The sequence below is a fragment of the Leucoraja erinacea genome, chromosome 3 (genome assembly GCF_028641065.1).
Source record: "Leucoraja erinacea ecotype New England chromosome 3, Leri_hhj_1, whole genome shotgun sequence".
Lineage (NCBI taxonomy): Eukaryota > Metazoa > Chordata > Chondrichthyes > Rajiformes > Rajidae > Leucoraja > Leucoraja erinaceus.
In genome coordinates, this window is record NC_073379.1 from 16927331 (window position 1) to 17039374 (window position 112044).

At 45.3% G+C, this 112044-nt stretch overlaps 11 protein-coding genes across 18 annotated transcripts in view; all 11 read right to left on the reverse strand.

Moving 5' to 3' along the window:
- The window catches only part of ythdc1 (YTH N6-methyladenosine RNA binding protein C1), a 46077-nt gene extending 32904 nt beyond the window's left edge, over positions 1–13173 (reverse strand). For 3 of the 5 annotated variants that reach the window (XM_055632200.1, XM_055632197.1, XM_055632196.1), the window contains exons 1-4: positions 12897–13172; positions 3662–3763; positions 2583–2926; positions 1–121 (exon numbers count right to left, since the gene is read on the reverse strand). The exon at positions 1–121 is cut by the window's left edge and continues 282 nt beyond it. In XM_055632200.1, the coding sequence (XP_055488175.1) occupies positions 1–121; positions 2583–2926; positions 3662–3763; positions 12897–12924 (595 nt within the window). In that variant the 5' untranslated portion in view covers positions 12925–13172. Of the gene's footprint in view, positions 122–2582; positions 2927–3661; positions 3764–12896 lie in introns of all 5 variants that reach the window. The other 2 variants (XM_055632198.1, XM_055632199.1) reach the window with 2 other exon arrangements.
- Positions 13174–26549: 13376 nt separating this feature from the next.
- Positions 26550–78672, reverse strand: LOC129695342 (UDP-glucuronosyltransferase 2A1-like). 4 transcript variants are annotated; one of them, XM_055632204.1, is made up of 7 exons: positions 48997–50577; positions 46974–47600; positions 36927–37075; positions 32529–32660; positions 30931–31018; positions 29362–29581; positions 26550–28458 (listed from the first exon to the last, which is right to left on the reverse strand). In XM_055632204.1, the coding sequence occupies exons 1-7, from the start codon at positions 49700–49702 to the stop codon at positions 28176–28178; spliced, it is 2205 nt and encodes a 734-aa protein (XP_055488179.1). In that variant the 5' UTR covers positions 49703–50577; the 3' UTR covers positions 26550–28175. The 4 variants fall into 4 exon arrangements, with proteins under 4 accessions (XP_055488179.1, XP_055488178.1, XP_055488177.1 ...); XM_055632203.1 differs by lacking the exons at positions 46974–47600; positions 48997–50577 and adding an exon at positions 74578–78672; XM_055632202.1 differs by lacking the exons at positions 46974–47600; positions 48997–50577 and adding an exon at positions 59436–60153.
- LOC129694385 (UDP-glucuronosyltransferase 2A2-like) lies at positions 49751–51641 on the reverse strand. The gene is made up of 3 exons (XM_055631086.1): positions 50843–51641; positions 50634–50765; positions 49751–49791 (listed from the first exon to the last, which is right to left on the reverse strand). Exons 1-3 carry the CDS (start codon positions 51363–51365, stop codon positions 49751–49753), a joined length of 696 nt encoding a protein of 231 aa, XP_055487061.1. The 5' UTR covers positions 51366–51641.
- Positions 51652–53948, reverse strand: LOC129695346 (UDP-glucuronosyltransferase 2A1-like). The gene has a single exon (XM_055632209.1). The coding sequence runs from the start codon at positions 53396–53398 to the stop codon at positions 52661–52663; it is 738 nt and encodes a 245-aa protein (XP_055488184.1). The 5' UTR covers positions 53399–53948; the 3' UTR covers positions 51652–52660.
- On the reverse strand, positions 55873–57214 carry LOC129695347 (UDP-glucuronosyltransferase 2A1-like). Its single transcript, XM_055632210.1, is given in 1 exon segment — positions 55873–57214. A coding segment is annotated over 1 exon segment (738 nt). The 5' UTR covers positions 56646–57214; the 3' UTR covers positions 55873–55907.
- LOC129695348 (UDP-glucuronosyltransferase 2A1-like) lies at positions 60638–61192 on the reverse strand. The gene has a single exon (XM_055632211.1). The coding sequence runs from the start codon at positions 61190–61192 to the stop codon at positions 60638–60640; it is 555 nt and encodes a 184-aa protein (XP_055488186.1).
- Positions 61814–63391, reverse strand: LOC129695345 (UDP-glucuronosyltransferase 2A1-like). The gene is given in 1 exon segment (XM_055632208.1): positions 61814–63391. A coding segment is annotated over 1 exon segment (738 nt). The 5' UTR covers positions 63387–63391; the 3' UTR covers positions 61814–62648.
- On the reverse strand, positions 64249–65022 carry LOC129695343 (UDP-glucuronosyltransferase 2A1-like). Its single transcript, XM_055632206.1, has one exon. It carries the CDS (start codon positions 65020–65022, stop codon positions 64249–64251), a length of 774 nt encoding a protein of 257 aa, XP_055488181.1.
- On the reverse strand, positions 66590–68896 carry LOC129695344 (UDP-glucuronosyltransferase 2A1-like). Its single transcript, XM_055632207.1, has one exon. The coding sequence runs from the start codon at positions 68722–68724 to the stop codon at positions 67960–67962; it is 765 nt and encodes a 254-aa protein (XP_055488182.1). The 5' UTR covers positions 68725–68896; the 3' UTR covers positions 66590–67959.
- Positions 69664–74567, reverse strand: LOC129695349 (UDP-glucuronosyltransferase 2A1-like). The gene is given in 2 exon segments (XM_055632213.1): positions 69664–72997; positions 73000–74567. Coding segments are annotated over 2 exon segments (717 nt in total). The 5' UTR covers positions 73358–74567; the 3' UTR covers positions 69664–72638.
- Positions 77304–101858, reverse strand: LOC129693775 (uncharacterized). Its single transcript, XM_055630547.1, has 8 exons — positions 101397–101858; positions 93159–93288; positions 89838–89991; positions 87995–88120; positions 83010–83149; positions 80606–80773; positions 79169–79353; positions 77304–77861 (listed from the first exon to the last, which is right to left on the reverse strand). Exons 1-8 carry the CDS (start codon positions 101490–101492, stop codon positions 77304–77306), a joined length of 1557 nt encoding a protein of 518 aa, XP_055486522.1. The 5' UTR covers positions 101493–101858.
- Positions 101859–112044: the final 10186 nt, after the last annotated feature.

The window sequence follows — 112044 nt, forward strand, 5'->3', positions numbered from 1 at the left end:
AAGAGGTGTTTCCCTCAGAATCAATTTCAACCTCTGATTGATAATCGGAATGAGTTTCCTCTTTGGATGAATGGCCTGATCGATGCATTTTAACACCGTCTTCGATATTCCTCAAAGTCTTCTGCATTAAAAAGTACAACTTTGGTAAAACAGGCATGCTCAAATTAAAAGACAAACACAGACAATGTAAACAAAAATATTTTTTTTATTAAATCTAGTTGATTAAAACGGTAATTGATTACAAATGTTGTAGAATTGGGGAAATTGTTTGTAAGAAAAAAAACACAAATCATTCTTCCACTTTTCACCTAAATCATACATTATTCGGGTCCTTTAAATACGTCCAAATCGCAGATTATTTAAAAAAAACAAATCATGGGGCAATATTTTGTTGTGCAAAACTAAGCAGGGAAAATAAAGCTGGGAAAGAAAGCAGGTTAAAGAAAAGCACCTAACCATAATATATTTAATGTAGCCATCCATCAGTGGCTTTTTAAGGTCCTAAACTGGAACAAGGCTGATTTTGGATCACAACTACACCTTTAGCAAAAGTATGAGGAATCAAAAGTAAAGGGAGAGGACAGAGTAGAGTGTTATTTGAGGGAAACTGATTGTGTCTCATTCATGGAATAAACAGGTGGCCCAGAAGTCTTCCTGATGGGGAATGCAGGAGTAAAAGGACTGGACGTCCATTGTAAATGTCAGGCCGCTAGGTGGTCCAACCAACCATTCAGCTAGACAGAAACTGAAAGCATACGGCCTAATTAAATTTGGGCAGAAGGAGACAAGGGAATTGACCATTGAACAAAAGCCTCCCAAATAGATCTACTTGAAACAAATGATTTCACAATCGAACACAGTGCATGAAAGTGCAGTAAACACTATTTACTCAAATTTTATATATAACAAAAGCTCCTTTCATAAAACCATTCTGTCAAATAAAGGACAATTTAACTAGCCATATTTAAAAGTACAAATGAGTGAATCACCACGAAAAATTGCCACATTCATCCTCGGACCAGTCTGTTTAAAAATAGATAATTCAATTTAAAGATTACAGGTAAATAATTTAAATTTCCATACTATTATTTATATATAAGAAATTGCGGCCTCCGAACTGCAAGAAAATGCAAATAATGGAAAGCAAGGAGATGACAGATGAATGCAAGAGCTATTGACCCTCACTATAGAGCATAATTAAAGTTGGGAAGAAGTTAGGCAATAACTATCATAGGATACAAAAAGATGGCTAGAGACATATATGACGCGAGTGTTAATCCTGGAAAGAATCCTAAAAAAACTTTGCACGTTTCCTTTGAGGATATGCCTTCTGATATGCTACCCTTGGAAAACGACCGTCTACCTTATCTATCCCTCCCAGAATCTAGGCAACATCCTGGTGAACCTCTTCTGCACCCTCTCCTCAAAAGCCCCCACATCCTTCTTGTAATGGAGCAACAGGATCTGCACAATACTCCAAATGCGTCCTCCAAATACACAGATGACGTCTTGAGTTTGTTCAAGAATCCAGAATCTGCAGTCTCGTGTCCACACAGTCTCATAGCCACAATATAAGTTTTATACAGCCCCAATATGACTACCTGACTATTGTTGGCCTGATCAATGAGGGCAGACATGCCACCCTCTCCATTTCTGTTGACGCTTTCAGCTACGGACTTGAACCCAGAAATATCAATGGTCCAGAGGGTCGTGCTACTTTCTGCACAATTTCTCCGAGCCAAAGTGCAAAACTGCAACTTGCCCGGATTAAACTCCTGCCAAATATTTTGCTATTTCCTTTGACAATCTTTTTCATTACCCACATCTCCAACTTTTGTTTCATCTGCACACTTACTATTACTAATCAGCATGTCCTGCACACATGCATGCACACGGAACTTGGCGGAATACTACTGGTCACAGACCAGGGAAAGATTCCTCCATCAATCTCCTCTGTCTTCACTGGCCAAACCAATTTTTAATGCATTTTAATCTTCTAGTTCAGCCCACCATAAGGGATTTTGCTAAATGCCTTACTAAAAAAAAAATCCATGTCAACAATATCCACTGGCCTACGTGCAATTATTTTAGTCAAAAAATATAACAAATGAAATTTTGACAAGGTCTTGATAGGTGCAGAAAGAATGCTATCTCTTGTGGGAGAAGCTACTTCTTTGAAACGCTCTCGCTCAAAAAGGCAATGGAAGCAGACTTTTAAGGTAGAAGTGGAATGATAGATTCTTGACCTGACAAACGTTACCAAGTGTATTAGAAAATACAGAGCTAACCAAATGACCAGGACAGACTTGAGTTTATCAAGTAGAGGTTCAGACTCGAGGGACCAAGTGACAGACACATAAATGATAGGTTGGAATGTAGAATCCAAGAACTGCAAATGCTGATTTATACCAAAGATAGACACAAAGTGTTGGAGTAACTCAGCAGGTCAGACAGCATCTCTGGAGGGGAGGATAGATGATGTTTCAGTTCAGGACCCTTCTTCAGATTAGATATGGGTACAAATAATATTTCAGAAAACGGCCACTGCAAACATTATCTAGTTTATATTTGTTTTGTCTTACCATGCCGTATGTTTCGGACTGATCAGGAGTGGCTGATTTCATTTTTCTGAGAGACTCTCTTCTTCTACTCCCAACTTTATCAGTTCGATCTTTCTGCGATTCCCGAGAACCTGGCGCATGGTTCTTTCTCTCACTGCTGGCAGTTTTGCTTCGTTCGTATCGCTGGTATTCATCCTTCTTAAAGGCTGGCAGATGTCTACCTTTTGAAAGGGAGGCCTTTATGTTATCTCCTGCAGAAGGGCAGGAAGATCGTTTGCTAACTTGCCGTGCCGAATGGCTGGAAGATTTCTGCCTTTTCCCATCACCACTGTCAGCCCTCTCCTTTTCATTTTTTCTTTTTGATGCTGTTCAATAAAGGTTGATATTCTTTATGGCTCAAAGTCAAATACGCAAATAAAATGAAAATACAACAATTCCTATAAGTAATTAGCTGATTCATAACTATATAAAGCAATATTGATTAAATACATTTGCTTTCATGGATTTAAATGTCATAAGAATACCCTCTCGAAAGAAGTTATCGCTGGTGCTATTGAGTACCTATTGAAATTGACTTTTATTACTGGAATTGTGGCAATGTAAATCAGATTAAACAATTCTTTAAAACATCCCTTAATGTTACTGTGTAATGAATGTAATCAAGTACTGACCATTCAAATAGACATTGTAACTGGACTCCAGTTTGCCTTCAGCAGAGGAGCACCCTAGACTGCTGGAGCAACATGTGCTGAGTAATCCAAAGCACAAAACCCAGTAATCCTAAAACAGGTGATTCATTGAAAATCTAAAAAACTAGACCAATTTCCTTTTTAATAAATTAGATAAATCACAATCATTGAAAGAAGCCAACGTTCCGACAATTCTTAAAAACAAATGAACACTTTCCAAAGCAAGTAAAGGTGAATAAAGTTACGTCACAGACAAAAATAGTATTTTGGGTTAATTTTCGGGTACAAAACCATACTACACCTACGAACCAATTGCACCTCAGCCACGATAATGCCAAAGGCTCTTTGAGTGGCATTGCTGAATATACTGTCAATCCAAACACCAAACACACTATCACTATTACATCATACCTTTCTTCTCACTAATGTCTTGTTCACTTTCAGGATTATAAAGCTCATCATCTTGATCAGGCGCTTCTGTCAAGATATCATCCAAAACATTGACTTCACCATCTAAAAAACAAGAAATTCATCCGTTACCTTATATGTCTCATTTGTTACATGTCTACTTGTACAGCCAATCTAATGTAGTGAAACAAATGGATGTTACATTTTTATAAAAGCTTAGAAAATGTTAAAGTTTCACTGGATTTGCTGTGAAAAGATGACTGTAGATGAAACAGTATTGCTGATTTGATCCGGGTCTGGTTTTGCTGCTGATGACCTGATCCATAATCCATATCAGGTTTTCTACACCATCACCTGGTGGCATGCGGGCAGCCATGCTGGTTAGTTCAACATGATTCGGAGCCTGTAGTACGCATTTCAATGGTTTCTGTATGTATCCAAATTAAAGTACTTGTTATGATATATAATGACTGTATCATTAGTACTTTGAGCATGGTGTCGGAGGTGGGACTTTGGTTTGACTTTGGCTGTTATTTATAAGGCTTCACCATTCACTATTTTGTCATCTCAAATTATTAAATGTTAAAGCATAAAATGTGTCATCAAATCTTAGGCAATCTTTCTCCTTGAATGTGATGCCATATGTAATAATCCAACTTCATCGCACATTCCTTACATTCTTTGTTACAGAGGACAGAAGGCAGAACTTGGGAGTACAATTTATGAAAAATATAGCCAGGCTTTGGCATTCCAGATCATGAGGCACAAAATAAACGAGCAAACTGTAGTAGCAAAATCCGAGAAAAGTGTTTTTTTCAACAAGCACTCGAAGGTTGACACATTCTAGGATATTCACTCCATCCGAGGGGACAGACTTCTGACCGACATACACTACAAACCCACTGACTCACATGGCTATCTGGACTACACGTCTTCCCACCCTGCCCCCTGTAAAGACTCCATCCCCTACTCCCAATTCCTCCGCCTACGCCGCATCTGTTCCCAGGATGAGACGTTCCATACCAGGGCATCGGAAATGTCCTCGCTCTTCAGGGAACGGGCATTCCCCTCCTCCACCATAGATGAGGCTCGCACCAGGGTCTCATCCATACCCCGCAACACTGCTCTCTCTCCCCATCCCCGCACTCGCAACAAGGGCAGTCCCCTTAGTCCTCACCTTTCACCCCACCAGCCGGCAAATACAACAAATAATCCTCCGCCATTTCCGCCACCTCCAACGTGACCCCACCACTCGCCACATCTTCCCATCTCCCCCCATGTCTGCCTTCCGCAAAGACCGCTCCCTCCGCAACTCCCTTGTCAATTCTTCCCTTCCCTCCCGTACCAGCCCCTCCCCGGGCACTTTCCGTTGCAACCGCAAGAAATACAACACCTGTCCCTTCACCTCCCCCCTCGACTCCATTCAAGGACCCATGGTTCACCTGTATCTCCTCCAACCTCATCTACTGCATCCGCTGCTCTAGATGTCAGCTGATTTACATTGGTGAGACTAAGCGGAGGTTGGGCGATCGTTTCGCCGAACACCTCCGCTCAGTCCGCAATAACCTACCTGAACTCCCGGTGGCTCAGCACTTCAACTCCCCCTCCCATTCCCAATCCGACCTCTCTGTCCTCGGTCTCCTCCATTGCCAGAGTGAGCAACACCGGAAATTGGAGGAACAGCACCTCATATTCCGCCTGGGTTGCTTGCGTCCGGATGGCATGAACATTGAATTCTCCCAATTTTGCTAGCCCTTGCTGTCTCCTCCCCTTCCTTAACCCTCGAGCTGTCTCCTCCCATCCCCCCCCCCGCCCTCGGGCTCCTCCTCCTCCCTTTTTCCTTCCTTCTCCCCCCCCATCAGTCTGAAGAAGGGTTTCGGCCCGAAAACTTCACCTATTTCCTTCGCTCCATAGATGCTGCTGCACCCGCTGAGTTTCTCCAGCATTTTTGTGTACCCACATTCTAGGATAGTCTGCTGTACACTGAGAATGTCAAGAAAATATCACCAAAGAGACTGATGATGACTTAATTGAGCAAGTGAATCCCATGATTGAAGGCCTGGAGGATAGTCTTATGATTAAGGGGTGACAGCAATGTGTTGGTGATATGGGCTGAGAAAGAGAATGTGACCAAAAAGGTCGATGAAGGCAGGGCTGTAGACATTGCATACATGGATTTTAGTAAGGCATTTGATAAGGTTCCATATGGTAGGCTGCTCTGGAAGGTTAGATCCCATGGGATCCAAGGGGAGATAGTGCCCTCCATAATGTTTGGGACAAAGACCCATCATTTATTTATTTGCCTCTGTACTCCACAATTTAAGATTTGTAATAAGAAAAACATCACAATGGTTAAAGTGCACATTGTCAGGTTTTATTAAAGGCCATTCTTATACATTTTGGTTTCACCATGTAGAAATTACAACTGTGTTTATACATAGTCCCCCCCCCCCCCCCAATTCAGGGCACCATAATGTTTGGGACGCATGGCTTCACAGATGATTGTAATTGCTCAGGTGTGTTTAATTGTCTCCTTACTGCAGGTATAAGAGAGCTCTCAGCATCTAGTCTTTCCTCCAGTCTTTCCATCACCTTTAGAGACTTTTATTGCTGTTTATCAACACGAGGACCAAAGTTGTGCCAATGAAAGTAAAATAAGCCATAATGAGACCGAGAAACAAGAATAAAACTGTTAGAGACATCAGCCAAACCTTAGGCTTACCAAAATCAGCTATTTGGAACATCATTAAGAATATAGAGAGCACTGGTAAGCTTACTAATCTCAAAGGGATTGGCAGGCCAATGAAGACCTCTACAACTGATGACAGAAGAATTATTTCTATAATATAGAAGAATTCTTTCTATAATAAAGAAAAATCCCCAAACACCTGTCCGACAGATCAGAAACATTCGGAAGTCAGGTGCAGATTTGTCAATGTCCACTGTCCGCAGAAGACTTCATGAACAGAAATACAGAAGCTACACCGCAAGATGCATACCACTGGTTAGCCCCAAAGACGGTTTGCCAGAACCACAGTTCTGGAAAAGGGTCTTGTGGACAGATGAGACGAAGATTTACTTGTATCAGAGTGACAGCAAGAGCAAAGTATGAAGGAGAAAAGGAATTGCCCAAGATCCAAAACATACCACTTCATCTGTTAAACACGGTGGTGGGGGTGTTATGGCCTGGGCATGTATGGCTGCTGAAGATACTGGCTCACTTAACTTCATTTATGATACATCTGCTGATGGTAGTAGCATATTGAATTCTGAAGTGTATAGACCCATCTGCTAAAGTTCTAACAAATGCCTCAAAACTCATTGACCGGCAGTTAATTCTATGGCAAAGCATCATCAGAGAAGATACCCAGCAACTGGTGATGTCCATGAATCGCAGACTTCAAGCAGTCAATACTCAACATGACTACTTTCATTTACATGACATTCCGGTGTCCCAAACATTATGGTGCCCTGAAATGGGGGGGGGACTATGAGTAAACACTGCTGTAATTTCTACACGGTGAAAACAAAATGTATAAAAATGGCCTTTATTAAAATCCGATAATGTGCACGTGATTTTTTTCTATTACAAATCTCAAATTATGGAGTACAGATTAATAAATAATTAGTTTCTATCCCAAACATTATGGAGGGCACTAGCTGACATAATAATAATAATAATAATAATAATTTTATTTATAGAGCACTTTAAAAACAAACATAGCTGCAACAAAGTGCTGTACATCACTAATCATTGACAAAAAAGTTAATACACACCAAAAATAACAATCAAAAGAAATAGTAGGAAAAGACATGTAAAATAAAGAAACATCAAAAACACCACAAACAGAAGCAAAGCCTCAGGCATGGTCAAAAGCCAGGGAGTACAAATGCGTTTTAACACTGGATTTGAAGATGGACAGTGAGGGGTTAGAAAAGTGGCTTCATGGAAGAAAGCAGAGGGTGATGCTAGAAGGTTGCTTCTTGGACTAGAAGCCTGTAACTGGAAGTACATGGCATGTTTGCAGATGACACAAAAGTTGGTGGTATTGTAGATAATGAAGATCGTTGTCAAAAATTGCAGCAGGATCTTAAATAGTTGGACAGGTGGACCAAGGAATGGTTGAAGAAATTTAATACAGAAAAATGTGAGACGTTGCATTTTGGGAGCATTAACATGGGCAGAACCTACACACTAAACATTGGGACTCTGGGGTGTGTTGTAGAGGAGCGGGATCGAGGAGTACAGGTACATAGTCCGTTGAAAGAGTACAAAATCATGAGAGGAATAGATTGGTTAGACGATCTGTCTCTTGCTCATAGTAGGACAATCAAAAATAGGTTAACGGTGAGGGGGGATAGATTTAATAGGAACCTGAGGTAAAACATTTTCATGGTAAGGATGGTAGGTGTATGGAACGAGCGGTCGGAAATGATGGTTGAGGCAAGTACTATCGCAGTTTAAGAAACATTTACACAGGAACATGGATAGAACAGGTTTAGAGGGATAAGCACCCTTAGCAGGTTTAGAGGGATAAGCAGGTAGGACAGTATAGATGGGTAATGTTGGCCAGTGTTGGCAAGTTGGGCCATTTTCAACGCTATATGACTGCGTCTAATTCAGACTAATTAATGCGAGGTGATGTGTTTTAGGCGTATCGATGAGGCTAAGATAAATACTATGCAAGGTAAGGTATAAGGGAGTACTGAGGAACAGAGGAACTTTAAATCTAATGATCCTCGAACGTGGCATGCAGCTTGATAAAATGGTTACGACGACATGGAATACTGGCCTTCAATAATCAAGGTATTGATGCAAAGGTAGGTAGGTAATGAGCAATTTTATGAAATATTGGTCAAATTCTCAGGCAGAGTACGGTGTGCGGTTCTGTTCACCACACTATAGGAAAGGTACCATAGAGCTAGAGAGGATGCAGAGGAGAGACACCGTGGTGTTTCCTGTGCTGGAGGGTTTCCATTATAAGGAGAAAGGATGTGAGCGAGCTGTATAAAATTATGAGAAGCATAGGCAGGGTAGACTAGAGGAATCTAATTCCCAGATCAAACGTAGATAAAACTAGAGGGCACAGATTTAGGGTAAAGGGTATTGGACAATATACTATTGTCTCGTGTAAAAGTTCCAAGAGATTTAGAGATGTTTTTACCCGGAGAATAGCAAGTATGTGAAATACACTGCCTGAGAGAATGGTGGATGCAAAGTCATAGAAGGAATGTCTAGATCAGGGGTCTCCAAATGATGGCTCACGGGTCACATCCGGCCCGCAACGAGATTTTATTTGGCCCGCAGCAAGCTCTAAACACGTTCCGTGCAGCGGGCTATTTAGCGGGTTCTGTGGTTGCGCAGCTTTAGAGATACAGCGCGGAAATAGGGCCTTTGGCCCATCAAAGCAATGCCCGTAGCACTATTCTACACACATTCGGAACAAATTCAATTAAACTACTAACGTGAAGTGTGGGAGGAATCCAGAGCACCCGGAGAAAATCCACACATGTACAAACTCCGTACAGACAGCACCGTAGACAGGATGGAATCCGGGTCTCTGGCGCTGTGAGGGGGGGGGGGAGCTAGTTGGCGGCAGGGTCGGCCAGGGTGGGTGTGTAGCGGTCTCTCCCTGTGAGGGTGACCCGTGAGCAGCTCACGCTCCAGGGCGACACACTGACCTGGACCCTTTGACCAGGCCTCCGCCGTCGCTTGCCGGGGGAATCCTCCCCTGCCCTTTAATTTTTTTTCTCTCTCTCTCCCCTTTCTCACACCCCCTCTCCCCCCCCCCCCCCTCCCCATCTCTCTCCCCCCTCCCACTCCTTCCCCCTCTCTATCTCCCCCCCTTCTCTCTCTCTCTCGGCAGCCCTGTGGAGATCGGCGGATCGGTAGTCGGCTGCGTGTGATAAGTGTGTGTGTGTGTGCGTGCGGATCTATGTGTCTGTGTATGTGAGAGTCCACATGTGATAAGTATAAGTGGCTATGTCTGTGTGTGTGTATGCGCGAGTGTGTGTGTGTGTGTGTGTGACATTTCTTTATTTTTTTGCTGCAGCCCACAAAAATGTGCCAAGTATATAATGTGGCGCTCATGCTGAAAAGTTTGGAAGCCCCTGGTCTAGATGAACATTTGGATAATTTTAACACAGAGATTGCTGCATATGTACAGCAGTAGCGACAGAGATAGAAAGAGTGAATAATTTGGGTCAATGACAATATTCATCAGTACAAATTATTGAGGTTATTAACATAAAATGTGATTTCAGATTCTCTCTTCTGATGCTGCCTCACCGAAATACATTCAGCATTTTATGCTTTTATTCCATGTTCCATTTGTCGATGACTACACTAAAACCAATAGCATCAAGGGGCACAGCTTACACTGCAGCAAAGAGCAAAGGATGGATGATTGTTAAAATGACAGTCAAAGGCACTTTTCACTGCATCTAGATAAAATTATATTCAGCCTATTGCACATGACACAAAAAATATCCGGTCATTATCACAAAACTCTTTATGGGAGTACATAGTGATGCCACGGAAACCATTTGGATCTACAATGTTTTGGAATATCATGAAAGAATTTTTAAAATGGTAGAAATTGTGTTTTCATATTGCTCTGAGGCAGCATTCCATAACAAAATGCCTTCCACCGCCATCCGTTTGACCAGTCTTTTTGTATTATGGAGACGTTTTAATTTTTCATGGTTGGTCCGTGAATGAAACCTAACTCCATAGATAAAAAACACAAGAGATGGCAGATAGTGGAATCTGAAGCAAAATACAAACTCGAGCAGCTTCATGGGGGGGGGCGGGGGGGGAGTTTCTCCAGCACTTTTGTCTACCATATATTTCACCCAATGTGCTGTTTTCCTCCCATATCCCATGAAGTAAATTGTGAAATGGACCTGGTGGGCTACTCTAAGACCCAGCAATGAACTGAAGGGTTGACAGGTCTGCTATATCATTGGAAATTAGAAATATGGAAATGATAATTGCACAAAACTTTCAACTGGCATCAAATACTTTTTAGCTACTTACAATTTATTCATACTGAATAGGCTAAACAAAGGTTAAATTACAATTATGGACTAACAGAAATGAGAGAACTAATTTGGTTTATTTGATAGATTATTACCTCAATTATCTATCAATTTTACTTAATAGGAGAAACTGTTCACAGAAGGCAAAAGTGCAGGAGGACCTCAGCGGATCAGGCAGCATCCGGGGAAGGAATGGACCAGAGATGTTTTGGGTCACACCTTGTAACTTCCCATTTGCTCTATCTACTGTACTGTGTGAACTGATTGTATCTATCTACCATAGACAAAAATGCTGGAGAAACTCAGCGGGTGAGGCAGCATCTATGGAGCGAAGGAAATAGGCGACGTTTCGGGTCGAGACCCTTCCATATCACTGATCTATTTAAATAGCATGCAACACAAAGCTTTTCACTGTACCATGGTACATGTGACAATAATAAACAGAAACCTAAAATTGAGACACAGGAAATTACAGATGTTGGAATCTTCAGCAAAACACAAAGTGCTGGAGAAACTCTGTGGGACAGGCAGCATCTGTGGAGGAGAATGTTGCATGCAACATTTCACTTCGATTTTAGGGTAGCAAATCTGACCAAATTGATTGCCACAGATGGATGTGGTAGCCAAATCACTAGGTATGTTTAAGGCAGAGATTGACAGGTTCTTCATTGGTTCGGGTATCAGGGGTTATGGGAAGAAGGCAGGAGAATGGGGTTAAGAGGGAAAGACAGATCAGACATGAGGTGAATGGCGGAATAGGCTTGATTCTTGTCTTAATTCTGCTTGTTGAACTTATAAAGAGTAAAAAGAGTCAAGTGTTTTGTCATATGTCCCAGATAGAGCAATGAAATTCTTACTTGCAGCAGCACAACAGATGTAAACAAACAATATTATAAACAAGAAAATAAAAAGTTTAGTTTAAGAAAATAAAAAGTTTAGTATGTGTGACAATTTCAAGAGCATAGGAGCAGAAACAGATGCTCCATTCGAGGATGGACTTCTAGATGGGACAGTGCATTGTCTGACAGGCAGCCCTTGAATGAATGAACTCAATATGTATGAAGGAACTGCAGATACTGGTTTACACCGCGGACACAAAATGGTGGGGGAGCAAAGCGGACAGGCAGCACGTCTGGATAGATGGAATGGGTGACGTCTCAGGTCGAGACACTTCTTCAGACGGTTGAGAAGTCGCTGCAGCGTTGATCTGTTTAGATGCGGACCACAGGGGGGAGATAGATTCTTGATTAGTACTGGTGTCAGAGGGTATGGGGAGAAGGCTGGAGAATGGGGTTGGGAGGGAGTGATAGATCAGCCATGATTTGGGACTTGGGAAGGGGTTATGGTTTCAAAGGTCTTTTATTCTCACATGTACCAATTAAGGTACAGTGATGTGCAAATCACCATACAGCCATGTTTTAAAAGCAACAAGACGAACAGCTACATAAATGTTAACATAAACATCCACCACAGCGGATTCCTCACATTCCTCACTGTGATGGAAGGCAAAAAAGTCCAATCTTCTTCCTCTTTAAGCGGACAGCAACATGAAATGTTTGTCTACCATGGTAATATATCTTTGTTTTTTTGTTGTATTCTTGATGTTTCCACTGGTGGTAGAGTCTAGGACTAGAGGTCATAGCCTCAGAATTAAAGGACGTTCTTTTAGGAAGGAGATAAGGAGAAATTTATTCAGAATTAAAGGGCATTCTTTTAGGAAGGAGATGAGGAGGAATGTATTCAGTCAGAGGGTGGTGAATCTGTGGATTTTGTTGCCACAGAAGGATGAATTGGCAACAGTCAGTGGATTTTTTTAACGCAAAGATAGAAAGATTCTTGAATAGTACGGGTGTCAGAGGTGATGGGGAGAAGGCAGGAAAATGTGGTTAGATTGATCAGCCATGACTGAATGGCGGAGTAGACTTGATGGGCCAAATGGCCTGATTCTGTCCCTTCAACTTATGAAGTGTTTTTTTTTTTGTCATGTGTCCCAGACAGAACAATGAAAGTCTTACTTGCAGCAGCACAACAAGAATATGTGAACTTGGGTTCACTGTAAACAATATATAGCAATCTAATTCTGCTGCTGTGCGTTTATGAAGAAGCGCAGGCCCAGGGATGAGTGGAACAAAAGCGGCCGCGGCCGCCAGCCACTGCGGCTCCTGCTGCCAGCGAGCCGAGCCGAGCCGTCCTTTACCTTTATCATCCCGGCTCTCCGCCGCCATGGGTCACGAGGGGGTTGTGGAAGGTGGATTGGAGCACGGCCAATCTATCCGATGCGGTGCGATCCGCCCCGGGACCAGGGAGCTGCGTTAACGTTAACGTTAACGCCAACACGAACCCCAACCCCCCGCCGCCGCCGCCGCCGCCGCGCCGCACAGACCGAGCGTCCGCTCCTCGCAAAATGGCGCCGTCAAGACTAGGCCGCCGCCGCCGCCGCCGCAAGGCCTCTGCGTCACTGCGTCACAATACGCGTCGTTGCGTCACAATGCGCGTCGTTGCGTCACAATGCACGCCGCCCGCCCGTCCGCCCCCTCCGCGTCACAAAGCACTTCCCCACCCACTCACATGGGGGAGGGGAGGGAGGAGATGGAGAGTGGGAATGGGGATGGGGAGAGATAGAGGGGATGGAGAGAAAGAGGGTGAAGAGCGAGAGAGGGGGTGTAGAGAGAGGGGATGAAAAGAGAGAGAGAGGGGATGAAAAGAGAGAGAGGGGATGAAAAGAGAGAGAGAGGGGATGAAGAGAGAGGGGGGATGAAGAGAGAGAGGGGAGAGGGGGGATGGAGAGAGAGAGAGAAAGAAAGGGAGGGAGAGAGAGAGAGATGGGGTGGAGAGGTGGGTGAAAGGGGAGAGACATTTGGAGAGTTGAGATTTATCAATTGCTTCATCAAATTTAGCAAGAATTGGTGAATGGGATGCAATGGATAGATATACATTGGGTAGTGATCATTATCCAATTTTATGTAGGTTTGGTAGGGATTTGAGGAGAGAAGTGGAAAAGAAAGTCCCTAGATATAACTTTTCTCAGGCCAAATGGGATACATTTCAAGAGAAGGCTCAAAGTTTAGTTGGAGAGGTTAATAGTGAGGGTTCTGTAGATAGTTGGAATACTTCCATTAGTCTCATGATTCATGAGGCAGCTTGTACTATTCCTGTGAAGCAGGAACCTAGGTCCCGTATGTCTGTTCCTTGGTGGAATAAATAATGCGATGAAGCTGTAAGGAATAGGATTATAGCCTATCGAAAATTAAGAAAGTATCCAATTTTGGTCAATGCAATGGAGTACAAGCGGTTAAGGGCAGTAGCAAGACTAGTTGTATAGGATGCAAAGAGGAATAGTTGGAGGAAGTTTTGTGGTACGCTAGGCCCAGAAATCCAGTAAGGCATTTGTGGTCAGCTGTGCGTAGAATGTCAGGAGTATATAAAAGAAGTTTGTTACCAGTGTTGCAGAAGGGTGAGGTGGTAGCAGTCTCCAATAAGGAAAAAGCAGACATGTGTGTTGACAGTTTTCAAGCAGTGCATAGATCAGAGTGCATGGGAGTGGAGAGGTGTAGAAAGAGAACTGAGCTGATGGCAGTTAATCAGTGGAAGCTGGAGAGGAGTTTAGTAAATGATAACACCTTTAATCTGTTTTTTACTATAAAAGAGTTGAAGGATGCACTTATGCCTGGGGCAAATACCACCCCGGGGAGAGATAGGTTGTCGTATGAGTTATTTAAACATCTGGATGATACTGTACTTGATGAAATCTTAGCTTTGTTTAATACTGTGTGGGCAGAGGGTTATTTACCAAAGGAATGGAAACATGCAGTCGTGGTCCCTATTTTAAAACCGGGCAAAGAGGCATCTGACCCTAATTCATATCGCCCTATAGCGTTCACAGCAGTGCTCTGTAAAATTATGGAGAGGATGGTAACCAACAGACTAGTTTATTTTTTAGAAACCAGAGGACTATTTGTTGATGTACAGAATGGCTTTAGGAATGGAAGGTCTACGATGGAGTCTATCAGTTTTGGATCAGGAATATTAAAAGGGCATTTAGATGCAAGGAAACAGTAGTGAGTGTATTCCTTGATATTGAGAAGGCATATGATTCTTTGTGGAAGGAGGGATTAATGATTAAAATTTTTGACTTGGGAGTCAGGGGACGAATGTTCAACTGGATTAAGGATTTTTTATTGAGTAGAACAATACAAGTAATGGTTGGGAGTGTCAGCTCAGAGACTGTAGAAATAGAGAATGGAACCCCGCAGGGAAGTGTTATCAATCCAGTTTTATTTAATATCATGATAAACGACATATTTTGTAAATTAGAGAGAGGATTTGGTCTGTCTTTGTTTGCAGATGAGGGGGCCATCTGGAAAAGAGGTCGTAATGTAGAGTTTGTTTTAAAACAGATTCAAGGAGTATTAGTGTCTGTAGAGGAATGGGGGAACACATGGGGCTTTAAAATCTCTGCCTCTAAGACTAAATATATGGTATTTGGTTTTAAAAGAAAGTTACCTAAGTTAGGGCTGTATATGTATGGGTCTCTATTGGAGAAGGTAAAGGTTTTTAAGTTTTTGGGTGTTTGGTTTGAAGAGCGTATGACTTGGGCTGTGCATGTAGGTAAAATTGTGTTGAAGTGTGAAAAAGTTCTGAATGTTATGAGAAGTCTGGTTGGGTGTGAGTGGGGGGGCCAACAGGGAGACAATGCTGCTAATTTATCAGGCCATGATCAGATCTTCTCTTGACTATGGGTGTTTTGTGTATGGGTCTGCGTCTAAAACTGTTCTGGCTAGGCTAGATGTGTTGCAGGCAAAGGCTTTGAGGCTTTGCTGTGGAGCCTTCAGGACTTCCCCAGTCCCTGCCCTGATTGTTGAAATGGGAGAAATGCCCTTATGGTTAAGGCGCATTAAGCTAGGGTTACATTACTGGGCTAAACTTTGTGGGTGTAATGATACCTTCCCAGCAAGGTGTTTGTTGCAAGAGGTTGATGATGGTAACAAATATAACACATTTTTTGTCATTATAAATCAGTGGGCTAGGAAGCTGGGTTTGGAACAAGGGGGTATTATAGAGCATACAATAAGGCTACCTGTGCCCTATTGGGTTCTTCCTGAACTGTTTATTGAGCTTGCTTTTCTTCAGGAAAAAGATAAGCGCGAGGTGACTCCAAGAATAGTGGAATATCTTAATTCAATCAGTGAGAGCACTTTGATTGTTTTTACAGATGGATCTAAAGATCCAGTTAGTGGGAGAGCTGGGTTTGGAGTGTATGTGGAGCAGCTTGGGTTGAAGATTGGCCGGCGCATTTCTGATGGAAGCTCTGTTCTCACGACTGAATTAATGGCAATTCAATGGGCTCTATGGTGGATTGAGGAAGCCAGTTTTAGAGAAGTCATTATCTGTTCTGATTCTGCAGCTGCTCTTGAAACTTTAAGAGTAGGGAAATCTAAAGCTCGTCCTGACATTCTAAATGAAATCTTGAGTGTGTTTTCTAGAATTGGGTTTGCGTGTAACATCACTTTTTGCTGGGTTCCCGGGCATGCTGGGGTGAGGGGGAATGAGCAGGTGGACCTCATAGCAAAGGAGAGTTTAAGAAGAGAAATAGATATCCATGTATCATTGGGGAGAGTGGAACTGAGAGAAATAATTAAAGAGGGCTTAACAAAAGAATGGCAGAGAGGATGGGAAATGGAAGTCAGGGGTAGACACTACTTTTCTATACAATCTGAAGTTAGGAAAATATGTTTCTGTACATCTCTGTCCCGTAGGGACTCAGTTAAACTGTGTAGATTGAGGTTGGGACACTGGGTTAAATTATTATTTGTGCATTGTAGGGAAACATGTTTCTGGCTTGTGTGAATGTGGGAGTAATGAGACAGTTAAGCATGTTTTCCTAGAATGTAAAAAGTACAGGGTAGAAAGAAAAGTATTGTTTGTTAGACTGACAGGACTTGGAGTTGAGGCTTTTTCTGTTTCATCTTTGTTTGGACACAGTGAGAAACCAACTGATATCCAGGGCTGTTCTTCAATTCCTGCAAGTTACAGGACTGTATGTAAGAATTTAGTTCAAACTTTGACCTGTGGAGGGCAGTAATACGCTTAGCAGCGTCTACACTGCCGGAATCCTATAAGAAGAAGAAGGGAGTGTTGAGTGGATGGGAACTTTACTGAGTGGGCTCTTGCATTGGGTCATAAGAAACATGAAGCTGATCTTGTGCAAAATCCTGAGTGGAATAGATTTGGTAACTATGCATCTAGTACATAAGGTATTCAGAAATCAGGGGACATAGTTTTAAGGTGAGGGGGTAAGGATTTAATGGGAACCTGAGGGGTAACTTTATCACACAAAGTGTGGTGGTTTTAGCCACATGTATGGAACAATATACAACGAGATTGCACCGCAGGTAGTTACACTGAGGGGCTAAAATTTTGTAGCACAGCATTCATCACTTGGTGGAAGGCACAAATTTAGCCATTCCTACATTTTCCCCCGTGGTCGGGGTCATGGATAGGACATCGCTGCGGGCGTCCAGGGTAAGGACAAGTTTTAAGCCACATCCCCCGGCCGCAGGTGGTATACTTTAGTTCCCTCCACGTCGCAGCCATAAGGAAGCTGGGTTTTAGGAACAAGGGGTAGAAGTAAGGTCTGTGACGGTTCCCGTGTAGACGGAAGGAAGGGGGGCTGCCGTCTGGGGGGGGGAGCGCTTATGTGCCCCAGCTCCGTGCTGACAGTCCATACCCATGGTAAGAGCGCCGACAGGAATGGGGGAGGCGACCTAAAAAGTCGCTTCTCCTTGAGGAGGCGACCGAAACGGTTTCCCCCACACCACCCCCCACACACAAACACATTTAAAAACATACTTGTAAAACATACCATAAAAATAGTTTATTGCGCGTGCTGACAGGGCTGCCGCCAGTGCAGCGCCCCCACCGGACTGTGTATGGAAATGGGTTTTAGGAACAAGGGGTACACTAAGGTCTGTGAGGTTGAGGTTGGGAAGGAAGGGGGGGGATTTTTTATGTGCGGTCATACCCATGTAAGAGTACAGGAATGTATAACTTGTTTATTGTGTATTTATAATATAGTTTATTGTGTATTATATGTCATACCTGCTTTCTTGCATCTCTCTCTCTCTGTTTACATTACAAAATGTTCCATAATGGTATATAATCATCATTTTTTTCTGTCACCTCGTTCTTTCTGCATGCCGTTTCTTCAGCACACCTTCTGCCACTAAGAAGCCATGTCCTCACATATTCTTCGGGGTTGAATTCTGACAGAGGAGGTCCCACCAACTTAATAAGTAGAATAGTTGAGAGATGATCAGTTTGAAGTCTTGCACGTTGTGGTGACATGCAGAAATTCATGCCACTTTCACATTCTGCTGTTAATACCGGAATTGTATTCACAGCCGTTAGCAGCTGCTGAAAATCTGCAGAAACAACCTCCCTTTAGATTCCTTGAATTTTCTGAAGGCTCTGATACTAAGCCGACCATTTAAGCCAAATTGTTCTGCCATTTCTTCTACATCATTATCCCCAAAGGTAAAAAGTGAATCTTCTGGAATATTGTTAATATCTAAATATTATGACTTGTTAATTAACTTTTTACATTTATCATTGGAAGCTGTTGTAGATTCAAGTAGCCTGGATTTCATATTATTGACCAAACTCCTCAAAAACTGTTGTCTATGTATAGTAGGTACTTTACCAGCTCTCAAATTTAGTCCATTAAATATAATCTGGCTTGTTGCTTTCTCCACTTGAGTATAACAAATTTCCTGGCTTCTCTATTTGACATCCAAGAACCTTGATAGTTTGTTTAATTTGCTCATGTGCTTTACTAAGTGTACAATTTTGGTTCTGCAGTTCAATGACAGTTCAGCCAACTCTAGCAAACTGTCCATCAACAAGCCCAAATTATTTACAAAAGCTGATGATTCTAATACTGTTCTCAGCCCCTCGTACTTTGCTCTCACTGCACCAGATCTTGAAGCATCACAGCTTGCTTTTCCAAAATGCTCCCTAATAGCTTTATAAGACTGCCCCATTGCCTTTACAGTTCGGTAAGAGGAAGCAACCCATCTCACACTAAAAACACAACCAATTTTCAACAGTTGACAGTGAAGAGCCTCAGCACATGCAGTTAACTCATCCTGATTCTTAGGAGACCTATGATATAAGGAATACAATTTATCACAAAATATCTGAAAATGATTCAAACCTGCAACTTCATTTATAGCATCACCTACACTGAGTTCAAGCCTGTGACTGGCACAGTGCCAAACAGTTGCATTAGGGAAATCATCAAGAAATAGTTTTGCAACCCCTGCATTTCGGCTTAACATTACTGATGCACCATCAGATACGTGATATCACATTTTCTTTTAGGTACTGTATTGAAAAAAACACCTCTTTGTTAGCACCTTAGAAGCACATCATATATAGATTTTGCATTTGCACCAAGTTTCATTTGTTCTAAGTCAAAATAGAATGATATAGGTTGGGAAGATTCACCAACTGCTGCTCTCAAGCTAGAACAGTTTCCCCATTAATAGTAGTAGATTCATCAATCATAATAGACATTTTAGATTGTTTTGAAATTATGTTCCACCACTGCCGTTCGCATCTGGTTCCCTATGTGGTGAGAAACATCTGCACATGACTTACGAGAGTGTAGAACGTACTCTAAGCCAATGTCGTTTTTTTCTTGTAGTTCAATATCAGAAGACATATCTGTGTATGGCCTACCTTTGTGTACAATATTATATACAGTTCTAAAAACTCGACCTGTTTTTGCTTTGTCCTTTTTCATTGACATATACACTACATTTTTGATTGCTTTTTTTTCAGCTTTCATTGATTTTTTGGCATCTGATATGAGCTTCACTATTTAAAAATCTTTTTTCTTAAACTCATTAACTGTTTTGCTTTGTCATCATTCACTCCTACTACATTAACACTGCACCACTCACGAGACAAATGAATTCCTTGTGTTCGTTCAAGTCCAAGATGACCACACTTGCTGTATATATACTACATCCTAGTTTTCTGTTTTTAACAATTAGCCTGGGATATTCTTTCTTTCTGTCTAAGTACATTTCTTGTGTCCAACAGTCTGGAAGATCACATTTTTCAATATCTTTTGAAATGTCTTCACATACAGCATCAGGCGAAACAGCTGCATCAGTTACATTATCATTTTCAAGTAATTTTGCCTTATTTTCTGGCTGAGTGTTTTCATTATCATTTATTTCTTCATCGATCTGAAGACGCTGTCTTTTAAAGTATCTCAGTATGCTCATTTTCACAGGGTACACAAATCTGAAATTTATAGATATTTAATAGTGATTTGATAGTGATATATAATAACATTTGATAGTGATATTTAATAAAATATTTCTGCTTGCACTATTGTTTTGCTAAATAAAACCACCCACAATAAAATATTCACCACTCACGATTTAGGCTGGAAAAAACTATTGGTACTACTTATTTAATTTTCTCCCCATCCATTCTAATTTAACTGAAACACTTAATCTGAAAATGCAGTTTCTTATTGGGGCAGGTAATAGGAAAAGTAATGTCCTTGGAGACAGCGGCTGATTGGACGGGGGGAGAAAGATTTGTTGATTGGATGGGAATTTTAAGGGAAGCTCATCGGTGATTGGACGTAACCCCCTTAGAGACAGCAGTTGATTGGCTGCCAAATAATCGGGCACAAAAAATTGACAAATAGGAAAACGAAAAAATTGGAATTCCGATTTAAATCTGGTATAAGGTACATAGGGTGGGTATTGATTAATTCTAGACAACAGATTAAAAAAATCTAACCCCATTAAATCACTCAGGGTGTATTATGAGATGTTCTATGTTCAGTGTACAGCAGAACTGGCACTTCCAGAGTGGTCTATCGTGTTGTTTCTTCAGTGGACCACAGATTTATTTTAAGAGCAAAACATAAAGTGCTGGAGAACTCAGCAGGTCAGGCTGGAGGGTCCGAAGAAGGGTCTCAACCCAAAACGTCACCTATTCCTTCTCTCCAGAGATGCTGCCTCACCCGCTGAGTTACTCCAATGAAAGACAGAGAGACACAGGGAGAGAGGGAGGGAAGGAGAGAGCGAAAGACAGACAGACACAGCGAGAGAGGGAGAGAGCGAAAGACAGAGAGACACAGCGAGAGGAGGATAGAGGACGAGGGAGAGAGGGCGAAGGAGAGAGAGTGAGAGAATAATAATATAATAATAAAATAACGCGACTACCTGCACTACCTGCACACCACGTGGCTTTAATGGCCGCGCGACAATCGCCATCGCCAGCCGGGGGCTTTGACTTTGACTCTGTCATCGGGGGGGGGGGAGAGTGCAGTGGAGAGATACGTTTTTTTTGGCCTTCCATCACAGCAATGTGATGGATGTTTATGTAAAATGTAAATTATGTTGTGTCTGGGGTCTATTTGTTTGTAATGTATGGCTGCAGAAACGGCATTTCGTTTGGACCTCAAGTGGTCCAAATGACAATTAAATTGACTATTGACTATTGACCAGAAGCAGCCCGTGCTCGCGGTCCGGAGCAATGACGGTGAGTTTATTAAATTCGCTCATTAATTTTATTCAGAGGAAAGCGGTGTCATTAATACATGGTCAAAACACAATTACATTTACTGAGGAATGTGGATCGATGTATTGATGACACATTGTTTAACTATGTGTGAACTACTGGCTGTTAACAATTTCGAACAGTGGTAGTTAACAAATCATTTTCATCTCATGGCCGATGCAACGTGACTCGTAACAAAATCACAGTATTTAACAACTCTGACTCGCTTCTTGTACAGAAATTGGACATAAACTGGAAACTGAAAAGTAGGGGAACGCCATCCCCCTGTGTCCCCCCCCCCCCACATTTCCATCCCTGAGTGTAGATGGGACATGTTGGGCCATAGGCCCTGTTTCCACACAATGACCCTATGTTGCCTAATAAATGGTCCTTTATAATTGTAGCAAGCTGCCCTTGCTCCAGTAGTCAAAATCTTTAATGTCAGAGTCGAGATGTGCATCATAGATCTTGATGTGACATCATTGTGTGCATATGTGACACCAGAAACTTTCATGGCAGTGAATTATTTCAGGAGAAGCGCAAACCCATAATGCACAGGGCAGGATGCTAAAAGGATATAGACACGAAATGCTGGTGTAACTCAGTGGGATAGGCAACATCTTTGGAGAGAAGGAATGGGTGATGGTTTGGGGCGAGACCCTTCTTCAGACTGTAGTCTTCGACCCGAAACGTCACCCATCCCTTCTCTCTGGAGTTGCTGCCTGTTCCGCTGAGTTACTCCAGCATTTTGTGTCTATCTTCGATTTAATCCAGCATCTGCAGTTCTTTCCTGCACATTTTGCCTGCTAAAGGGATATGGTTGCTGTCATGTCAAACTGCCTTACTGTGCAATTTGCAATATTAAACAACAGCAGCCAATTATTAATGGCGAGGAGAGGCATTATTCCTCATTGTTCCATTCTCCAACTGATATCGCCCAACATGCAAACGACAATATGTACGAAAAGGAAAAAAAACGATTAACTTTAATTTGGAAGAATCATCCATTTTATTAGTTGTTTATTCAAGAAAAATTAGCAGTGCTAAATATATATATATATATAATATAGGGAGAGTGAACGCTGGCGCGATTACCTGCCGCTGCTCTCTCTTTGAATTGTGTATTGATGTCCTTACTTTTTTTTTGTTTTGTTTCATTCCACTTATATGTTTTGTAATCTGCTTACTAAATTTAGTAAGGCGTCCTTGAGAGTCATTTGAAAGGCGCCCATAAATATAATGTATTATAATAATAATAATAATAATAATGTATTGTTGGATCTCATATAAATTCACTTCGGGTATTGATCATGATTAGTAGTTCGATTTGATGGCAGAAACCAGTTTCCTAACCTGCCCAACTTACTTTCGTGGCATTTAAAAACAGACTTCAAGTCAGAGATATATTACATAGCTAGAAACAGATTTATTTGCAGTGAATATTTTCTGCCCCTGTTTCTTGAAATAAATCAGGGAACTGTATGCAAAAATAGAATGACACTGTATGTCTCTGTCTGCACATGTCATCATTTAAAAAACATTGGACCATTAGTGCAGCCTATAAAGAATATTTTTGGTGATAGATTCAGACTCCAGTCCTCGTGTGAATATGTTGAATTTTTCAGTTGGTCATAACTATTTCTCAGATGTTCAAAATCATGATAATTTTTTTTCTCTTGTAATCAATTACCATGCCAGTTTGACGTTCAATACAGTGACAAACAGAAAAGCATTCAATTTATAACAACCCATGTTTAACCTACAGAAATCATAATGTTCCTATATAAATTATACATCAACCACACATTTTTTTTCAAATATAGTATCTCTGATATTAATAAATTACCAGTTCTCTTGACTCTATCAAACTTAAATTGCTTTAAAATCTGACCACGGATGATATCTCTGATCAGTAGTTGACAGATACGGGCAGATGGGGATTGTCAGCCTGGGAAGGCAGTCCATCTAGGGGAGGGAAAACTCCCAGCTAAAACCTCCACTGCCTTGTGGCCATATCCAGTCATGGAAAAGGCTCCAGGAGTAAACGTCAAGAAAAATCTGGAGTCGGAGTCCCTAAGGCAGTTCGGCGTTGTCTGCAACCTTGCTCTGGCAGCTCCTGCGATGGCGCTGGTGCCAAACTGTAATGGCCCTGCTGTTCCTTCGGATTGATCAGCGACGTGGAGAGGGGGGACGTGCTGCATGGGCAGCAGCCTGTCCTCCATATGACATCGCCCAGGCTTGCATCCGAGGATGCATCACCCATGGTCAGCCATGACCGAGGGGGGCCTACTACAGTTGACAGAGCTCCATAATGACATGTTAAGGGTGGCGCTGTGACACTGGCGCAGGTGGTAGAGCTGCTGCCTCGCAGTGCCAGAGACCCGAGTTCCATCCTGACCTCGGGTGCTGCCTGTGTGCAGTTTCTGCACATTCTCCCCGTGACCGTGAGGGTATCCTCCGGATGCTCCGATTTCGTCTGACATCCCAAAGACGTGCAAGTTTGTAGGTTCATTGGGATCTGTTGCCAATTGCCCCTGGTGTGCAGGGAGTGGACGAGAAAGCAGGATAACATCGAATGTGAATGGGTGAGCGATGGTCGGCATGGACTCAGTGGGCTGAAGGGCCTGTTTCTATGCTCTATCTCTAAACCAAGGGTTCCCAACCTGGGTTACCCTCAGAGGGTAAATTTGTTGATTCTGGATTTGTACATAATTTCTCTCATTGACTGACTGTGTTTGGTTCTGGTATTCTGGTATTTGTTCATCACTAATTGTTCATAAATAAGTGAAATAACATTGTTATGTGCTATTAAAGTTGCCAGGGGGTAAACGGGACGGAAAAGGTTGGGAACCCCTGGTCTAAACAAACCTTTTGTGCCAACTCAGATTAGTGTAAGAGATGCTATGACATTATTCATGGAGTAATAAATGTTAGTAAAACATTACATGGTGATTATTTTTTTCTTTGTGAGATGCTGCTGTGTTAAAAATGGCTGCCCCTGTTTCCCTCTGTGTGGAACTGACAATAAGATCCTGCCCGGGTTAGGAACGCCCAACATTCACGCCCAACTCCAGCACTTTGTGTCTCTTCAGTGACAATATTCATATTTGTAGTTAAGTTGATTATTTTGTTTTACAGCAGGATTCCCATACGCCAAAGTATCGCCGATGGATTCTGTACACAATCTGATCACCTTCACAAAGGTGATGGAATGACATCAACAATGTTGTAACATCCGGAGAGAAGAGTGAGAGCGAGAGAACGTGGGAGAGTGATGAGTGAGAGAAAGAGTGAGAGAGGGAGAGTGAGAGACAGAGAGAGAGAGAGAGTGAAACGGAGAGAGAGAGAAAGCGAGAGAGGGAGGGTAAAGGTGAGAAAGAGGGGAGTGAAAGAGAGGGAAATGGAAAGTGAGAGAGGTGGTAAGAGAAAGAGGGAGATAATTCGGTTTCAGTTTTAGTTTATTGTCACGTGTACCGAGGTACAGTAAAAAGCTGTAAAGGGAGGAGAGAGAGAAGAGGAGAGCGAGAGAAAAAGGAGAGAAGGGAGAGAAAGGAAGGAGTGTTGAAAATGGTCAACAATTTATTTAATCCGGCCTGTATTTCTGTACTTTTTGCACATTTCTGTACAGTAATGAATGCCAAGGTGTTTTGCCTAACTTTGGAGCTTGGGTAAATATACTTCTGCCTGAACCAATGAAGGAAACTGGGCCCTTCCTGTATGATTCACCTCACCACTGCCACCATTTGCCTTGGGGGTTTTGCAGACGGCCATGCCATCAGGACTTGCAGCTCATTTTGATTATTCAACAAGAGAAATTGAATCAAAAGGTCGTGCCGTACAAACCTCATCAACAATTTACGACAAAGCCAGGAGATGAAGTGGTGAGACACGCACGAATTAAAGTGCCGCGAAGGTGTCCTCGGGGTGCTCCAATTTCTTTTGACATCCCACAGACGTGCATGTTTGTCGGTTCATTGGCCTCTGTTGAAATTGCCCCTGGTGTGCAGGGAGTGGATGAGGAAGCGGGATAACATTGAATTAGTGTGATCGATGGTCGGCATGGACTCAGCACACTAAGGGCCTGTTTCTACGCTCTATCTCTAAGCAAACTTTATGTGCCAGCTCAGATTAATGTAAAGCCCCTGTCCCACTTAGGAGACCTAAACAGCAACCTCTGGTAACCTTGCCCGCCACCCAAGGTTTCCATGAGGTCACCGGAGGTTTTGGTCACTCTCCCTAATGGTCGAAAGTGGTTTCCGCGTGGTTGAAGCTTCATCTAGGTTGCTGCTATTTTTTCATCATGATTAAAACTGGCCTCAACTAAAAATTGGTTGCCGTTTTAAAAATTGATAATTTTTTTGTCGCAGGTCTAGTCGAAGCCGGTTTTCTTCATAGACGAGGAAGGTTTTCAACATATGCGTGGGAGGTGGTAGGAGGTTGCAAGTCACCTCCACCTTGATTTTTTTTTTGGGTGGCGGGCAAGGTCACCAGAGGTGGCTGTTTAGGTCTCCTAAGTGGGACAGGGGCTTAAGAGTTCCTATGACATTATTCAGGGAGTAATAAATGTTAGTAAAATGTTATTTACACGTAAAAATGATATCCGGGGAGATCATTTTTACATATAAATAAAAGCGTCTCCTGTAACTTTTATATAAATCAGTGACGGCAGATCACTGTGCTTTGTGGTCCCAAAGCTGCCTGAAGCCAGGATGGGTGAAGTCATTGTTCCATAGGGGAAAGCAGTTTACTGTACATGGTCTGTACATGGATGTTTATAAAGGAAGTACTGTCAGATTGAGGACTCTGTGCTCCCTGTGTTGCAACCACTCTTTAATCTGTGGTAAGACACTCACTCCCATGCCTCTTGTCCTGTTTAGTTTTGTTTAGAGATAGAATGTGGAAACAGACCCTTCGGCCCACCTAGTCCGCACTGACCATCGATCACCCGTTCCTTATTCTACGTTACCCCACTTTCGCATCCTACACACTAGGGACAATTTACAGAAGCCAGTTAACCCGCAAACCTGCACGTCTTCGGAATGTGGGAGGAAACTAAATCACCCGGAGAAAACCCACGTGGTCACATGGAGAACGTGCAAACTCCATACAGACAGCAAGCACCGTTGACAGGATCGAACCCGGGTCTCTGGCGCTGTAAGGCAGCAACTCTACCGTTGCACTGCTGTGCCACCCTCATGGCTTCAACTTGTTCACAAGCTCGCGTTTGGCAACCTGTTAAAAAGCTTCTGGAAATCCAAAAACATTTTTTCTCCAGGTCTCCCTTTATTGATTCTGATTGTTACTACATGAGTGGTCAAACATGATTTACCTTTCATAAAACCACGTTGACGGTTTGAAAATGCTCTAAATTCTAGGCGTTACTTGATTAACATCACCCCAACAACAGATAATAGGAAGCCAGAAGAGACGGCATATGCTGTAATCCTGGGTAAAAAACAAGGTGCAGGATGAACGGGACAGGCAGCATCTGTGGAGCAAAAAGGACTGGCAACGTTTCGGGTTGGGAGTTTTCTTCAGGCGACCCTGACATCAGAAAGTCCAAGCGTAGAGTAAGGCCTGCTGGATCTCCTGGTTGCTAACAATTTTAACTCACCTTCCCATTCCCATACTGACCTTATAGACACAAAATGCTGGAGTAACTCAGTGGGACAGGCAGCATCTCTGGAGTGAAGGAATGGAATGCGTGACATTTCGGATTGCGACCCTTCATCTGACCCAATCCTTTTCTCCAGAGGTGCTGCCTGTCCTGCTGATTTACACTAGCATTTTGTGTCTATCTTCGATTTAAACCAGCATCTGCAGTTCTTTCCCACCCACACTGACCTTTCTGCCCTGGTTCTCCTCCATTGTCAGAGTAAGGTTGCATGCAAACTCAAAGAAGAGGACTTCATATTCATCTTGGGTAGCTTACAACCCAAGGGCATGATCATTGAATTCTCCAATTTCAGGCAAGCCAACACCTTCTCTTCTCTTTCACCCTATCTGGTCTTCCTCCCAATGCCTCCTCCCATCCGTGTGTGTACTATATTTAATATCTAATTCATTTCCCCTCCTTCCGCTCATCTCCCTTCCTCTCTATTCTGAGTCCCCTATTTTCCTTTCCTTTTATTCCACCCCCATTCCCCCATCCCTCCTGCTGCCCTTTCCAACCCATATTCCTCCCTCCAGCTTTATCTTCACTCCTCCCTTCCCATCCAACACCTTTTGTCTCCAGCCTTTATCACTATCTCCACCCATCTACTAATTGCCCATCCACACATATCACAAGCTGTAGGAGTAGAATGAGGCCATTTGGCCCATCGAGTCCACCCCGCCATTCAATCATGGCTGATCTCCGCCTCCGAATCCCATTTTCCTGCCTTCTACCCAAAACCCTAACCCCCCCCCCCCCCCGTTCCAATCCAGAAATACTCTACCTCTGCCTTAAAAATATCCACTGACCTGGCCTCCACCTGCCAACTCTTGCCCACTTTCCCCTCTTCTCTCTTTACTCTTTACCAGCTTTCTCGCCTCCAATCCAACAGTCTGACCAAAAATCGCTTGTCCATTTCCCTCCACAGATGCTGCTGAGTTCCTCCAGCACTTTGTTAGTTGAGCTTAGTGACATCCCAGATTGCAAGAATGATTATCAATGAGATTCATCGTGAGTCACCTTGACATATCACTCTTTAAGCACAGTTTGAAATCGCCAATTATAAAATGAGATCAAACCATTGGCAACATACATGATCACGAAATGCAATTAACTTTCTCCATAGCCTTTCGTGGCAGCGGCATAAAGCACTGTGCAATTTACAGGCATGATCATAGAAATTACAATGCAATTACAATGCTATAAACTCAAAGTGGTCCAGTGTATTTTAAGCCATCATTGAGTTTTTTCCTTCTCTACCTTCGTGCCCCTGCATATTCTGCAGCAGGACAAGCAACATTTTGTGAGGAGATAGAGGAAAACTGCCACACATGCTCCAATGAACGCCACTACATCCAGGCAATGATATTGGTACCAAGACAGAGAGTGTGCTGCAGGTCGCAAATGTTTGGCTCCTCCATGTCGCATAACAAACTCAATCCAGTACACAGATCTTTCCAAAGGACTCATCGGTTGGTCTCGCTGAATTATAGATAACTTCATTGCATTTTCTTTATACCTGAGGGAATAAAAATAGTCATAGTTTTGCTTGATTTCACTTTATTCTGTCCCACATATCCATGTATCAACTTCCATCTGAATGCTAAGTTTTATTTAGTCAAACTGCTCATTACAGATCACAAGAGGTCGGCAGGATGGCGCAGCGGTAGAGTTGCTACCTTACAGCGCCAGAGACCCGGGTTCGATCCTGACTTACGGGTGCTTTCTGTAAAGAGTTTTATGTTCACCCTGGGACCGCATGGGTTTTCTCCAGTTGCTTAGGTTTCCTCCCACAATCCCAAGATGTACAGGTTTGCGGGTTAATTGGCTTCAGTAAAATTGTAAATCGTCCCTAGTGTGGATTAGTTTTAGTGTGCGGGTCGGTGCGGGTTTTTGGGTCGAAGGGCCAGTTTCCACACTGTATCTCGAAAGTCTGAAGACTAAAGACTAAAATTACATAAAGAAAGACAAAAGTGTTTTCAAGGTTTTTTGACTGAACTAGACTGGGGGGCAAGCTTGAGAAGAGCGTATTTACAACAGGTACTGGCGACTGAATTGTCTTCAGTTGTCACCGACAGGGTCATAGCTTGTCGTAGCTTGTCGCGGGTGGACAGAGGTTGACTTCGGTTGTCGTAGGTTGTCACCTGTGCGGTCGTAGATTGTCATAGTTGTGGTCGTAGGTGGGTCACCGGTTGTCAGTAGCTTGCCGTATCTTGACGTTGACTAGGTGGTAGGTTGGCGTAGACATTGTCGTGGGGGGGCCCAGTCACCATTTTTTCGGCGACCTGCTACGACTATGACAGTCGCCGGCAGTCGCCTAAAAAATCGCCTATGTGGGATTTTTATGTGAGGGAGATTAAAGCAATACACCCTGCAATAAATTGAACATTAATTCCGCCTCCCCTTAATGCTGTACTCTTACCTCGTGTCATTAATCACAGTGTTGAGGGCAACAACCAACTCCTGTGTACTCAATGTAGCAAAATTAACAACCACAGCAACTCCCTTTGCTTTCATGTGAGCCATGTTATCAGGCTGATCAGCAAACAGAGGAATGCCGAGCATAGGCACCCCGTGATAGATGGCTTCATATATCCCATTGGTACCACCATGAGTGATGAATACTTTTGTTTTGGGATGCCCTGAAATTAAAGTCACAGAAAATTACTCGAGTATAGAAGCTGGGAGGTCATGTTACAGTTATATAAGGCAATGGTGAGGCCGCACTTAGAGTTTTGTGTTCCGTTCTGGGCACAATGTTATAGGAAAGATGTTCTCAACCTGGAGAGGGTGCAGAGAAAATCTATGAGCATGTTGCTCGATTCTAGGGTCTGAGCTATAGGGAGAGGTTGAGTAGGCTGGGACTCTATTCCCTGGATCTTATAGAGGATGTAAAATCATGAGAGGAATAGATCGGATAGACGCACAGATTCTCTTGCCCAGAGTGAGGGATTGAGAACCAGAGGGCATAGGTTTAAGGTGAAGGGGGAAAGATTTTATAGGAATCTGAGGGGTAACCTTTTCATGCAAAGGGTGGTTGGTGTATGGAATGAGCTGCCGGAGGAGGCAGTTGAGGCTGGGACTATTAAACATTTAATAAGCAAATAGACAGGTACATGGATAGGACAGGTTTGGAGGGATATGGGTCTAATGCAGGCAAGTGGGATGTGCAGATGGGACATGCTGGTTGGTGTGGGCAAGTTGGGCCGAAGGGCCTGTTTCCACACTGTCTAAAATAAATTATGACTTAAGCCTGACGTCAACTAAACTAATAGACTGTTGCATGGATAAATGTTCAAATTATTGTAAAACACATGGTTTATTCATTTGTTCGTGGGTGTGGACATTGACAGCAAAGCCAGCATTTATTGACCTTCCCCATTTGTTCTTGAGCTGTGGAGGTAGTTAAACAGCAACCATGTTTGTTGTAGAAACAAGAAACTGTAGATGCTGGATTACACAAAAGGACACAAAGTGCTGGAGAAACTCAACGGGTCAAGTAGCACCTCTGGAGAACATGGATGGGTGACATTTTGGGCGGAATGATTCCGTCTTAAGAAGGGCCCTAACCTTAAACCAAAATTCAGTGTCTATGCCTATGGAATGAGCTGCCAGTGGAGGTAAATGAGGCAGGTAATATAACAGCATTTCAAAGACATTTGGATAGTGACATGGTTAGGAAAGGTTTAGAGGGATATGGGCCAAACGTGTGTAAAGGGGACTAGCTTAGATGGGGCATCTTGGTTGGCATGGCAGAAGGGTCTGTTTCCGTACTGTAGGACTCTAGAGGGCATAGGCTTAGGTGAGAGGGGCCATATTTAAGAGAGACCTCAGGGCAACTTTTTCCACTCAGTGGTTCATCCTTATTTGGAATGAACTGCCAGAGCAGAGGAAGCTTCAAGAAACCCCAGCCCACAAGGAATCAACAATTTCCTTTCAAACCTTCAGCAAAGGAGGAAAGATAAAGATAAATACAAATACTGTCCCTTACCAAGCAAGTCATTCTGAGGCAGCCATTTGTACAGCTTTGTGTTTGGTGCCAATGTTTTTGGCTTCTCACCAGCGTATCTCCAAAGAACCTGAGAATGGTAGCAATCATGACAATGAATACAAAAACGGGATATAACGTGTTACTTAAGTCTTTGGGAATTGGGTCTGAAAATGTACTTATTATTCTGCAGCCCATGCTGGGGGGGGGGGGGGGGAGCACACAGAGGTCCAGTAATGGTTTCCAGAGACCTGGGTTCGATCCTGACTATGGGTGCTCTCTGTACAGAGTTTGTACATTCTCCCTGTGACCGGCGTGGGTAAAAGACAGTAAAGACAGGATCTCAGGATTTATCCACCCCCACCATATATCAGGCACCCCCTGTCCTCTCTGTGAAAGGCCCCACTTTGACCTCGTCACTTCGGATCCCACAAAATTAGAGTGGAAGCGAGTCATCCTCAACAACAAGAAAAACAATGTTTTTGTCAGGCAGTATCTGTGGAGGGATAGGACAGGTGATGTTGCAGGTCAGAATCCTTCTACAGGGTGGCACGGTGGCACAGCGGTAGAGTTGCTGCCTTACAGCACCAGAGACCTGGGTTTGATCCAGACTATGGGTGCTTGCTGCACGGAGTTTGTACGTTCTCCCCATGACCTGCGTGGGTATTCCCCAGGTCTCCAGTTTCTTCCCACACTCCAAAGACTTACAGCTGTGTAGGTTAATCAATTATGATAAAAATTGTAAATTGTCCCTAGTATGTGCTCGTGTATGCGGATCACTGGTCAGCGTGGCCACAGATGACTGAAGGGCCTGTTTCCGCACTGTATTGCTAAACTAAACTTGTCTCCACACGAAAATATATGCAGCATTTTCAAACATGTTCTGGCTTTATGTCAGATTTCCGGCATCCGTAATATTGTCCCATTTTTAATGATTGAGGAAGTTGGGAAACGGTGAAAAAAAAATCTTCTCCTTCTCCGCGTAGTTTTAGGTTGGGGCTGCACGTGGAGAAATCATGGTAGCAAACTTGGGTTACCTTCCCCAATGACAAAGGACTGTGGTTTTTGACCTCGTTTTCCCAATCTTGGACGATCCCAGCTCCAAAACCACAAACAAATTTAATTGTGAACTATCCCTGGTGTGTGTGGGGTGGTGTTGGTGTGCGGGGATCGCTGGTCGGTGTGGACTCAGTGCGTCGAGGGGCCTGTTTCTGCGATGTATCTTTAAACTAAACTAAACAGATCGGGTAGAGGCACGGAGTCTCTTGCCCGAAAGTAGGGGAATCGAGAACCAGAGGACATAGGTTTAAGATGAGAGGAAAATATTTAATAGGAATCTGAGTGGGTAACTTTTTCACACAAAGAGTAGTGGGGGTATGGAATGAACTGACAGAGGAGATAGATGAGGCAGGTACTATCGCAATGAAACATTTAGACAGGTACATCAATAGGACAGGTTTAGAGGGATATGGGCCAAATGCAGGCAGGTGGGACACTTGTAGCTGGGACATGTTGGCCATTGTGAAGAACCTGGGCCAAAGGGCCTGTTTCCACACTGTAAGACTCTATGTCTCTAATCAGAACATGATAAAGAAACAAACCTTTTGCGGAATCTTCCCCAGTGCTTCAGCGACCAAATCGGCCTTCTCAGTGGTGAGGTTCTTTATCATTGAGCCCAGGGAAAACACCACAATGCCATGCTCTCCAGAGCTCTGAACAAATTCCTCCATCTCCTGCAGAGCAAACGTGTATCCAGTCACACAGAGGTGTCTCAGATTGAGAGCGATGTTTGGACAGACTTTCGAATTGAGCACAAGGCTGTTTCTTAAATGGGCTTGTGCTCCCTTAAGGGCCTGTCCCACTTGGGCGTCATTTGCGTGTCAAGCAGATGGCGCGCGAAGATTTTGTATATACTAAAATCCTGGGGCGCCACGCAGGACCGCGCGTCACTGCCTACGTCACTACGTACCATGCGAGCATCACGTGTGCGGCACAACGCGCGCGTCGTGCGTCGTGACTCGTAAATGATAATGCATAAATTACTCACAAAACGCCCAAGTGGGACAGGCCCTTCAGCTTTCAGCGAGGACAGCAGTTGCCAAGTCGGAAGGTCAAAGAGGGGAAACACATTCTGCTGGTTCTCTGGGCTTTAGAGTACATCAACATCCCATTACTGACATCGGTCTATCAATTAGTCATACGGCATGTAAAGAGGCCCTTCAGCCAAACTTGTCCATGCTGACCAAGATGTCCCATCTACACTAGTCCCAGAGACACCAAGTGCTGGTGTAACTCAGTGGGTCAGGCAGCATCTCCGGGGAAAGAGGTCCTTTTTGTTCAAAGATGCTGCCTGACCCGCTGAGTTACACCCGCACTTTGTGTCCATCTTGGGTATAAACCAGCATCTGTAATTCCTTTTTATTAGTATTCTCCACACTGATTATACTGTCCTCACATCCTTTCCCTTGGTGAATACAGTTGAATACTCGTTTAGTACCTTGCCTACGAGATTTGCCCATGTCCCCATGTAACTGTCCCAAGATTTAACAGGAACATGAGGGGCAACTTTTTCTACATAAAGTGTGATAGGCATATGGAACGAGCTTCCAGCTGAGATTGGAGTGGCAAGTAATATCACAACATTTAAAAAACATTTGGACAGGCACGTGGATAGGACAGTATTGGAAGGATATACGGGCCAAACGCAAGCTAGTGTAGTGGGACGTGTAGATGGGGCATGTTGGTCGGCATGGACAAGTTGGCCGAGGGGTCTGTTTCCACGTTGTATGACTGTATAACCTTGCCTATCCATGTCTGTCCAAACGTCTTTCTATTACTAAATCAATCCTTTCACTTTTTAGTAAACTTCATCGTTTAAGGTTTTGCCAATATTCTTTCATGCTGCTGTTTTAATAGAATTTCTTCAAAATGAGTTGAAACAAAGCGCATTCAGTAAACTTTCCTTTGATGCTTGACCAAAACTTCAATGGTTAGATAATTAATATATTGTTCCATGTACCTAGATACTGTGAAATGCTTTGTTTTGCAGACAGTCTTGTGAAATCATACTGCACACAAACAGAAGTGAAAGAATGCAATGGTTATTGTGTTAAATAAATAGTAAAACAGACACAAAGTGCTGGAGTAACTCAGCTGCTTTATGTCTTTTTTAGTTGAGCAGCATCTGCAGTTCCTTGTGTCTCCATTTCTCCCTGAAAACAAGAGTAGACTTCTTTTGAAGAAGTATATGTTTCCGGTATCATGTTACAGCTGGTTGTCACATCAGTAATATGCATTCAATAGAATATCCTCCATGTCATAAATTGAGGATATTTCCACTAGTGGGAGAGTGGAGGACCAGGGGTCACAGCCTCAGAATTAAAGGATGTTCCTTTAGGAAGGAGATGAGAAGGAATTTCTTTAGTCAGAGGGTGGTGAATCTGTGGAATTCAATGGATATTTTTAAGGCAGAGATAGATATATTCTTGATTAGAATGGGTGTCAGTGGTTATGGGGAGAAGGCAGGTGAATGGGGTTAAGAGGGAGAGATAGATCAGCCATCATTGAATGGCAGATTAGACAATGGGCCAAATTGCCTAATTCTGCTCCTGTTACTTATGACCTTATGACAATTCAGGTCACCTGGGTCTGTCAGGGGAACAGCTCAATGCGTAGATGGTTTTAGCTATCAAAAGAAACCTGAACTAAAATCCAAATAAATCTTGAAATTTGATAATTAGAGTGAAGATACAGTAGCCAGACAACATTATGGTAGTGTGGTGGTTTAGTTACTAGTGGGCCAGAAACCAAGAAGACTGATTAATTTAAATTCAGTGAATAATCTGGAAATATAAATAGATATGTTTCGCAATGATGACGCTGAAACTAGCAGATGTTTGTAACTTTCAGGCTGACTCAATGGTGATGACAGGACTGCAGCAATTAATCTGACTTTTAACAGCCTATAAATGGCCTAACGAACCACACTGTTTCACTGCAGCCTCGCTAAAACATAAATGCATTATGGCGCATGGAGTGACACAAAGTGCTGAAGTAACTCAGTGGGTCAGGCAGCATCTCTTTTCAAAAATGGATAGGTGATGTTTAGGGTTGACTGAAGAAGGGTTTCGACCCAAACCAGTGAAGAAAGCATGTTGGCCTTCATAACAAGAGCAGTTGAGTATAGGAGCAAGGAGGACCTTCTGCAATTGTACAGGGCCCTGGTGAGACCAGACCTGGAGTATTGTGTGCAGTTTTGGTCTCCAAATTTGAGGAAGGACATTCTTGCTATTAAGGAAGTGCAGCATAGGTTCACTAGGTTAATTCCAGGGATGGCTGGACTGTCATATATTGAAAGAATGATGCGGCTGGGCTTGTATACACTGGAATTTAGGATGAGAGGCGATCTTATTGAAACGTATGATTATTGTGGGATTGGACACGCTAGAGGCAGGAAACATGTTCCCGATGTTGGGGAGTCCAGAACCAGGGACCACAGTTTAAGAATAAGGGGTAGGCCATTTAGAGCGGAGATGAGGAAAAACTTTTTCACCCAGAGAGTTGTGAGTCTGTGGAATTCTCTGCCTCAGAAGGCAATCGAGGCCAATTCTCTGGATGCTTTCGAGAGAGAGCTAGATAGGGCTCTTAAAGATAGGCAGGAACAGATTACTGATTGTGGATGATCAGCCATGATCACAGCTGGCTCGAAGGGCCGAATGGCGGGGAGGTGGGGGGAGAAGGAGAATCAGTCTATCCCACGACAGAAGGGGGAGGAGTTGTACAGTTTGATAGCCACAGGGAAGAAGGATCTCCTGTGGTGTTCTGTGCTGCATCTTGGTGGAACCAGTCTGTTGTTGAAGGTGCTCCTCAGGTTGACCAGTGTGTCGTGGAGGGGGTGAGCTACAGTATTGTCCAGGATGCTCCACAGTTTGAGAAGCATCCTCCCCTCCAAGACCACCTCCAATGCATCAAACTCCGCCCCCAGGATGGAGCCAGTCTGATGGGCAGAGCAGTGGTGGATTAATACAATCCTAGTAGGTGTAAGTGCATCTGGAGTGTACTTTGGGAGGACAAGTGAGAATGACACATACAAAGATATGAGTATACAAAGAGATACAACCTGAGCAGGTTCTTTGAGATATAAAGAAAGGACACATACACGGCAGCACTGAGAAACATATGGACCACAGTGTAAAATCACAAGGTTCGCTGGAATGTGGGAGCAGAGATAGATTAAGTGGCAAAGGGGGCACTTTATCCTTCATTAACTTCAGCCTGGAATAAAAGAAGAATAAGATTATGGTACAACAATAGACAATAGGTTCAGGAATAGGCCACTCGGCCCAACAAGCAAGCCGCCATTCAATTGATCACGGCTGATCATCCACAATCAGTACCCTGTTCCTGTCTTGTCCTATATCCCCTGACTCTGCTATCTTTAAGAGCCCTATCTAACTCTCTCTTGAAAGTACTCAGAGAACCGGCCTCCACCGCCCTCTGAGAATTCCACACTCACAACTCTCTGGGTGAAGAAGTGTTTCCTCATTTCCGTTCTAAATTCCTTACCCCTTATTCTTAAACTGTGGCCCCTGGTTCTGGACTCCCCCAACATCGGGAACATTTCCTGCCTCTAGCTTATCCAAACCCTTAATAATCTTATAATGTTTCAATAAGATTCCCTCTCATCCTTCTAAACTCCAGAGTGTACAAGCCCAGCCGCTCCATTCTCTCAACAGTCCCGCCATCCCGGGAATTAACCTTGTGAACTACGCTGCATTTCCTCAATAGCAAGAATGTCCGTCCTCAAATTTGGAAATTTTATAAACGGTATCAAACATTGGCGAGGCCACGCGTCCAGTCTAGTCTTCACGTTGTAGGATGCAATTACATTGGAGAGGGTGCAGAGGAAATTGACGGGATTTTATCTGGGATGGGTTATTTCAGTTGTGAGGAGAGACTGGATAGGTTAGGTTTGCTTTCCATAGAACAGGGAGGATTACCTGAGGCAGCGGGTTTGCTGGTTGACAGTGTAGTCCTCCTACAAATACGAAATTGGGCAGAAATGGGCGAGGAAATTCAAAGTCCCAATATGTTCGAATCAGCCAAATGTCCGCCTTGCCCATTGTCTCACAGAGCGTTGTTGGTTCACCTAATGTAAACAGTAATAGAACAAGCAGGATTAATTTGAACTCATTAATATGTGTACTATAGATTACTTCCAAGATTCCAAATATGAGTAGCATTGGTTGCAGAAAAACTTAATAATTATTACAATTTTCTCCACAGCTCAGGGTTCCCATTGAAACACCTTACTATGAAGACTCAACCAAGGAAGCCAAACGACACATTGGCTCCATGCCTGCTCCAAAGATGAATCCTGCCCACTTGTTGCCTCCTGCTGCGGGTCATATCTCTATTTCTAATTCTCCTTTTAAATGTGACTATCACATCTGTCACGATCACAGTCTTTTTCAAAGCACTCGTTTATCAATCCTCCCAAGTTATTCTTAGTGGTTAAGAAGGAACTGCAGATGCTGGAAAATCGAAGGTAGACAAAAATGCTGGAGGAACTCCGCGGGTGAGGCAGCATCTCTGAAGAACATGGATAGATGAGATGACGTTTCACAGAGTGCTGGAGTAACTCAGCGGGTCAGGTCAAGCCTGTTGCACCGTTGAGGTCTTGGTTGGATTGCTCTTTGTCAGAGTCCTCCCCCTCGACCTTACCGCCATGGGTGGCCCTATCAGGAGCGTAGCTCCAGACGACATCGCTCTCAGGATCCCAGCTTCACTCAAGCTTCTCCACCACGACAAGGTGACTATCCACGGAGATCTCTGAACTAAACTTCACACAGTATCTCAAAACTGAACTAAACTTGAAGATTATTCAAAGTTACTGCTAAAAGTTATCTTCAATTGTGAATATTAACTCTCCTTCTCTGTTGCATTCCTCATTGCCATTCTACCACAGTGTGATTTCGCTTGTCAATGCATTTTGTTTTTGCTTTAGGCAAATTGGATTTCCCTTGAAATTGAAGCCAGCTTTAACTTTGTTTACTGGAGCCACCTTGTGGCATTTCTTTCATAGAAACATAGAAAATATGTGCAGGAGTAGGCCATTCGGCCCTTCGAGCCCGAACCGCCATTCAATATGATCATGGCTGATCATCCAAGTGACCAAATCTAAAAAGTAAAGGAGAGATGTAAATAGCAGGGGGGGGAAAGGAGAAATGGCTAGAGATGGAGATCGAATGTGTAGCAAGGAACTGCAGATGCTGGTTCAAACCGAAGATAGACACAAAAAGCTGGAGTAACTCAGTGGGACAGGCAGCATCTCTGGAGAAAAGGAATGGGCGATGTTTCGGGTCAAGACCCTTCTTCAGACCGAAAAGTCTTTCAGTCCGACCCGCTGAGTTCCTCCAGCATTTTGTTTCTCTCTTCTATGAGAATCATTAACAATGAATATTTTGTGATTTTGCTGGAACTCATTGAGGGAACTTGGTATGAAGGAGCGACAGTGTACAATTCACCTAAAGCTTTGATGTAGTACAAGTCCCAGTCACACCAGAACTGTTTACGAATCCAACTATAGGGGAAGGTGTAAAGAACGTTTCGCATTCTCTCAGTAAAATACATCTTATCAGAAAACGCAGACAGTGCGGTGGGGAGATAGGGGAGAGGGGCTGGGATCTGTCCACAGAGTCGTTCCACTGCTAATCCCGGGGGAATGTCAGAGAGAAGACAAAGGGAATTTCCAGCTCCAGAGCCAGGAGATACCTGCAGCGAAGCATGGGGCCAGAGAGCATGACTTTGAGCTCCGATTCCCGCAAATTCTGCACCAGTTTGTCGTTCTTAACGATCCGGTCACAGACCCCTCGGGTCAATAGTTCCATTTGTCACGATCGATGAGAACCTCCTGTAAGCATCCCAATAACACAGGTGAGACTTCCCATGCATCCAGAATGAGAAGCCTCCCTCTTGAATTCAACGTATGCCACGCTGGCAAAAGGCACTTGAAACACTTGGAAGTTTACCGGTGAAAGCTCAAGGGCCTGTCCCACTTTGGGCGTCATTTGCGTGCCATTTACGCGCCATCCTAAAAATTGGTTGTCACGTTGTGATGCCCGCATGGCGGTGGTGAGGCGTAGTGGCGTATGAAGTGACGCGCGGTAATGTGCGGCTCACCACGAGTTTGGAATGCTCAAAATCCTTGCGCACCACCTGCGTGACGTGTCCCTTGCACACGCTGATGTACTGACACCGTATGCGTAGCGTGTGGTGATGCATGGTTACGCACAGTGACGCACAAACATTGCCTATGCTAATTTCTTAAGCGTCACCGTGCATCAACGTCAGTAACCATGCGCCGACTGTACGTCGTCAACACGCCATTTGCTAGTCATTTGAGCGCCGCACCACGTGACCACCCGGGTATAAAGTGCGCGTAGTTTTGAAATTTTTTCACAGTATCTTTGATTTTCACTGGGAAAATCCTTGCCATGGAGATCAGACTAAGTACGAACGACATCACAAATGACTCTCAAAAGAAGCAGGGCCCTCAAGAGCACTTGACGGCAGTCACTAACGGTCTGTCGCATAAATGACGCGCAAATGACGCCCATGTGGCAAGGCCTTTCAGTGTGGTTGATGTCAAGTGCAGTTTAATGAACCACAGCAGTGATACTGGAGAGAAGGAATGGGTGACGTTCCGGGTCGAGAGCGGGGAAGGCTTCAAGAAGACCCAATCTGAAGGAGGGTCGCAGCCCGAAACGTCACCCATGCCTTCTCTCCAGAGATGCTGCCTGTCCGGCTGAGTTACTCCAGCATTTTGTGTCCATCTTTGGTTTAAGCCAGCATCTGCAGTTCCTTCTTACAGTAACACTGTGGCCCCTCGCCAGCAGAGTGTTAATGATGGGTTTCAAGTTAATCCAGTGGCTGCCCTCCCCTTTAAGACCTCTATCTAACTCTCTCTTGAAAGTATCCAGAGAACCGGCCTCCACTGCCCTCTGAGGCAGAGAATTCCACTGACTCACAACTCTCTGTGAAAAAAAGTGTTTCCTCGTCTCCGTTCTAAATAGCTTACCCCTTATTCTTAAACTGTGGCCGCTGGTTCTGGACTCCCCCAACATCGGGAACATGTTTCCTGCCTCTAGCGTGTCCAAACCTTTAATAATCTTATTTGTTTCAATAAGATCCCATCCCATCCTTCTAAACTCCAGAATATACAAGCCCAGCCGCTCCATTCTTTCATCATATGACAGTCCCGCCATCCCGGGAATTAACCTCGTAAACCTACGCTGTACTCCCTCAGTCCCTCAATAGCAAGAATTTCCTTCCTCAAATTAGGGGACCAAAACTGCACACCAGGTGTGGTCTCACTAGGGCTCTGTACAACTGCAGAAGGAGTTTCCGAGTGATCCAGTTTCTTCCCACTCTCCTAACACGTACAGATTTGTAGGTTAATTGGCTTCTGTGTAGGATACTGTACTGTGCTAGTGTGCGGGTTGATCGCTGGTCAGCGTGCACTCGTGGGACAAAGGGCATGTTCCCACACTGTATCTTTATGAAGTCTGAAGCTCACAAACTTCAATGGTCAGCATAAAAAAGAGAAAGCAAATGAAAAATCCTGGACTGGATTACGAAATATAAGGACGAGGGGAGAAAAAAATGAAAACACCGGAGTGGAAAAGCACTGGGCTAGAACGGGTTTAGGGTTATAGTTGTCAAGTGTACCAGGGTATAGTGAAAAGCTATGTCTTGCATGCTCCCCACTCAAATCAGATCATACTGCACATAAATGCAATCACGCCAAACTCAAGGACAATACGTCGAGGATACAAAATGCTGGAGTAACTCAACAGGTCAGGCAGCATCTCTGGAGAACGATACAATACGATACGATAGAACTTTATTTATTCCAGGAGGCAAATTAATCTGCCAACAGTCATAAAAACACAAAATTCCTGAAACATGAAATTAAAGTGAAGAGTGGAAAGTCCAGGATTCGGGATGTGCAAAGATTGGGGAGGAGGAGGGGGGGGGTGTCAGTCTATCCCACGACACAAGGGTGAGGAGTTGTACAGTTTGATAGCCACCGAGAAGAAGGATCTCCTGTTGCGTTCTGTGCTACATCTTGGTGGAACCCGTCTGTTGCTGAAAGTGCTCCTCAGGCTGACCAGTGTGGCATGAATGGAATAAGGATGGGTGACATTCCTGGTCGGGATCCTCTTCAGTCTGAAGATTTTTATTCAGCATAAAACACCCGAAAATTTGACACCAATTCAACCACTAGCTTTTTCCAGTTATAGATTTAAGCCACACACTGGTTCCACACTCAAAACGGCTACGTTTGACTTCGATCATGACATGACACTGCTGAAGAATGTCACAGCTAATCGGTACAACAGCATCTGCAGTTCCTTCCCACACATTTCGTCTGCTCCACCGTGAAATCTCCTCAAGATGTGTCTACTTTGAAGAGGTTCTCCTCCTCTCTCCGATGAGAGTTCTGCACCATCCTCGCTCGCTGCTGCCCCTCTGTGATTCCTCCTGCTCCCCGACTCTACCACCCCTTTATCATCATTACTTTTTTGCATATCTTTCATTCAGTGTTCTTTGTTTCTCAGCATCACCTATATCTCTTGTTTCCCTTATCCCTAACCAGTCTGAGGAAGGGTCTTGACCCGAAACGTCACCCATTCCTTCTCACCAAAGATGCTGCCTGTCCCGCTGAGTTACTCCAGCTTTTTGTGACTACCTTCAGATAAACTTAACTCAGGTAGTAGTTTTACGAATTCCCATTCAGAATGTCCCCATTAAAGAAAATGTTGAGAAGAGTTAATCGCTGTTCTATATCATGGCTTTGGATGTATTTTAAATCTGAGATATGGTTTTTAAAAACTTTATTTCATTTGCTCTCTTATTTCCAGGATTCACTTCATATATTGTAAGATTTTCTGTTGGAGATACAGCACGGAAACAGGCCCTTTGGCCCACCGAGACCACGCAGACCATTGATTACCTGCACACTAGTCCCATGCTATCCCACTTTTGCATCCTACGCACAAGGGACAATTTACAGAAGCCAATTAACCGACAATCCTGCACCTCTCCCTGGAATATGGGAAGAAACCGGAGCAACCGGAGAAAAACGCATGCGGTCACAGGGAGAACGTACACACAGACAGCACCCGTGGTCAGGATTGAACCCAGGTCACTGGTGATGTGAGGCAGCCACTCTACCGCTGCGCCACTGTGCTGCCCGATCTCTTGTCAATACGACAGGCAAATAAAGATATAGATCAAAGATGTTGCATGTTGAGTCATACAGCACAGAAACAGCTCCTTCGGCCCAACCCGTCCATGCCAACTAAGATGCCTATGTAAGCTAGTCCCATTTGCCAACATTTGTCCCATATCCCGCTAAACCTTTCCTATCCATGTACTGTACCAGTCCAAATGTCTTTTAAATGCTATTATAGTACCTGGCTTAACTAATTCCTCTGACAGCTCATATCATGCACCCACCAGTCTCTGTGCAAAAGTGCCACTCAGGTTCCCGTTAAATCTTGCCCCTCCCACCTCAAAGCCTCTGGTTTTTGATTTTCCTACCTCGGGTAAAGACCGGTCAAGTTGCTGCAGTGTCTTCTTCGATTTATTAACTCTGTGACCAAAATAATTGTCAAAATGCAGGGGCCATCTTGGCACATGGGCACGCTGGGCAGTTGCTCTTTGCCCGGGGCCTATAATGAATGCTGTTAAGACGGCACTGAGACTCTGTGCATTCACCTCATCAATTCCGCTCAGGATTGGCGCGAATAATTCAAAGCCATTCAACGAGTGATAAAGCGGAAAATATATGGGACTAAAATATTGTTAATAAGTAACGGCAACCAATAATATGACTTTAGCTTGAAATTCCTGGGCGTGCCTATCTCTGAAGATCTGTCATGGACTCAGCACAATGGTAAAATCCATAAAGAAAGCTCATTACTGCCTCTATTTCCTCAGAAGATTGCGGAGATTTAATTATGTCATTGAATGCTTTCTTGAACTTCTACAGGTGTGCAGTAGAGAACATATTGACTTGTTGCTCCAGGCCATTCAGATTTAGCAACTCGAATGCCCAAGAATGAAGAAGATTGCAAAAAGTGGTGAACACCAACCGGTCAATCACATGTGCTGACTTCCCCACCATGGAAGGGACCTACAAGAGTCACAGAGTCACAGAGTGATACAGTGTGAAAACAGGCCCTTCAGCCCAACATATCCCAGATAGACTAGTCACACCTCATAAGTTTCATGAGGTTCATTTATTGTCACATACACCAATTGGTGTAGTGAAATTTCACTGGCCAGGTCAGTCATACAATTTTAAAAAGCAACAGGCTCAAAAAACCCATTTTAACATAAACATCCATCATCAAGGACCCGCACAGCTCTGGCAACGCTCTACTTCAACCCTGCCATCATGTAGAAGTCTGAAAACTTTAACGTCCAGGTTCAGGAACAGCTTCTTCTCTACCACCATCAGAACATTAAACACTACAACCTCCAAATACATATTGCATACACTGGGGGCTATTGCTTGTTTCTCTGCACTATTATTGTTTGCTTTTTCTACTGAACTTTTTTTGTTGTTTATTATGGGTGCTTACAGAGTACTATTTTTACACATCTGTTGTGCTGCTGCAGGTAAGAATTTAACTGTTCCGTTAAAGAGCATATGACAATAAATGGATCTTGACTCTTATAAATGATTGAGAATTAACAGATGGGCTCACTGTTAAAGACCATGTTAAGTGCATCTTCCAAAGACGACTGTGACTTGAAGAGACAATCTGAACAAGTTTGTTCAAAGAATGGAACTAAAAGCATGTAAAACAAAAACAAACTTCAAGTGGGGAACAACTCTGACAAACGAGATTGGACTGATTCCAGAACCCCTGTATCCAAAGAGTGCATGCAATCTTCCACACCAAGGAAGATACTGAAACATTTCCAACATGGGCAGCACGGTGGCGCACTGGTAGAGTTGCTGCCTTACAGTGCTTTCAGAGCCAAAGACCAAAGTTCGATCCTGACTATGGATGTTGTCTGTACAGAGTTTGTACGTTCTCCCCGTGACCTGCATGGGTTTGCTCCAAGACTCCAAAGATGTACTGCTTTGTAGGTTAATTGGCTTTCTATCAATGTAAATTGTCCCTAGTGTGTGTAAGATAGTGCTAATATGCAGGGATCGCTGGTGGGCGTGGGCTCAGTGGGCCGAAGGGCCTGTTTCCTCACTGTATCTCTAAACTAAACTCAACTAAATTCTGAGATACACAAAAATGCTGGAGCAGCAGCATCTATGGAGTGAAGGAAATAGGCAACGTTTCAGGCCTAAACCTGGCCACTAAATTCTGCACTGATGAACAACAAAATCAAGTATTTGCATTTCTGCAGTGCCATTCGTAAGTTCTTGAGTTCTAGGAGCAGAATTAGGCCATTCGGCCCATTCAATTATGGCTGATCCAGCTATTAATGACGGAAAAGATCTCAATGCCTTCAAGTAAATGGTAATTATTTGGCATTGATGTTGAACGCACACATCTTTCCCTCCACGATGGAATCAAGAACAAGAGAGCACAGGTTTAAGGCGAGAGGGAAACCATTTAATAGGAGTCTGCAAAACTATCGGACTTTGCGGCTTTGCCTTGCACTAAAAACGTTATTCCTTTAACGTGTAAACTGCAAATGGATTGATTGTAATCATGTATTAGGGATAGACACAACATGTCGGAGTAACTCCGCGGGTGAGGCAGCATCTATGGAGAGAAGGAATTGGCGACGTTTCGGGTCGAGACTCTTCTTCAGACTTTCTGTTGTCTGGTTAGCATGCGACAAAAAGCTTTTCGAGGTACACGTGACATTAAACTAAAATGAAATGTCACCTAACTATCCAGAGATACTAAAGTTTGAAAACTTTTTTATTGCATGCATACGTGTGTCTATTATTTCAATTGAAATATAAACAAGCAGGTTAGTGCACCTTGTGCATTCATATCATTAAAAATAGTGTCAGTCCTTTAATACTTTTACTACTGTATTCTACTTTCTAGTAGAGATGGCTGTCATTATTTAGGTTAAAATAACTCATGCCAAAAATTCAATCACATGCCACCTTTTTAAGCAACTCCATCACCTACATACCCACAAGAATGCAGCCAGCTAATCAAATATTTAATAAATAAATTAGTATAAATGTATCCCTCCATTTCAGGCAACATCTCCTTTTGCACTCGTGCGGGAAGGAACTGCAGATGCTGGGTTACACCGAAGATAGACGCAAAATGCTGGAGTAACTCAGCGGGACAGGCAACATCTCTGGAGAGAAGGAACAGGTGACGTTCCGGGTCGAGACCTTTCTTTGGACTGAGAGTCGGGCGCGAGGGAGTTACAGAGATATGGAAGTGTAAGAGATGAAAAGAGATGCAGATGAAGGAAAATGTGGAAAGCAGTCTTCTGCATTCTTTCTATGTCCACCACGTCCGACCTGTGGTTCGGTGAGCAGTGGGCGCAATACACCGGGTGCAATCTGAGCAATGTTTTGACCAACTGCAACATGACAATCCACTCTTATACTCAATATCGCAGCCGACAAAGGCAGCATTCTTACACAGAAAAGCTGGAGAAACTCAGCGGGTGCAGCAGCATCTATGGAGCGAAGGAAATAGGCAACGTTTCGGGCCGAAACCCTTCTTCAGACTGATCGGGGGTGGGGGTGGGTGGGGACAAGAAAGGGAAAAGGAGGAGTAGCCAGAAGGCTGGAGGGTGGGAGGAGACAGCAGGGGAGCTGAGGAAGGGGAGGAGACAGCAAGGACTAACAGAATTGGGAGAATTCGATGTTCATGCCCCGGGGGTGTAGACTCCCCAAACGGAATATGAGGTGCTGTTCCTCCAATTTCCGGTGCTGCTCGCTGTGGCCATGGAGGAGACCCAGGACAGAGAGGTCGGAGGCGGAGTGGGAGGGGGAGTTGAAGTGCTGAGCCACCGGGACCCCGATCAGTCTGAAGAAGGGTTTCGGCCCGAAACGTTGCCTATTTCCTTCGCTCCATAGATGCTGCTGCACCCGCTGAGTTTCTCCAGCTTTTCTGTGTAACCTTCGATTCTCCAGCATCTGCAGTTCCCTCTTAAACAAAGGCAGCATTCTTCTTCACTATGCCCAATCCGCTTGTGCTTTTCAAGGAGCGACTGCGTGAACTTGACCCTCGGGGTCCCTGTCTGGGCGGCACAGTGGTGCAGTGGTAATGCTGCTTGCTGCCCCACAGCTCCCAGAGACCCAGGTTCGATCCCGACCTCGGGTGCTGTCTGTACGGCGTTTGTACGTTCTCCCCGTGACGTGTAGGAAGGAAATGCAGCTGCTGGTGGTCTACACCGTAGACACAAAATGCTGGAGTAACTAGGCGGGGCAGGCAACATCTCTGGAGAGAAGGAATGGTTGACGTTTCAGGTCGAGATCCTTCTTCAGTCTGTGAAGTATCTCGACCCGAAACGTCGCCCATTCCTTCTCTCCAGTAATGCTGCCTCACCCGTTGAGTTACTCTTGGTTTGTTTTTGTCTATTTCCTTGTGACCTGCGTGGGTTTTCTTCGAGTGCTCCGGTTTCCTCCCACATTGCAAAGACGTGTAGGTTTGTCGGCTGTAGAACTGCAGGAGTAGCCCAGCAGGTCAGGTCTCTGGAAGACATGGATAGGTGACGCTTCGGGTCGAGACCTTTCTTCAGACCTACCCATGTTCTCCCGAGATGCTGCCTGACCTGCTGAGTTTCTCCAGCACTTTACGTCCTTACAGGCTTGAAGATTAATTGGCGTCTACAAGTTGCCTCGAACGTGCAAGGGGCGGAGTGGGTGAGAAAGTGCGGGGACGGAGAACTAGTGCGAACTGTTGATCGCTGGACGGCGTAGACTCGGTGGGGCGAAGGGCCTGTTTCCACGCTGTATCTCTAAACTAAATTAAAAATGAAAACCAAACGTGTGCTGCCCACACAGTGGAATGAGCCAAACCACCTACCTGAAGCCTCGCTGTAATAAGCATCCCAATCTCCCCAGGACCGCAGGAACACCCAGTCGTACATGAAGGAGTAGAGCAGATTCTGAGACCTCTCGACGAAGGACATCTTGTCGGACAACTCTGACAGAATGACTGGGACATAGGAGGGCGGGGTTGGCATCTGTCCACAGTGTCTCTCCAACGTAAAGCCCGGGGAGAACCGCAGGGTGAAGACGAGGGGGACCCCAAGCTTCAAAGCCAGGAGATCCCCGCACACCTGCACTGGGTCAGAGAGCAGGACCTTGAACTTGGCCTCCCGTAGTCTCTGCACCAGCTCCTCGTTCTTCAGTATCCCGTCGCACACCTGCATGCCCAGCTCCCTCCCCTTGGCCATCAGCGCCGAAAACACCCTGTACCTGCCCCAAAAGGACAAGTCCGGTGCCTGGTAAAGGGAGACGTCCAGCCAGTTGTTCAAAAAGGCCTCCGTGGTCTCGTGTGTAAACGGCACTTGGAACACTTCCAACTTCATGGCCGAGGACTCGGAGTTGTTTACAAACAGCGAGGCTGAATTCACGACCACTGTGACATCGTGGCCCCTCGCCATCAACCCGGCAATTATGTACTTCAAGTTAATCCAGTGGCTTCCTTCTGTCGGCCAGATCAACACGTTCTCCCCAGCGACCCCGGGCAGGGTGAGATACATCACCAACAGCAGATGCCTGGCATGCATGGTGTTCGCCAGCAATCCAACCTCAGTGCCCGATCAGCCGCCCTGCACTCTGATCAGAATAAAAACCTCCCCTTTGAAACTTCCTGGTGGACACAGTTTCCACTCCGGCATGAACAGGAACAAGGAAATAGAAATCCTGGACTGGATTGAGAATGCTGATCTAACTTCAGTGCAGAGGAACAGCAGGGAAACTGGCCCCACTCACTGCCCACAAAGTCTACGCCCGTCCGCACCAGTCACTTCAGTTGAGTTTATTGTCACATGTACCGAGGTACAGTGAAAAACTTTTGTTGAGCGTTAACCAGCCAGCGGAAACACAATGCACCAGCCATAGTTCTATGTTTAAGAAGGAACTGCAAATGCTGAAGAAGGGTCTCGACCCGAAACGCCACCCATTCTTTCTCTCCAGAAATGCTGCCTGTCCCGCTGAGTTACTCCAGCTTCTAAAACAAATCTATTTTCGGTTTGAACCAGCATCTGCAATTCCTTTCCCACACATTATTCCAGCTTGGGTTCTAATTGAGTGCCTTACCAATGTTCAGATTCGTGCCAGAGAAGCAGAGAAGTGGTGGCGCAGTGAGCACCAAAGACCTTGGTTCCATCCTGGCTATGGGTGTTTGTGGAGTTTGTACGTTCTCCCCGTGACAGTCTGAGTAATAGAGTGAAAGAGTGTGGAAACAGGCCCATAGGCACAACTTGCCCACACCGCCCAACATGTCCAAGCTACACTAGTCCCACCTGTCTGCATTTGGTCCATATCCCTCCAAACCAACCACGCATTCCTATTAAATCTTTTCCCCTTCACCTTAAACCAATGTCCTCTGGTCCTTGATTCACCTAGGCTGGGCAAGAGATTCTGATAGGATACAGCGTTAGTCTTCTTAGATGGCACCTTCCAAAGTCATGACTTCCACCTGCTGCAAGGACAATGACAGCAAGAACATGGGAACACCACCAACCAAGCCTCACAACATCCCGACTTGGAAATACATCACAGTTCTTTCATTGTTGCTGGGTCAAAAACCTACAACTCTCTTTCTGAAACAATCATGAGTGTGCCCGCAGTAGCAGTTCAAGAAGGCAGCTCACCACCACCCTCTCAATGGCAATTATGGATGGACCATTAAATGCTGGCTCAGTTTACGAACCGTACGTACCTTCAATTAATACATTGACAAAATGGTGAAGAGTATACTTTAAAATAACATAGCTGACATTGTTACATCAGTAGGTATAACGCTTAATTTCTACATGTTAATTGGTAATTTTGTAATCGATTCACTTAACAAAAGGAAAAGAGACAGACAACCTCACCTAAAGCTTCACTATAATAGGAGTTCCATTCATCCCACATCTGTTTGCACATCCAGTCGTACATGAAGGTGTAAAGAACGTTCTGAACTCTCGCAATGAAAGACATCTCATTAGAAAACTCGGAGAGGGTCGCCGGTACATAGGAGGGAGGGGCTGGGATCTGTCCGCAGAGTCTCTCTATTGCAAATGCTGGGGAGAATCTCAGAGAGAAGATGAAGGGAATTCCCAGCTTCAGAGCCAGGAGATCCCCACAGTTATGCACGGGGTCAGAGAGCAGAACTTTAAACTTCGAATCTCGCAGTTTTTGCACAAGCCTTTCATTCTTTATCACCCCGTCACAGATGCCTTTAGTAAGTTTGATTCCAGGTTCCATGGCCGCTGAGAATCTTCTGTATGCTTGCCAGTGGGTTAATTGTGATTTCTCGTAGATAAAGAATTCCATGACTCTATTCATGTAAGCCTGAAATTTGTCACTTGTAAACGGCACTTGAAACACTTCAAATTTCACTGGTGAGGGTTCAGAATAGTTGATGTAAACTGCAGCGGAATTCACAGCCACAGTAACACTGTGACCTCTTGCGATCAGCTCATTGATGATGGGTTTCAAGTTAATCCAGTGACTTCCTTCTGCAGGCCAGATCAATATGTTCTCACTAGTTGCCCACTGGAGAAGGAGAAATCCCAGAAACAGAAGCCTGATCTTCATGATGTCCGTCAGGAACAGTTCTGAGCCCAGGATTCACTAACCTATTAACTAGCTGACAGGACATTGAGCCTTTTGAGGCACAAGGTGAACTTCCACAAGCAAATAAAGCGTCAGCAAATTCAAAATACCACACTGCACTCAAATGTCCAAGAATGTATCCAGTGATTTTCGATTCAGTTGTTTGAGCTGATCCCATCTGCATGCGTTTAACCCATATTCCTTTGAAAAGTTAGATTAGTCCAAAAACATTTCCTAAGGTAGAAATGTCAAAGACTAGAGGGCATAGCTTTAAGGTGGAAGGGTGAGAGTTAAAAGGACACGTGCGGGGCAAGTTTTGTTTCCACAGAGTGGTGGGTGAGTGGAACATGCTGCCAGGGGTGATGCTGGAGGCAGATATGATAGTGGTATTGAAGGGGCTTTTCAATAGCCACATGGAAATGCAATGAATGGAGGGGAATAGATCAATAGGTTTTTTTTTGTCTATTTCCCTGTGACTTGCGTGGGTTTTCTTCGAGTGCTCCGGTTTCCTCCCACATTGCAAAGACGTGTAGGTTTGTCGGCTGTAGAACTGCAGGAGTAGCCCAGCAGATCAGGTCTCTGGAAGACATGGATAGGTGACGCTTCGGATCGAGACCCTTCTTCGGACCTACCCATGTTCTCCTGAGATGCTGCCTGACCTGCTGAGTTTCTCCAGCACTTTACGTCCTTCAGGCTTGAAGATTAATTGGCGTCTACAAGTTGCCTCGAACGTGCAAGGGGTGGAGTGGGTGAGAAAGTGCGGGGACGGAGAACTAGTGCGAACTGTTGATCGCTGGACGGCGTAGACTCGGTGGGGCGAAGGGCCTGTTTCCACGCTGTATCTCTAAACTAAATTAAAAATGAAAAACCAAACGTGTGCTGCCCGCACAGCGGAATGAGCCAAACCACCTACCTGAAGCCTCGCTGTAATAAGCATCCCAATCTCCCCAGGACCGCAGGAACACCCAGTCGTACATGAAGGAGTAGAGCACATTCTGAGACCTCTCGACGAAGGACATCTTGTCGGACAACTCTGACAGAATGACTGGGACATAGGAGGGCGGGGTTGGGGCATCGTCATGTCTGAAGGATAGATGCTTCTGTCCACAGTGTCTCTCCAACGTAAAGCCCGGGAGAACCGCAGGGTGAAGACGAGGGGAACCCCAAGCTTCAAAGCCAGGAGATCCCCGCACACCTGCACTGGGTCAGAGAGCAGGACCTTGAACTTGGCCTCCCGTAGTCTCTGCACCAGCTCCTCGTTCTTCAGTATCCCGTCGCACACCTGCATGCCCAGCTCCCTCCCCTTGGCCATCAGCGCCGAAAACACCCTGTACCTGCCCCAAAAGGACAAGTCCGGTGCCTGGTAAAGGGAGACGTCCAGCCAGTTGTTCAAAAAGGCTTCCGTGGTCTCGTGTGTAAACGGCACTTGGAACACTTCCAACTTCATGGCCGAGGACTCGGAGTTGTTTACAAACCACTGTGACATCGTGGCCACTGTGACATCGTGGCCCCTCGCCATCAACCCGGCAATTATGTACTTCAAGTTAATCCAGTGGCTTCCTTCTGTCGGCCAGATCAACACGTTCTCCCCAGCGACCCCGGCCAGGGTGAGATACATCACCAACAGCAGATGCCTGGCATGCATGGTGTTCGCCAGCAATCCAACCTCAGTGCCCGATCAGCCGCCCTGCACTCTGATCAGAATAAAAACCTCCCCTTTGAAACTTCCTGGTGGACACAGTTTCCACTCCGGCATGAACAGGAACAAGGAAATAGAAATCCTGGACTGGATTGAGAATGCTGATCTAACTTCAGTGCAGAGGAACAGCAGGGAAACTGGCCCCACTCACTGCCCACAAAGTCTACGCCCGTCCGCACCAGTCACTTCAGTTGAGTTTATTGTCACATGTACCGAGGTACAGTGAAAAAACTTTTGTTGAGCGTTAACCAGCCAGCGGAAACACAATGCACCAGCCATAGTTCTATGTTTAAGAAGGAACTGCAAATGCTGAAGAAGGGTCTCGACCCGAAACGCCACCCATTCTTTCTCTCCAGAAATGCTGCCTGTCCCGCTGAGTTACTCCAGCTTCTAAAACAAATCTATTTTCGGTTTGAACCAGCATCTGCAATTCCTTTCCCACACATTATTCCAGCTTGAGTTCTAATTGAGTGCCTTACCAATGTTCAGATTCGTGCCAGAGAAGCAGAGAAGTGGTGGCGCAGTGGCGCAACAGTAGAGCACCAAAGACCTTGGTTCCATCCTGGCTATGGGTGTTTGTGGAGTTTGTACGTTCTCCCCGTGACAGTCTGAGTAATAGAGTGAAAGAGTGTGGAAACAGGCCCATAGGCACAACTTGCCCACACCGCCCAACATGTCCAAGCTACACTAGTCCCACCTGTCTGCATTTGGTCCATATCCCTCCAAACCAACCACGCATTCCTATTAAATCTTTTCCCCTTCACCTTAAACCAATGTCCTCTGGTCCTTGATTCACCTAGGCTGGGCAAGAGATTCTGATAGGATACAGCGTTAGTCTTCTTAGATGGCACCTTCCAAAGTCATGACTTCCACCTGCTGCAAGGACAATGACAGCAAGAACATGGGAACACCACCAACCAAGCCTCACAACATCCCGACTTGGAAATACATCACAGTTCTTTCATTGTTGCTGGGTCAAAAACCTACAACTCTCTTTCTGAAACAATCATGAGTGTGCCCGCAGTAGCAGTTCAAGAAGGCAGCTCACCACCACCCTCTCAATGGCAATTATGGATGGACCATTAAATGCTGGCTCAGTTTAAGAACCGTACATACCTTCAATTAATACATTGACAAAATGGTGAAGAGTATACTTTAAAATAACATAGCTGACATTGTTACATCAGTAGGTATAACGCTTAATTTCTACATGTTAATTGGTAATTTTGTAATCGATTCACTTAACAAAAGGAAAAGAGACAGACAACCTCACCTAAAGCTTCACTATAATAGGAGTTCCATTCATCCCACATCTGTTTGCACATCCAGTCGTACATGAAGGTGTAAAGAACGTTCTGAACTCTCGCAATGAAAGACATCTCATTAGAAAACTCGGAGAGGGTCGCCGGTACATAGGAGGGAGGGGCTGGGATCTGTCCGCAGAGTCTCTCTATTGCAAATGCTGGGGAGAATCTCAGAGAGAAGATGAAGGGAATTCCCAGCTTCAGAGCCAGGAGATCCCCACAGTTATGCACGGGGTCAGAGAGCAGAACTTTAAACTTCGAATCTCGCAGTTTTTGCACAAGCCTTTCATTCTTTATCACCCCGTCACAGATGCCTTTAGTAAGTTTGATTCCAGGTTCCATGGCCGCTGAGAATCTTCTGTATGCTTGCCAGTGGGTTAATTGTGCTTTCTCGTAGATAAAGAATTCCATGACTCTATTCGTGTAAGCCTGAAATTTGTCACTTGTAAACGGCACTTGAAACACTTCAAATTTCACTGGTGAGGGTTCAGAATAGTTGATGTAAACTGCAGCGGAATTCACAGCCACAGTAACACTGTGACCTCTTGCGATCAGCTCATTGATGATGGGTTTCAAGTTAATCCAGTGACTTCCTTCTGCAGGCCAGATCAATATGTTCTCACTAGTTGCCCACTGGAGAAGGAGAAATCCCAGAAACAGAAGACTGATCTTCATGATGTCCGTCAGGAACAGCTCTGAGCCCAGGATTCACTAACCTATTAACTAGCTGACAGGGCATTGAGCCTTTTGAGGCACAAGGTGTACTTCCACAAGCAAATAAAGCGTCAGCAAATTCAAAATACCACACTGCACTCAAATGTCCAAGAATGTATCCAGTGATTTTCGATTCAGTTGTTTGAGCTGATCCCATCTGCATGCGTTTAACCCATATTCCTTTGAAAAGTTAGATTAGTCCAAAAACATTTCCTAAGGTAGAAATGTCAAAGACTAGAGGGCATAGCTTTAAGGTGGAAGGGTGAGAGTTTAAAGGACACGTGCGGGGCAAGTTTTGTTTCCACAGAGTGGTGGGTGAGTGGAACATGCTGCCAGGGGTGATGCTGGAGGCAGATATGATAGTGGTATTGAAGGGGCTTTTCAATAGCCACATGGAAATGCAATGAATGGAGGGGAATAGATCACTGAAGCAGATTACTTTAACGCGTCTTCATGTTCAGCTGTGGGCAGAATTCCAGGGGTGTATGAAGGGGGTGAGGGGGTACCGCAGGAACACCCAGTCGTACATGAAGGAGTAGATGCACATTCTGAGACCTCTCGACGAAGGACATCTTGTCGGACAACTCTGACAGAATGACTGGGACATAGGAGGGCGGGGTTGGCATCTGTCCACAGTGTCTCTCCAACGTAAAGCCCGGGAGAACCGCAGGGTGAAGACGAGGGGAACCCCAAGCTTCAAAGCCAGGAGATCCCCGCACACCTGCACTGGGTCAGAGAGCAGGACCTTGAACTTGGCCTCCCGTAGTCTCTGCACCAGCTCCTCTGCTTCAGTATCCCGTCGCACACCTGCATGCCCAGCTCCCTCCCCTTGGCCATCAGCGCCGAAAACACCCTGTACCTGCCCCAAAAGGACAAGTCCGGTGCCTGGTAAAGGGAGACGTCCAGCCAGTTGTTCAAAAAGGCTTCCGTGGTCTCGTGTGTAAACGGCACTTGGAACACTTCACCTTCATGGCCGAGTCTACTCGGAGTTGTTTGGAAACCACTGTGACATCGTGGCCACTGTGACATCGTGGCCCCTCGCCATCAACCGGCAATTATGTACTTCAAGTTAATCTCTGGCTTCCTTCTGTCGGCCAGATCAACACGTTCTCCCCCAACCCCGGGCAGGGTGAGATACATCACCAACAGCAGATGCCTGGCATGCATGGTGTTCGCCAGCAATCCAAAAATCAGTGCCCGATCAGCCGCCCTGCACTCTGATCAGAATAAAAACCTCCCCTTTGAAACTTCCTGGTGGACACAGTTTCCACTCCGGCATGAACAGGAACAAGGAAATAGAAATCCTGGACTGGATTGAGAATGCTGATCTAACTTCAGTGCAGAGGAACAGCAGGGAAACTGGCCCCACTCACTGCCCACAAAGTCTACGCCCGTCCGCACCAGTCACTTCAGTTGAGTTTATTGTCACATGTACCGCGGTACAGTGAAAAACTTTTGTTGAGCGTTAACCAGCCAGCGGAAACACAATGCACCAGCCATAGTTCTATGTTTAAGAAGGAACTGCAAATGCTGAAGAAGGGTCTCGACCCGAAACGCCACCCATTCTTTCTCTCCAGAAATGCTGCCTGTCCCGCTGAGTTACTCCAGCTTCTAAAACAAATCTATTTTCGGTTTGAACCAGCATCTGCAATTCCTTTCCCACACATTATTCCAGCTTGAGTTCTAATTGAGTGCCTTACCAATGTTCAGATTCGTGCCAGAGAAGCAGAGAAGTGGCGGCGCAGTGGCGCAACAGTAGAGCACCAAAGACCCAGGTTCCATCCTGGCTATGGGTGTTTGTGGAGTTTGTACGTTCTCACCCGTGACAGTCTGAGTAATAGAGTGAAAGAGTGTGGAAACAGGCCCATAGACACAACTTGCCCCCACCGCCCAACATGTCCAAGCTACACTAGTCCCACCTGTCTGCATTTGGTCCATATCCCTCCAAACCAACCACGCATTCCTATTAAATCTCTTTTCCCCTTCACCTTAAACCTATGTCCTCTGGTCCTTGATTCACCTAGGCTGGGCAAGAGATTCTGATAGGATACAGCGTTAGTCTTCTTAGATGGCACCTTCCAAAGTCATGACTTCCACCTGCTGCAAGGACAATGACAGCAAGAACATGGGAACACCACCAACCAAGCCTCACAACATCCCCGACTTGGAAATACATCACAGTTCTTTCATTGTTGCTGGGTCAAAAACCTACAACTCTCTTTCTGAAAAAATCATGAGTGTGCCCGCCCGCAGTAGCAGTTCAAGAAGGCAGCTCACCACCACCCTCTCAATGGCAATTATGGATGGACCATTAAATGCTGGCTCAGTTTACGAACCGTACGTACCTTCAATTAATACATTGACAAAATGGTGAAGAGTATACTTTAAAATAACATAGCTGACATTGTTACATCAGTAGGTAAAACGCTTAATTTCTACATGTTAATTGGAAATTTTGCATTCAAGTCATTTAACAAAAGGAAAGGAAAATGTCAACCTCACCTAAAGCTTCACTATAATAGGAGTCCCAACCACGCCATATCCGTTTGCACATCCAGTCGTACATGAATGTGTAAAGAACGTTCTGAACTCTCGCAATGAAAGACATCTCATTAGAAAACTCGGAGAGGGTCGCCGGTACATAGGAGGGAGGGGCTGGGATCTGTCCGCAGAGTCTCTCCACTGTAAATCCCGGGGAGAATCTCAGAGAGAAGATGAAGGGAATTCCCAGCTTCAGAGCCAGGAGTTCCCCACAGCGATGCACGGGGTCAGAGAGCACGACTTTAAACTTCGAATCTCGCAGTTTTTGCACAAGTTTTTCATTCTTCATCACCCCGTCACAGATGCCTTTGCTAAATTTCTTTCCACGTTCTATCATTGCTGAAAAACTTCTGACTGCTTGCCAGTGGGATACTTCTGGTTTTTCTTAAATCCAGAATTCCTAAAGGAAATCAATGAAATCTCTGAACCTGTCTGTGGTAGACGGCACTTGAAACACTTCAAAATTCACTGGTGAGGGTTCAGAATTGTCGATGTAAAGCGTAGCTGAATTCATAGCCACAGTAACACTGTGACCTCTTGCGATCAGCTCATTGATGATGACTTTCAAGTTAATCCAGTGGCTTCCTTCAGCAGGCCAGATCAATATGTTCTCACTAGTTGCCCTCTGGAGAAGGAGAAATTCCAGAAACAGAAGCCTGATCGTCATGATGTCCGTCAGGAACAGTTCTGAGCCCAGGATTCACTAACCTATTAACTAGCCGACAGGACATTGAGCCTTTTGAGGCACAAAGTTCACTTCCACAAGCAATAAAAGTGTCAGCAAATTCAAAATCCCGCACTGCACTTAGATTACCAAGAATGGATCCAGGGTTTTCCGATTCAGTTGTTTGAGCTGATCCCATCTGCATGCGTTTCACCCATATTCCTTTTAAAAATTAGATTAGTCCAAAAACGTTTCCTAAGGTAGAAATGTCAAAGACTAGAGGGCATAGCTTTAAGGTGGAAGGGTGAGAGTTTAAAGGACACGTGCGGGGCAAGTTTTGTTTCCACAGAGAGTGGTGGGTGCGTGGAACATGCTGCCAGGGGTGATGCTGGAGGCAGATATGATAGTGGTATTGAAGGGGCTTCTCAATAGGCACATGGAAATGCAATGAATGGAGGGGAATGGATCATATGAAGCAGATTAGTTTAACTCGCTTCATATTCAGCCATGGGCGGAATTCCCTGGGTGTATGAGGGGGGGTCACATTCCTCCCATGTTTTGAGAGGTGGGGGACAATCGAACCCCCCCATTTTGTAATCCAATTTTGCTTTTGGGCTGGAGACAGTGGGGGTGGGCCTGTTAAGTGCTGTTTCTAAACTAAATTGTTGAGCCAAACCACCTACCTGAAGCCTCGCTGTAATAAGCATGACATTGTCCTTCAAGTACCGCAGGAACACCCAGTCGTACATGAAGGAGTAGAGCACATTCTGAGACCTCTCGACGAAGGACATCTTGTCGGACAACTCTGACAGAATGACTGGGACATAGGAGGGCGGGGTTGGCATCTGTCCACAGTGTCTCTCCAACGTAAAGCCCGGGGAGAACCGCAGGGTGAAGACGAGGGGAACCCCAAGCTTCAAGCCAAGGAGATCCCCGCACACCTGCACTGGGTCAGAGAGCAGGACCTTGAACTTGGCCTCCCGTAGTCTCTTTGCTTGCTCCTCGTTCTTCAGTATCCCGTCGCACCTGCATGCATGCCCAGCTCCCTCCCCTTGGCCATCAGCGGGTAAAACACCCTGTACCTGCCCCAAAAGGACAAGTCCGGGTCCTGGTAAAGGGAGACGTCCAGCCAGTTGTTCAAAAAGGCTTCCGTGGTCTCGTGTGTAAACGGCACTTGGAACACTTCCAACTTCATGGCCGAGGACTCGGAGTTGTTTACAAACCACTGTGACATCGTGGCCACTGTGACATCGTGGCCCCTCGCCATCAACCCGGCAATTATGTACTTCAAGTTAATCCAGTGGCTTCCTTCTGTCGGCCAGATCAACACGTTCTCCCCAGCGACCCCGGCAGGGTGAGATACATCACCAACAGCAGATGCCTGGCATGCATGGTGTTCGCCAGCAATCCAACCTCAGTGCCCGATCAGCCGCCCTGCACTCTGATCAGAATAAAAACCCCCCCCTTGAAACTTCCTGGTGGACACAGTTTCCACTCCGGCATGAACAGGTCTAAGGAAATAGAAATCCTGGACTGGATTGAGAATGCTGATCTAACTTCAGTGCAGAGGATTTACAGGAAACTGGCCCCACTCACAAAATCAAGCCCACAAAGTCTACGCCCCCGTCCGCACCAGTCCATGTGGTCAGTTTATAGTTTATGGTCACATGTACCGAGGTACAGTGAAAAACTTTTGTTGAGCGTTAACCAGCCAGCAGAAACACAATGCACCAGCCATAGTTCTATGTTTAAGAAGGAACTGCAAATGCTGAAGAAGGGTCTCGACCCGAAACGCCACCCATTCTTTCTCTCCAGAAATGCTGGGTAGTGTCCCGCTGAGTTACTCCAGCTTCTAAAACAAATCTATTTTCGGTTTGAACCAGCATCAGCAATGGGCAATCCCACACATTATTCCAGCTTGAGTTCTAATTGAGTGCCTTACCAATGTTCAGATTCGTGCCAGAGAAGCAGAGAAATGGCTATCGCAGTGGCGACAACAGTAGAGCACCAAAGACCTTGGTTCCATCCTGGCTATGGGATGTTTGTGGAACCTGTACGGAATCCCCGTGACACATATGACTACAAGAGTAATAGAGTGAAAGAGTGTGGAAACTTACCCATAGATCCTCAACTTGCCCACACCCCCAACATCAGGTCAGGAGGGTACACTTTCTCCACCTGTCTGCATTTGGGCAGCCTATCCCTGCAAACCAAGCTCGACGCATTCCTATTAAATGGCTTTTCCCCTTCACAGGTAAATTCCAACCATCCTCTGGTCCTTGATTCACCTAGGCTGGGCAGTTAGATTCTGATAGGATACAGCGTTAGTCTTCTTAGATGGCACCTTCCAAAGTCATGACTTCCACCTGCTGCAAGGACAAAGACAGCAAGAACATGGGAACACCACCAACCTGAGAGCTGCCCTCCCATCCTCACAACATCCCAACTTGGAAATACATTACCGTTCTTTCATTGTTGCTGGGTCAAAATCCATGAACTTTCTTTCTAAAACCATCATGAGTGTGCCCACACCTCAAGGGCTGCAGCAGTTCAAGAAGGCAGCTCACCACCACCTTCTCAAGGGCAACTAAGGATGGGCCATTAAATGCTGGCTCAGTTTACGAACCGTACGTACCTTCAATGAATACCTTGTCAAAATGGTGAAGAGTATACTTTAAAATAATATAGCTGACATTGTTACGTCAGTAGTTAAAAGGTGTTAATTTCTACATGTTAATTGGAAATTTTGCATTCAAGTCATTTAACAAAAGGAAAGGAAAATGTCAACCTCACCTAAAGCTTCACTGTAATAGGAGTCCCATTCACGCCACATCCGTTTACACATCCAGTCGTACATGAATGTGTAAAGAACGTTCTGAACTCTCTCAGTAAAAGACATCTTATCGGTAAACTCTGAGAGGATCGCCGGTACATAGGAGGGAGGGGCTGGGATCTGTCCGCAGAGTCTCTCCACTGTAAATCCCGGGGAGAATCTCAGAGAGAAGATGAAGGGAATTCCCAGCTTCAGAGCCAGGAGCTCCCCACAGCGATGCACGGGGTCAGAGAGCAGAACTTTAAACTTCGAATCTCGCAGTTTTTGCACAAGTTTTTCATTCTTCATCACCCCGTCACAGATGCCTTTGGTAAATTTCTTTCCATGTTCTATGATTGCTGAAAATTTTCTGTATGCTTGCCAGTGGGATAATTGTGATTTTTCGTAGATCCAGAATTCCAAAAGGACATCCATGAAATCTCTGAAACTGTCAGTGGTAAACGGCACTTGAAATACTTCAAAATTCACTGGTGAGGGTTCAGAATAGTCGATGTCAAGTGTAGCTGAATTCACAGCCACAGTAACACTGTGACCTCTTGCGATCAGCTCATTGATGATGACTTTCAAGTTAATCCAGTGGCTTCCTTCAGCAGGCCAGATCAATATGTTCTCACTAGTTGCCCTCTGGAGAAGGAGAAATTCCAGAAACAGAAGCCTGATCTTCATGATGTCCGTCAGGAACAGTTCTGAGCCCAGGATTCACTAACCTATTAACTAGCCGACAGGACATTGAGCCTTTTGAAGCACAAAGTTCACTTCCACAAGCAAATAAAGTGTTAGCAAATTCAAAAAACCACACTGCACTTTAATGTCCAAGAATGTATCCAAGGTTTTCTGATTCATTTGTTTGAGCTGATCCCATCTGCATGCGTTTAACCCATATTCCTTTGAAAAGTTAGATTAGTCCAAAAACATTTCCTAAGGTAGAAATGTCAAAGACTAGAGGGCATAGCTTTAAGGTGGAAGGGTGAGAGTTTAAAGGACACGTGCGGGGCAAGTTTTGTTTCCACAGAGTGGTGGGTGAGTGGAACATGCTGCCAGGGGTGATGCTGGAGGCAGATATGATAGTGGTATTGAAGGGGCTTTTCAATAGCCACATGGAAATGCAATGAATGGAGGGGAATAGATCACTGAAGCAGATTACTTTAACGCGTCTTCATGTTCAGCTGTGGGCAGAATTCCAGGGGTGTATGAAGGGGGTGAGGGGGCACCGCAGGAACACCCAGTCGTACATGAAGGAGTAGAGCACATTCTGAGACCTCTCGACGAAGGACATCTTGTCGGACAACTCTGACAGAATGACTGGGACATAGGAGGGCGGGGTTGGCATCTGTCCACAGTGTCTCTCCAACGTAAAGCCCGGGGAGAACCGCAGGGTGAAGACGAGGGGAACCCCAAGCTTCAAAGCCAGGAGATCCCCGCACACCTGCACTGGGTCAGAGAGCAGGACCTTGAACTTGGCCTCCCGTAGTCTCTGCACCAGCTCCTCGTTCTTCAGTATCCCGTCGCACACCTGCATGCCCAGCTCCCTCCCCTTGGCCATCAGCGCCGAAAACACCCTGTACCTGCCCCAAAAGGACAAGTCCGGTGCCTGGTAAAGGGAGACGTCCAGCCAGTTGTTCAAAAAGGCTTCCGTGGTCTCGTGTGTAAACGGCACTTGGAACACTTCCAACTTCATGGCCGAGGACTCGGAGTTGTTTACAAACCACTGTGACATCGTGGCCACTGTGACATCGTGGCCCCTCGCCATCAAGCCGGCAATTATGTACTTCAAGTTAATCCAGTGGCTTCCTTCTGTCAACGGCCAGATCAACACGTTCTCCCCAGCGACCCCGGGCAGGGTGAGATACATCACCAACAGCAGATGCCTGGCATGCATGGTGTTCGCCAGCAATCCAACCTCAGTGCCCGATCAGCCGCCCTGCACTCTGATCAGAATAAAAACCTCCCCTTTGAAACTTCCTGGTGGACACAGTTTCCACTCCGGCATGAACAGGAACAAGGAAATAGAAATCCTGGACTGGATTGAGAATGCTGATCTAACTTCAGTGCAGAGGAACAGCAGGGAAACTGGCCCCACTCACTGCCCACAAAGTCTACGCCCGTCCGCACCAGTCACTTCAGTTGAGTTTATTGTCACATGTACCGAGGTACAGTGAAAAACTTTTGTTGAGCGTTAACCAGCCAGCAGAAAAACAATGCACCAGCCGTAGTTCTATGCTTAAGAAGGAACTGCAAATGCTGAAGAAGGGTCACGACCCGAAACGCCACCCATTCTTTCTCTCCAGAAATGCTGCCTGTCCCGCTGAGTTACTCCAGCTTCTAAAACAAATCTATTTTCGGTTTGAACCAGCATCTGCAATTCCTTTCCCACACATTATTCCAGCTTGAGTTCTAATTGAGTGCCTTACCAATGTTCAGATTCGTGCCAGAGAAGCAGAGAAGTGGTGGCGCAGTGGCGCAACAGTAGAGCACCAAAGACCTTGGTTCCATCCTGGCTATGGGTGTTTGTGGAGTTTGTACGTTCTCCCCGTGACAGTCTGAGTAATAGAGTGAAAGAGTGTGGAAACAGGCCCATAGGCACAACTTGCCCACACCGCCCAACATGTCCAAGCTACACTAGTCCCACCTGTCTGCATTTGGTCCATATCCCTCCAAACCAACCACGCATTCCTATTAAATCTTTTCCCCTTCACCTTAAACCAATGTCCTCTGGTCCTTGATTCACCTAGGCTGGGCAAGAGATTCTGATAGGATACAGCGTTAGTCTTCTTAGATGGCACCTTCCAAAGTCATGACTTCCACCTGCTGCAAGGACAATGACAGCAAGAACATGGGAACACCACCAACCAAGCCTCACAACATCCCGACTTGGAAATACATCACAGTTCTTTCATTGTTGCTGGGTCAAAAACCTACAACTCTCTTTCTGAAACAATCATGAGTGTGCCCGCAGTAGCAGTTCAAGAAGGCAGCTCACCACCACCCTCTCAATGGCAATTATGGATGGACCATTAAATGCTGGCTCAGTTTACGAACCGTACGTACCTTCAATTAATACATTGACAAAATGGTGAAGAGTATACTTTAAAATAACATAGCTGACATTGTTACATCAGTAGGTATAACGCTTAATTTCTACATGTTAATTGGTAATTTTGTAATCGATTCACTTAACAAAAGGAAAAGAGACAGACAACCTCACCTAAAGCTTCACTATAATAGGAGTTCCATTCATCCCACATCTGTTTGCACATCCAGTCGTACATGAAGGTGTAAAGAACGTTCTGAACTCTCGCAATGAAAGACATCTCATTAGAAAACTCGGAGAGGGTCGCCGGTACATAGGAGGGAGGGGCTGGGATCTGTCCGCAGAGTCTCTCTATTGCAAATGCTGGGGAGAATCTCAGAGAGAAGATGAAGGGAATTCCCAGCTTCAGAGCCAGGAGATCCCCACAGTTATGCACGGGGTCAGAGAGCAGAACTTTAAACTTCGAATCTCATAGTTTTTGCACAAGCCTTTCATTCTTTATCACCCCGTCACAGATGCCTTTAGTAAGTTTGATTCCAGGTTCCATGGCCGCTGAGAATCTTCTGTATGCTTGCCAGTGGGTTAATTGTGATTTCTCGTAGATAAAGAATTCCATGACTGTATTCATGTAAGCCTGAAATTTGTCACTTGTAAACGGCACTTGAAACACTTCAAATTTCACTGGTGAGGGTTCAGAATAGTTGATGTAAACTGCAGCGGAATTCACAGCCACAGTAACACTGTGACCTCTTGCGATCAGCTCATTGATGATGGGTTTCAAGTTAATCCAGTGACTTCCTTCTGCAGGCCAGATCAATATGTTCTCACTAGTTGCCCACTGGAGAAGCAGAAATCCCAGAAACAGAAGCCTGATCTTCATGATGTCCGTCAGGAACAGTTCTGAGCCCAGGATTCACTAACCTATTAACTAGCTGACAGGACATTGAGCCTTTTGAGGCACAAGGTGAACTTCCACAAGCAAATAAAGCGTCAGCAAATTCAAAATACCACACTGCACTCAAATGTCCAAGAATGTATCCAGTGATTTTCGATTCAGTTGTTTGAGCTGATCCCATCTGCATGCGTTTAACCCATATTCCTTTGAAAAGTTAGATTAGTCCAAAAACATTTCCTAAGGTAGAAATGTCAAAGACTAGAGGGCATAGCTTTAAGGTGGAAGGGTGAGAGTTAAAAGGACACGTGCGGGGCAAGTTTTGTTTCCACAGAGTGGTGGGTGAGTGGAACATGCTGCCAGGGGTGATGCTGGAGGCAGATATGATAGTGGTATTGAAGGGGCTTTTCAATAGCCACATGGAAATGCAATGAATGGAGGGGAATAGATCAATAGGTTTTTTTTTGTCTATTTCCCTGTGACCTGCGTGGGTTTTCTTTGAGTGCTCCGGTTTCCTCCCACATTGCAAAGACGTGTAGGTTTGTCGGCTGTAGAACTGCAGGAGTAGCCCAGCAGATCAGGTCTCTGGAAGACATGGATAGGTGACGCTTCGGATCGAGACCCTTCTTCGGACCTACCCATGTTCTCCTGAGATGCTGCCTGACCTGCTGAGTTTCTCCAGCACTTTACGTCCTTCAGGCTTGAAGATTAATTGGCGTCTACAAGTTGCCTCGAACGTGCAAGGGGTGGAGTGGGTGAGAAAGTGCGGGGACGGAGAACTAGTGCGAACTGTTGATCGCTGGACGGCGTAGACTCGGTGGGGCGAAGGGCCTGTTTCCACGCTGTATCTCTAAACTAAATTAAAAATGAAAACCAAACGTGTGCTGCCCGCACAGCGGAATGAGCCAAACCACCTACCTGAAGCCTCGCTGTAATAAGCATCCCAATCTCCCCAGGACCGCAGGAACACCCAGTCGTACATGAAGGAGTAGAGCACATTCTGAGACCTCTCGACGAAGGACATCTTGTCGGACAACTCTGACAGAATGACTGGGACATAGGAGGGCGGGGTTGGCATCTGTCCACAGTGTCTCTCCAACGTAAAGCCCGGGGAGAACCGCAGGGTGAAGACGAGGGGAACCCCAAGCTTCAAAGCCAGGAGATCCCCGCACACCTGCACTGGGTCAGAGAGCAGGACCTTGAACTTGGCCTCCCGTAGTCTCTGCACCAGCTCCTCGTTCTTCAGTATCCCGTCGCACACCTGCATGCCCAGCTCCCTCCCCTTGGCCATCAGCGCCGAAAACACCCTGTACCTGCCCCAAAAGGACAAGTCCGGTGCCTGGTAAAGGGAGACGTCCAGCCAGTTGTTCAAAAAGGCTTCCGTGGTCTCGTGTGTAAACGGCACTTGGAACACTTCCAACTTCATGGCCGAGGACTCGGAGTTGTTTACAAACCACTGTGACATCGTGGCCACTGTGACATCGTGGCCCCTCGCCATCAACCCGGCAATTATGTACTTCAAGTTAATCCAGTGGCTTCCTTCTGTCGGCCAGATCAACACGTTCTCCCCAGCGACCCCGGGCAGGGTGAGATACATCACCAACAGCAGATGCCTGGCATGCATGGTGTTCGCCAGCAATCCAACCTCAGTGCCCGATCAGCCGCCCTGCACTCTGATCAGAATAAAAACCTCCCCTTTGAAACTTCCTGGTGGACACAGTTTCCACTCCGGCATGAACAGGAACAAGGAAATAGAAATCCTGGACTGGATTGAGAATGCTGATCTAACTTCAGTGCAGAGGAACAGCAGGGAAACTGGCCCCACTCACTGCCCACAAAGTCTACGCCCGTCCGCACCAGTCACTTCAGTTGAGTTTATTGTCACATGTACCGAGGTACAGTGAAAAACTTTTGTTGAGCGTTAACCAGCCAGCGGAAACACAATGCACCAGCCATAGTTCTATGTTTAAGAAGGAACTGCAAATGCTGAAGAAGGGTCTCGACCCGAAACGCCACCCATTCTTTCTCTCCAGAAATGCTGCCTGTCCCGCTGAGTTACTCCAGCTTCTAAAACAAATCTATTTTCGGTTTGAACCAGCATCTGCAATTCCTTTCCCACACATTATTCCAGCTTGAGTTCTAATTGAGTGCCTTACCAATGTTCAGATTCGTGCCAGAGAAGCAGAGAAGTGGTGGCGCAGTGGCGCAACAGTAGAGCACCAAAGACCTTGGTTCCATCCTGGCTATGGGTGTTTGTGGAGTTTGTACGTTCTCCCCGTGACAGTCTGAGTAATAGAGTGAAAGAGTGTGGAAACAGGCCCATAGGCACAACTTGCCCACACCGCCCAACATGTCCAAGCTACACTAGTCCCACCTGTCTGCATTTGGTCCATATCCCTCCAAACCAACCACGCATTCCTATTAAATCTTTTCCCCTTCACCTTAAACCAATGTCCTCTGGTCCTTGATTCACCTAGGCTGGGCAAGAGATTCTGTGCATCTGTGGATGCTCCCATTTCCTCCACATTCCAAAGATGTGCGGGTTTACAGGTTAATTAGTCTTTACTAAATTGCCCCCAATGGGTAAGATGCGAAACTGGAATAAAATAGAACTAGTGTATGGGTGATCGCTGGTCGGCGGGGACTCAGTGGGCCGAAGGGCCTGATTCCACACTGTATCTCTAAATTAAACTACAGAATGGCCTCAAGCCACAATGATTCTTTTCTCTTTATGGCCTTAGATGAATTAGTTAATAATAATGGTTCAAATTTGCGTGTGCCAACACCAACAACGGAGAGGTCATCACAGCCCCACAATGAAACCACCGGGTTTTGACCTCCATCGCAAGCAATGGCTAACCCTGAACAGAATCCACACCCTCCATGCAAGAACAGCCATCGCCTGCCTGAGTGGGGGATGACAGACAGCCCCGCTTGCGACTGGGGACATCCAAACATCATCCCACACATCGTGAATGACTGCCCACTGATGCTTTTCCCTGGTGGCATCAAACCATCCACCCAGTAACTGATGGTGTCCTGGCCTGGAAGTCTACCCTTGACCTACAACTTTGGGCTGTGCACGCCGTACATAAGAATATGCAAGAAAATGCTTCTAATATTACTCTTCTGAATATGTATCAACCCAGATAGCACTCATGACTCCTGAAGTTTCTTTTGCCTAATAATGTATTAGAAGTGAAGTCGGAGTTTCATGAAGCAGGTTGCGCCATTCTGTATGTGAGATGCAACATGGGCGAGAGAGTTGATTTCACCAAGAGGATACAAACTTTAGGCTCATCCACGCATGAGACCAGCATACCATCACCCTTTGCAAGAGGTTCTAACTCGGTCTGTCCAGAAACACAGGACCCAAACCCGGTTGGGTAAGTAGATAGCTTTTGTCAGTCAGTTCAAGTGAGGTAAAGAACTGTCAGAAATGTCAGAGTCAAGGAATCAGCTGAAGCCATTTGGGCAGTTGAGGTAAACTGTGCAACTGACCAAACAAGACTGTCAACATGTAGAAACAAAGAACTGTAGACACTGGTTCACACAAATGGATGACACTTGCAATGTTCAGAGTCTGATCCAACTCCAGCATTACTTTGTTGACTGGAGCGTACAAATTTGTTGCAGGACTAAGGTCCTGTAGCTAACTATCCATGCGTAGCACCTCTCCTAGACAATCAAAACCAATGGTGAGGCACTGGATCATTTCCCATTCCTCGGAAGACCCCCCCCTCCAGTTAGAAGAGATGTCAGTGAAGAAATTCATCAACACTTTCGATGCACCATTGCTACTTCCAACCAGATGTGAAAAATGCTTTTCCTTGGCCAAGAACTCATTCCTGCACCGTGCCATGGACTGATGTGTCTGCGGTGTTCCCTGTCTGCATACTCCAGACTGAAAGACAGCTTGCAGCAGGCACCTCACAACACTGGAGACATGCAACCAGCAATTTCCCTGCAAAACCTGCCAAGCCCCTATCAGTATATCGTAAGGTCATAAGTGATAGGAGCAGAATTAGGCCATTTGGCCCATCGTCTACTCCGCCATTCAATCATGGCGGGTCGATCTCTCCCTCCTAACCCCATTCTCCTGCCAAGGTAGGAAAAGGGCAAGTACCATGAGATCTGGGGGTCCTTGTTCATCAGTCACTGAAAGTAAGCATGTGGGGTACAGCAAGCAGTGAAGAAAGCGAATGGCATGTTGGCCTTTATAACAAGAGGATTTGAGAATGGGAGCAAAGAGGTCCTTCTTCATTGTACAGGTCCCTAGTGAGACCACAACTGGAATATTGTGTGCAGTTTTGGTATCCAAATTTGAGGAAGGACATTCTTGCTATTGAGGGAGTGCAGCGTGGGTTCACAAGGTTTCTCCAGCACTTTACGTCCTTCAGGCTTGAAGATTAATTGGCGTCTACAAGTTGCCTCGAACGTGCAAGGGGTGGAGTGGGTGAGAAAGTGCGGGGACGGAGAACTAGTGCGAACTGTTGATCGCTGGACGGCGTAGACTCGGTGGGGCGAAGGGCCTGTTTCCACGCTGTATCTCTAAACTAAATTAAAAATGAAAACCAAAACGTGTGCTGCCCGCACAGCGGAATGAGCCAAACCACCTACCTGAAGCCTCGCTGTAATAAGCATCCCAATCTCCCCAGGACCGCAGGAACACCCAGTCGTACATGAAGGAGTAGAGCACATTCTGAGACCTCTCGACGAAGGACATCTTGTCGGACAACTCTGACAGAATGACTGGGACATAGGAGGGCGGGGTTGGCATCTGTCCACAGTGTCTCTCCAACGTAAAGCCCGGGGAGAACCGCAGGGTGAAGACGAGGGGAACCCCAAGCTTCAAAGCCAGGAGATCCCCGCACACCTGCACTGGGTCAGAGAGCAGGACCTTGAACTTGGCCTCCCGTAGTCTCTGCACCAGCTCCTCGTTCTTCAGTATCCCGTCGCACACCTGCATGCCCAGCTCCCTCCCCTTGGCCATCAGCGCCGAAAACACCCTGTACCTGCCCCAAAAGGACAAGTCCGGTGCCTGGTAAAGGGAGACGTCCAGCCAGTTGTTCAAAAAGGCTTCCGTGGTCTCGTGTGTAAACGGCACTTGGAACACTTCCAACTTCATGGCCGAGGACTCGGAGTTGTTTACAAACCACTGTGACATCGTGGCCACTGTGACATCGTGGCCCCTCGCCATCAACCCGGCAATTATGTACTTCAAGTTAATCCAGTGGCTTCCTTCTGTCGGCCAGATCAACACGTTCTCCCCAGCGACCCCGGGCAGGGTGAGATACATCACCAACAGCAGATGCCTGGCATGCATGGTGTTCGCCAGCAATCCAACCTCAGTGCCCGATCAGCCGCCCTGCACTCTGATCAGAATAAAAACCTCCCCTTTGAAACTTCCTGGTGGACACAGTTTCCACTCCGGCATGAACAGGAACAAGGAAATAGAAATCCTGGACTGGATTGAGAATGCTGATCTAACTTCAGTGCAGAGGAACAGCAGGGAAAACTGGCCCCACTCACTGCCCACAAAGTCTACGCCCGTCCGCACCAGTCACTTCAGTTGAGTTTATTGTCACATGTACCGAGGTACAGTGAAAAACTTATGTTGAGCGTTAACCAGCCAGCGGAAACACAATGCACCAGCCATAGTTCTATGTTTAAGAAGGAACTGCAAATGCTGAAGAAGGGTCTCGACCCGAAACATCACCCATTCCTTCTAACCAGAGATGCTGCCTGTCCCGCTGAGTTACTCCAGCTTCTAAAACAAATCTATTTTCGGTTTGAACCAGCATCTGCAATTCCTTTCCCACACATTATTCCAGCTTGAGTTCTAATTGAGTGCCTTACCAATGTTCAGATTCGTGCCAGAGAAGCAGAGAAGTGGTGGCGCAGTGGCGCAACAGTAGAGCACCAAAGACCTTGGTTCCATCCTGGCTATGGGTGTTTTGTGGAGTTTGTACGTTCTCCCCGTGACAGTCTGAGTAATAGAGTGAAAGAGTGTGGAAACAGGCCCATAGGCACAACTTGCCCACACCGCCCAACATGTCCAAGCTACACTAGTCCCACCTGTCTGCATTTGGTCCATATCCCTCCAAACCAACCACGCATTCCTATTAAATCTTTTCCCCTTCACCTTAAACCAATGTCCTCTGGTCCTTGATTCACGATAGTGGTATTGAAGGGGCTTTTCAATAGCCACATGGAAATGCAATGAATGGAGGGGAATAGATCATTGAAGCAGATTACACATGTTTTGTAATCCGCACTTTGAAATTCGGTGAAAAAAAATCAATTAAAACATCTGCTTTATGCGAGATAGTGGGGGTGTCATTATTAAGCGCATTTTAAATGTCACTATTAACATCATATTAACACTATGTGTCACCAATTGTGTTTGAGCTTCAAGTATTACTGAAGGTATTCACGGAGAATTTCTTAAAGCTGTCTGATGTGGGTTCAATTACCATTTGAACTAATTGTATGTATTGGTGGATGGGAAAGATTTTTTATTTATTTAAAAAATTTATTAGAAGCAGTGTACAAAAATATAACCAGTGGCATATGACATAATACAGTTATTGTACAGCTTCAATTTTTATTTTTAGCTATAGTTAAGAGAATAGAAAAAGCAAGAGAGAGAAGAAGTGGATGTGCAAGGATAGAACCCCTGGACTACCAAATTGGTGAAGCCAAAGAGTGAGTAAGTAAAATAAATAAGGAAGACATAGAGAAATAAAAAGACAAAAACAGCAAGAAAAACAAAAGGTGATGATATACCTGCCTCGCATCACTCCCCACCCATCACCCAACCTGTAATTAGATTTAACTCCAAAATTGTGTTGCACCATACTATCCTTGCAATAAATCAATGAATGGTGTCCATGTCTTCGAAAAATGCTCTGGTTTTACTGCTAAGACAAGTCTAATATTTTCAATTTTCTATAATAGATGGCTTGAACAAAGGGTTATTGGCTATTGGTGAAAGAAGAAATACATTTCTTAGTTTTAAAGTTGATTTGACTTGTCTCCAGGTTTGTAGAGTGCTGTGATAATCAGATTTTTATCATATAGTGTGTTCTTCAAATTTGTTGGAGAGAGAAGAATCGTACCTATATTAAAAGGCGAGCAATCCTCTCTCTCCATTATTAACCAGTCTACCTGTTGGCATAAATTGTCCAGCCAGTAAATTACATTTTTAATATTTGTTGCCCAGTAATAGTATAAGAAGTTGGGGAGAGCCAATCCACCCGTTTCTTTGGGTTTACATAGATGCCGTTTATGGATTCTATGTGTTTTATAATCCCAAATAAAGTTTGCAATCAGAGAATTAAGATTTTGGAGAAAAAATGTTAGGAAGATATATCGGTATTGATGGATATTGATATTTACAACAATCCGGTTTATTTAGTATTTGAGGGTTAAATCTCCAGAATGATTTTTTATTAAACATTCCTTCTAGTTTTAAGGAGAAGGTTAGCGGGGAATGATCGGATATAGTACTATTATGGTATTTGGGATTAATTGTGAAAGGTATTAATTTAGTGTCCACTAGAAAATAGTCAATACGTGTATAGGTTTTATGTACTGATGAGTAAAAGGAATATTCTCTTTCGGATGGGTTTACAATCCTCAATACGTCTGTTATATTTGTATTTCTTATATACATATTTAAGAGTTCACTGGATTTTGATTTTGTATTATATCTCTTTTGTTGAGCGGATTTATCCAGGTATTGATCCAGAACGCAATTGAAATCTCCCCCAATTATCACGTTTTGCTGGGTGGAGTCGGAAATTATATTCAAGATTTTATTAAAAAATTGTGGGCTGTCAAAGTTAGGAGCATAAATATTTACAATAGTAAGTGGGGTAGAGTATATCTCCCCAGAAACTATGACATACCTCTCATCTTTGTCTGCAATGGTGTTTTTATGTTTAAATGGTATGCCCTTATGGATTATAATTGCAGTGCCTATGGATTTGGAGAGATAGGAGGAGTGATATATTTGACCAATCCAATGAGCCTTCAGCCTGGTCTGAGCTTGATCTTTAAGATGCATTTCCTGTAAAAATATGATGTCAGCATTAATTGATTTTAATTGGGCATGAACCTTACACCTTTTAAGTGGCTCATTAGCGCCCCTAATATTCCAGCTACAAAAAGTAATTCCTCCAGTTTTCTTCAGAGGGTCGTCTTGCATTATAGCCTAGATAGGTTCCCTTGTTTCAGGTGGTGCAACACAATAACTCAACTTTCTGGGTGTTGGGTGGGTGATCCCAATTTCAGAATTCTGATGGTATATCCCAAAGAAAGGTGCAAAATAACATAAATGATACAAAAAAGCAGTATTTAAGTATACTGTGTACAACCACCCACTGGTGGGAACATTTGTGTGATCTTCCTTAGGTGTAAATCTCATTCAGTTCCGCCCCTTACACACTAATATTATAGAAAAGAAAAAACAGGCCAGAACCAGATATTATATGCACAGGAAAAAAAAAACGGAACCTGTACTGTAAGTAGTTCATCTAATAGGTTGGACTAAGAAGGTATTTAAATGCTGTATTTAAATTAAAAGAAAAGTTTTTTTGCTTATTAATAATCCTGTATTAAACAGTGTCAAAGACTGTGAGATTGTGTGTAATTATCTCTAATAGGATAACATTTCTTAACTAGGTCTAAGTGGGTATTTACTATTTAAATACCCAATTTTAATTAACAAAATATCATACTTATTGGTATTCGTATCTTAAACTCATACTCGAATGAAAACTGTCTGGCTTGAAGTGGTTAATCTAAAATGATCGCGAATGTGCTCGCACCTCAAGGGCAGCAGAAGTTGAAGAAGGAATCTCGCCGCCACCTTCTCAAGGGCAATGAAGGATGGGCCATTAAATGCTAGCTCAGTTTACGAACCGTATGTACCAATAATAAATACGTTGTCAAAATGGTGAAGGGTCTACCTTAAAATAACGTAGGTGGCACTTTGAATAAAATGCTTAATTTCTAATTTAATTGGCAATTTTGTTCGAGTCACTTAACACAAGGAAAAGACACATTCAACCTCACCTAGAGCTTCACTGTAAAAGGAGTTTGGAACAATAGCTTGGAAAGAATTGGATTTTGAAAGTGTCAGACGAGTACACCTTCAAATAACGTAGCTGCCACTTACTTCAGTGGTTAAAAGGCTTTAAATTCTAGGTTTTCATTAACAATTTTGCGTTAAAGTCATTCAACTTCACCTAGAGCTTCAGTGTAATAGGAGTCCAAATCATGCCACATCCGTTTGCACATCCAGTCGTACATGAATGTGTAAAGAACGTTTTGAACTCTCTCAGTAAAAGACATCTTATCGGTAAACTCTGAGAGGATCGCCGGTACATAGGAGGGAGGGGCAGGGATCTGTCCGCAGAGTCTCTCCACTGTAAATCCCGGGGAGAATCTCAGAGAGAAGATGAAGGGAATTCCCAGCTTCAGAGCCAGGAGCTCCCCACAGCGATGCACGGGGTCAGAGAGCACGACTTTAAACTTTGAATCTCGCAGTTTTTGCACAAGTTTTTCATTCTTTATCATCCCGTCACAGACCATTTTGGTAAATTTGATTCCACGTTCCATGATTGCTGAGAATTTTCTGTACGCTTCCCAGTGGGATATTTGTGTTTATCATAGAGCCAGAATTGCCCAATTGCATTCATTAAATCTTGAATTTTGTCATTGGTAAACGGCACTTGAAATACTTCATATTTCACTGGTGAGGGTTCAGAATAGTCGATGTCAAGTACAGTAGAATTCACAGCCACAGTAACACTGTGACCTCTTGCGATCAGCTCATTGATGATGGGTTTCAAGTTAATCCAGTGGCTTCCTTCTGCAGGCCAGATCAATATGTTCTCACTAGTTGCCCTCTGGAGAAGGAGCAATTCCAGAAACAGAAGCCTGATCTTCATGATGTCCGTCGGGAACAGCTCTGAGCCCAGGATTCACTAACCTATTAACTAGCCGGCAGGACATTGAGCCTTTTGAGGCACAAAGTTCACTTCCACAAACAATAAAAGTGTCAGCAAATTCAAAATCCCGCACTGCACTTAGATTACCAAGAATGGATCCAGGGTTTTTCTATTGAGCTCTTTGACCTACTTCCATCTGCCTGCGTTTGTCCCTTATCCCTTTGAAGAGGTAAACTTGTCAGAACCTTTATCCTAAGGTGAAAATGTCAAAAACTAGAGGGCATAACTTTAAGGCAGAAGGGTGAAAGTTTAAAGGACACGTGCGAGGCAAGTTTGTTTTCCACAGATAGTGGTGGGTGCGTGGAACATGCTGCCAGGGGTGATGGTGGAGGCAGATATGATAGTGGCATTTAAGGGGCTTTTAGATAGGCACGTGGATATGCAGGGAATGGAGGTGATGGATCATACGAAGCAGATTAGTTTAACTCGACTTCATGTTCAGCACAGATATTGTGGGCCAAAGGGCTGTACTGTTCTATGATCTATCCCGATGCAAACGCTCAGATTTACAGATACATGTTTACCTGACGCAGGTCTCATAATCAAGGGGACAGAGAGAGAAAATGTGTGATATAACTCATGTGGTCACATTTAAAAAGGTGGATGGTCATTCTTTCTCCAAAGGAAGTCTAAAACTAGAGGGACACATGTTGTGTTGTGAACCGCGGGATGGAATCACACAGAGCATGTCGGAAGATGCTTGTGGTGGTTGGAGGACAATCATCTCAGACACAGGACATCTCTGCAGGAGATCCTCAGGGTAGTGTCCGAGGCCCAACCACCTTCAGCTGCTTTATCAATGGTCTTCACATCAGTACGCAAACAAAAACAGCAACCATGGGCAATAACCAGCTCAGGGTTGATAGGTGGCAAGTAACATTCACTCCATAGAAGTGCCAAGCAATGACAACACCCAACAAGAGAAAATCCAGCTATCACCCCCTGACATACAAAGGCATTACCGGCACTAAATCCACCACCATTAATACTCTAGGGGGTTACCATTGATCAAACCTGAACTGGAATAGTCATATGCAAAATGTGACCACAAGACCATGTTAGATAAAAGTCAGTGGATAAAAGGTGTTAATTTCTACATGTTAATTGGCAATTTTGCATTCAAGTCATTTAACAAAAGGAAAATAAATTGTCAACCTCACCTAAAGCTTCACTGTAATAGGAGTCCCAATCACGCCACATCCGTTTGCACATCCAGTCGTACATGAATGTGTAAAGAACGTTCTGAACTCTCTCAGTAAAAGACATCTTATCGGTAAACTCTGAGAGGATCGCCGGTACATAGGAGGGAGGGGCTGGGATCTGTCCGCAGAGTCTCTCCACTGTAAATCCCGGGGAGAATCTCAGAGAGAAGATGAAGGGAATTCCCAGCTTCAGAGCCAGGAGATCCCCACAGTAATGCACGGGGTCAGAGAGCACGACTTTAAACTTCGAATCTCGCAGTTTTTGCAAAAGTCTTTCATTCTTTATCATCCCGTCGCAAACGCCTTTGGTAAATTTGATTCCACGTTCCATGATTGCTGAGAATCTTCTGTACGCTTCCCAGTGGGATATTTGTGGTTTTTCATAGATCCAGAATTCCCACATTGCATTCATTAAATCTTGAATTTTATCACTGGTAAACGGCACTTGAATTACTTCAAATTTCACTGGTGAGGGTTCAGTATAGTTGATGTGAACTGCAGCTGAACTCACAGCCACAGTAACACTGTGACCTCTTGCGATCAGCTCATTGATGATGGATTTCAAGTTAATCCAGTGACTTCCTTCTGCAGGCCAGATCAATATGTTCTCACTAGTTGCCCTCTGGAGAAGGAGAAATTCCAGAAACAGAAGCCTGATCTTCATGATGTCCGTCAGGAACAGCTCTGAGCCCTGGATTCACTAACCTATTAACTAGCCGACAGGGCATTGAGCCTTTTGAGGCACAAAGTTCACTTCCACAAACAATAAAAGTGTCAGCAAATTCAAAATCCCGCACGGCACTTAGATTACCAAGAATGGATCCAGGGATTGCTATTGAGCTCTTTGACCTATTTCCATCTGCTTGTGTTTGTCCCCTATCCCTTTGAAGAGGTAGACTTGTCAGAACCTTTATCCTAAGGTGGAAATGTCAAAAACTAGAGGGCATAAATTTAAAGGCAGAAGGGTGAAGTTTAAAGGACACGTGCGAGGCAAGTTTGTTTTCCACAGTTAGTGGTGGGTGCGTGGAACATGTTGCCAGGGGTGATGGTGGAGGCAGATACGTTAGTGGCATTTAAGGGGCTTTTAGATAGGTACGTGGATATGCAGGGAATGGAGGGGATGGATCATGCGAAGCAGATTAGTTTAACTCGAATTCATGTTCAGCACAGATATTGTGGGCCAAAGGGCTAGACTGTTCTATGATCCAACATGATGCAAATGCTGATTTACAGATACATGTTTACCTGATACAAGTCGCAAAATCAAGGGGACAGGGAAAGAAAAAGAGTTATATAAATCACGTGGACACATTTAAAAGGTGGATGTTCAGTCTTTCTCCTGGGGAAGTCTAAAACTAGAGGGCATATATTTTTTAAAGGTGGGAAAAGAAAGATTTAAGAGAAAATTGAGAGGCATTGGTATTCTTATGAAAATAGTTATCTTGAATATATTTTACTTTGTAAATTAAACCTCGTCAAAAGTAGCAACTTAGATTTCTCAATGAATGGGTGAAATTACCTCTGAACTCCATTGTGACCTGAACCCCACGACAGCCATGACAAGTTTATAGTAACGCCCAGAACCCACAACTAAAACTGAACCCCACAGTAATCCTGAATGAACAATGAACTCCACAGTAACCCCTCACATCCCCACAATAACATCTGGCCCCCACAATAACATCTGGCCTGAACAACGCTATAGATACTAAAAAGGAAGGGCAGTAGAGAATCTTGTTTGCAAGGATAGATGGTTTGCCAGATGAGATTATATTGGGAAGGCCTGACCTATATGCTCATGAATGTAGACTAACAGCCCCACACACAATGTGGCCACAAGACCATGTTAGATGTTTTCAACCCTGGGGCGAGTAACTCACCTCCTGACTCCTCAAAGCCTGTCCACCATCCACAAGGCTCAGCTCAGGAGGGTGATGGAATACTCTCCACTTGCCTGGATGAGGGCAGCCTCAACAATGCTCAAGAAGCTCGACACCATCCAGGACATGGCCACCCACTTGACAGGTATCCCATCCTCAACCATCCACTCACTCCATTACCGACGCACGCTATCAGCAGTTAGTACCACCAGTAGGATGCAATGCAGCAAATCACCAAAGATGGCACCTTCCAAAGCCATGTCCTCTACCAGCTAGAAGGACAAAGACAGCAAGAACATGGGAACACCACCAACCTGAGAGCTGCCCTCCCATCCTCACAACATCCCAACTTGGAAATATATCACCGTTCTCTCATTGTAGCTGGGACAAAATCCTTGAACTATCTCTCTAAAACCATCATGAGTGTGCCCGCACCTCAAGGGCTGCAGCAGTTCAAGAAGGCAGCTCACCACCACCTTCTCAAGGGCAACTAAGGATGGGCCATTAAATACTGGCTCAGTTTACGAACTGTACGTACCTTCAATGAATACCTTGTCAAAATGGTGAAGATTATACTTTAAAATAACATAGCTGGCTTTGTTACGTCAGTAGTTACAAGTTGTTAATTTCTACATGACTAATTGGCAATTTTGCATTCAAGTCAAATGACAAAAAGAAAGGAAAATGTCAACCTCACCTAAAGCTTCACTGTAATAGGAGTCCCAATCACGCCACATCCGTTTGCACATCCAGTCGTACATGAATGTGTAAAGAACGTTCTGAACTCTCTCAGTAAACGACATCTTATCGGTAAACTCTGAGAGGATCGCCGGTACATAGGAGGGAGGGGCTGGGATCTGTCCGCAGAGTCTCTCCACTGTAAATCCCGGGGAGAATCTCAGCGAGAAGATGAAGGGAATTCCCAGCTTCAGAGCCAGGAGATCCCCACAGAAATGCACGGGGGTCGGAGAGCACGACATCAAACTTCGAATCTCGCAGTTTTTGCAAATGTTTTTCATTCTTTATCACCCCGTCACAGATGTCTTTGGCAAGTTTGATTCCACGTTCCATGATTGCTGAGAATCTTCTGTACGCTTCCCAGTGGGATATTTGGGGTTTTTCATAGATCCAGAATTCCAAAATCGCATGCATGAAATCTCTGTACTTGTCACTGGTAAACGGCACTTGAAATACTTCAAATTTCACTGGTGAGGGTTCAGAATAGTCGATGTAAAGTGCAGCTGAACTCACAGCTACAGTAACACTGTGACCTCTTACGATCAGCTCGTTGATGATGGATTTCAAGTTAATCCAGTGACTTCCGTCTGCAGGCCAGATCAATACGTTCTCACTAGTTGCCCTCTGGAGAAGGAGAAATTCCAGAAACAGAAGCCTGATCTTCATGATGTCCATCAGGAACAGTTCTGAGCCCTGGATTCACTAACCTATTAACTAGCCGACAGGACATTGAGCCTTTTGTGGCACAAAGTTCACTTCCACAAACAATAAAAGTGTCAGCAAATTCAAAATCCCGCTCTGCACTTAGATTACCAAGAATGGATCCAGGAATTTTCTATTGAGCTCTTTGCCCTACTTCCATCTGCCCGTGTTCTGTCCCTTATCCCTTTGAAGAGGTAGACTTGTCAGAACCTTTATCCTGGTGGAAATGTCAAAAACAAGAGGGCATATCTTTCAGGCGGAAGGGTGAAAGTTTAAAGGACACGTGCGAGGCAAGTTTGTTTTCCACAATACGTCACATATTCCTTCACTCCATAGATGCTGCCTCACCCGCTGAGTTTTTCCAGCATTTTCATTTACCTTATATAAATCATGTGGTCACATTTAAAAAGGGGGATGGTCAGTCTTTCTCCTAAGGAAGTCTAAAACTAGAGGGACACATGTCATGTTGTGAACCGCGGGATGGAATCACACAGAGCATGTCGGAAGATGCTTGTGAAGGTTGGAGGACAATCACCTCAGCCACAGGACATCTCTGCAGGAGATCGTCAGGGTAGTGTCCAAGCCCCAACCACCTTCAGCTGCTTTATCAATGGTCTTCACATCAGTACGCAAATAAAGCAGCAACCATGGGCAATAACCAGCTCAGGGCTGATAGGTGACAAGTAACATTCACTCCATACAAGTGGCAGGCAATGACAACAACAAACAAGAGAAAATCTATCTACATAAAGTATGCAAAGAGTTACCATGTATAGGGATGCGGGAAAGTTGCAAAGTGTTCAATATAGTCCCGACGGCCCCTCTTCGTTCTTGGTCACGGGGAGAGCGTACAAACTCCGTACAGACAGCACACGCAGTCAGGATCAAACCCGGGTCTCTGGCGCTGTAAGGCAGCAACTCTACCGCTGTCCTGCTCTAAAGCTCTGGCTTGTCATTTTGGTACTGAACTTGTGTGATGTTAAACCTTCAATGAATGAAACAATCTTTCACTCTATCTGAAGATAGACACAAAATGCTGGAGTAACTCAGCGGGGCAGGCAGCGTCACTGGAGAGAAACCGAAACGTCACTCATTCCTTCTGCTGCCCTGAGTTAATCCAGCATTTTGTGGTGTCTATCTTCGATGTAAACCAGCATCTCCAGTTCTTTCCTAAACTAATCAAGAATTGTTGCCCAAAGTTGTGTCGTCTGCTCACTATCTCCACTTACCGCTGGCACGAGGGGAGGGGTTGGAACAGGGGCCGCTGCAAGAACTTGAGTCTTTGAGCTCCTCAGGTGACGTTGAAGACGTTGAATCTCCATGTCCTGCTTCAAAAGGTCAATTTCAGTCTTCAGGGCCCTCATCTTCTGGTTGTCATCTTTCCATGAGATCAGTGCCTGATCCTTTCCACCTCCTTCCACCAGAAAAGACATTTCAACACTCAAGTTATTATTTTTCTTGCAAGTAATATTAAGGCTGGAGAAAAAAATTGATTGTAATCTTATTATAAATTAAAAATTACGTTAAATAGGTTTACTTTAATATTAATAAAAAATAAATCATTTAGGGTAATAAAAGATAAAATCCTCCTTTCTTTATACTTTGGAGATACAGCGTGGAAACAGGCCCTTTGCCGCATCGAGTCCGCGCCGACCAGCGATTACTTCATACACGAGCACTATCATACACACTAGGGGGGAAATTTACTACAGTATTTTTAAAAAAGAACCTCCAAACCTGTACTGTACGTCCCTGGAGTGTGCGAGGAAACCAGAGCACCCGGTGAAAACCCAGGGGGTCACAGGGAGAACGTACAAACTCCGTACAGATAGCACCCATAGTTGGGTTCAAATCCGTGTCTCTGGCACCGTAAGGCACAGCTTCACCACTGCACCACTGTGCCATGAACAAAGAGGGACCACAGAGACAATACATTCAGTCAGATGGTAATTCGTATCTGAATTCGAATGAGTTGCCATAATAGGCTACAAAAACCGATACAATTATGAATTTTCAAAGATATGTGAACAGATATAGACAGGAAGGGTTTACTGGGCTCTGGGCCAAATGCAGGCAAATGGAACTAGCACAATATGCCAACTTAGTCAGCATGGACAAGGTGGGCTTAAGGACTTTTTGTTTAAGAAAGAATCGAAGGTAGACAAGAAATGCAGGAGAAACTCAGTGGGTAAGGCAGCATCTATAGGTGACGTTTCGGCTCGAGACCCTTCTTCAGACTTCAGGCTTAAGGACTTGTTTCCTTGCTGTATGAGGAAACTTAAACCCCCGTCCCATGGTACGAGTTCATTCCAAGAGTTTTCCTGAGTTTGCCCTGATTCGAACTTGGAGATTTACGGTAATGGCCACTCGTCGGTACTCGGGGCTCTCGTGGACAGACTGGGACTGACCCCTCCACCCCCCCCCCCACCCGGGGCCCCCTCCCCCCCACCCCCCCCACTCCCAATCTTTGGACATCCCCAATCATGGACGTTGCATTCGTCACTTTCATTTCATGTTTCATGAATCTTGTTGTGTTTCTTGACTGTTGGCAGACCAGTATCCCTCCTGAGATCAACAAAGTGTGATCGTGATCGTGATCGTATACGATCCGACTTCGGGTCTGCCCAGCTTCTGTAGCCCAGCTTGATGACAAAGGTGATAATTACCTGTTAGTATCAGTCTATGTCCAGTGGACGTCTTCAGGGCTTTTTGTGGCCTGTGGTTTCTTTGTCGTTTCACCCTCAGCTTCAGAATTTCTTCCTCCAGACGTTGATTTTCTATCTCCGCAGTGATCAGCTCGGAGTCCAAATTGCGTCTCAGCGTATCGTGCCCTCCTACCGATCAAGGTGGGGACACTGAACGTTTATTTACATAGATGCCAGGTGTGTGGGAAGTAGGGTTGCCAAGTGTCCCGTATTAGCTGGGATATCCCGTATATAGGGTGATTTCACTAAAGGTCACTGGAGCGTAGATCTGCACCCACGTGACCAAAATTCTCAAGTGGAGGACACTCGGGGGTTCCGGTACATGTTAGTGGATGGGAAAAATATTAACTTATTAACTTACTTTTGATAAATTCAGCGAGCAAACGCGATAATTCCCGATATTTTGGACCTTTAAATATCCACGGCAAATGTCGGCTGTTCATTTCCGCCGGATTGGCACCTTCAGTTCCCTTTTGAATTTACCTTACTTGCTATCTTTTTTTTTCCCTGTAAATCTAGGTAGCTGTGCCTCACGGTCACCCCGACTGGCACAGTAAATTGCAGCTCACAACCTCGCCGTTTTCTATGTTTTTAACGGGTGGGAAAATGCGTTTTTTCCCATCCACTAACATGTACCGAACCCTCGAGTGTCCTCCACTTGAGAATTTTGGTCACGTGGGTGCGGATCTACGCTCCAGTGACCTTTAGTGAAATCACCCTATTGGTTTGACCCATGCGGGACCGCCCTTGTCCCGTATTTGACTGCTGCTACTCGGGTCGAGGGGACTGTCGGGTCGGAGAGGCACATCCAATCCTGCCTCACCCATCCCGATGTAGTGCAGCCCATGGAGTGCAGCAGCAGCAGCGTCTCGCCCATGGCCCCGTCGGTCGGCAGCCCGGCCAGCTGTCCGACCTTCGGACCTTCGCTTACCGCCAACACCACCACCCCTCCTTCTCATGGCCGATCATCGGTTCACGAGTTGGATGGGGTGCCAGACTTTGCGCGTAATGTCGCGCGGCCCGGTCCAAAACTCCTCAGCTGGCCCGCCGGCTGGGCTTTGTATGCAGTCCAGCACCCGGGCCAACTCATCATTCACCCAGCCACGGCCGAGTCAACCAATAGCCGTTGGGAATTTGTCCCTTATTTTGACCTTTTGGCCCTTATTTGGGAGTGAGAAAGTTGGCAACCCTAGTGGGAAGGGGAAATAATCAGGTATAGTCTTACCGCTGACAGGTTAGCTTGCAACAAAGCTTCTCACTGCTCCTTGGTTTACGTGGCAACTAAGAGGGACCTGTAGTGGGGGGGCTGCTGAGCACAAAGAGGTTCCTTCGGGACTAATTAGTTTACCTTGGCTTTACCTTGCACTGAACGTTATTCCTTTATCATGTATCCATACAATTTGCATGGTCCCGTTGTAATCATGTATTGTCTTTCTGCTGACTGGTTAGCACTAAACAAAAGCTTTTCACTGTGAATAAACTGTAAATGACAATAAACTCAACTGTAAACAGTAAACTGTAGCTTAGAGTTTGGTTTAGTTTACAGATACAGTGTGGAAACAGGCCCTTCGGCCCTCCGAGTCCGCGACGACCAGCGATCCCCGCACGCTAACACTATCCTACACACATTAGGGGCAATTTACAATTTTATCAAAACCAATTAGTCTACAAACCTGTCCGTCTTTGGAGTGTGAAAGGAAACCGGAGATCCCGGACAAAACCCACGCAGGTCACGGGGAGAATGTAAAACTCCGTACAGACAAGTACCAGTGGTCAGGATCGAACCCGGGTCCCTGGCACTTCAGGGAGCAACTCTACTGCTGCGCCTCCTTGCCCGCTCAAATGATCTACACGCTGCCTTCCAGCAGTTCCACATTCATCCTCACAGTGCAGGAGGATGAGGGGTGATCTTATAGAGGTGTATAAAAGCACAAGAGGAATAGATCGGGTAAATGCACAGAGTCTCTTGCCCAGAGTAGGTGAAGCGGGGACCAGAGGACATAGGTTTAAGGGGAAGAGGGAAAGATTTAATAGAAAACTGAGGGGTAACCTTATCACACAAAGGGTGGCGGGTGTGTGGAACAAGCTGCCAGAGGAGGTAGTTGAGGCTGGGACTATCCCAACTTTTAAGAAATAGTTAGACAGGTACATGGATAGGACAGTGTGGGAGGGATGTGGACCAAATGCTGTGGTGTAGCTGGGACATGTGTAGCTGGGACATGTTGGCCGGTGTGGGCAAATTGGGATGAGGGGCCTGTTTCCATGCTGTGTCACTCTATGACTCGAGAACCCACAGGCCAATATCAATTCCACACCACTCTGCACCATCAACAAACAGACGGGTATGCACGGGCTCTCATCTTACTGTGGGCTCGCTCCTTGCGATGAGTCCTCGGGAGCTTCTCTCTCCGCTCCACTTGTAGAGCTTCCGCCAAGAGATCATGCAACTGCACCAGGATCAGCTGGTCATTGCCTCCATTCTGCAGGTAGGAAAGCCGCAAGGCACTGGGGCGGGTTGGGAGGAAAGTGAAGATAGAATTGAGGAACATTATTGATCATTGAACAAAACCAAGCAGAGGTAGCAGCATCCAATGGCAATGAAATTAGCAATGCACCCCTTTGATCTGCGACTCTCATCCAGTTTAGTTTATTGTCACGTGTACCGAGGTACAGTGACAAGCTTTTGTCGTGTGGTGCTAACCAGTCAGCGGAGAGACAACACATGATTATAATCGAGCCATTTACAGTGTATAAAGGAATAATGTTTAGTGCAAGGTAAAGCCAGCAAAGTCCAATCAAGGATAGTCCCAGGGTCTGCAATGAGGTAGATAGTAGTTCAGCACTGCTCTCTGGTTGTGATAGGATGATTCAGTTGCCTGATAACAGCCAGGAAGAAACTGTCCCTGAATCTAGTGCATTTTCACACTTCTATCCCTTTTGCCCAATGGGAGAGGGGAGAAGAGGGAGGGTGCGACTCATCCTTGATTATGCTGCTGGCCTTGCCGAGCCAGCGTGAGATATAAATTGAATCAATAGAAGGGAGGATGAGTTGTGTGTAAGAAGGAACTGCAGATGCTGGTTTAAACCAAAGATAGACACAAAAAGCTGGAGTAACTCAGCCGGACAGGCAGCATCTCTGGAGAGAAGGAATGAGTGACATTTTGGGGCGAGACCCCTTGTCTGAAGAAGGGTCTCGACCCGAAACATCACCCAATCCTTCTCTCCAGAGATGCTGCCTGTCCCACTGAGTTACTCCAGCTTTTTGTGTCTAGGTTGGTTTGTGTGATGGTCTGGGCTGAGTCCACAATTCTCTGCATCTCACCCATGCTACCAATCTCACCCGTGCCATCTGCGGAGAGTAGAGCAGATGCCAAGACAAATGGAGGTTGGAGGATGGATAATCCCAGCCGTTCCAGGGGCACCTCCTGGAATGAGATACATTCCCAAGGCCAACGAGAAGCTCATAAGATCATTGTTTTGGCAAAGATGTGTTGCAGAAGTTGGGTGGAACGTAGAAGATAGAACATTACGGCAAAGTAACAAGTCTTGTGGCCCACAGTGAAATCAACAAATATTGAACCTGTATTTTGGATCTTTCATCCAAGTGCGTTTCAAACTCGGTCAGTCAATTCTCTTAGATAAAAATAACGGCGAGACCAAGCACAGGCTCAGCGACCTTTTCACTGAACACCTCCATTCATTCCGCCTAAACCTACCTGATCTCCCGGTTACTAAACACTTTTACTCCCATTCCCACCCTGATTTCTCTAACTTCAAGTAACCCTTACTTTCCCTCTCTCTCCATCTCTCCCCCGTCCTAGTTCTCTGACCAGTCTGACTGTCCCCAATTACATTTTATCTCTTTGCTCTGTTGTCACCTTCTCCGAGCTAACAATTCTACGTTTTCTCTGAACCGCATCTGTTTTGGTCTCATGTTCACACCTTACTCTGTGTCTCCCTCTCCCAACTCTCAGTCTGAAGAAGTCTCTCAGTCAGGGTCTCGACCTGAAACGTCACCCATTCCTTCAAGCCAGAGATGCTGCTTGGCCCGCTGAGTTACTCCAGCTTTTTGTGTCTATCTTTGGTGCAAACCCCCCTTTCTACACAAGCCATGTCCAAAGACTTTCAGTCCAAACATTTGCCAAATTCTCGAGAAATAACAGCATAAAGTACAAAGATACACCAATGTAATTTCAGTGACTTGACCAATATTGAACTTTTTGTGCAATTATAACGTCAGGCAATGTTAATAAAGTCGAGGGGGCAGGAAATATAAAAGGCCGTTCAGCCCACCATGCCCATACTGACCATTATACTCATCTCACTTCCCTACATTTGGTCTGAAGCGTCTTTGCATTGGTGATTCAAATACTTGTCTAGATGCCTCCTAAATGTTGCCTTCAACAATATCTCATGAAGTGTCACAACTTCAAACCACGCTCTACCCACAACAAAACCCCCCTCAGATCTCCTCTACTTCTCCTTCAACATACAGGTCCACCACTGATTTCCCGGCACCCATTGTTCCAGAGCCGTGTTGTATTACCCACATTGCTGGACCAGCAGAGGTCACAGCTTTGGGGGCCATGATACCAGGCCACAAAGTGGACAGTGGAAGATGGCTATGGGAACGGCTCTGCCGGCTCTGCCCATAATCAACCCGCCAAAGATAGACACAAAATGCTGGAGTAACTCGGCGGGACAGGCAGCATCTCTGGAGAGAAGGAATGGGGTTCGGGATCAGACTCTTCTTCAGACTTCCTCTTCTTCTGAAGAGCCCTGGGGCCCACCGTGGTCACGTTAACGGTCCACAGGAATTCTCCCCGTAAACCTCACCACATTTCGCAATTGAGGACTTTCATGAGGGCAGCACAAAGGTGGCACAGGGGCACAACAGTAGGGGGCCACAAGTAGGGCAGCACGGTGGCGCAGCAGTAGAGTTGCTGCCCTACAGCGCTTGCAGTGCCAGAGACTAGGGTTTGATCCCGACTACGGGTATTGTCGGTACAGAGTTTGTACGTTCTCCCCGTGACCGCATTGGGTTTTCTCCGAGATCTTCGGTTTCGTCAAACACTCCAAAGACGTGCAGGTTTGTAGATTAATTGGCATGGGTGGGTATACTTGGTATACAGTAAGTGTAAATTGTCCCTAGTATATTATAGTGTGGAGATCGCTGGTCGATGCGGACTTGGTGGACCGAACGGTCTGTTTCCACGTTGTATCTCTAAACTAAACTGAACTGGTAGAGCTACAACCTCACAACACCAGAGACACTGGTTCGATCCTGACCTCGGGTGCTGTACGTGAGGAGTTTTCATGTTCTCTCTGTGACTGTGTGGGTTTCCTCCCACCTCCAAAAGACGTGGGGTTTATAGGTTAGTTTGTCTGTAAATTGCCCCTAGTGTGTAGGGAGTGGAGGTGAAAGCAAGATACAGAACTAGTGTGAACGGGTGATCGAACACTGGACTAAATGGACCTAAGGGCTTATTTCCATGCTGAATCTTTCTACTAATTGTAACCTTCCTCTTCAACAAACTGACTAAACATTGCCGCAACACAACCTTTATCAGGATGCATCACAGCTCGGTTTGTGAACCGCACTGCCCAAGACCACAAGAAATCGCAGCGAGTTGTGGACGCAGCCCAGACCATCACACAAACCATCCTCCCTTCAATTGACCATTTATACCCCACGCTGCCTCAACAAGGCCAGCAGCCTATGTTTCTATGTTTCTAGCATAATCAAGGACGAGTCGCACCCTGGCCACTCCCTCTTCTCCCCTCTCCCGTCAGGCAAAAGGTAAAGAAATGTGAAAACACACACCTCCAGATTCAGCGACAGTTTCACAGCTGTTTCGTAACTGAATCATCCTAGCACAATCAGAGAGCTGTGCTGAACTACTATCTACCTCATTGGTGACCCTCGGATTATCCCTGATCGGACTTTGCTGGCTTTATCTTGCATGATGCGGCACGGTGGCGTAACGGTAGAGCTACTGTCTTACAGCGCCAGAGACCCGGGTTCTATCCTGACTATGGCGGCTTGGTTGCATGGAGTTTGTACGTTTTCCCCGTGACCTGCGTGGGTTTTCTCCGAAATCTTCGGTTTCCTCCCACACTCCAAAGACGTACAGGTTTGTAAAATGTACATTGTCCCTAGTATGTGTAGGATAGTGTTAGTGTGCGAGGATCGCTGGTCGGCGCAGACCCGGTGGGCCGAAGGACCTGTTCCCGCACTGGATCTGTAAACAAAACTAAACTAAATGTTATTCCCTTATCATGTATCTGTACACTGTAAATGGGTCGATTGTAATCATGTATTGTCTTTCTGCTGAATGGTTAGCACGCAACAAAAGCTTTTCACTGTACCTCGGTATGCGTGACGATAAACTAATCTGAACCTTCTATATTTGTAAAGACACCATATAAATATTAGCTCCAATGAGTTGTTCATCTTTAATGATTATAGAAAACCAGTTGGCATGGCACACCCCATGTGGTTCATTGGTTCAATGAATGAATGAATGACTAAGTTTATTGGCCAAGTATGTACACATACAAGAAATTTGCCTTGGTGCTCCACTCGCAAGTAACAACACAACATACAGTGACAATTAAGAATAAAACATAAAACATTAAAGCATTAAGAATAAAACATTATAGTTTAAATATGTGAATGAAATAAAATACCTGAGCAAAAGGAGGCAGCAGACTTTTGGTTATTGAGTAGAGCTCGCGGAAAAAAAGCTGTTTTTATGTCTGGCTGTGGCAGCTTTGACAGTCTGCAGTTGCCTTCCAGAAGGAAGTGCTTCAAAGAGTTTGAGGCCAGGGTGAGAGGGTCAGAGATGATCTTATCCGCTCACTTCCTGGCCCTTGCAGTGTACAATTCGTCAATGCGGGGGAGGTTGCAGCCAATAACCTTCTCGGCTGATCGGACGATGCGCTGCAGCCTCCTGATGTCGTGCTTGGTGGCTGAGCCACACCAGACCATGATGGAGAAGGTGAGGACAGACTCAACGATGGAAATGGTGCTTTGTGTCGCATTACTATTGTGCGAAATGCAAACACACAGTGAGATTTACTTCCTTTCTTACAAACAGTCCAGTCAGGAACTGCCGTACCTTCATTAGACAGTTGTACAGAAAAACTCTACTGATCCCACATCACACCTCCGTTCACAAAGGGAGTCGGTTCGCAAGTCAAGTCAAGTTTATTCGTCACATACGCATACGAGATGTGCAGTGAAATGAAAAGTGGCAAAGCTTGCGGATTGTGCAAAAAAACTACAAAACAGAATGGAACAGAATCAGTAATTACATATTTGTGGAAGAGAGAAAAAAAAATGTCTACCTGATTTCAGATGGGAGACTTCCTCCACCATAGAAAGGCACAAAGGTCTGCGGCTGATGAAGTGTCTCCTTTTTCTTTGAGTTGCGTGAGGGCAAACTGCTCTGCCTGCTTCGGGCTTTATTTTGTCTGCAATGATAAATCCCGAGAATTACTCTCCAAAAACTGCAAGTACGAGAGAATACTTTCTGATAACTGGTGGTGTTCCCAACAAGGTCAGCCTGTCCCTCATCACTGTAGGAGCCATTCATGTTTAGGCTAGCTACTGTTGGCATATCATATTATTTGGTCTAGATATATCTTGCAGTATTATTTTGGACACTAGGGGGCGGTGATTAGATGCACAGTGTGGTGTGTATATAAGGGCATAGGGGGACAGGAAGGGGCAGGTACAGGGAGGGAGCACATACAGTTCTCACCAGACCAGGGACAGAGCAGCCAGCTACAACTTGCATGCAGAATACGGAGAACCTGGTATGTTCACCTCTTTATTTGTACAACTACTTCATTAAACAAACAAGTAAACTGGAAATAATGACTGGAAGATCCGTTCCATTAGGTCTGCGTGAGATCACTCCTATTTACCGGTGTAGTAATGGCAACTGGAAAAGAGGACATTGGAAGTCGGAAATTTGCCATTACAATCATCCTCCACCCAACTGAAAAGCTGAAGGTGTTAATAGCATGGCAGGTAGCACAGTGGCGCAGCGGTAGAGTTGCTGCCTCACAGAGACCCGGGTTCGATCCTGAGTACGGGTGCTGTCTGGGCAGAGTTTGTACGTTCTCCCTGTGACCCGATGGGTTCACTCCGAGATCTTTGGTTTCCTCCCACAATCCAAAGCGATACAGGTTTGTAGGTTCATTGGCTTGGTATAAATGTAAAATTGTCCCTAGTGTGTAGGATAGTGCTTGTGTAGAATGGGTGATGTTTTGGTTCGAGACCCTTCGTGAAAGTCACGGGAAAGGGAAACAAAAGAAATAGATGATGATGTAGAGGGATATAAAACAAATTAATGAAAAATATGCAAAAAAGTTACAATCATAAAGGAAACAGGCCATTGTTAGCTGTTTGCTAGGTGAGAACGAGAAGCTGGTGCGACTTGGGTGGGAGGATGGAGAGAGAATACAGGGAATACGTGGTTAGAGAAATCAATATTCATACCACTGGGCTGTAAGCTTCCCAAGCAAACTATGAGGTGCTGTTCCTCCAATTTGCATTTAGCCTTACTCTGACAGTGGAGGAGGCCCAGGACAGAAAGGTCAGTGTGGGATGGGAAGGGGAATTAGAGTGTCTATCTTCTGACTAACTTTGTGATGTTTATTGATCCTGTCCCTAATAAACATTGCCTCACAAACCTCAAATGTAAGACCAAAGCCCTCTAATGTGTTGTGAGATTGATTTAGATTAGTTTAGAGATACAGTGCGGAAACAGGCACTTTGGCCCACCGAGTCCACACCGACCAGCGATCCCCGCACATTAACACTACCCTGTTTAATCTACCTCCAGTTTCAATTCCATTTGGAATATTTTGGAGGACCAAGAACCATGAACTTGCACACACTAGGGACGATTTTACACTTACACCGAGCCAATTTACCTACAAACCTGTACGCCTTTGGAGTGTGGGAGGAAACCGAAGATCTCGGAGAAAACTCACGTAGGTCACGGGAAGATTGTACAAACTTCGTACAGACAGCACCCGCAGTCGGGATCGAACCCGGGTCTCCAGCGCTGCAAGTTCTGTAAGGCAGCAACTCTACCGCTGCGCCACCGTGACCATCCACAAGGCCATTTGAAGAATAAAATGAATGTTGATTTACGCCACCTCTGACGTGGAGGCTTACATCGTATCCAGCTGCAGCATCTCCAGCTGTTGCCTCATCGTCTCCAGGAGCAACTCGTTCTTGTATTCTTGTGCCTTCAGCTCCGCCAACATTTTCTCCACCTGAGAAAAGTTCTTGCTTTTTTCCGACAATTCATTTAGCCTTCTCACAATCTCTGCGGTGAAATTAAAAAATATATCCTGAATCGCTATCTCCATAAGCCCAGCCAGGCCAAGAGTTAAGAGTGCCGTGATATGTCCCGATACGGAACAATGAATCAATTCACTCCTAAACATCCTTTGTAGAGACTGAGAGAATCAGCTGCACCATCTTCCAATAAAAGCAAATTCAGCTCTTCAATTTGTTTTTGAGATACAGCGTGGAAACTGGCCCTTCGGCCCACCGAGTCCACGCTGTCCATCGATCAACCGTTCACACTAGTACTATTTTTCCCCACTTGCTCGTCCACTTCCTGCACCTTGGGGGCATTTTACCGAGGTCAATTAACCTACAAACCCGCATGTCTTTGGACTGTGGGATGAAACCGGGTGGAAACACATATGGCCACAGGGAGAACATGCAAACTCCACACAGACAGCACCTGAGGTCAGGATCAAATCTGGGTCTCTAGCGCTCTACCGCTGAGCTACTGTGATACCAAGTTCTGGTGGATAATCCCTGCTGGTTTTAGGGTGAAGGAAACATGTTAGAGGATGATACAGGAGAAGGGATTGCAGTGCTCAGACACACACGTCTTTGGGATGTGGATGTAAACTGTAACAATAAGTTAATACTAATCTTTAAAAATGTATAAGTGTATGTGCACCTATTCCCCCCCCCCCCCCCCCCCCACCCCATCTCCCTTCTGTTTTTTGTTTTTTCTGTTTCTTGTTTTTTGTGCTAAATTGTATGTATGCACTGAGTACGAGCAGCTTTCAGTTTCACTGTACATGTATAGTGACAATAAATGGCATATCTATATCTATATCTGTATATCTTACACAAAGCCCAAATTACATAGGATGTTTGGTGTCATTCATTGCCACAGAAGGCTGTGGAGGCCATGTTAATGGATGTTTTTAAGACAGAGATAAATAGATTCTTGATTAGTGCGGGTGTCAGAGTTACGGGGAGAAGGCAGGAGAATGGGGTTAGGAGGGGGAGATAAATCAGCCATGATTGAATGGTGAAGTAGACTTGGTGGACTGAATGGCCTTGTTCTACTCCTATCATTTATGATTTTATGTGTCAGTGATTCCTTGTCACTGCCAGGCATGGCTTAGCAGGTGCAGGAAGTGAACTGCAGATGCTGGTTTAAATCGAAGACAGACACAAAAAGTTGGAGTAACTCGGCCAGACAGGCAGCATCTCTGGAGAGAAGGAATAGGTGACGTTTTAGGTCAAGACCCTTCTCAGAGGGGGAGAGGTGAGCAGGAATCACACGAGCCTGAAGAAGGGACTCAGCCCGAAACGTCACCCATTCCTTCTCTGCCTACGCTGCTTGTCCCGCTGAGTTACTCCAGCATTTTGTGTCTGTCTATGGCTTAGCAGGTAACGCTTGGAGGTTTAACCAGCACAAGGCTGGAAAGAACACAAAGTGCTGGAGTAACTGAACGGGTCAGGCAGCATTTGTGGAGAACATGGATACTGTAGGTGACGTTTCGGGTCGAGACCCTTCTTCAGACTCGTGTGAACCCTGCTCACTGCTCCCCCTTTGTGATTCAATGTATCTACACACGGCTCATGTTGTCGACCTCCCCATGGTGAGCCCTGTCAACTGACCTCAGTCGGGCGAACGACCACAAACAGAGACAGCAGCAGCGCCGCCAACCCAGAGCATGCGCCCTTTTTTAGGGCGGGCACCTACAGATGTCGAACTGGATGGCATCACCCTCCTGCAGACTTCTGTTGCCTCAAACGCAAGAAGCAGAAGATACAAGACTGACTCTTCAGCACAGCAGCACAGGGTAGCTGCACTAATGAGATAGTCCGTAAAGATCTTGAAATGTAATTTTAATTAAGTAGGAATGTAAGTAAGTAAGTTTATTGGCCAAGTGTTCACATACAAGGAATTTGCCTTGGTGCTCCACCCACAAGTAACAACATGACACACAGTGACAGTTACGAGGGTCTCAGAATACACTAAACATTAATAATAATAAAACATTAATGATAAAACACCATTGATCAAGCATGTGAACCAACAAAATACCAGATCAAAGGGAGGCTACAGATTTTTGGCTGTTGAGTAGAGCTCCTACTCGTGGATAAAAACTGTTTTTATGTCTGGCTGTGGCAGCTTTGACAGTCCGGAGTCGCCTCACAGAGGGAAGCTCTTAATCTGTTGAATGGGACAAACAGGCACACTGGAAAGAATGCTGGTATTCAACAGCACAGGCAACATTGAGAATGAAAACATAATCTCTCACGGTGATGGACTCTTTCATGAAGTTCCACATTATTGATTGTATTAACTGAATGTATTGATTGATTAACTGATATAAACTATAGGGCATACAACGGCCTCAGTGGTGAAAAGATACCTAAATTAAGAAATGAGGGGCAGTTGTTAGAGCTTACCTAAATGCAATAGTATTCTTTAATCAAATCTAGTGGTCGTTGCCACGTTTGCTCGTTTTCCAGTGCCTAGTTTAGTTTAGCGCAGAAATAGGCCCTTCGGCCCCACCGAGTCCGCACCGACCAGCGATCCCCGTGCACTTACACACTAGGGACAATTTACATTTACAACAAGCCAATTAACCTACAAAACTGTACGTCTTTGGAGTGTGGGAGGAAGCCGAAGATCTTTGAGAAAACTTGTGTTTCCACTTTGAAGGAAATTACCCGAAATTCAGAAAATTCTGGTTGTCTTCGGGTAATTTTAGGGAAATTAAATAATTTCAGGAAATTTCCGCATCGGGCCCGCGGGATGATTCAGGGGGAAAAAGTATATTTACGACCATCCGCGCCTGCGCAGTTGGGGGAGGCCCAACAGCCGCGTCACAATAGAAAATGGCGCCGGTGACGCGGTAGGGACGCAAAATGACGCCGTCTCTCCGGGCGTGCGCAGTGGGCCCGGTATCCATGCCGGCCCAGTTGGGGAAGCAGTTGCACATGCGCAGTTGGGGAATTTCAGGTAATACCATCAAATTCCAGGAAATCTGGGATGCTATTTAAGGAAATTTATTTTTGAGGTGTGGGAACACTGGAGAAAACCCACGCAAGTCACGGGGAGAACGTACAAACTCAGTACAGACGGCACCCGTAGTCAGGATCGAACCCAGGTCTCTGGCGCTGCAATGAGTATGAGTTTAGTGTGACCATCGAGCTCGATGCAAGTACCTGCTCTCTGCTCCTCCAGTTGCAGGTTGTGCTGCAGTATACCTTTAACATGCTCTCCATGGTTCTGTGCGAGGTTCAGCAACTGAGTCTTGTGCTCCTGCATCCACTGCTCTCTGGGGGTACAGTCATCCTGAGAAGGAAGATCATAAGATCATAATTAATACGAGCAGCATTTGGTCATTCGGCCCATCAAGTCTACTCCGCCATTCAATCATGGCTGATCTATCTCTCCCTCCCAACCCCATTCTCCTGCCTTCTCCTGCCAGAATGACCGGGAAGGCAAGAGGTTTGAAGAATAAGCAAAATGATACTCCGATAACAGGGTCTCTTTTGCCCAAGAGAATACCCTGCGCCCCATAATGGTTGAATGCTGTTTTGGATCCCCGGAATCCCAACTATGGGGGCTGTCTGTACGGAGTTTGTACGTTCTCCCCGTGACCTGCGCGGGTTTTTTCCGAGACCTTCGGTTTCCTCCCACACTCCAAAATCTGTAATTTTAACAAACGTAGACACTTTCAGTCGTACCAAAGAGGGACCCGATAAATGTGTACCAAATCAAGACAGCATAGAAAGCAGTAAAGATATTCTCTTATGGTTTTTAATTTTAGAGATGAAGCGTGGAAACAGGCACTTCGGCCCACCGAGTCCACGCCAACTAACAATCACCCGTACTTGAGTTCTATCTACACACTAGGGACAACTTACAGAATCCATTTAACCTGCATGTCTTTGGAATGTGGATTAAACGAGAGTTCAGGGGGAAACCCTTATTCCCCTACTCTTGAGTTTTGTTTAACTTAGCTTCGAGATACAGCGCGGAAACAGGCTCTTCAGCTCACCGGATCCGTACCGACCAGCAATCCCCAGGAACGGTTAGGAATTTTGGCATGTCCACTACAACTCCTACTAACTTCTACAGATGCACCATGGAAAGCATTTTATCGGGTAGCCTCACAGCTTGGTTCAGGAACAGCTCCATCCAGGACCGCAAGAAATTGCAGCGAATTGTGGACACAGCCCAGACCATCACACAAACTAACCTCCCTTCCATTGACTCCATTTACACCTCACGCTGCCTCGGCAAAGCCAGCAGCATAATCAAGGATGAGTCGCACCCTGGCCACTCCATCCTCTCCCCTCTCCCATCAGGCAAATGGGATAGAAGTGTGAAAACGCACACCTCCAGATTCAGGGACAGTTTCTTCCCAGCTGTTATCAGGCAACTGAACCATCCTACCACAACCAAAGAGCAGTGCTAAACTACTATCGACCTCACTGGTGACCCTCAGACTATCCTTGATCAGACTTTGCTGGCTTTACCTTGCACTAAATGTTATTCCCTTGTCATGTATCTATACACTGTAATTGGCTTGATTGTGACCATGTATTGTCTTTCTGCTGACTGATTAGCACACAACAAAGGCTTTTCACTGTACCTCGATACACATGACAATGAACAAAACTAAACTAAACTACAATTAAACGTCACCAATTTGTGGGCAGACAGTGAGGCAGCGGTAGAGTTGCTGCCTTAAAGCGCCAGAGAACCAGGTTCGATCTTGACGATGGATGCTGTCTCTATGGAGTTTGTACATTCTCCCTGTGACTACGTGAGTTTCCTATGGATGTATCAGTTTCCTCCCACATTCCAAAGACGATCAGGTTTGGAGGTTAATTGGCTTTGGTCAAATTGTAAATTGTTCCTAGTGTGTAGTCTAGAACTGGTGTACATGTGATGGCGGGTCAGCACGCTCGGTGGCCCGAAGGACCAGTTTCCACACTGTAAAAATCTAAACTAAGATAAACTTCACATGGATAGGACAGGTTTGGAGTGATATGGACCAAATGCAGGCAGCTGGGACTAGTGGAGCTGGGGCATGTTGGCCGGTGTGGTGTCAGAGGGTGATGAATCTGTGGAATTCACAGAAGGCAGTGGAGGCCAAGTCAAGTGATATTTTTAAAGCTGAGATAGGTAGATTCATGATTAGTGTGGGTGTCAGAGGTTATGGGGGGAAGGCAGGAGAATGGGGTTAGGAGGGAGAGATAGATCAGCCATGATTGAATGGCGGAGTAGGTTTGATGGGCCGAATGGCCTAATTCTGCTCCTATATCCTATGAACCCATGGATATAAAGAGTGAACAAGGTCGAAACAAGTTAGGGGTCTCGACCCAAAACATCAGCTATTCCTTTTCTCCAGAGATGCTGTCTGACCCACTGAGTTACTCCAGCATTTCGTGTCTATACACATGCCTAAAACTGACAATGGCAGAAAGTTATTTTTAACAAGGACTTGATGCTGCCAGGCCGACTGAGCTTTTCCTGCAATTTCTGCTTTTATTTTGTATTTCCCTCACCTGCATTTTTCTTACTTTTTATCTATTTTTTTGATTTCACATTCCTTCCTCAACACCGCACTGTCCTGGCCTACCTACACCCCCACATCCCGTCACTTGGTGGGAGCAACAGTATCCCCTTCAATCGTAGGTTGAACAGTTGCAGCTTTAGTTTACTTTAGTTTAGAGATGCAGCGCAGAAACAGGCCCTTGGACCCACCGAGTCCGCACCGATCAGCGATCCCCGCACACACTATCCTACACACACTGGGGACAATTTACATTATTTATACCAAGCAAATTATAACCTGGACGTCTTTGGTGTGTGGGAAGAAACTCAAGATCTCGGATAAAACCCACCAGGTCACGGGGAGAACGTACAAACTCTGTACAGACTGTACCCGTAGTCGGGATCGAACCTGGGTCTCTGGCGCTGCAAGCGCTGGAAGGCAGCAGCTCTACCGCTGCCCCACCATGCCGCCCAGCAACAGCTGGTAGAGCTGCTGCCTCACGGCGCCAGAGACCCAGGTCAGAGGTTCGATCCTGACCTCTGCTGCGGACTGTGTGGAGTTTGCACGTTCTCCCACGTGGGTTTTTATTTCAAGAAACCAGAGCTTTCATTATCGTCCCCTCGGGAATCAGGCCACTAAATGACTGTAAACACGGCAGCAACATCTGCTGGATTGTTCGGGATGAGTCCAAGTGGAGGAAGCTCTTCCAGCTTCCCGGCTGCAGCCGGAACACACTACAACCATCACCAGGAACTGCAGGTTTCAAACCAAGTGCAGCTTTGGGAAAGTTTCAGTGGGACACCCAGTAAAGTCCAATTCTCACCCTCGAAATTGAAAATGACTAAACCCCATTGCCTTACACCAACAATAATTGCACGATTTATAACGTGAGCTCAAGGCCAACACATCCAGGGTGCACCTGAATGCACAAAAAAGACAAACATGAAATTTTAATGATAATTGGCTTCTAAATATTTAATAAAGTATCATAAAGGTATAATGAATTTCATTTGAACCAAATTTCGTTTGAACCTCAATGAGGTTCAAATGACAACAAATAAATTGTATTGTATTGTATTGTATTGTATTGAATTAAAATGCCAATATCGTTGAACATCCGTTGACCTATTTATGACGAAAGCCCATTCCCATTCTGCATTGGATTTTGCCCAAGCTTCAAGTTATTAATTAAATTTAGTTTTTGACTTTTAATTCATCCCATTACTCCCAATCTGCAACAGTCTTTGGTTGACGTTACCAGTGGAATGACGGGGAGACCGGAAATCTCTTTATTTGAAAGGAGAAAAGATAAGCTGGATAAGTCTTTAAAATTAAAGTATTTTAAACAGACTGCACAGGAATAATGTGGACGGATGTGACCCTCTCTGCCCCTTCCATCATAGGAGGTATGAATACACCAAATGAAGACATGAAGAATTTAGTTTAATTTTGTTTAGTTTAGTTTAAAGATACAGAGTAGAAACAGGCCCTTCAGCCCACTGAGTCCGCTGGTTCTATCCTACAAATTGTCCGCAATGTGAGAACCCAATTACCCTATAAACCTGCATGCGTTTGTACTGAGATGAGGAAATAATTTTTCACCCAGAGAGTTGTACGGAGATGAGAAAAAACTTTTTCACCCAGAGAGTTGTGAATCTGTGGAATTCTCTGGCACAGAAGGCAGTGGAGGCCAATACACTGGATGATTTCAAGAGTTAGATAGAGCTCTTAGGGCTAACAGAATCAGGGGATATGGGAAGAAGGCAGGAACGGGGTACTGATTGTGGATGATCAACCATGATCATATTGAATGGCGGTGCTGGCTCGAAGGACCGAATGGCCTACTCCTGCACCTATTTTCTATGAGAGGAAACCGGAGCACCCGGAGAACATCCACAGGGAGAACATGTAAGGCAGCAGCACCACCGCTGCGCCACCGAGCTGGGGTTTCTGCACTGAGGCAATGAATAGATGGGTTTTGCTGTGATTGCTGGATCGAAACACTTGGGTAAGTCTTTCTGCACCAAGACGTGGATGGGGGTGAAAGGTGACAGGAACCGCTTGGTAACCCATCTGTGAGGAGTTGACACCTCACTGTACCAAGTGGCTTCTGTTGCCCTGAATGGAAAGTTCTGTATGAAGCTGCGTTCAGTTGTTTTTCCCGATACTTGATCATTTTTCGTCTTTCGCAATAATGGTGAAGCATTTCGACACGGGTCATTCGGTCTCGGAGAAAACCCACGCAGGTCACGGGGAGAACGTACAAACTCCATACAGACATCACCCGTAGTCAGGATCAAACCTGGGGTCTCCGGCGCTGTGAGGCAGCAACTCTACCGCTGCGCCACCGTGCTTCAAAATTGGTGGTTAATTGGCCTCTGTAATATTGCCTCTAGCATTTTTGGGAGTGGATGAGACAATGAGATAACATAGAACTCGCGTGACGGTGATGGATGGTCAGTGTGGAAACAGTGAGCCAACGGGACTGTTTTCACACTGTTTCTGTAGAAGTAACGATCTAAACGTTGTTTTACTTTTACAGATACAGTGTAAAAGTAACACTGTATGCTGGAGTAACTCAGTGGGTCAGACAAGGGAAGAAGAGAATCTTCCCTTCCCGATTCTCCCACCCATCCCAGCCACTGACTCTTGCTCCATCCACACCTTTCCAATTCCTTGCTCCCAACATCTTTCCAACTTGGGTAGTGCAGCGGTAGAGTTGCTGCCTCACAGCACCAGAGACTCGGGTTCAATCCTGACTCCGGGTGCTGTCTGTACGGAGTCTGTACGTTCTCCCGGTGACGTGCGTGGGTTTTCTCTAGGTACTCCGGTTTCCTCCCACACTCCAAAGACGCACCGGTCAATTGGCTTGGTGTAATTGTAAATTGACCCAAGTGTGTGTAGGATAGCGTTAGTGAGTGGGATCGCTGATCGGCGTGGACTCAGTGGGCTAAAGGATCTGTTTTCGCGCTGTATCTCCAAGCTAAACAAAACAAAACGTCCCCTTCCCAATTGAGAAAGAATACGTAATTTTTCATCTGGGCATGTGGCAGCTGCAGGACTTGATACAAAAGGACAAAACACCAAAAGAAAATCTTTTCACTGTACCTCAGTACACGGGACAATATTCTAATCTAAACAAAACTACTAAACTCTCCAAATTCAGATTCAAGATTCAAGATTCAATTTAATTGTCATTTGGACCCCTTGAGGTCCAAACGAAATGTCGTTTCTGCAGCCGTACATTACAAACAAATAGACCCAAGACACAACATAATTTACATAAACATCCATCACATTGCTGTGATGGAAGGCCAAAAAAACTTATCTCTCCACTGCACTCTCCCCCCCCCCCGATGTCAGAGTCAAAGTCAAAGCCCCCGGCTGGCGATGGCGATTGTCCCGCGGCCATTAAAGCCACGCCGGGTGGTGCGGGGTCGCACACCGGGTCTTGGTGTTAGAGCCCCCGGTGTGCGCTCGCAGAGTCCCGCGGCCATTCCAAGCCGCGCGGGGCGGTGCTGTCAGGCCCCGCTCCAGGAGCTCTTCGACCCCACAACTCGGGCGGGAGAAGTCGCCGTTGCGAGAGCCCTGAAAAGCGGTCTCCCTCCAGGGACCCGCGGGCTCCCGGTGCCGCCGTCCGCCAGACCCGCAGTTGCAGCCTCCGAATCTCCGGAGGTCGGGCCGCAGCAGCAGCAGCAGCGCTCCACCACCGCTCCACCCGCTCCGGACTCGGCCAGCTCCGCGACGGTGAGGTGAGTCGTCGGCACCAGAGTCCCCGGTCTTCTCCTGTTGGAGGCCGCTCCTCGTTGCAGCCCCAACGACAACGGAGACCCGACAAAGAAAAGGTCGGGTCTCCCGTGCAGGGAGAGATTCAAAAGTTACCCCCTCCCTCCCACACACACACACCCCAACAAAAAATAACAAAAACTACATAAAAACATAAAAACGCGGACGGGGTGCAGAGGCCGCTGCTGACGAGAGTCGCGCGGCCTACCGGATGCTGATCATGAGATGAGATGAACTCATTCTCTCATGTTTACTGCTTGTATCAGTCATTTTTAGTTTTTAGTTCAGTTGAGATACAGCGCGGAAACACGCCCTTCAGCCCACCGTGTCCGCGACGACCAGCGATCCCCACACATTAACACCATCCTACACTCACTAGGAACCATTTTTACATTTACCAAGCCAATTAAGTAAGTAAGTACGTTTATTGGCAAAGCATTCACATACAAGAAATTTGCCTATCTGTCCCACAAGTAACAACATGACATACTCGGGAAGATTTTTTAATAATAATTTATTTAACGATAAATCACCATTGATCAAGCATGCAAATCAACCAGATCAAAGGGAGGCTACAGATTTTTGGCTGTTGAGTAGAGCAACTACTCGTGGATGAAAACTGTTTTTATGTCTGGCTGTGGCAGCTTTGACAGTCTGAAGTCGCCTTACAGAGGGAAGTGATTCAAAGAGTTTGTGGCCAGGGTGAGAGGGGTCAGAGATGATCTTGCCCGCTCGCTTCCTGGCCCTTGCACCTTGTACAGTTCATCAACGGAGGGAAGGTTGCAGCCAATAATCTTCTCTGCTGATCGGACGATTCGCTGCAGCCTCCAGGTGTCGTGCTTGGTGGCTGAGCCAAACCAGATCATGATGGAGAAGGTGAGAACAGGCCGTGAGCTACGAATCATTGCCTGCCTTGTGCTGCCGCAGGACTATCCTTTTGCCTTTTCGTGCGACTTTTTTCCTCATCCCCCAGTCATGCACTGAATAGGAGACAACGATCCCGACTTACCTGATTGGCCCTGTCTGGTACTAGGCAAGTCGTGTGTAAAGAAAGTCGAAAGCAAAATTGGCATCATCATTGGCATAAACACAGTTGGAGTTTGAAGAAATTCAGTCAAACGCAGTCGAAATGTTTCCGGGGCAAAAGCTTTCATGTATATTGTATTTTTTAATCCTTTTTTTTGTCCCTTCAAATGAATGAATTCAACAGCACACGAGTTCAATAAACATATCTATCTGTCCCACCTCTCGGGAAGATTTTTTATTCTTTTCGGGAAAATGACAAATGGATTTCAAGATGGAATGCACTGTGCTTCAATGTATCCGTGTAAACTCAGGCAAAACACGCTATCATCTGCTTTGATCAGTAAAGGGCCTGTCCCACTTTCCCCGAGTCCTCTGCCGAAAGGACATTAAAAAAAAATCAAGATTTTTGTGATCTACGAACTCCTCCTCCTGACTATCTTTTACTCGTGGGCTTTTTTGTCATGCTGAAAAGAATGTCCCGACTTACCTGATGCCCTGAGTACCTACGGCTGGCAGAACGAGCCGCTACGATATATCTACGGACTCATACGGCCTCCTACGGACTCGCTACGGACATTCTCCGAGTTTGAATCAAGGGAGAATTTGTGAGTAACTCAGGAAAGTGGTGCAGGCCCTTTAGGGTGTTGGGGGTTATGTGGAGAAGGGGGAAGAAGAGAGGGAGAGGGAGAGGGAGAGGGAGAGGGAGAGGGAGAGGGAGAGGGAGAGAGAGATCAGCCATGATTGAACGGCGGAGTAGACTTGATGGGCCGAATGCCTTAACCTACAAACCTGCATGTGTTTGGAGTGTGGGAGGAAACCGGAACACCCAGAGAAAACCCACATGGTCACAGGGGGAACGTACAAATTCCGTGCAGACAACACCCGTAGTCAGGATCGAACCCGAGATCGAGTGAACCCATGACTTATGAACGGAGCTGCATTTCATAAAATGAGACACAAAATGCTGGAGTAACTCGGCGAGACAGCAGCATGACCCTCTAAGTTACTCCAGCATTTTGTGTCTATCTCTGGTGTAAACCAGCATCTGCAGTTGCTTCCCACACACTCTCTTAAAAGTTACCTGGTTAAGTGTGAGCTGAGTGTGAGACACCAGATTATCATTCAGTAACCTCTTCTCATTCTCATCCATTTCTGCCAGGATTTCTCGTTCCTCCATTTCACGCTGCTTCTGTTGTGCCTCGCGGCGCTGTCTGTAGTCCTTCAGCTGATCAAACTGTTGTTAAAGGAAGAAAGTTAGTATTGGTATCAGTTCCATATTGTCATGTGTACCGCAATACTGTCAGCAATTTTGTTTAGGTTTCGGTTTATTTTTGTTGTGCGTACTGGGGGTAAAGTGAAAAGCTTTGCTTTGCACGCTGTCCAATTCGATGAGTTAGTACTGTACGTAAACATAACCACATCAAACCCAAGTACAATAGGAAGAGCAAAGGAAGAGATATGGAGTACAGAAGACAGTTCTCCGCATTGTACTCACACACACACACACTCATGCACTCACTCACTCACACACACACACACACATACACTCATTCATACACACACTCACTCAATCACACACACTCATTCACACACACTCATACACTCACACACTCTCCCTCACACACTCACTCAATCACACTCACTCACACACATTCACTCATTCACACTCACACAATCACACACACACTCACACACTCACACACACACACACACACACTCAATCACACACACATGCACACTCACACACTCACTCAATCACACACACTCACTCACACACACTCACTCAATCACACACTCACTCACACACACTCACTCAATCACACACACACTGTAGTGCAACAATTCCATAGACAAAGTCCAATGTCCACAATGGGATAGAGGTCAATTGGACAGCACCAGAGCTTGGTTTGTATGCAGTCCAGTCAAATAATGCCGTGCTAGAATACAATCATGCTAGACACAAACATGTGTAACAGGTAGTGCAGAGAGAAAAATAAACCTTACAGAGGTTCAGTGCTCAGAATTGCAAGGCTTGGAATGCCAGAACCAGATGTAATACTGTTAAGAATTGGCCTTTACCTTAAGAACAGTGGAATAGGACAGCAGGTTTATTGTAGACAAAATGGTGCTGGTGTGCATAGCAAATACAAATTAAGCTACATTTATCAACAATTCTTTCCATCCAGCTACACCAATGGTACTTTATTGTCATGTGTATCTGGGTAGTGAATTCTTGTTTTTGCATACAGTTCTGTGACAATCCTTCTATACATTAGACACAACCATGCTAAATATAAGTGTGTAAGATTGTAGTCCATACTCATTCGCTCGTGTGTTAAACGATGTGTAGCTCGCTGTTGGCTTCTGTCGTCGTCCAACATGTTGACAGAATTGGTCGCTCGACGCAATTGTCACATGTGTCGTCGTTTCCGGGGATCACCACGAGGAGGCTTCTGTCACGATTCCCGTAGTCCATACTAAGTCTGCGCGAGAGGGCATCACAGTGGCACAGCGGTAGAATTGCTGCCTTACAGCAGAGGCACGGGTTTGATCCTGACTACAGGTGCTGTCTGTACGGAGTTTGTACGTTCTCCCTGTGAACGCGTGGGTTTTCTCCGGGTGCTCTGGTTTCCTCCCACATTCCAAAGATGTGCAGGTTAATCTGCTTGTGTGAATTGTCCCTCGTGCGTGGGGTGCAACTAGTGTACGGGTGATCGTTGGTCGACATGGACCCGGTGCTGTTTCTCTAAACTAAACTAAATTACACGAGTCGCCATGTTTTAGGCGCCATCTTGTAACCTTCAGGTCTGATTTTTTTTTAAATGTTAGTCTTAACTCGGCCAAAAAGGTCCGTTGTTTTATCAGTGGCATTGGGTCGGTGCGGCAATGGGTTGATAGTGATGGGAAGACCTGGAAAGGAGGTGGGGGTGGGACAAAGCCTAGCAAGTTGCTGGACAGAGTGTGCACCTATTAATGTCTGGGCGCCAGATAGCACAATGGGCTAAGAGTTCGGCTGGCGACCGGAAGGTAGCCGGTTCAAATCCCGCTTGGAGTGCATACTGTCGTTGTGTCCTTGGGCAAGACACTTCACCCACCTTTGCCTGTAATGGAATGTAATTACGGCGGCAGGCGCGGGCACACCGCAACGCCCTGTGTCTCCCTTTCAAGGGAGATGCTAAAAATGCATTTCGTTGTCTCTGTACTGTACACTGACAATGACAATAAATTGAATCATTTCATTTCATTTTTAATGTCCTTCAGAGATGCTGCCTGACCTGCTGAGTTACTCCAGCACCGAGGGCCCATATCCCTCTAAACCTGTCCTATCCATGTATCTGTCTAAATGTTTCATAAACATTGGGATAGTCCCTGCCTCAACTTCCTCAACTAATATTCCTGATTTTCGGGGAATCCAGAACCAGTTTAAGAATAAGGGGTAGGCCATTTAGGACGGAGATAAGAAAAACGTTTTCACCCAGAGAGTTGTGAATCTGTGGAATTCTCTACCACAGTAGGCAGAAGAGGCCAATTTACTGGATGTATTCTAGAAAGAGTTGGATGTGGCTCTCAGGGCTAACAGAATCAAGGGATATGGGGAGAAAGCAGGAACGGGGTACTGATTATGGATAATCAGCCATGATCACATTGAATGGCGGTGCTGGCTCAAAGGGCCGAATAGCCCACTCCTGCACCTATTTTCTATGTTTCTAGGTTGATCTCTTCTGGCAGCTCGTTCCATACACCTACCACCATTTTTTAATTTCTTGGACAGCCTTTTTGAGCCAACACTTCTTTCTGCCTTTTAGTTGCATGCTGGAAAGTAATTATTCAGAGATCTCTTCTATTCCGACTAAAAACAAAACGTATCTTAAACTTTTGGATTCCCGAAAACATCCGACAAGATGAGTTGAGTATCTGGGTAAATAAAGGTCGATGTCGCTTTATTTACTAATTCGCCAGTCCATGGCAACCAGCCTTTCTCCAAACGCTGTACCCACACACACATCGAGGAGCTGCAGTAAACATTCGGTTTTGTTGCTGGGTTTCAGAGTGTAGGCATTCAAGACACAGCCCTGCGACAGCATACAGTGAAGTGCAGAAACTTACAACTAAACTAACGCCTGCAATAAGTTCCAGGCCAAAACAAAAATTAATCTGGGGGACAATTAAAATACTACAAAAGGGGGAGTATAAATCACAAGAGAAACGTTCTGTGTCACATTCTGTTGTTTAATTGTCCTAACCAAATGGAGCAGTGAACTTCTGTGTTTAAGAATCAACATTGCACTTGCCGAAGCAGGGGGAACTTGCAGCGAGGAAATTCGCGTTGCTGTTAATGCTAGCACTAACTCCCAGCAACAGTGGGGAGAGATCAGGGCGCATTGCTGTTATTGGACATGCAATGTGCTGTTATATATGTTTTTTAAAGACACGTTATAAACATTTAACACGATTTATCACTTGCCACGTTTTCTGTGGTTTTAGTCATCAGTCCTCTTCCGATCTCGGTTCCAATGCAAAACTTCTCCTGGTGTTTCTGCAACAGGTTAGGGGATTTAAAGGTCATATTGCAGCTCGAACACCTCAGGTACCTCGGCGTCATCTTGAGTGAAATGGCAACGGAGTCGGGCTGGGCGCTGGCACTTGAGTGAGCAGCGCCTGCTAACGGCCGCCGTGGGCTGTGCGGGCTCGAAGCACCAACCAACTCCCCCATGCATTCTGGAGCGCAAAAAGCATCGTTGCAAATGTATGCCGTCGCTGTTGTTCTGTGAGCACCGGGTGCCCACACAGCAATGGATTGGGATTGGCGAGGGAAAAGGTGAGAGTGGAAACAAAGAACTGCGGACGCTGGTTCATACACAAAAAGGACACAGAGTGCTGGAGGAACTCAGCGGGTCAGGCAGCATCTCTGGAGAACTTTGGTGGCGCAGCGGCAGAGTCCCAGATCTATACAGAGTTTGTACATTCTCCCCGAGACCTGCGTGGGTTTTCTCCGAGATCTCCGGTTTCCTCCCACATTCCAAAGACGTACATGTTTGAAGGTAGATAAAAATGCTGGAGAAACTCGGCAGGTCAGGCATCATATAACAATATAACCATATAACAATTACAGCACGGAAACAGGCCATCTCGACCCTTCTAGTGCGGAACACATAATCTCCCCTAGTCCCATATACCTGTGCTCAGACCATAACCCTCCATTCCCTTCCCGTCCATATAACTATCCAATTTATATTTAAATGATAAAAACGAACCTGCCTCCACCACCTTCACTGGAAGCTCATTCCACACAGCCACCACTCTCTGAGTAAAGAAGTTCCCCCTCATGTTGCCCCTAAACTTCTGTCCCTTAATTCTCAAGTCATGTCCCCTTGTTTGAATCTTCCCTACTCTCAGTGGGAAAAGCTTTTCCACGTCAACTCTGTCTATCCCTCTCATCATTTTAAAAACCTCTATCAAGGCCCCCCCTTAACCTTCTGCGCTCCAAAGAATAAAGCCCTAACTTGTTCAACCTTTATGTTCAACCATCTATGGAGCGAAAGGGTTTCGGCCCGAAACGTTGCCTATTTCCTTCGCTCCATAGATGCTGCCTCACCTGCTGAGTTTCTCCAGCATTTTTGTCTACCTTCGATTTTCCAGCATCTGCAGTTACTTCTTAAACATGTTTGTAGGTTAATTCGTTGGCTTGGTAAACTGTCCCTAGTGTGTGTGGGATAGTGTTAATATGCGGGGATTGCTGGTCGGTGTGGACTCGGTGGGCCGAAGGGCCTGTTTCCGCGCTGTATCTCGAAACTAAACTAAACAAGAAACTTGAGACTGAAGAAGGGTCTCGACAGGAAACATCATAGTTTCTCCAGAGATGCTGCCTTACCTGCGGAGTTCCTCACATGGCCTTGTGTTAAAATAGTGAGGATGATTTATCCTTTCGATATTTAAAGTCCGAATCCAATCTAAGATCTAGGCGGATTGGATTGGATTTCTCCTGGAGCAGCTCTCTGTATGGAGAATTAATGGTCACCAATGTGGAGATGCCGGGATTGAACCAGGGCCTCATACATGCAAAGCTTGCGCTTTCCCGCTGAGCTACATCCCCGTCTAGAACAAGGTCCCGCAAGCAACAAATTAACACCAGGATCTGCAAATTTCACGCTGGCACCATTGAATAGGGGAATTCATATTGTATACATACTACATACACAGTGGGCAGGTGCTATAGACCTGCACGGGAAGATAGACGCTCCTGCCCCCATGGGTCTCGGGCAGATGGGGCTCGTCAGCCTGGGAAGTCAGTCCATCTAGGAGAGGGAAAACTCTGATTTAAAACCTCCACTGCCTTGTGGCCATATCCAGTTCTGGAAAAGGCTTCTGGAGTAAACCTAATGAAAATCCGGAGTCGGAGCCCCTAAGGCAGTTCGTGGTTGTCGACAAACTCGCTCTGGCAACTCCTGCTACAGCGCTGGTGCTAAACTGTAACGGCCCGGCTTTTCGTTTGGATCAATCAGCGATGTGGAGAGGGGTGACATGCTGCATGGGCAACATTCTGCCTTCCATATGACATCGCCCAGGCTGGCATCCGACAAAGTAGGATGCATCACCCATGGTCAGTCATGACCGAGGGGGGGGACTACTACATACTAGAACACAAAGTCTGAAAAAGGGTCCCGACCCGAAACATTGCCTATCCATGTCCTTCAGACATGCTGCCCACCCCCGAAACGTCACCCATTCCTTCCCTCCGGAGATGTTGCCGGCCCCCACTGAGTTACTCCAACATTTTGTGTCTATCTTCAGTGTAAACCAGCATCTGCAGTTCCTTCCTACACATTACGTCTGCTGCCTGATCTGTTGAGTTACTCCAGCACTTGGTGTTCTGGATTTTAGCAACCACAGTTCCTTGTGTCTCCACTGCAAAACAAACACACGCTCTTCAATGTGTCCAGGCACTTCAAATACAAATTGCTTTCAGAGAAAACTACCCGGATGCCCCAGAGTCTTTCACATCTGTCTTTCGATTCTGATGTAGAATCCCAACCCAAAATGTCACCTGTCCATTCCCTCCACAGATGCTGCCTGACCTGCTGAGTTAATCCAGCACCTTTCAGTTTTGCTCAAGATTCCAGCATCTGCAGTTCTATGTTTTGCATCCGACAGATTAGGACTTCAAATTTAGGTGTCGTCATCAACTTAAGGACGCTTAATATTGATGTGACAACACCCAGATCATTTGTTTTATATGTTGATCGAAGGCTTAGTGTTGGCTTGGTCACTGGAAAGAACACCTGGTCTTCTGCTAAATGCATCTGAAAGATAGCACATGTGGCACTGAATGATATGTGCTTAATTATAAAGGGAATCTGTGGAATTCTCTGCCACAGAAGGCAGTGGAGGGCCAATTCACTGGATGTTTTCAAGAAGGAGTTAGATTTAGCTCTTAGGGCTAATGAAATCAAGGGATGAGGGGAAAAAGCAGGAACGGGGTACTAATTTTGGATGATCAGCCATGATCATATTGAATGGCCGTGCTGTCTCGAAGGACCGAATGGCCCACTCCTGCACCTATTATCTATGTTCCTATAACACAAGTCTCTGTAGTCTGCGTGACTTTGTTACCCAGAGGTAAAAGCATGGCTTACTTATAGTATGAAGATAGACACAAAAAGCTGGAGTAACTCAGCGGGACAGGCAGCATCTCTGGAGAGAAAGAATTGGTGACGTTTCGGGTTGAGACCGTTCTTAGTGTAGCTCCTTCCTTGTAAAACGAAAAAAGAAGCAGGGGATGTAAAAGATTCTAAATAACCGTTGTTTAGTTTAGTTTATCATTATCACGTCTTCCAGGATACAGTGAAAAGCTTTTTTATGGCATACTATCATGTCAGCAGAAATACTATACATGATTACAATCTGCCATGCACAGTGTAGTTACATTACAAAGGGAATAACATTTAATGCAATATAAAGTCCAGTAGAGTCCAATTAAAGACTTTGATGGTCTCCAATGGGTTAGATAGGTCAGGACCGCTCTCGAGTCGGTGATAGAATGGTTCAGTTGCCTGATAACAGCGGGGAAGAAACTATCCCTGAATTTGGAGGTGTGCATTTTCACACTTCTATACCTGATGGGAGAAAGGAGAAGAGGAAGTGGCCAGGATGTGACTCGTCCTTGATTATGCTGCTGGCCTTGCCGAGGTATAAATGGAGTCAATAGATGGGAGGTTGGTTTGTGTGATGGCCTGGGCTGCGTCCACAATTGGCTGCAAATTCTTGCAGTCGTGGATGAACCTGTTCCCGGGATACCTTGTACCTTCCGAAGAGTACACCAGACAATTTTTAAAAAACATTTTTACCAAGCCAATTAACCTACAAACCTGGAAGTCTTTGGAATGTGGGAGGAAACCGAAGATCTCGGAGAAAACCCGCGCAGGTCACGGGGAGAACGTTCAAACTCCGTACAGACAGCACCCATAGTTAGGATCGAACCCGGGTCTCCGGTGCTGCATTTTGCTGTAAAGGCAGCAACTCTACCGCTGCGCCACCGTGACTGCCCACCAATACTGTGTCAGTTCTGGTCACCATATGACTGGAGAGATGTGATCACACAAGAGGGGGGGTGAACAACTTACAAGTTCCCAGGACAGGACTAGAGGATGCATTGAGGAACTGGAGCAGTTTTCCTTAGAACAGAGGAGGATGAGGTATGGTTTGATTCAGGTAAAGTACCAGGGACCATGATAAGTGTAATTCAACCTCAGCACTCCAGTAGGTACAAGAGCCTGAAAAATGTAATCCAGGTTTAGGAGCAACTTCTTCCCAACAGTCATCAGGCTATTAAATATTACAACCTCCAAATAAGCTCCAAACTACATAAATTTGGGGACATTGTTTTTGTCTTTGTACTATTATTATTGTTTTTTCTCCCCCATATATACTGAACTTAATATTTTGCTGGTTATTATGGCAATTTCAGAGTATTTAGTTTAGTTTAGAGATGCAGATGGAAACTGGACCTTCAGCCCACCGAGTCCGCGCTAACCTATGATGACCCTTTACACTCGTTCCATGTTATCCCAGTTTCACATCCTACACACCAAGGGCAATTTACGGAAGACAATAATCTACAAACCTGCACGTGTTTGGAACTTGGGAGGAAGCCAAAGCACCCAGAGAAAACCCGGGCGGTCACATGGAGAACGTTCAAACGGACGCCGACAGCGCCCGTAGTCTGGACCGAGCTGGGGTCTTTGGCGCTGTAAAGCAGCAATTCTACCGCTGTGCCACCGTGCCGCCCACGTTGTGCTGCTGCAAGTAAGAATTTCATTGTTCTGTTTCAGGACAAATGACAATGAAACACTCACGACGAGTCTTGAAAACCAATGGAAAGAAATGTGACGTAATTGATAGAGAGGAAATCATTCAGAGGAGTCTGAAACTCACTGCCGATTGGATGGGAAGAAGAAACCCTCAGGCATGGATGTGACTGGGAGAAGTGATCCACTGGGCTATGGGACAAGTGCTAGAAGGTGGGATTAGTCTAGTGTCCTTTGCCCTTAATTTAGACACATCATGTCAACTACTACATAACCCTGTAGTTGGTGTTCCATTACTTGCAGTAAATAATCTACCACAAAATTGTACATCATGCCCATCCACTTGAGGTGAACCCACCCAGTTGGCTTGGGTTACCAGTTGGAATAGTGAAAGCTATACCAGTTGGAATAGTGAAAGGCTTAGAAAGAGTGGATGTGGAGAGGATGTTTCCATTAGTGGGATAGTCTAGTGGGAGGTCATAGCCCCAGAATTAAAGAATGTATCTTTAGGAAGCAGATGAGGATTTTCTTTCGTCAACATGTGGTGAATCTGTGGAATTCTTTGCCACAGAAGGCTGTGGAGGCCAAGTCAATTGATATTTTTAATGCAGAGATAGATAGATTATTGATTAGTACGGGTGTCATGAGTTTTGGGTAGAAGGCAGGAGAATGGGGTTAGGAGGGAGCGATAGATCAGCCTCACAGGGCCCTAGTGAGACCACACCTGGAGTATTGTGTGCAGTTTTGGTCCCATAATTTGTGGAAGGACATTCTTGCTATTGAGGGAATGCAGCATAGGTTTACAAGGTTAATTCCCGGGATTGCGGGACTGTCATATGCTGAGAGAATGGAGTGGCTGGGCTTCTATACTCTAGAGTTTAGAAGGATGAGAGGATATCTTATTGAAACATAAGATTATTAAGGGTTTGGACATGCTAGAGACAGGAAACGTGTTCCCGATGTTGGGGGAGTCCAGAACCAGGGGCCACAGTTTAAAAATAAGCGGTAAGCAAGCCATTTAGAACAGAGACGAGGAAACACTTTTTCTCACAGAGAGTTGTGAGTGTGGAATTCTCTGCCTCAGAGGCCGATTCTCTGGATACTTTCAAGAGAGAGCTAGATAGGGCACTTAATGATAGCAGAGTCAGGGGATATGGGGAGAAGGCAGGAACGGGGTACTGATTGGGGATGATCAACCATGATCACATTGAATGGTGGTGCTAGCTCAAAGGGCCGAATGGCCTACTCCTGCACCTATTGTCTATTGTCAGTCATGATTGAATGGCGGAGTAGACGATGGGCCGAACAGTGATCAAGGAAGAAACGGAGTGCTTTAAAGTCTTTCTTGTGGGGAATGCAGGTATAGAGTGACTGAACATCCCTAGTAAAGATGAGGGAGTGGGGGCCTGGAAAACATAAGTCACTGAAGAGACAAAGGGCGTTGCGTGTCAGAACGTAGTCTGAAACACTGCGAGCTAGCACCCAGCAGATTATGAGCCTTTATAGATTTAACCGTAGATCATTCCGAGCTGGTTGACCAAATATTGAAACATTTACAAAACAGGAATTTTATTACAAAAACATACTTTATCAATGGACAGTATTATAACAATATAGTTTAGTACACTCCAATCTTGTTTTTCGCCAGTCAGTAACATTGAAATATGATTTATTATTAAATTTACTAAAGTCTTCAAAAAGATTGCAGTTACCAAAATGATACCAGGACTAACAGGTTAACGTGGCCCTACTGTGTTTAATATTTGCATGTGGTTGGAAAGTTAAGGGTGATCTGATGATTAAATCACTTACATTGGATTCAATGCAACTCCAATGCTGAATTTTAGAAAAAAGGAGGGAAACCATAAAATTAGCCTGACCGGGAGTAATGTCAGCAAAAATCTGTTCCCCAAGAAGTGAGAACAATGGAATCTGGAACAGCAAACTCTGCAACTCCTCCCAACCCAAGCCTCATGTCCCAAAACTGCCAAAAACATTGAGAACACATCTGTTTAAAGAGCCAAAAATGAATACTGATGATTGACTAGGTAAAGGTGTTTGGATTATAAGGAGCTGTGGCAAGTTAACAGAGTTAAGAGGCATTGCCAACAATGGCAGAAGGAACTTGAGCAGGTTGAATGGATGACCCGTGTTCTTGGGTCACTCAATGTCCAAGGGCTTTATAACTAATTAAGTACTGCCGATATGATGCAAGGAAATGCACAACAAATTCCAAAACATCAGTTTCTTGGAGATCTGAAAGTCCATTTTTGGTAATAAAAAAATGAATATTGGACAGGTACTAGGGAACTGTGACTAACGCTGTGCCACAGGGCTCAGTGCTGGGGTCCATTACTGCTTGTCATCCATATCAATGATTTGGAGGAGAATTACCAAGGTATGATTCACAAGTTTGCAGATGAC

What these genes read in the sequence shown, in the direction of transcription:
- LOC129695342 (XM_055632204.1), bottom strand. Translation starts at nt 49,702, where the DNA reads ATGAAGATCAGGCTTCTGTTTCTGGGATTTCTCCTTCTCCAGTGGGCA. An exon ending in TGGGGAAGATTCCGCAAAAG is followed by an intron (nt 31,019 to 32,528) that starts GTTTGTTTCTTT and finishes TACCATTCTCAG; the next exon opens with GTTCTTTGGAGATACGCTGG. An exon ending in ACTGTGATTAATGACACGAG is followed by an intron (nt 28,459 to 29,361) that starts GTAAGAGTACAG and finishes TTATTCCCTCAG; the next exon opens with GTATAAAGAAAATGCAATGA.
- LOC129694385 (XM_055631086.1), bottom strand. Translation starts at nt 51,365, where the DNA reads ATGCATGCCAGGCATCTGCTGTTGGTGATGTATCTCACCCTGGCCGGG. An exon ending in GCGGTTCTCCCGGGCTTTAC is followed by an intron (nt 50,766 to 50,842) that starts GTTGGAGAGACA and finishes CCTATGTCCCAG; the next exon opens with TCATTCTGTCAGAGTTGTCC. An exon ending in TTATTACAGCGAGGCTTCAG is followed by an intron (nt 49,792 to 50,633) that starts GTAGGTGGTTTG and finishes TGCTTGTGGAAG; the next exon opens with TTCACCTTGTGCCTCAAAAG.
- LOC129695346 (XM_055632209.1), bottom strand. Translation starts at nt 53,398, where the DNA reads ATGAAGATCAGTCTTCTGTTTCTGGGATTTCTCCTTCTCCAGTGGGCA.
- LOC129695348 (XM_055632211.1), bottom strand. Translation starts at nt 61,192, where the DNA reads ATGTCACAGTGGTTTGTAAACAACTCCGAGTCCTCGGCCATGAAGTTG.
- LOC129695343 (XM_055632206.1), bottom strand. Translation starts at nt 65,022, where the DNA reads ATGCATGCCAGGCATCTGCTGTTGGTGATGTATCTCACCCTGCCCGGG.
- LOC129695344 (XM_055632207.1), bottom strand. Translation starts at nt 68,724, where the DNA reads ATGCATGCCAGGCATCTGCTGTTGGTGATGTATCTCACCCTGCCCGGG.
- LOC129693775 (XM_055630547.1), bottom strand. Translation starts at nt 101,492, where the DNA reads ATGGAGGAACGAGAAATCCTGGCAGAAATGGATGAGAATGAGAAGAGG. An exon ending in ACTGGAGGAGCAGAGAGCAG is followed by an intron (nt 89,992 to 93,158) that starts GTACTTGCATCG and finishes ATTTCACCGCAG; the next exon opens with AGATTGTGAGAAGGCTAAAT. An exon ending in AGTCTCCCATCTGAAATCAG is followed by an intron (nt 83,150 to 87,994) that starts GTAGACATTTTT and finishes AACCCGCCCCAG; the next exon opens with TGCCTTGCGGCTTTCCTACC.